General features: G+C 40.9%; 3 protein-coding genes and 1 long non-coding RNA gene across 5 annotated transcripts in view; 2 read left to right on the forward strand and 2 right to left on the reverse strand.

The window, feature by feature from the left end:
- Positions 1-3,571, forward strand: part of SNRPD1 (small nuclear ribonucleoprotein D1 polypeptide) — an 8,036-nt gene extending 4,465 nt beyond the window's left edge. Inside the window, exons 3-5 of one of the 2 annotated variants that reach the window (XM_040264714.1) lie at positions 455-646; positions 2,769-2,874; positions 3,035-3,571. In XM_040264714.1, coding sequence (XP_040120648.1) covers positions 455-646; positions 2,769-2,845 — 269 coding nt within the window. In that variant the 3' untranslated portion in view covers positions 2,846-2,874; positions 3,035-3,571. The remainder of the gene's footprint in view (positions 1-454; positions 647-2,768; positions 2,875-3,034) is intronic. The other variant, XM_040264715.1, reaches the window with a different exon arrangement.
- The window catches only part of LOC120881128, an 18,079-nt gene extending 5,174 nt beyond the window's left edge, over positions 1-12,905 (reverse strand). Inside the window, exon 1 of the long non-coding RNA XR_005725221.1 lies at positions 12,895-12,905. This is a non-coding gene — a long non-coding RNA (uncharacterized LOC120881128). The remainder of the gene's footprint in view (positions 1-12,894) is intronic.
- Positions 12,906-15,407: 2,502 nt separating this feature from the next.
- Positions 15,408-75,031, reverse strand: ABHD3 (abhydrolase domain containing 3, phospholipase). Its single transcript, XM_040264716.1, has 9 exons — positions 74,703-75,031; positions 74,056-74,219; positions 72,692-72,874; positions 53,309-53,354; positions 29,141-29,253; positions 21,396-21,569; positions 18,996-19,044; positions 18,751-18,916; positions 15,408-16,261 (listed from the first exon to the last, which is right to left on the reverse strand). The coding sequence occupies exons 1-9, from the start codon at positions 74,862-74,864 to the stop codon at positions 16,083-16,085; spliced, it is 1,236 nt and encodes a 411-aa protein (XP_040120650.1). The 5' UTR covers positions 74,865-75,031; the 3' UTR covers positions 15,408-16,082.
- A 25,838-nt stretch (positions 75,032-100,869) lies between these two features.
- Positions 100,870-128,177, forward strand: part of MIB1 (MIB E3 ubiquitin protein ligase 1) — a 94,177-nt gene continuing 66,869 nt past the window's right edge. Inside the window, exons 1-4 of the mRNA XM_040264717.1 lie at positions 100,870-101,162; positions 118,238-118,409; positions 120,373-120,502; positions 127,401-127,505. Coding sequence (XP_040120651.1) covers positions 100,934-101,162; positions 118,238-118,409; positions 120,373-120,502; positions 127,401-127,505 — 636 coding nt within the window. The 5' untranslated portion in view covers positions 100,870-100,933. The remainder of the gene's footprint in view (positions 101,163-118,237; positions 118,410-120,372; positions 120,503-127,400; positions 127,506-128,177) is intronic.

Below are 128,177 nucleotides of genomic sequence, written 5' to 3' on the forward strand. Positions count from 1 at the left end.
TCACTTTCACTTCTGAGCTTTGTGTTACATGTTGTGGAGGAGGCTGAGTGTTCTTCCTGCTTTTTACGAATTCAAAATACAGTGGTGGAAGAAGACAAAAGTAGTACAGTGCAAGATTTGCCTCACAGACAGTAGGCACTTAATAAAAAATTTAGTAAATTAGGGGAGCAAAAGTCCAGTAAAAGTCCAGTAAAAGTCTAGTAAAAGTCCAGTTCTCTCCCCTCACTGACAACCACTGTTATGTTTCTTATATCCTGGTTATATATTTTAGTCTTCACAGTAGGGATAATCATACCATCTACCATAGGGACATTGAAGATTAAACTAAAATGCCTTAGCGTACCATTCCTGGAACATAGAGCTCATAAATCTAATATAGTACCAACTGTGGCCTGATAGATAAATTGGTTGCCTTCCTTTTTATGCTAATAATTGCCCTCTTTTTTCCCTCCAGGTGTAGATGTCAGTATGAATACACATCTTAAAGCAGTGAAAATGACCCTGAAGAACAGAGAACCTGTACAGCTGGAAACACTGAGTATTCGAGGAAATAACATTCGGTATTTTATTCTGCCAGACAGCTTACCTCTGGATACACTACTCGTGGATGTGGAACCAAAGGTGAAGTCTAAGAAAAGGGAAGCTGGTAAGTTTGAAGGATTATAAACATTTTTGTGTATGGTATATTTATACCCTAATCCACTATTCAAAATATGTTTATATCTGCCAACAACACAGGTTGGTTGGTTGCTTTTAAATTGCCTATACTTGTCATGAGTACACCTACTGTTTCTTATGGTTCCTGGAATTGCTATTCAAAAGACCAGTGTTTGTTCTTACCTGCTGGTCCTTTGTGCATGGCCTGGTTCCCCATTCCCTGCACACTTGGGAACATTTGGGGATGAACCCTTTATTCCTGCTATTCTGAAATTTCTTCATGACGTAGCTTTTTGTCCATTTCATTGTTCTGGGTACTTGGTGGGCCCTTTCAGTATGGATATTCTTGTATTTTAGAGCTAAGAAATTTACTTGTGTACCTTTGATAAATTTCTTCTGTTTTGCTTATTCTGTTCTTTCTTCCTGGAATTCTTAATAATTGAGTTTTCTGACTGACTCTGAGTCTTTTCTCTTACTTTTCTCTCTGTCTTTTGTTCTAAACTTGGTGGTGTTTTCTCTGGTTTCTCTTTTTATTTAACCTCTTAATATGCTTTTTATGTTGAAGGCGTTACTGTAGTATCTTGTACTTCGGCCATCCATGGTTTAAGAAGGACCCTGAAAAGAGAACTTCTGGGAGGGGAGGCTGGACTCCTTCACTGGTGGATTCGAAGTAAATTTGCTTCTCCACCGAGGCAACCCCAGATTTTAGGATGTGGAAATCTTTTCTGGAACTGGTTTTCTCAGAAAAAGATTCTAGTCACATGGGAGACGTGTCTGGCAACCAGCATCACAGGAGCAGGACAGGAGACAGGGACTAACTTAGCACAATGGTTTTGAGACTTTTCCTCCCACCCACACTAAGAAATACACTTTTTGCATCATGACCTATTCATTCAAAGTTTCACAAAGAACTGTTTAGTCTTAATACATGCAGATGCCCTTAAGTTTCCTGTCCTATTCTCTTTCAGTTAAAAAAACCGCTCAGGCTGTACCACATAGCTCGAAAAACACTGACTTGATCCCTCTCTTCGTCCCTCTGGCTCTGTGACGTTTGCTGCCATCCACTTTGCAACTGTTTTCAAATCCAAACCCTTTCTGCTTCAAAGTCTTTAGGTTAATTTTCTCTTTCCTTTCCTGCCTACCTGTCAGGGAAATAGGCATCAGCGTTGCAGAATAGGAAGAGGGCTAGCCAGCCAGTCTGCTCCCCCACGCAAGGGTTGTCAGCCTCTCCCCCATGTTTTCAGCCTCCTGCCTCACCTTACCCTTGGCTTCTAAGGTCCTAGGTCTTTTTGAGGCTATTCTTCCTTTACTAAAAATTTGTTGTTCTCAGTCTGTTTTCTGACTTAGAAATTTGTTGAGATGTTTAAACTGCTGCATTTTTTTCTGTGCCCTCGCTCCATGGATATTTGCCATTTTTCTTTCTTTTCTATCGTGAATAGAACCTCAGAGCGAATTGGAGATAAGTGTGATTAATCTGCCTTGTTTCAAGAGAAGTGCTAGATTTACTCTATTGCTTTGAATGATAAGACTCTGAACGATGAGTAGAAATGTCAGGGTTTTAAGAACATTCATAGATACCTGAAAATAGGAAGCTCAGAGCTAGGATGACCAGGTAACAGGGATATTGTTACTGTATTAAAGTACTAAATTACGATTGGGTCAGATGACTTAAGATTCAGAAAAATTTTGAGGTTGTTATTTGATGCAATGTATCTTAAACTTTCTTAACATGAATTAACTTACTTGGATTCTCTTCAGTAGCAAAACTGGCACATAGTGTTTCTGTTCCATTAGTATGAAATCTCTTTCATCTTATGTGAAGTTCAGATCATTTGTATTTCCTTTTGTGGTGAATTTGAGGCATGATACAAAGAAAAAATATTTTAAACCTTGATGAATTTCTCAATAAATAAAGTCAAGTGAAACAAATATTAAGGTATTAGGCTAGCAGTTCTTGGTTCTGTATGATAACATATTGGAAGAGGTGACTCTGAGGTTATGTTTGAGAGAAGCTGAGTTAAAGTTTTCTTTACTGTAGGTGCTGTTGGCGGTGGCCAGGTCACATCAGCACAGAAGAGAATTTACCTTACTTTGTTTTTCTCTTCCCTCAGTTGCAGGAAGAGGCCGAGGCCGAGGAAGAGGACGAGGCAGAGGCAGAGGCAGAGGAAGAGGGGGTCCTAGGCGATAATGTCTCTCAAGAAAGTAGTAAGTATTATGGTATGTTTTTTGGTACAAGTTTCATTTATGGCAGCCGAGGAAGAGGGCGTGGCCAAGGCAGAGAAAGAGGAAGTCCCAGAGTGATGATGTCTTTCGAGATTACTGTTTCAGAGTGATAAGAATTATGGGATGTTTTTTGTCCTGGTTTTGTTTATGGCAGGTGGGGCAGGAAGACGGATACATGACAGAGGAAGACTATGAGGCCAAGGCTGGGGAATGTGAAGTCCTAAGCGATTATGTTGCCGGAGCTTACAAGTTCCGCAGGTCTTTTGTACAGACTTTGTTTGTTTGTAGCAGTTTTTAATAAACATAAATGTAACACATTTGTCTGTTGACTGTATCATATTAAGTTTTTAAAGTTCGTGTGTATATACTTGATATCAACACAGTAAGAGCTAAGCATTACTACTAGGTCGTCCTACAGTAATTCCAATCTTAGATCAGGCTTTTAATTTTTTGAACTAAAATATTTCTTTTATGAATGTATATAGAATATATACCTTTTTATTTCACATGCACTGGCGTGTTTTGTTTTACCTTGATTCCTTTCGGTGGAATCTTCCTACACGTAAAATAAGTCCTTTTTGATACTTCAGAAACTGAGGTCCTGTGGAATGAGGTCTAAAATTGATTCCCCTTTTCCTGAGTTTTGGTCCATGGAGATGTTTCTTAGTAAAAGGTGATGCTCATCTTCTAATTCAGGAGTCATTGATTTTGTCGTCATTGTTAATGGGGTTTTTTTTGGGGGGGTTGCCAGACAATTTGTGGGATCCTAGTTCCCCGACTAGGGATCAAACCCATGTCCATTGCATTTGAAGCACAGAGTCTTAACCACTGGACCACTAGGGAAGTCTCTGTTTTACATTCTCTGCATTGAAACTGTAAACAGTGTTCATTAGATTATCTGTTACAAGCAGTGTTGAGACTTGTAAATGTGTAATATACCTATCATTGGCTCCTGTACCAAATACTTTTACAAGTAGTTCTTTAAGAATGAAAAAAAGGCAACTGACTTATTTGCCAGCAAAACTGGATTCTTTCTGATCATTAATAAGGATTTATTGAATTGTTTTAATAGATTAGATTTAGAGAAAAATGTTTTAGTCACCAAGTTGTATATGCCTCCTGTGCCAGCCCTGTGGACTGTAGCCCACCAGGGGTCTGTGGGATCTCCCCGAAAGAATACTGGACTGGGTTGCCATTTCCGTCTCTAGGGAATCTTTCTGGCACAGGGATCAAACCTATGTCTTTTGCATTGGCAGGCAGGTTCTTTACCACTGAGCCATCAGGGAAACCCTAAAGAACATACGTCTCAGTACATAGTTTCTTATAAAGCTAGTTTACTGCTTCTGGGAAGTTAGGTGAAAGAGAGCAACAGCATTTGTGGGTGGCATGTGTGTGTGTATGCATCTCATGCTTTTCCATCCTCTGTTTTTGAGCCTATTAGTTGAATGCAAGCAGAAGGCAAAGGGACCCAGTGTTCATCAAGGAGGGGACGAACAGTAAAGCTCAAGTTGTGAATAAACATGCACCTCCTGACCTCACCGCACTAACAGGCTGAAAGGGAAACACACACAATTGCAAACTGTGAACACTCTGATAATACTTTGTATTATCTTGTCTGTTTTGAAAACTGTGGAAGCTCGTTTTAAGTCAGATGCCAATAACAAAAAAAATGTTTTAACTGTGCCTTTTTATTTTTTAATTTTTTTGGCTGAGCCACATGACATGCAGGGTCTTACTTTCCTGACCAGGGAGTCAAAACTGTGTCCTCTGCAGTGGAAGTATGGAGTCCTAACCACTGGACCACCTGAGAAGTCCCTTCAGTTCAGTTCAGTCGGTCAGTCGTGTCCGACTCTTTGCAGCCCCATGAACTGCAGCACACCAGGCCTCCCTGTCCATTACCAACTCCCAGAGTTCACTCAAGTTCACGTCCATCGAGTTGGTGATGCCATCCAGCCGTCTCATCCTCTGTCATCCCCTTCTCCTCCTGCCCCCAATCCCTCGCACCAGGCCTCCCTGTCCATTACCAACTCCCAGGGTTCACTCAAATTCACGTCCATCGAGTTGGTGATGCCATTCAGCCGTCTCATCCTCTGTCATCCCCTTCTCCTGCCCCCAATCCCTCGCAGGATCAGAGTCTTTTCCAATGAGTCAACTCTTCGCATGAGGTGGCCAAAGTATTGGAGTTTCAGAAGTCCCTTAACTGTGTCTTATTTTGTGAATTTTAGTGTTTCAAGGTTTGTAGTGTGAAACCAGTCTGGGGACACAGTTTAAATATAAGGCTAAACCTAGTGGGTACTGGATTGAATTCGTCAACTTTAGTAATAGCCAGTTATTGTATCAGCACAGTGACTTTGAGAATACCCAGAATTGCAATTTGGCAGCAAACTGTGGCTGAGCACAGGTAACTCCAGAGAACCAGGAAGCAGGCCTTTTTTGATAGGGCGTTGGGGAGGGAGGCAGGGAGGCCTGGGGAGGGGCAGTAATAAGCAGTCTTTTGCAGGAAGAGGCCTCTCATTGATTGGGTAACTACAGTTTCTGATTGGCTGGGCTACCCAGGGGACAACAGATGGTTTTCTTCCTATTGGACAGCCAATAGGCATCACCCTCATCTCCAGATGTTAGAAGTAACTGGGTTCGAAGTGAGGCTGGCCAGTTGGACTGTAGAACTTTCCTCCTTGTCCTGTCCCCTTTGGTTTTCAAGGGCAGGCTTTACCAGTCATGTGGTATTACAAAAAGGATTGCCTTCTGTTTTTATGTTTTGGAGTGGGTTTTTTTCCCTTTTGGCCACACTACTTGGTTTGTGAGTTCTTAATGCCCCAACCAGGGATCAAACCCAAGCCATCAACAGTGAAAGCACGGAACGCTAACCACTGGACCGCTGGGGAATTCCCAATTTGGTATCTTTTAAAGCTTAAGATTTTGTGAAATTTGGGGGTTTGTTTAAAGAAATTAATGAGTTTATATAGGAAACTGTAAGTGAGCTAATAGAGAAATTATATTTTACAGCATGTTTTGTTTTACTACAACTAGATTGGTCAAGCAAGGATGGTTTAGTATTGTGAAATGTAATAATGTGTTTAGTAGTCAAAATTCACATGGTCTTCCATAATATCAGAATCAGTTCAGTTCAGTTGCTCAGTCATGTCCAACTCTTTGCGACCCCATGAACCACAGCACTCCAGGCCTCCCTGTCCATCACCAACTCCCAGAGTCCACCCAAACTCATGTCCATTGAGTCAGTGATGTCATCCAACCATCTCATCCTCTGCCATCCCTTTCTCCTGCCCTCAATCTTTCCCAGCATCAGGGTCTTTTCCAGTGAGCCAGCTCTTTGCATCAGGTGGCCAATGTATCAGAATAACCTTTAATAACACAATAGTCATTCCTGAAAACCTAAAATGGACTTTGCTTATTATGTTGAGGAAGAATTTTCTATCTTCACCAACAGACATTTCTGAAGACATGCCAATTAAAACAACAAAAGAATATGTCTAATATTGGTCTTTATTTAATGTGAAAATTCTTGGTGGATTCATAAAACAAGAGGTGTACTTTTGAGAAGGAAGAGAAATTTTGCATTTTTTTTTATTTTCTGTGCAGGACCATGGTAGTGTTCCATTTATCTGAATCAGTCTTTCCCCTAAGTAAAAGTTTTAAAGTTCTGTGTATTTCCTATATTTTGAGTAAAGTTAGTATATAATATGAGATTTAGTTTACAAAGAGCTTCGCTGGTGGCTCAGACAGTATAGAGTCTGTCTGCAGTGCAGGAGACCCAGGTTCGATCCCTGGAGAAGGAAATAGCAACCTACTTCAGTATTCTTGACTGGGAAATTCCATGGACAGAGGAGCCTGACGGGCTACTACAGTCCATGGGGTTGCAAAAGAGTCAAGACACAACTTGGTGACTAAACAACAAAGAAGCCAAAATAAAATATACAAAGGCAAGTGACAAGAACTTCCAAGACAGTGGCCTGGGTTTTGTGTCTTGACCCATGGGCCGGTTAATGTTCCCTCGGCTGCTGCTTTTGCCCAGTAGGAGCCTCTGCATCACAGACTGATCTACAGCTTGTACAATCCGAATGTGTATTTCATTATGCAGTTTTAAGATTTGAGCCAGGGTCTCACATTTGTTTTTATTGGGTATTTTCCCCTTAACTGTACACAGATAAAGCTTATGACAATTGCTTTTTGTTTTTCCTTACCGGAAATAGCAAATGTCACCTGAGGGATTTGGCTGATACCAATCTTAATGCATTTGTAGGTGAAAGAAAACCACTCATCTTTCTTGGGAAACTGTAGTAGTGTTCCCTAAAGAAACAGAACCACTAAAAGATATTTACATATACAAAGAGATGTATTATAATGAATTGGCTCACACAATTATAAAGACAGCCAGAAATGATCAGCCTTCTGCAAGATAGAGACCCAAGAAAGTTCTCAACTGAGTCCAAAGCCTAAGAATCAACGGTGGAAGTCCAAGTCCAGAGAACTGAGGGAACTGACGGTTGGAAATTTCAGTCTGAGGGCGGAAGATCAGTGCACATCAATCAGTCCAGTTCACAGAGCAAACTCTTGTCTTTATCTACTTTTTTCTGTTCAGACCCTCGACAGATTGAACGGTGCCCACCCAAACTGGACAGGGCAATCTGCCTTACTCAGTCCACCAACTCAAATGTTAATCTCATTTGAAACATCGTCACAGACACACCCAGGAGCAATGTTAAGGCAAATACCCACACCTGTATAACCCAGTCAATTTGACACATAAAATCAACCTCATGAGAACAGGGCTTTACAACTGTCTTAATCATCTTCTCACTTTTGTATTTACTCCTTACTGCTAGTCAACCTCACCTCTAATCCAGTTTCTCCCATTCATTAAGCTGTAGTTTTCCCTTTGGGAGTTATCTTCTGTGTATATTTATACTTCTTTTGGGTAACATTGATAAAGTCCATGTGTAGATGTTCTTGTTGGCACCCAACTTAGAAAAACCAAATACTCTGCTTAGAACGTACTGTGCTTCAGTGAGAAGCAGATTTATTTAAACCAGGATCTTATACTGTGATTTACTTCAGATTTATCTTTCAGTAAGAAATAATGTACTTAAATTTCCTAATCATATTTTTATAATAGGCTGCCAACCTTTACTCAGTGTTCTCATAAAGTGATAACTCTCAGGGAGTATCCCTGAAAATGAAAACCTAAATATTCTCTCTCATATAGGGGTAGGGTATCTCTTCCTCTCTCCATATTCCTCCTTGGGTCCATAAAATATTAGCTATTGGGATTCCCTGGTGGCTCAGATAGTAAAGAATCCACTTGCAATGCAAGAGTTTGATCCCTGGGTTGGAAAGATCCACTGGAGAAGGAAATGGCAATCCACTCCAGTATTCTTGACTGGGAGATCCCATAGACAGAGGAGCCTGGTGGGCTACAGTCCATTGGGTCATAAAATGTCAGACAGGACTGAGCAACAAACACTTTCATCAGATATTGAGGGTAGAAGAGGCCTGGCTGTTTTATCTCCCCAATGTAGACTGTTGTGTTGACATTCCTTAGAGGCATCTTCTAAGGGGTCCTCCACCCTATGACTTCCTCTTCTATTTGTGATCCATGGACTGAGTAAGAGTGCTCTTTATTCCCATAAGCTTGTTCTAAGTGTGCTTCGGGGGAAGAACAGCATTAATTTTTATCTTCCAACCCAAGTTATGTTCTTTAATCTGTCTTAACCACTAATAAAGTAGGTAATTTGAACCTACCTGTCTTCTCAGTTTTATTCAAAACCCAGAGATGAGGTATGGTCATCTTTGAAATTTTAAAAATCTGAAATTTTGAAGACCTTGGGTTAAATGGGTTTGGTAGCATACATGGTTAGTCACCAACTCAATATTCATGCTCTACTCTTACAAGAGCCCAGTTTTCAGGGGAATAGAAATATGTCGAGCTCTAAAAGCTTTATTTTCCCACTCAATTTGGGCTTATCAGGATCCATTTGGCCTGGTTCTGATTAATGACATGTAAATAAAAATCTCTTACAGGGATTCTGGAAAAGCTAGTCTTTTCAGATAAAAAACAGAATCATCTGTCTTGGGTCTTTTACTCTATATCCCTTCCACTTTCTTCCCTGGAACACAGGTGGGATAACGAGCTAAGGCAGCTATTTTTTACAATGAGGAAAAGTCCAAGAGAATTAAAGACCTAGACCTTCACATTCTTAAGATGTTTAACCAGTGCCAGCAACTGTCTTCCCCTGAACTTACTGTTCTGAAAGAAAAAAATACTACTTTAGAACAAACTATAGTAAATTGCTTTTTGTATTATCTGTTGCCAAATGCCATTCCTGTGGGATACAGTTTCCAATGAAAGAGACTGCTTAGCACCTGTGCTACAATATTATTCCTGCTTTGTTCAGTTGACTTGGTAAGGATAGGATGAATTGTAAAGGTAACAATTCTACACATTATTAGAGGTTTAAAATGGAATTTGGCCAGTCTATATTTGTGACAGCCTATGCATTTATAGCTGGGCAGGTTGGTTGTCACAGTGTATCCTCCATTGCTTTAAGGAATGAGTCACCTGTAAAAACCAGGAATGTTCTACTTGATTAACAGTTTGCAATGTATTGCTGTACTGACTACTCTCAGCAGGATTTTGAAGTGGTTTGGTAGATAGTAATTGATTATATTCATCTTACAGTAAGTATTTCCTAGTGGAATTGTATTCCACTTTGATTCTGTTTGACTTTTGAAACGTACGCAGAATAGACTGGTACACTGAGCTCCCTTATAGTCACTACCCACCTTCAACATTGTCAGCTCTGGTCAAACTTGTTTCATCTGTACTGCCACCCATCTCCCCACCCTTGTCCCCTGCCATGACCCACTGGATTATTTTGAAGCAGATGTGAGATATTTCATCTATAAATGTTTCAGTGTGTATTCCTGAAAAATAAGGGCAGTTTTAAAAATATAACCCAGGATCACTGTTAGGGTTGGACTCCACACTCTGACTGCCAAGGACACAGGTTCAATCTCTGGTCAGGTTTCTAAGGTCCCACAAGCTACATGGTGTGGCAAAAAAAATAAAGTTTTATAGATGACATTTTTGCAGTTGATTTGTTTTCTTACCCTATTTTGTTTTTTTTCCATGCAATTTGTAAAGTTTCCTGACTTCTTCATTTTACTGATTGCACCCCATTTGGTCTCTTAACATGTTCCTTTGACCCCTGAACTTCCTATAAACTAGAAGTTTGAAGTTCACCTGCTTCAAGTTTAATTTTTTCTCAGTAATTTTTCATGGATGGTATTCTTTTTCATTGCTATGTTTTTCACAGCTTCTTAAACAGTATGACTCAGTGATTGAAAGGTGAAGTCTTAGGGAATTCCCAGGTGGCCCAATGATTAGGACTTGGCATTTCACTGCCTTGACCCTGGTTAAGAAACTAAAATCCCATAAGCTATGTGTCGTGGCAAAAAAAAAGAAAAGTTACTATAAATTAATTCCTTTCTTTGGCCTTCAGAAAGCACAGCTAATAAATATTAGCTGGTTGGTGGTTGCCAGCGTCTGTGGGGATGAAGAGAATGGGTTTCTATTAATATGTATCATGGGGGAATTAGGCAGGTGATAGTAAGTTTGAATAGGGAACTGTGGTAGTGGACATACAATTCTGTGCATTTGTTGAAACTCATGGACTTGTTCATCACAGAGAGTAAACTTTACATATATTTTTAAAAATCATCAGGATGTGGTAAGAAAGATGGAATACAGATCATGATAAATGAATCTAAGTGCATTACAAGTGAGTCACATAACCACACTGAGTGAAGTTAAGTAAATTTTTAGGTTAGAAATTCTGAAATGACTTTGTCTATTTTTATTTGTACTGTTCAGTAAATAAGTAAATATATTATAGACCATCAGAACCAGGTTTCTAACTTAGAGAAAGAAATTACAAATGAGAAGTGGGAATTCATTCTGTTGCTGAATTGGAGTCAGAGGTCTCAGTATGGATGGACTCCTTTACTTATAGATGATAGATAAATATAGACATGTGCATGGATTATATTTACATATAATTTTTTCCTACCTCCACTGAAAAGGGCTATAAGCGCTGGGATCCCTGTAGCAATGAGCATATCTACATCCAGATCTTGATTTTTATTTTTTATTTAAGATTTTTTTTTTTGGTATGGACCATTTTTAAAGTCTTTATTGAATTTGTTACAATATTGTTTCTGTTTTATGTTTTGGTTGTTTTGTTTTTGTTTTTTTTTTTTGGCGGTGGGACAGTTTGAGGCATGTGGGGTCTTAGCTTGCTGACCAGGGAGAGAACCCACAACCCCTGCACTGGAAGGCAAAGTCTTAACCACTGGACTGCCAGGGAAGTCCCAATATCTTGGTTTTTAAATGCCATTCTTTAATAAGAGAAATCAGGACTCCTTGAAGAACTGTACTGATTCCAGGACTGGAGTAGAGAAAATAAAAGATGAGACTAGAGCATCTGGTGGTGCCAACCCACTTTAAAAAAAAAAAAAAAAGGCATATCAAAGGGACACAGAAGCCATCCAGAATGCCCAAACTGAAACAAGTTGAACAATAAAATAAGGATAGTATTGATATTTAATTACAAGCCAAAGAAAAATACTCATGAATCTATACTGATGTCAACACCTAAACAAAGAAATGGGGCCAGTGGGGGAGAAAAGTGACAGCATTTCCTTTCATAAGGATTTCAGTTACAAACAGAAGGAATGTGAGAAATAGAAAAAGACCATCAGAACACAACAGTACCTTGCTACAGGCAAGATAAGATCCCACCAATGAGTAGAAAGAAATTTAAACAAATAGGATATTTGCATAGTCTCAAAATAGGCCCTCCTCCCTTCCCCACCCCACTCCTGAATCAATTACAAAGGAAAAATTAGTAACTTCTCTGTGGTGAATCCTGACTGACACCACCTCAGCCAAGGGATCAAGGTTAATATCACCACAGAGATCAACATGTACTTTTTCCCCTACCCTAAACCCAACGTGTTTTAGATAGAGAAAGCTGTACTAGTAATAAAGTGTTACTTGGTTTTGGTTTATAATAGTAAACACCTTTTCATAGCAACATACTACTTTATATATAGCACTGTCACAGTTCATAAGGTATTTTCACATGTTATTAATATTTCTTTAATCTTAATAACATTGATATTTCCATCTATATATATTTTTTTAACCATCTGCATTAATCAAAGTCTGGACAGGACAAATGATTTCCTTCAGGTCAAATGGTGAATTAATAGCAGAGCCAAGAATCAACCTCATGTGCTCTGAATTCAAGCCCAAACTTCTTTCCCAAGAAATGATCTTAAAAATAGTAGGAACTATGGTTAATGATTATAAAGAGCTCTAGGTAAATATAGAAAATATTAGGCATTTTTACTTCGTATGTTGATATTTATATATCTTATCTATAATATCTATTCATATATTCTAGAATATATATCATGAAAACATATATGATAGTTTATTGTTTGTCATATTTTTCAGAGTCCCTTTAATTCTAGTAAGAAAACCTAGAGGTTTCATAGGCCATACTGGATCACTTCTATATGGCATTAGAAGGAAAAAAAACCACCATCAGAGTCCAGGAATTAAGCACTATGCATGTTCCATTTTGAGGCTGGAAAGATAGGGGAAAAAATCTGACGCTATCTGCCCATAGGTAGAGTAAGTTCAGTTCAGTGCAGTCGCTCAGTCGTGTCCGACTCTTTGTGACCCCATGAATCGCAGCACGCCAGGCCTCCCTGTTCATCACCATCTCCTGGAGTTCACTGACTCATGTCCATCGAGTCCGTGATGCCATCCAGCCATCTCATAGGTAGGGTAGAGCAGATAAGATTTAAAATTTGCAGAAACCAATTAGTAAGCTGAATACTCTTTTGTGATCATTCTGCTCTGTTAATATTCTGACAGCCTGTCTATTCATATGCAGCTGGTACTGAATGCTTGATAATATAATTCACAATCAACTGAAAGTACAGATGGTGTAGATACGATCATTGTACTGCTTGCAAAATTTGGGTACCAGTATCTAACTCCGGGGGAAGACAACCCTCTATAGAGGGCACAAATAAACGGTTGTCCTGTAATAATACTGAGTCATGGTCTTAACTGACAGTGAAGTCTTTCTTACATGGTCCAAATTACTGTCTTTATTTAAAAGAGATACTCAGTGAGGTAAATTAGTCTTGTCAAATTCTCACCATTTACATTTTTCAAAGTAATTCCCACATTTAAGTGGTTGAAGGATAGAACTGGAAGAAGCTTCTCTTAATTTTAGAACAGAGATAAACAGCACGGTTGAATAATTCACAGCTTGATAATGCATGTGACAAAGTGAAAACTTTTTTATCACAAGGCCTTGAATATATAAATGTTCAAGAAATAAAATATATAAATATTGTATATTCTAAATATATAAATATTTAGAAATAAAATTTAACAGAATAAAATCAAATATACAACAATTTTTACCTCTTTAGGTATCAATATTGATATCAACAATACATCATTAGGACAAGATAATATAACATTTTAGGACAAGAAACACCAGCTTCTATTGTATATGTTGGCCTGTTTGTAGAAAAGGTTAGGACTGAAAGACTCTTTTAAGTTAGAACTGTAGTTAAAATAGCATATTTCCTAAGTATTCTTTATCACCTGACCTTGGCCTCACTGACACCAAATTAAGTTCCAAGAAGCAAGGTGCTTACCTCATTCAGAGCAACAGTGAGATTTTTTATTGCCATTTTAGCACTGAAGTGTGCAGGGGAAACAGACACTGCTTTAATAGATGTTCTGATTTGGAATGAGGTTGCAAAAACCCCTCCTCTCAGGGCAGACCTGCATTTCTTGGCTCTCTGATCAAAGACTAAAACTTTTCTTTGGAAGCAAACTGAACCACGCTTGGTCTTGATCTACTGGCTCAAAAGACACCAGGCAGAAGGTGCCTTTTTGGGGACCAGCTGGGGAGGATCTGTCACAAAATATATGTGTTAGCACTGGGTTCAAGATGTAACAAAATGTGTAGTGTAGGACAGTGTCAAAAATGAAAGAAAAAGAAAGCCAGTGTATCCTCTGTATCCCTATTTCTAAAACAATGCTCTGTGAGGCTTTGAATAAATGTTTAATGATGATAATAACCAATAGAAACTGAGGAGACGGCTAGAAAGAATTTTAGGGTATACTTCAAATTAACTTTTCAAATCAGAGATATGGCTTACACAGTAGTATTTTCATTCTTATAAAACCTCTGTTATTCAGCTATTGTTGATCTGCTCTGTTCCAGGCAATATGCTAAGTGCTTGGGATGCAGAAATAAACTACAGCCTTTCTTTCTCAGAGCATATTAAGAGTGTGGAGATTCTGGGGAGAATGTGACCCTCCACATCAGCACTTAAAAATGCTCATTTCATTATGATTAACACACAAAAACACACACTATCGCATGCATGGAGAGCTATATTTTATTTTTGTTTATATTGGACTGGCCACAAAGTTTGCATTTTTTCATAATGTGACCCTATATATATGAGTCAAATTGTTTTAGATTAAATAACCTATCAGAAATATCTTTATAAATTATTACATATAGGGCCACCTCATTATTTTTGATGGCTCTACCATGTGGATGTGTCATAATTTGCCCATTCCCTTACGAAATAGGTTATCCTGAATGTCCAAAGCTGCAGCAAGTCTATATCTTTACATACCTGAGCTGGCTTTTCTATAGGATAGATTCCTCAACATGGTCTCTCTTGTATTTTAATGTGTCTGGCCCCACTCCTTCTGCCTTTTTCTTCTCAGAATACAAATGTGATGTGTGAGCTGCCATCCTGTGTCTGCGTGCTAAGTCTCTTCAGTCGTGTCCAACTCTTTGCGACCCTATGGACTAAAGCCTGCCAGGCTCCTCTGTCCATAGGATTCTTCACGCAAGAATAGTGGAGTGGGTTGGATGCCCTCCTCCAGGAGAAGAACTTCCCCACCCAGGGATTGAACCTGTATCTCTTACGTCTCCTGCATTGGCAGGCAGGTTCTTTACCACTAGTGCCACCTGGGAAGCCCAACATTAAGGTCTGGTAGCTTGAGTGTATCACAGTCATTTGCCTACATATGAATTTTAGAGTTCATTTTATATCTTGTGTCTAGGAGATAACTAGCTATCCTGACTGCCAGGGATATGGCATCAGAAAGAGCCTGTTTTTTTGATGACACTGATGAATATCTGTATCAGCCCTGCCCTGCTTACCTGGAGACTTCTTGTCATGGAAGATAATTAAATATAATTATTCCCAAATCAGTGTCAGATGGGTTTCCTGTAGCTGAAAGTACTTTTAATTGGAAGAAATGGTGGGAGCCCAGTATTATGGAATCAGTGAAACAAAACAGTTTTAATATTTGTTACTAGCACACTTATGAAATGATCATAAATTACATTCTCGGGATTACTTTTCGGTGGATAAAAACTCACAAAGAATTTAAAATGGTAGAATTTATTTCATATAATGATACACATGTATGCACATATACTATTTAAAAAATAATTGTGAACTATAATCATTATAAAACATAAGTCAGCCTTAATTTAATATTATCAGAGTAAAAGAGCATGTAAAGTCAGTCTAACATTGTTGCATTTGCTTTTCAAAGTTAAGATACATAAAAGATTTAGCACGTTGTATTTTATGTTCAGTTTTCATGTTACTATCATTAGGTATAAATACCCTTAGGAATGTGCCAACTTATAACTTACATTCAAATAACCAAAGTCCTATTACAATTATTAAAGTAGGATAAATCACCTAAAATAAGTAATCTAAAAAAATGCCTAAATTAAAACCCTGAGGAATTAAAATCTTTTTACATACACCATAGTTTTGGTTAAGTGCAATTCCATGTTTGTACTACTTTATTTAAGGTCATAGTTGGTAAGGCATAGTAAAAATAAAATCTACCTAAATTACCATCTAAATCTATATTTTATTTCTTGCAACAAAGTTGCCTGTTTCTCCAAAAAAAGTAGTTTTTGCACATCATTCTGGACCTCGTCACCACCTGCTGGCTTATTTGCTTTATATACAGTAGTCAAGAGTTGTGCACTAAGCTGAGCTGCCTTTATATATAGTAGTTCAGACAAAGTGCACCTGAAGAACTACATGCTTGAGAGTTCATGTCCGTGTTCAATCATGGCCTGCACAAACTGCTTGAAGACTCGGTCCATGTAGGTGGACTGCCTTGGCCAGATTCCCTCCAGAAAACCAATATGGCCTCCGTAAGAAGTAAGGACCAAAGCAACATTAGGGTTTTGCTTAGCAGTTTCTATTGGAATAGCTTGATGAAAAATGGGGGATGGTCGAGCGGGAGGGTGGATAAGAGAGGGGAAGGAGAGAGAAAAATATATATTAACTGTTGTTAGGAAAAGTGTGCAACTTTATCATTTCTAATCATTTTAAACCAAAATACCATTAAATATTCATAATGAGTATGGCTAATCAAATAAATCTAATTTATATCAACCACCCATATTCTGCTAACAGTTCATGTTCACGTTCATGCACTGGATCATCATTTTTGGAAGAATCAATCAATTAGTTATAATAAAAGTACAGGCCTAGTCTTCTTTTGAGAAATTAAATAATTCAAGAAATAGTGAATACTTCCATTATGCTATAAGATTCCCACTTAGGTGTTACACCAAGGGAAAAAAAAAAAAACAAATCTTATTACCTTTGTGAGAGTTATAAATTCACTATGTATGACTTTGGTTAACTTTACATGAAGTTAGATTCCTGAGGCCAATTGGTGGCTGTGTTAAGAATCCAAAATTATAGATACAATTTATAAAAACATATATAGATAGCAAAAAAACAATGGCATAAAATACTCCCCAGAGGTAATAGTGTTTATCTTTGGGTGGTAAAACATTGGTGATTATATTTTTTCTTCTCTGAATTTTTATTTATAGTTAAGCTCTCCCTACTCCACACCATTCAATGGAACGGAAGGTAATTTTACTGTAGAACAACTGAAACCAGTTCAAGAAAGGGCTGCCGCAGGACTCCAACTGCCTGTTTAGGTGATACTCTAACCTGACCTTTCACTACATTCTTTGAAGAATAAACCTAGAGACCCTAGATCAAGGCCTAGGAAGCCAAGTCCTTGTCCTAAATGGGTCCTGAACTCAGATCCTTATCCGGCCAGCTACACCTAAAACAGAACATCTATCTTGGGATCAGATGTGAGAACTTAAGGGGAGGGGCAGATGAAATGACTTGATACTATTTTTGCTTTTCCTTTTTCATCTTACATTAAGGGCTTAGATTTAAAGTGCTTCATTTGTCTCTGATGGAATTATTAAGAGCCCCACTTTCACATTCTGGATACACTCAGGAATTTCTAACACACTGATAGTTACAGTCATGTCAGCAGAACAAAAGGCTGGGCCATGGGAGGCATGTGAAAGATGTTGGCTGCCTGTGCTCTCAGAATGCAGACAATTGTCCACTATATTCAGTGTGGCTTGGGAAAGAGTAAGAAATAATGAGTCTAAACTTCAACCAAGGTCAAAACAAGTTAAATGCTGGGAAATTTTTGTTGGTGGAAGAAGGGCCTGTGAAATATAAAAACAGATGGAGAAATACTAGACTTCCTTAATCCAATGAAAATAGGCTAAACAATCTCCATGATTTTCAACTGATATTAAAGTTCACAGTTTAGGGAATTTCCTGGTAGTCCAGTGGTTAGGACTCCACGTGCTCACTGCCAAGGGCCCAGGTGCAATTGCTGTTTGGGGACCTAAATTCCCACAAGGCTGCACAACGTGGCCAAAAAAAAAGTTCACAGTTTAATTTTCTGATTTGTGGTCAAAGGCCAAGAGTTCCAGCCATCTAAAACTACTTTGATTTAATCATAAATCACACAATGATATCCCGTAGAGAGATGGTAAAGTGACATTTTTTTAAAATTTTGGGGATTTTATGAAATTTTGGCAATACATATGTGCTGTGTTTGTACTCAGAATAGTTTATTTTGATAAAGTACTTGGGGGAAATGTTTTTAAAGTATTTACGGGAGAAATAAGAAAAAGTTTTATAAGAAGCTTTGTGAAGTTTCATTAGAAAAAAATTAGAGGTCAAATCTATTTATCCTTAAGATAGGTATGATTACTGATAGGCATCTTACATTGCTTTAATGTATGAACACAGGCACGTATATTCTTGTTACAAAATTCTGTATATCTTGAATTAAGAGAGTGAGGAAGTTAACTTGGGCATAAATTTCTTCTATACAGTATCCAGGGGTAAAACAAACTCTTTCCCTTTGGATATGACTTTATTGTCTGAATGTGCTACATTCATTGAGTTATCCAAGGACATCTTATTAATAAAGTCTCAAGCTCTCTTCTAAGTTTAAAAGGGGAGTAATATTCCCGTTTACAAAGCTTTCTGTATAAGAACCTCAGGAAGAAAAGGCCAACTATGTCAATGTACTCTTGAGGTAAAGATATTGTAACAGCCTGTCCAAAGAACACATATTTGATAAGAAAGAGAGGTTGTACGAATGAATACAAGCAAAATACTGAGAGCCATAATTTGTTCTGAGGCTCTCACAGTAGAGTAGAGAAGAGTATATAAAAATGTTTAAAGTGATCTGAAGCATTTAGATACTAAATTATGAGTATCAAGCTATTTTTTTTTCTGTTTATCACAGTGGAAAACAGTATATGAGTGACATTTTGTTTATTATTGTATTTTCCCACAAAGAACATTATTTGTAAACAGTTAATTCATGTCAAAATGTATACAAAGATGTTAATTTACCATGACTGGGTGAAAAAACATCATCCACAGAATTCAGACACAACACCGGAATCCCTACTGACTTCAGTCTCCGATTTGGACTGGCATCAGTGTAATAGTCATCAATTGTCCGGTAGCCGAACATGACAGAAGTGAATCGCTTATCAAATTCTCTTATGGATTTAGCCTGAAAAACAGAAGACAACTATATATGTTCTTGGAATCAAAAGAGGAAATAAAAGTACTACATAAAGTTTCTCTCCTACCTTCATGACGTGATCCATGTCAATTTGTTTTACAAACATATGCCGGTGCCTGGAAACAAAATTTCAAAAATAAAAAAATTAAGGTCATTCCCATCTCAAACACACCTAATAAGAAGTAATTTAGCACAGGACATAAAGTTGTTACTCAGTAAAATATTTATTGACCTTCCCTGGTGGCTCAGTGGTAAACAATCTGCCTGCCAGTGCAGGAGACATGGGTTTGATCCCTGGGTCGGGAAGATGCCCTGGAGGAGGACATGGCAACCCACTCCCGTGTTCTTGCCTGGGAAATCCCATGGACAGAGGAATCCAGGGGGTTGCAAAGAATTGGACACAGCTTAGCAACTAAATAACAATAAACAACAACAAAATACTAATATTTACTTAATCAGACATAGCAGGAATATATTGGTAATTGTTCTGAAGACTCTTTTTAAAGATTATTTCTTTTATTGAATGAATCTTTAAATTCTATAGGGCTTTACCATTTTGACAAGTTTCATACATATGATTTCATTATATATAATACTGTGTGGGCTCAGTTATGTCCCAACTCTTTGCAACCCTTTGGACTGTAGCCTGCAGGCTCTTCTGCCTATGAGATTTTTTTGAGGAAAAAGTACTGGAGTGGATTGCCATTTCCCTCTCCAGGGGATCTTCTGGACCCAGGGACTGAACCCACGTCTCCTGTGTCTCCTGCATCTTTTAAAAAATCCCCTACCCCTGTATTGCCCTTCCCTCTATCCCTCTCTCCACTGGTAACCATTAGTTTGTTCTCTATCTGTAAGTCTGCTTCTTTTTTGTTTTATTCACTATTTGTTGTATTTTTTAGATTCCACACATAAGTGATACCATACAGTATATGAAGCACCTGAAGACATTTTTTTAAAGGTACTTTTTTCTTAATTACGGAAGAAGTGACCAGTTGCGCAATAATAAACAAAAGTGTTGTTTCATAACAAACTGTACCTACACACTGATGCTATGAAGCCAGTTTGGCCAAAAAGGCTCCCACTGAAGCCAGAAGCTTTCAACTGGGTAAATTGACTGAAGATTTACTGTACTCTTTAAATTGGTGTACTGAAAATTAGGATTTATATTTTTGTGTACCTATTTTTAAATGTTGGTCATTTTTCTTATATAACCCATATTTTAATCCAAATCTTTCTCTTCACTTTTCTTGCTACTGTCCTCCATTTCAGTGACCATGAATAAAAATATGATTCTGTAGTATTTCTAGCAATATTTTATAGTCAACATCTGTGATGTAACAAAGAGGTTGTTCTTTAAATTTTTTTTTAATTTAAAAAAAGGATAGGTTAAGTATTTTTTAAATAAAGTAATTTTTAATTAAGGTATGTACATTGTTCTTTCATTAAAAAAAAAAATTGGGCTGTGCCACTAGACAGAATCCTAACCACTAGACTACCTGGGAACTCCCCAAAAAGTTGACAGTGTCTCATGTCAACTTTCAGGGTAACAGTGGTTTTCAATTAAGTTATGTGCAAATTTACTTTTTATTTAAAGTTGTCAATTCACTTTAAAATGCACAGTAACAGTCATCAAAAAATAAACAGAAACATCCCATGTTCTTTGTTGTCATACTGTTTAACTGTTAGAAGATAACTAAACAATTTCAGAAGGGGACGACAGAGGATGAGATGGTTGGATGGCATCACCGACTTGATGGACATGAGTTTGAGTGAACTCCAGGAGTTGGTGATGGACAGGGAGGCCTGGAGTGCTGTGATTGATGGGGTTCAAAGAGTTGGACACGACTGAGCAATTGAACTGAACTGAACTGAACTGAAACAATTTCAGAAAAAAACTAATTCACAGATAATATTTTGGTAATGTTAAGAATTGTGGGGGCTGAGAATATCCTTATTTTAGGGGCATGCTCCTAAGCCTCTAAAACATACTGTGTTCATAACACAAGCTTTAAAAAACATATTATTTAGCTCTGAAAATACTTAACACATTAGTTACTACCCAGGGGGGAATTAGGTACTAATAAGATTAGCGACAAGTAGAAAATCCAGGGAAATAGCCCATAGTTAGGCAACACATTCAATACTATTGTTTTTATTCTTTTAGAATAATTTGGAACAGTGATGAAATGGTGATCTTCAAAATGGGGCAGAGAGACTAGAGGTTGTACAAGGTACATCGTGGTACAGAAAGAAAACATCAGAGCTCTTATCTATATTTTTAGCTTATACATAAAACCTTTTTATTTTTGTACATATTGACAATAGAAAGATTAATTTGTTACAGTATATAACATAATAGTGCATATAACAAATATATATATACATTAGCAGTATTGTCCTTTAAAACATTTTACTGTGGCACTTACTCCAAAAAATTTGGAGACACTAGGTGTTTAAAATGACTTACTTATTCACGGAAGACTGGAGACAAGTTGTCAAATAATAATTAAAAAGCAGCCAGTTCAGTGGTTTCTCCAGTGACTCCGAGCAAGCAAAGGTATTCCAACCAACTGAAAAAGTTGCAGCTGCCTTCAAAGGAGTTTTCGGTCCAATTTTGCCCAAATAATTTAAAAGCAGCATTCTATGGGAGAAAATAATAGCAAATGAAGCAACTGACAAACAACTAATCTCAAAAATATACAAGCAACTCCTGCAGCTCAATTCCAGAAAAATAAACGACCCAATAAAAAAATGGGCCAAAGAACTAAATAGACATTTCTCCAAAGAAGACATATGGATGGCTAACAAACACATGAAAAGATGCTCAACATCACTCATTATTAGAGAAATGCAAATCAAAACCACAATGAGGTACCACTTCACACCAGTCAGAATGTCTGCGATCCAAAAATCTGCAAGCAATAAATGCTGGAGAGGGTGTGGAGAGAAGGGAACCCTCCTACACTGTTGGTGGGAATGCAAACTAGTACAGCCACTATGGAGAACAGTGTGGAGATTCCTTAAAAAATTGCAAATAGAAATGCCTTATGACCCAGCAATCCCACTGTTGGGCATACACACAGAGGAAACCAGAATTGAAAGAAACACATGTACCCCAATGTTCATCGCAGCACTGTTTATAATAGCCAGGACATGGAAACAACCTAGATGTCCATCAGTAGATGAATGGATAAGAAAGCTGTGGTACATATACACAATGGAGTATTACTCAGCCATTAAAAAGAATACATTTGAATCAGTTCTGATGAGATGGATGAAACTGGAGCCGATTATACAGAGTGAAGTGAGCCAGAAAGAAAAACACCAATACAGTATACTAACACATATATATGGAATTTAGGAAGATGGCAATGATGACCCTGTATGCAGGACAGCAAAAAAGACACAGATGTGTATAGCGGACTTTTGGACTCAGAGGGAGAGGGAGAGGGTGTGATGATTTGGGAGAATGGCATTGAAACATGTATAATAACATGTAAGAATCGAAATGCCAGTCTATGTCTGATGCAGGATATGACACGCTTGGGGCTGACGCGTGGGGATGACCCAGAGAGATGTTGTGGGGAGAGGGGTGGGAGGGGGGTTCATGTTTGGGAACGCATGTACACCTGTGGTGGATTCATGTCAATCTATGCCAAAACCAATACAGAATTGTAAAGTAAAAATTAAAAATAAATTAATAAAAAAAAAAGAAGGACAATGCAAAAAAATAAAATAAAAGCAGCATTCTAAAATGAGGAAAAACAAAACAGTGATTATATCACAAGACATCCTATTTCTAATTGTGGACTTTTTAACTATGGAGAAGAAACATATAAACCAGTGTGTCTAACCCCTTTATCTTGGAAAACCATGAAAATATCTTCTTTCTTTTCTTCTGTTCACATATTTATCTTGAGAATGGATAAATATGGATAGAGAATTTGAGAATGGGACAAAGCATACTGTTGTTAGTTCAATGTGCATCTTTCTTGGAGGTAAAACATCAGGAAAATCCATCATAAGAGTGGTTTTCTTTTTCTTTTTTGAAATTATATTCGGGTCTATTAAAAATTTGCAATTCCCTGGCTCCCCGTCCCCTAGTTGAGTATTTAACTTACTATTGGAGGGGTATTTCAGGCAAACTTTTTCTATAAAGGGCCACAAAGCAAATGGGTTCTGGTGGCCCTAAAATCTCAGTCACAACCATGTTAATACTGGACATGGCTGTGTTTCAATAAAATATATATAGACATTGAAATTTGAGTTTCATATACTTTTCACATGTTGTGAAATAATCCTTCTTTTCCAACCACTGAAAAATATAATAACCATTCTTAGCTCTTGCACAAAAACAGTCAGTCAGATTTGGCTTCTGGCTTGGCACAGGTGAAAGATCACAAGTGATTTTCAAATGTGTTTGCACACTGAAGTCACCTGAGGAGTTTTAAAAACTCTGATTGATTTCTGGGTCTCACCTCGAGATTCGGAGTAATTGGTCTGGGTGGCCATTCCGGTCGTCTATGCATCCTTCTCCCTGGGCTTCCCAGGTGGTACTAATGATAAAGAACTGCTCTGCCAATGCAGGAGAAATAAAGAGATGCAGATTTGATCCCTGGTTCAGGAAGATCCCCTGGAGGAGGGCACGGTAACCCACTCCAGTATTCTTGCCTGAAAAATCCCTGGCAGGCTCCAGTCGATGGAGTCACAAAGGGTTGGACATGACTGAAGCAACTTGGCACACATGCACACCTTGCTTTCTACAGCAGTGTCTCAGGGCTCCTTGTCTAGAGTTCAGTTCAGTTCAGTTCAGTTGCTCAGTCGTGTCCGACTCTTTGTGACCCCATGAATCGCAGCACGCCAGGCCTACCTGTCCATCACCAACTCCCAGAGTTCATTCAAACTCATGTCCATCGAGTCAGTGATGCCATCCAGCCATCTCATCCTCTGTCGTCCCCTTCTCCTCCTGCCCCCAATCCCTCCCAGCATCAGAGTCTTTTCCAGTGAGTCAGCTCTTCGCATGAGGTGGCCAAAGTACTGGAGTTTCAGCTTTAGCATCATTCCTTCCAAAGAACACCCAGGACTGATCTCCTTTAGGATGGACTGGTTGGATCTCCTTGCAGTCCAAGGGACTCTCAAGAATCTTCTCCAACACCACAGTTCAAAAGCATCAATTCTTCAGCGATCAGCTTTCTTCACAGTCCAACTCTCACATCCATACATGACCACTGGAAAAACCATAGCCTTGAGTAGATGTACCCTTGTTGGCAAAGTAATGTCTCTGCTTTTCAATATGCTATCTAGGTTGGTCATAACGTTCCTTCCGAGGAGTAAGCGTCTTTTAATTTCATGGCTGCAGTCACCATCTGCAGTGATTTTGGAGCCCCCAAAAATAAAGTCTGACACTGTTTGCACTGTTGCCCCATCTATCTGCCATGAAGTGATGGGACCAGATGCCATGAATTCGTTTTCTGAATGTTGAGCTTTAAGCCAACTTTTTCACTCTCCTCTTTCACTCTCATCAAGAGGCTTTTTAGTTCCTCTTCACTTTCTGCCATAAGGACGGTATCATCTGCATATCTGAGGTTATTGATATTTCTCCTGGCAGTCTTCATTCCAGCTTGTGCTTCTTCCAGCCCAGCGTTTCTCATGATGTACTCTGCATATAAGTCAAATAAGCAAGGTGACAATATACAGCCTTGATGTACTCCTTTTCCTATTTGGAACCAGTCTGTTGTTTCATGTCCAGTTCTAACTGTTGCTTCCTGACCTGCATATAGGTTTCTCAAGAGGCAGGTCAGGTGGTCTGGTATTCCCATCTCTTTCTGAATTTTCCACAGTTTATTGTGATCCACACAGTCAAAGGCTTTGGCATAGTCAATAAAGCAGAAATAGATGTGTTTCTGGAACTCTCTTGCTTTTTTGATGATCCAGTGGATGTTGGCAGTTTCATCTCTGGTTCCTCTGCCTTTTCTAAAACCAGCTTGAACATCTGGAAGTTCACGGTTCACGTATTGCTGAAGCCTGGCTTGGAGAATTTTGAGCATTACTTTGATAGCATGTGAGATGAGTGCAATTGTGTGGTAGTTTGAGCATTCTTTGGCATTGCCTTTCTTTGGGATTGGAATGAAAACTGACCTTTTCCAGTCCTGTGGCCACTGCTGAGTTTTCCAAATTTGCTGGCATATTGAGTGCAGCACTTTGACAGCATCATCTTTCAGGATTTGAAATAGCTTAACTGGAATTCCATCACCTCCACTAGCTTTGTTCATAGTGATGCTTTCTAAGGCCCACTTGACTTCACATTCCAGGATGTCTGGCTCTAGGTGAGTGATCACACCATCGTGATTATGTTGGTCATGAAGATCTTTTTTGTACAGTTCTGTGTATTCTTGCCACCTCTTCTTAATATCTTCTACTTCTGTTAGGTCCATACTATTCCTGTCCTTTATTGAGCCCATCTTTGCATGAAATGTTCCCTTGGTATCTCTAATTTTCTTGAGGAGATCTCTAGTCTTTCCCATTCTGTTGTTTTCCTCTATTTCTTTGCATTGATCACTGAGGAAGGCTTTCGTATCTCTCCTTGCTATTCTTTGGAACTCTGCATTCAGATGCTTATGTCTTTCCTTTCCTCCTTTGCTCTTCGCTTCTCTTCAGTTATTTGTAAGGCCTCCCCAGACAGTCATTTGCTTTTTTGCAAACCTCCATCCATAGTTCATCAGGCACTCTATCAGCTCTAGGCCCTTAAATCTATTTCTCACTTCCACTGTATAATCATAAGGGATTTGATTTAGGTCATACCTGAATGGTCTAGCAGTTTTCCCTACTTTCTTCAATTTGAGTCTGAATTTGGTAATAAGGAGTTCATGATCTGAGCCACAGTCAGCTCCTGGTCTTGTTTTTGTTGTCTGTATAGAGCTTCTCCATCTTTGGCTGCAAAGAATATAATCAGTCTGATTTTGGTGTTGACCATCTGGTGATGTCCATGTGTAGAGTCTTCTCTTGTGTTGTTGGAAGAGGGTGTTTGCTATGATCAGTGCGTTCTCTTGTAAAACTCTATTAGCCTTTGCCCTGCTTCATTCCGCATTCCAAGGCCAAATTTGCCTGTTACTCCAGGTGTTTCTTGACTTCCTTGTCTAGAGTTAGACTTCCTCAATTGTGGTAGAGCAATCAACTCAAAGTCACTAGTTTTCTTTTCCTACTCCCTCCTGCTGTTTGTCCCGGTCTCCTTTCACATATTTTCCTCTTTTCCTTTTGTTCTATCATTTTTCCAGATTCTACTCTAGTTTTACTTTGGTGAAAGGGACAAGGATGGAATTTAACACAGTACACCAGAAATCCAAGTTTGACATTGACAACTAAGAGAAAGGATAATAGTATAAGTTCTGTTTCTCCTATTTTCCATCCTTTATTTCTCCAATTTCTCAGGTTCTGAAATGAGTAAAAATTCTCTCTCATACTTTTTTTTCCAACCCAGATGGACTACAGAGTGAATGAGATAAGATGTTAGATCAAAAATGGAGATTTCAGGGTTTGCTGTTTTGGGGGGTATTTTTGCTGTTGTTGGACAAGCTTTATTGGAAATGTTAACAGCAGAAAAACACAAATGGCTCCACACTGTGTTTTGAAATTCATCCCAGCTGTAGACTGAGTGACCTGCAGGCTGGACAGATGCCAAAAACCAAGAGCTTCAGCATTTCCATCATGTCAGAATCTCCTTCAGTGATTTCCTGATCCAGGGCAGAGACCTCAGGCTGGAGATTTCCCTTTTGAGAACAACTCTTCATAATGACTGCATTCCTTTTTTTATAGTACATGGCTCCCTAAGCTAGTTAAAGGATAATGCTTCTCTCCTGCAAAGGGGTCATTCTAGTGTCTAGTTGTGGTGGCCCAACTCTTTGGCTGGCAGTCAAGAGGTTTCTGTGAGGCTGGTGTAATGGGCAAATTGAAAGAGCTAGAAACGAACCTCATAGGAGCAGGAAGCACCAAGAATAGCTGTGACCAAGTAGGTGGGGATACTTCTTGGTTATTACTCAGGAGTAAAATAACCTCAAGATATTACCCCATAAAAAGGCCGTGTCACTTTGATAAGAAAAAGACTCCCTTTTTTCACCAAGAAAAAAAAAAGGCAGATAGAAAAGATAAAGAACTCACAGATTAAGATATTTAAGAGACATAATTTGTCATTATGTGGACTTTATCTGGCTCATGCATGCCTCAAACAAACTGTAAAAACCAGCCAACAGATTGACAGTGAAATGAAATACTGACATTGAATATTTGATGACATTTAGGAATTACTGTTAGTTTTGTTCAGGTGTAATAATATACTGTGGTGGGTTGTTGTTATTGTTTCTTAAGAGACTCTACCTGTCAGAGACACATCAGTTTAGTTCAGTCGCTCAGTTGTGTCCGACTCTTTGAGACCCCATAAATCGCAGCACACCAGGCCTCCCTGTCCATCACCAACTCCTGGAGTTCACTCAGACTCACGTCCATCGAGTCAGTGATGCCATCCAGCCATCTCATCCTCTGACATCCCCTTCTCCTCCTGCCCCCAATCCCTCCCAGCATCAGAGTCTTTTCCAATGAGTCAACTGTTCATATGAGGTGGCCAAAGTACTGGAGTTTCAGCTTTAGCATCATTCCTTCCAAAGAAATCCCAGGGCTGATCTCCTTCAGAATGGACGGGTTGGATCTCCTTGCAGAGACACATAAATCTCTATAAATGATGTCTGAAAATTATTTTAATGTAATCAGAGTTAAGAAGGAATGGAGGTAGATTATCCTTGAATTGACAGTCACTGAAGCTAGGGTGATGAATATATATGAGGAATCATTATACTCTTTCTACTCATATATACTTGAAAATTTCTGTACATTTTTAAAGCTAGTCTAGGAGCCCATTGGGAGACTGGAATGTGACCAGGTCTCGAGCAGCGTTGATTCCTTGGTGAGACTTAGTTCTGGCTCAAACTGCTGCTTGGCCCCAGGCATAACAGGTGTGGGGATTACCCAGTCTGGGCATAAGGGTCTTAGATGCTTTTGTCTGCTGCATCTCCATAAGGAAAAAAATGTGTCAAGCTGTAAACCACATCTCAGAGTGGTAAACCCTCTTGGGAACATGTCACAGTGCTAGGCAACTAGAAAGGGGACTTCCTTTTCAACAATTTACAAGACATTATTATTCAACCAGCTGCAAAAGCTAATGGTCAAGTTCTGCCTTCAGGCACTGAGACTTCAAGTCGACAAGAATAGGCATTTCCCTGGAGCCTGTGAATAAAGAATCAGGGCCTGTTTACATAAAGTCTGGCTTTTTAAAAATTCAAGAATTTATATGATTAAGGGAAGAAAGTTCAGCTGCCACCCTGTCCTTTAAGGTTCTCATTATGGGGCAAAGGAAAAAGTGAAATACTTTCCTTTAAGCACGATTCACAGATTTTGTCTGGGTTTTCTGTACTGATTCAGATTTCTTCCTTTTAGTAGGTCAAGTCCGACCTTCCATGCTAATGTAAGAAACGTATTCTTTCCTTCTTAGTTTTATGTTTATCAGAATCTAAAAAACTACGGTTAGAGTCAATCTTTCAGAGCCTATCATTTGTAAAGCTGTTCATTTTCAAGTAAGCATACTCCCAAGACATTTTGAAAATTGACAGATAAATTGACTATAAAATTAAAAAAACATATTTTCTGTTTCCAAGTGTTTGCTGATTTTGGACAATGGTTTAGGTCCTCTAAGCACAGCAAAATGCCATATAATAAAAATTTTGTTTTTTATTAAAGCTCACTATTACTACAACAACAACAAAAAACCACACACACAAAAAAAAAAAAAACACAAAAAAAATTATCACAAATGAGGCTAGGCTTCCCTGGTGGCTCAGATGGTAAAGAATCTACCTGCAATGAGGGCAACCTGGGTTCAATCCCTGGGTCGGGAAGATCCCCCTAGAGAAGGAAATGGCAACCCACTCCAGTATTGTTGGCTGGAGAATCCCATGGACAGAGCAGTCTGGTGAGCTACATACAGTCCATGGGGTCGCAGAGAGTCAGACACGACTAAGCAACTAACATTTTCATCCAACCACATGCGATGAAATATGAGAAACCCAAACATTTGCTTTTAAATGCCCATGTAGCTTATGGTCATCAGAAAGAGGCAGGCATTAGGACCACTTCCCTCAAGGACATTTTAGAAAGGAAAAATCTTACCCTCCCATTGACACTCCTGCTGCCAGAAATGGAGCAGAAGGGTACAGACTGTGAACGTGGTGAATGACTGTCTCCAAGTCTTCAGTGTTAGAACAACAGTAAGTCCTTGGCGTCTGCAAGCAACGACAGGTAAAGCACAAAAATTAAAATTGGGAGGGGAATCATTTGTATAACACAGAAATGTAAAAAAGAGCAAAAAGTCATAACTAGGAGAAAATGACCTTTGTTTGCACATACTATATGAGTCAGGATAATTTTCAATTTTCTGTCTTGCAGTTCAAATTTATGCCATTTAGAGTCAGTACGACCCAAGTTGGCACTAACAAAAGACTCTGATTACACAAGGAAGCCTGGAGGGAAATGGGACAAGACCAAGATAAATACCTTAAATTAGATAGATATGCAGTACTCTATTCAAATGTGTCTCTAACTAAAGAACAGAGTCAATTTAGGAAGAAAAAGTGGAGAATGATACTTTTTTTATAGGAAACCAACAACAACTTAGGCCTGACAAAGCCAAAGCAATTGTTTTTTTAATATATAATTTTATTTATTTATTTTTATTTTTGGCTATGCTGGGTCTTCATTGCTGCGTAGGCTTTTTTCTAGTTGTGGCGAGTAGGGGCTTCTCTAGCTAGGCTCTAGGTGCGTGCAGGCTTCAGTAGTTGCAGCATACGGTGGCAGGGGTAGGGGGGTGGAGGGGGTGGGGGCGCAGTTAGCTGTTTCATGGCATGTGGGATCTTCCCGGACCACAGATCAAACCCTTATCTCCTGCACTGGCAGGCATATTCTTCACCACTGAGCCACTAGGAAACCCCAAAGTAATTCTTATTAAAAAAAAAAACACACAATCAAGCAAACAAAAAAGGTTTTCAATAATCCACAAAAAAATCTAAACTGTAACTCCTTCCTACTCAGGTATAACCTGAGTGCTGTCCACCAATGGAGGAGTGTGATTTTTTTTCTGACTGCCTTCACTCTAGATCAAGCAACATGCAGTCTGCTTTATTAATTAGATATTTTCTTTTTCAATAAGACTTCCATATAACCCCAGCTGCGCTACACTGAAAACAGACACTTAAAATGTTAAAATATGTAAAGCTGATTATGCCTCAATACATAATGCATTAAAACAAATGATTTTCATGTGAACCCCATCAATAAGGGCTCTGTTTCCAGCAGAACAGCTTCACAGATGCTTTATTTGAGATCTGGGAGCAGAGGGCAATCCTGTCTGTACAATGTATGTGAGAGTGTGTGCATGAATAAAGTATACATGAGATAAAATAACTAGAAATTTAACAACAAAGAGATAAATCTGGTAACATTGCCCTAATAAAAAATGCCAAAACCAGTTATCTGTACAACCCGGATGGTAATATACCAATAAAATATGACTGGAAGGTTATGTGTCACCCACCATTCAATCACTAATGTGTAGTCTTAGAAAACTGCAATTTTCACTGATTCCCCCAACTAAACTCAAGCTTAGAACACTCCTATTCCCTACTACCATCTTTTTGAGATCTGCAAATATAAAACTCTCCAAAAGACAAATGTTAACCTCACAGTATTTACAATGGCTAACATTTATTGATAATTAAATTTGTGTCCACAAAACCCCAAGAAAGAAAGAGTTATTAATAGAAAATTGAGTTTAGAGAGGTTAAATAATTCCTGTAAACTCATGAACAGCTAATACACAATGAAGCTGAGATACTTCCAAAAATACTTTGTGATTAAATGCACTTGAGGGGCACAAATTCAATGTAAAATCTAAACAGACCAATGTCTACTACCATGCTTATTCATAGTGACTGCAGAATTTGTCACAAGAATTCAGGTGAAAAAAATATCCTTCTTTAGCATTTTTACTGTATTTGTGTTTATTCACATTGCATAGCTTTAAATTTTCTGTATTACTTAATATCAACAGTTACCAACACATATTCTTGTTACGCAGGCTTCAAGTAAAGTGTATACACACTTACACACACAGATACATGAACATACACACAGAGTTGTTGGTGGTTTAATCTCATGCCTGACTCTTTGCGACCCCATAGTCTGTACTGTAGCCCACCAAACTCCTCTGTCCATGGACTTCTCCAGGCAAGCATACTGCCATTTCCTTCTCCAAGAGTATCTTTCTGACCTAGGGGTTGAATCCACATCTCCTACACTGCAGGCGGATTCTTTACCACTGAGCCACCAGGAAAGCACACACAGATATAGGGTATGATTAAAAATGGCCTAGGGAAAATTATTAGGATCTTAGTGCCAGGAATGCCTGTGGATAGCAGCTGTTTCCTTATTTACAAGTGGGAAAACCCAAAGCTTGGTAAAGTTGGGTAATTTGCCAAAAGTCACAAAGTAGCAAAGCTCAGGGTTTATGTCTGTAGTAAGTAAACTAGTTCTCATAAAGCACTAGGATTCCATGAGATATTTAATAAGCAAATCGATCATCTGGGACCCTCAGAGATAGGAGCTTCTTTTTCCCTTAATGTTTTCTCCCAATGGATTACACTGAGTTGGAAACCAATAACGCTGGTGTGGAAATGTTAGGTAGGTAGAATAGGAAAAAGGAGTCCAGAATGCCGGTGGCTGAAAGACAAGGAAGGGCAAAGGCTGCGAAAATAGAACAAAGGAAGGTCCGTGGACCGGAGTGAGGACCTCAGGTAGAACAAATAGCACTCCTGGCTAGCCCAATTTACATAGGGCAGGCCCGGGGGGTAGGAAGAAAGATACAAGAAGAGGAGCCAAAGGGCCAGGGGTCTCTCTCCCAAGAGCACATGCTCTCTTTCCCGTGCGCGCTCTCTCTCTTCACTTCACATCTTTTGGGTTGGCATGCCCTCACACCTCGACGATGTATTTTCCTTTATTTTCTAAATAAAACTGAGCTGCAACACTGTCTGAGAGCTGTGACGCACCGAGGGCTTTAACGTCCATCGCTTCAGATTTTTGTTGTGACGAGACAGAACCGAGGAAATGACACACTCCCCTAACATCTATGGTCCCGTGACTCGGATTTAACCTGGCTGAAACAACCTCAAGGCGGCCCCCCGCGAGGAGGAGGCCAAGCAAAGCAGGAGCCCAACTCAGCGAAAGCTCCCACGGTGGAAGCAGAACGCGAAGAAAACCCAGCGCAGGGGAAGTGACAAGAAGCCCAGCGTGCTGGAAACCGGGACAGCGAAAAACTAACTCAGCAGAAAGCTCACATGGCTGTCTCAGATTCCAGAAGACCTCCGGTTAAGGTAGGAGGTCCTCGATGCTATGGCTGGAGGGACATAAGCCTAACGAAATCTTAATTCCTTTAAAATCTCTCGTTTCTTGTTTCCTCGAACCCCGCCGCAAACAGGCGAGCGGCAGTCGGCACAAGTGAGGGACTCTGGAGAGGCTACATCTCAGTATGTCCCAAAGGCTCCACTCTCTGCTGAGCCCCAGTAGCTGTTACCCAAGCTGGTGGGGGTTCTTCTGCCCTTAATCTTCTTTGTGCCAAGGATCAAGCCAATGAAAACTGTGAGCACAGGTCAGGTATTCAGATTTTCTGGCAGGCTATGAAGGGGATTCCTTGGCACGTTTTTTCCACTCCTTTTTCCTCTTGTCCTTCAGCTCCTCTATCCTGGGACTTGAGTCTGGTCAAAACCCATGATGCCTGGATTCAGGACCTAAGGAAGCTCAGGCTCTAAAGTCTCATTGCAAACATTCAGTGAGAGACACAGCGATAGGTAAGAGGTGGATTTGTTAGGATTCAGAGAGAAGCACACTCTGCAGAGTGTGGGCCATTTGCAGAGGGCAAGTGCTTCCACCATGGAATTCGGTCTGGCTAGGTTTTGCAAGCTGGGTGAACTCATATGCTAATGAGTGGGAGGATCATCCCAACCACTGGGGAACCACTCACTCTTCTGTCTTTTGACAGTGCCTTGGAGCTGTTCTGCCACCTCTGGGTGTGTCATTTAGCTTACAGGTTGGGTTACATTTAGCGTGAAAGTGAAGTAGCTCTGTCTGACTCTTTTCGACCCCATGGACTGTAGCCTATCAGGCTCCTCCGTCCATGGGATTTTCCAGGCAAGAATGCTAGAGTGGATTGCCATTTCCTTACAAGATGAATTTGACATGTCATCTTGGACCCAACTGATTTTAATTGGTTTATGTTCTGCCCGTGTGCTATGTCATTCTTTCAGAAGTTGTGCCCAGCCCCCTCCCCTCCTGTTTCATGCTCTTTTCCAGAGCCCCATCCAGGCCCACAGTGTTGCCTCTACAATCTTCTGGAGGGACAACCAGAAAATAGCTGGCCCTTGGGAGGGAAATACTGTGTAATATATCCAATCCCTCTAGATATTCAGGCCTTATCTTTCATGTTTCCTACAACATGTGCAACATCAGCATTTCTCAGTGAACCCACTAGGGTGGGCGACAGGCACACAATGCCTGCTAGAAGTCCATCAGTTAGCATCCCTTCAAAGGCAACTGGGCTCCCAGGGATAATGTTTGCCGCTTTGGGAGTTAGCCCTGCAGGCCATTTGGGCCCAAACCCTTACCACCCTTCTCCTAAAGTTATAATCATACCTCCGGATCACATCTCCACTCCACTTTTATGGAACATCTGGTCTTTTGCCTCTTACCAATTTGTTCTTAAGCCAATTATTAACTCCTACAACCAGGACCCTGCCCCCATGTAGGCAACATCGCTCCACCCAGCCTAATTATTAAAATATTTTAATGCCCTTAACAGGGCCAGATAACCCACTCCTTTGTCATTACTTCTGTTATTACCTAAAGTGGGTCTATGACAACGAAATGTTTACCATTGGAGACACCCTAACCTGCTCTTATGGAGGACTAGGGGAGGAAATCAGTGACTTACAATCCCTTAGAGCAGTAAGAGGATAAGGCTCATGACCACTTCACCAGGTTCCCAATCTCAGGGCACAGGCTTGGATTGCTTTACGTCATGATATCTATTCCCATCTGCGGTGAACAAACTGGTAATGAGTTAAAATTACAACCCCTTAATCTTACCCAGCCCTGGTCACAGTGGAGACCTTGGGGATGCCCAACTCTGGTCTGGAGGTCCCAGGAGGTCAACCTGCCTTGACCTGCTTAGGGATCTGGACCTCGAAACGTTGTCACGCCTCAATCTGCTTGGGGATCCGCCAGTTCAGGGGTCGCAGGAGGTCTTCACGCCTCAACCTGCCCAGGAACCCAATTCTCTGGAGGCCGACCTGCCTCAGCCTGCCTAGGGGTTCAATCTCCAGGAGGCTGTCACACCTCAGTCTGCCTGGGGATCTGCACCCTGACCCGGGGATGCCTGGCTCTCAGGCTGCAACAGTACTGGGTAGGATAAGCTTCAGAAAGACTCACTCCTAAGGAAGTCCACCCATGGAAATAGAAGGAAGCCTATTACTTGTGGGACTGTGCCCAGTCTCAGCAATAACTCAGGAGCCTGATGAGAACCCCATTGCCTTTCTGGAAAGGCTAAAAGAGGCCCTCCAAAAGTTTACCAATCTGGACTTGGACTCTTACGAGGGACAGGTGATTTTAAAGGACAAATTCCTGTCCCAATGTGCATCAGATATCAGAATAAAGTTACAACAGCTACAGCAGCAGGACTCTGTTGCCTCTTTAGATGAGATGGTCCAGACAGCCACCAATATCTTTTATAACAGAGAACAGGAGAAGGAGGCTAAGGCTCAGGAGAAGGAGAAAAGGAAAGAGACAAGGCATGCCCAGATGCTGGCCACCTTCTAGGGAAGCCCAATGGCAAACCCCAAGTCCTTGAAGGACAAGGCATGAGGCAAATGCCTACTCTGTAGACAGACAGGGCACTGGGCCAAAGAGTGTCCAAACCATGACAAGTCTCCTAAAACGGCTTGCTATAAATGCTATCAACTGGGACATTGGCCGGCACTCTGCCCTTGGGACCCAAGAGCCTCAAGGTCAAGTGCCAAGCCTTCCCTCAGGATGGTTCAATAGGACTGAAGCAGCCTGCTCCAACCAGCCCGTCTGTCACAGATAACCATCATGGAGCTGGAGCAAGGGTGCAACTGGATGTGGCAGGTAGGCCTGAGAATTTCTTGGTTGACACAGGGGCTACTTACTCTGTCCTAACCTGCTACTCTGGAGCCTTCTCCTCCTAAACCTATACCATTTGGGGAGCTACAGAAAAAACAGTTACAAAAAGATTCAGCTAAGCATTTTTTTTGCTGGGATGAACAAATATTTCCCCACCAGTTTCTAGTGGTCCCTGACTGTCCTCCTCCCTTATTGAGAAGAAATCTCTCCCTGCCTTCAAAACCTTGCAGCTATTGCAGTCCTGATAGAAGATGCTTTAAAATTCTCTTTTGAGGGCAAACTAACTATTTTTACCACCACCAAGTGAAACAACTCCTAAATGGGAGAGGCCATTTGCAAGCCAGGCTTCAGCAGTACGTGAACCGTGAACTTCCAGATGTTCACGGTTCAAGCTGGTTTTAGAAAAGGCAGGGGCACCAGAGATCAAATTGCCAACATCTGCTAGATCATTGAAAAAGCAAGAGAGTTCCAGAAAAACATCTATTTCTGCTTTATTGATTCTGCCAAAGCCTTTGACTGTGTGGACCACAATAAGCTGTGGAAAATTCTGAAAGAGATGGGAATACCAAGCCACCTGACCTGCCTCTTGAGAAACCTATATACAGGTCAGGAAGCAACAGTTAGAACTGGACATGGAACAATAGACTGGTTCCAAATAGGAAAAGGAGTACATCAAGGCTGTATATTGTCACCTGCTTATTTAACTCAATATGCAGAGTACATCATGAGAAAAGCTGGGCTGGAAGAAGTACAAGCTGGAATCAAGATTGCCGGGAGAAATATCAATAACCTCAGATATGCAGATGATATCACCCTTATGGCAGAAAGTGAAGAGGAACTAAAAAGCCTCTTGGTGAAAGTGAAAGAGGAGAGTGAAAAAGTTGGCTTAAAGCTCAACATTCAGAAAACTAAGATTATGGCATCTGGTCCCATCACTTCATGGCAGATAGATGGGGAAACAGTGGAAACAGTGTCAGACTTTATTTTTGGGGGCTCCAGAATCACTGCAGATGGTGATTGCAGCAATGAAATTAAAAGACGCTTACTCCTTGGAAAGAAAGTTATGACCAACCTAGACAGCATATTGAAAAGCAGAGATATCACTTTGCCAACAACAGTCCATCTAGTCAAGGCTATGGTTTTTCCAGTGGTCATGTATGGATGTGAGAGTTGGACTGTGAAGAAAGCTGAGTGCTGAAGAATTGATGCTTTTGAACTGTGGTGTTGGAGAAGACTCTTGCAAGTCCCTTGGACTGCAAGGAGATCCAACCAGTCCATTCTAAAGGAGATCAGTCCTGGGTGTTCACTGGAAGGGCTTATGCTGAAGCTGAAACTCCAATACTTTGGGCACCTCATGTGAAGAGTTGACTCATTGGCAAAGACCTTGATGCTGGGAGGGATTGGGGGCAGGAGGAGAAGGGGATGACAGGATGAGATGGCTGGATGGCATTACCGACTCAAAGGACATGAGTTTGAGTGAACTCCAGGAGTTGGTGATGGACAGGGAGGCCTGGAGTGCTGTGATTCATGGGGTCGCAAAGAGTCAGACACGACTGAGGGACTGAACTAAACTGAACTGATCAGACTCCTCAGATATCAAGTAGTGCTGATGGAAAATCCAGGCCTCACTATATCCCCTTGTGAGGTTCTTAACCCAACCACTCTCCTGCCTACACCCGAGGGCTCTCTCCCCTTTCACTCTTGCCTAGAAACCTTGGACCAATGGACAAAACCCCAAGAGGGATTGTCAGAAGATCCTCTGACCAATCCTGAGGAAATCTGGTACACTGATGGAAGTAGCTTTGTCTTGGATGGAAAAAGAAGAGCCAGATATGCAGTAGTCTCCAATTTTGAGACTATAGAGGCTAAACTAGGTACTTTGCTACCAGGTACTTTAGCCCAATTAGCTAAGCTCATAGCCCTGACTCTAGCTTTAGAGCTGGGAGAAAGAAAGAGTAGCCATTTACACTGACTCCAAGTATCCTTTTCTGGTGCTACATGCACATGCTGCTATTTGGAAAGAAAGAGGCCACTTGACCACCCAAGGGTCCCCAATCAAATATGGTGATCAAATCCTTAGACTTGGAGGTAGTCCATCTGCCCACTTAGGTTTCAGTCTCCCACTGTAAAGGACACCAAAAAGGGGAGCATGGAAGTGGCACGGGGAAACCAAGCAGCTGATCAGGCAGCTAAGAGAGCAGCATTACAGAACAATGACCAATAGGGGTTGCCACCTTAGTTCCACAGACTAATTTGCCAGAAACTCCTTCATATACTGAAGGTGAGACTCTTAAAGCTAAGAGTAAGGGCTTTCAAGATCATATGGGGTGGTTCCAAAAGGAGGGACTCCTTTTTCTGCCTGGGAACCTCCAATGGAATTTGGTTAACTGCTTACATGCCACCACTCATTTAGGGGAAAAGACCCTCCAAAGATTACTAGAAAGATCCTTCAGAGGAACAGGTCTCCAAATGACTATAAGGCAAGTGGTCTCCTCTTAGCCCACTTGCCAATTTAACAACACCCAAGGAGCTCAAAGATCCCAGCTGGCCCATCCCGTCCAATGACGTGGGACCTACCCAGGAGAGGACTGGCAGGTGGATTTCACCCAGATGCCAGTTTCTCCAGGGTATAAATACCTATTAGTCATGATAGATACATTCACAGGATGGATTGAAGGCTTTCCCACCCAGACTGAGAGGGCTGAGAAGGTGGTAAAAAAATCTGCTCCATGAAATCATTCCGAGATTTGGTCTTCCCAGGTCATTACAAAGTGACAATAGGACATCATTTACTTCTAAAGTCACCCAAGGGGTCTCTACAGCATTGGGCATTACTTATTATCACCATTGTACCTGGAGGCCTCAGTCTTCAGGAAAAGTAGAAAGAGCCAACCAATTCTTAAAATCAGTGATAAAAAAGATAACCCAGGAGACTTCCCTGGGATGGAAGGGAGCTTCCATACCAATAGCTTTCCTCCACACCCATACTGCCCCTAAGGAATAGGTTGGTCTTGGTCCTTATGAGATGCTATATGGGAGACCTTTTGTTTATGTCAATGACCTCTTCCTAGATCCAGAGGCTCAGACTCTCCAGTCTTATAGCATGGCCATTGGTCAATTCCAACAGGACATACACTTGTGGGGTGTGAACCAGGACCCAAAAGATTCTAACGAGTCACCACTATATGCTCCAGGGACTCAAGTCCTAACTAAAGTCTGTAAAGATGGCCTCAACTCCAGCCCACATGGAAGGGCTCCTACCCTGTAATACTTTGTACCCCTATAGCAGTCAAAGTACCAGATGACTCCTGGATTCACTACTCACGAGTCAAGCCGTAGAAGAAAACAGAAGAGGACACTCAATACACCTGTGAGCCCCTGGGGGATCTCAGATTCCTATTCAGGACTACAAATGAGTGCCATTCTAATGAACACACCCAAAATCTGGTTTCTGGGGGTAAGATTTCTCAGGACTGCTCTAAAGAGCCAATGGCTTGGCAGGGGTTGTACTCCAAAACAGACAGGAGATAGATCTTCTGATCCCTGAATAAGAAGGCACTTGAGCCATCCTGGCAATGGGAATTTGGAGTTGACTAATGCCCCTACCAGTCCTTGTTATGCCATATTGATGCTGCTTATGATTGCTCCATGTATTATCAATTGTCCAACCTGTTTTGTCTCAGCCCAGGTCAACAAGCTACAACATGCAGAGCCAGTTCAACAAGGATATATAAAACTACCGCTAACCACGGAAAATATCACTAACCGTTAGCTGGACACTACTATAAGGATTCTGAGGCCAGAGACTAGAAAAGCGGGGAGGCCCAATGCCCCTCGCCATCCCAGTTCAGCAGGAAGTAGCCAGAAAGACCTCGACGCCCCTATTCCCAAAGAATTGGGCCTCCCATCTCTTGAGGGGGGAATGTTAGGTAGTTAGAATAGGAAAAAGGAGTCCAGAATGGCAGTGGCTAAAAGACAAGGAAGGGAAAAGCCTGTGAAAATAGAAGAAAAGAAGGTCCGAGGACTGGAGCGAGGACCTCAGGTAGAACAAACAGCACTCCTGGCTGGCCCAGTTACATAGGGCAGGCCCATGGGGAGGAAAAAACATATAAAAAGAGGAGCCAAAGGGCCGGGGGCTGGGGGGGGGGGGCGTCTCTCTCCCACGCGCCCGTGCTCTCTCTCTCTCCTCTTCGCGTCTTTTGGTTCCGCATGCCCTCAGGCCTCGAGGACATATTTTCCTTTATCTAAATAAAACTGTGCTGTAACACTATCTGAGATCTGTGATGCGCCAAGGGCTTTAACGTCTGTCGCTTGAAATTTTTGTTGTGATGAGACAAAACCGAGGAAATTACACTCCCCTAACAGATCAAAGCTCCCGGCATTCTGAAACTCAGCACACCCAGAGCCTTTCTGGCATCATCTGCCTGGTTCCAGCCCTTCCCTAGGCTCCCATGATGACTGTGTCCCGTCTTCCTCTGGCTGCCAGCTTTCCATTTCCTGCCAGTTCCTGTCATTCTTCCTACCACCCCAAAAGGGAGAATTCAGTTCTGGAAGTTCTGTCATAGGCCTGCATCTGCTCATTCTCTGGTCCACACCCAGTTCTTGGAGGTCTCATTTACCTTCACAGCTTCACCAGCTACCTCTTGTTTAGGCACTCAGTAGTGTCTAACTCTTTCCGACTCCATGGACTGCAGCATGCCAGGCTTCCCTGTCTTTCACTATCTCCTGGAGTTTGCTCAAACTCACGTGCATTGAGTCGGTGAAACTATCTAGCCATCTCATCCTCTGCCACCCCCTTCTCCTGTTGCCTTCGGCTGCAACTAAACCTGAATCTCCAGGCTCTTCCTTCTTCCTGAGCTCCAGATGCAAATTCTAAAGTTCTAGAAGTAAAGTACTAGAGAAGGCAATGGCACCCCACTCCAGTACTCTTGCCTGGAAAATTCTATGAACGAAGGAGCCTGGTGGGCTGCAGTCCATGGGGTCGCTAAGAGTCGGATACGACTGAGCGACTTCCCTTTCACTTTTCACTTTCATGCACTGGAGAAGGAAATGGTAACCCACTCCAGTGTTCTTGCCTGGAGAATCCCAGAGACGGGGGAGCCTGGTGGGCTGCCGTCTATGGGGTCGCACAGAGTCGGACACGACTGAAGCGACTTAGCAGCAGCAGTAGAAGTAAAGTACTATCTACTTCAAACTCAGAATGCCCCAAAGCAAACCCTTTTATCTCTTCATGAAAATTCCGAATGCTTCCCCTAACTTCCCGTTTTCCTGTGAACTACGTCTGCATTTTCTTAGTTAAAACTGTGGGTGACATTGCCTTCTTCCTTTCCCTTAACCCACAGTCAATACACTTCCAAGTCCCAGAGCTTCTTCCTCTCCAGAATCTTTGCAGAACACACAGGCAAGCCCTTCTTTCTACTCGAGTAAAGACCTGGTATGTTAGATTCTCTCAGAAGGCCCCTGGGACAAAGGTGAGTGGTTCATTTGAAGATATAGCAGCAAGTGGGACCAAGGGAGTGGTGAGTGAGTCAGGAAGAGTAGGAAGCAATCAGGAATGTTAGCCAGCAGTTTGTGGCTGTGTCTGACTGGGACTCAATCCCATTGGTGCACTTTGGGAGACTGTTGAACAAAGCTGAAAGTCATCTCAACCGAGTGGCAAAGGAGCTGGGTTATTGATCCACCAGGAAATGGCAACCCACTCCAGTATTCTTGCCTGGGAAATCTCATGGGCAGAGGAGCCTGGCGGGCTACAGTCCATGGGGTCGCAAAGAGGCAGACACGATTTAGCGACTAAGCACGCACAGTTAACTTCACCATTGGTGGAAGGCATCCTGGAGATTAACCCCCTGGCACCTGGTCTGTCCTCAGTAGCCTTCTGTGGCTAGAGGAGGCCCTCCCCAACGCCCCCGTTGGAGATGTGAGTGCCTGCAGTAGGAAGCCATCAGGTAGGCTAGATGGGAATGGTACATATCAAGAGGAAAAAGTCGTGGGAGTGGTGTGGCACCAGCCTTCTCAGCTCCCAGACCTTTGTATCTTTCACTTGGACCATGAGGTGATACCCTCTGACATGGTTAACTCCCAGCCTTTCCTAATAACCATCCATAATCACACATCCCACTCACTGCAAGATTAATCTTCTTAGAGAACATTTCCAGCTCTAATCAGGACAGAGTTTCTGATTAAAATGCTCCATTAGCTTTCCATTGCTGACTGAATTAAATACAAAGTCCCCTGTTAAGGCCCTTCATAATATGCCCAGTCACTTTTCCAGCCCTGTGTTTCACTATTCCTCCATCTGTATGGATTCTGGTCTATGGACCCTGCCCCTCTCTTGTCTGCTAAGTCTCTCAATACCCTTGCAACCTATGTAAACTTCTGCCACAAGCCCTGCAAGGTCAGCTCTGCCTGTGGAAATCATGCCTTGACCTAATTCAAAAAACGTCAGACCAAAGGTCAGACTTGGCCCCTGTTATCCCAAGGAACTCACAGCCTTTCCCAATTCTATCCCAACTTGTCCTGGCCAGCCTGCTCCGAGCCCTTGTGATGTATGTGAGGTTCTCTCTCTTACTATCTTGCTCTTCTCCGTCTCGAACAGTCATTAAACACTTGTCAGATTACACGGAAACACACAGGATGGAAAATGAGATGATCTGGTAACTTCAGACATGCAAAACTATGTAGTTATATCACACAACCTCTTGCTACTTGACGGGGCTCCAACAGGAAACATCATATGCTTTCTTCATAGGCCTTCACTCCCACTAAAGAAAGAATTCATCTAGGACACACAGCGAAGACATTTTTGGGGGGTAATACATCAAGTTGGTAGGTCTGGCAGAAATTTTATTCAGATTTGAAGATATAATTTTACAGCATCTTTTAAATTAACTGGAGGATGATTACTTTACAATATTGTGTTGGTTTCTGCCATACAGCAACATGAATATACACATGCCCCCTCCCTTTTGAACCTCCCTCCCACTTCCCACCCCATACCAACCCTTTAGGTTGCCACAGAGCATCAGATTTGAGCTCCAAGCTTCATGCAGCGAATTTCCGCAGGCTATCTATTTTACATATGATGATGCATGCATTTCAGTGCTACTCTCTCAATCTGCCTCACTCTCCTTTCTCTGCTGTGTCTGCAAGTCAGCTCTTTATGTCTCTGTCTCTTTCACTGCCCTGCAAACAGGTTCATCAGTACCATCTTTCTAGATTACACATATATGTGTTAATAAATGATATTAACATCTTTTTAGATAAAACATGTTAGTTAATTCTCTTCTTCCCAACCCAGGGATTGAACCCAGGCCTCCTGCATTACAGGCAGGCTCTTTACCGTCTGAACCACCAGGGAAGCCCCAGTTGCTGAGTGAAGTCACTCAGTCGTGTTCGACTCTTTGCGACCCCATGGACTATAGCCCACCAGGCTCCTCCATCCGTGGAATTTTCTAGGCAAGAGTACTGGAGTGGGTTGCCATTTCCTTCTCCAGGGGATCTTCCCGAGCCAGGGATCAAACCCGGGTCTCCCGCATTGTGGGCAGACGCTTTACCATCTGAGCTACCAGGGAATCCCACTAGCAACTATCATATTGCAGTCATCCTTGCCTTATTTCATGCTTCCAGAAAAGAGGTAAAGTAAGCCACATCTAATCACTAAAGGAAGAAAGAATGACCTGGCAGGATTCAATTGAGTGATGAACTCCTTTTATAGTGAAAAGAGGATGAGAAAGGTATTCTTAAAAAATGCAGAAAAATCTAAAGGAGAGATAACGTTCAAGCAGACACTGGACACAAGTATTTTTACAAGTTAGATAGAATAATTTGATGATAATTACAAACCAAGATTATACATATTGTTCAACTGCAACTACAATCAGAGAGAAACAATAGTAATTTCTTAAATGGCTATTAGAGTTAATTTTCTTTTTTTTTTTTAACACCAAAACATTTCATATTGGGATATAGCTGATTAACAATGTTGTGATAGTTTCAGGTGAACAGGGAAGGGACTCAGCCATACATAAACAGGTAACCATTCTCCTTCAAACCCCTTCCCATCCATGCCAGCACATAACACTGAGCAGATTTCCATATGCTATACAATAGGATTTTGTTAGTTATCCATTTTAAATTAAGCAGTGTGTACATGACTGTCAGAAGTTAGTTTTTAAAAAAAGCCTTGATGAGAATAATGTAGTAAAATTAATTACAAATTATTTATACATAATAGATCAGAAAAGAATAAAGCATAGATTTTATATTTATCTATGAATGATATCTAATTTACTCATAACTTCCAAAAAGTAGACACAGTGATTTCTCCTTATCCCAAAAGAGAATTTTCTTGTCCTGATGTAGAAGTCATTTGTTTTATAAAATGCAAATTTCATTTTAAAAATGTGGGGAGTATAGAAAAATTAAAATTCACCCTGTTAATCGGATAGCCTGACTCTCCCTAGCTATTCTGGGAACAGATTAATTTGTTAATCTGAAGAAAAAGCCATAACCCGGGACCTTTCAATGCCTGCCGCATTTCCTACATTGAACCAGGCCAGCTCATAAAAAGAGTTCAGTTTTCTATCCAGAAAAAAATAAAACTGGAAAAGGTACACAAATATGTTTTTTAAAATCACTTACATTTCACATTTACTCTAATGTCTTGGTAAACACCAAGAGCTTAAGATATTTCATTTTACAGTCTTCTTCTTACTAGTATTTAAAGGTCTGTGCTTAAATAAACTGTGAAATCTTGCGTGGATGTAGGCTACCCCAAAAGGGATAATCCATTTATAATAGGACTAACTATGCTTCTGTCAACTACAAATTGGCACTTACCAATGGCATTGCCAACAACTGAAAAACAAAGGCGTTTGCCAACTGCCTCTTCGGAGATTGAGCCCCATGTTGCTATAGCTGTTGACCTGCAACAACCCCTGCGGGAGTTCAGGGGAGTGAGGCACTCTGGGTTCCAGGGAATCTGGTGGACTTTAGATAGTTAGATGTTTTTAGGAACAGATTTTATGATCTCTTTCCTTGCATCTGCTCATATCTAGAGAAGCACTAAATCCCTCATGGTGACATCAGACTCTCATGACTAGCAAAAAACCTTTTGTAAAATGCGTGCTTCATGGTACTGAACTCCCCCTTCAACAAAACCTTATATATTGACTTTCCCCCACTAGCCACTTTGGAGCAGTCTCTCAGAGCTATCTGGGATGCAGCTTCCCGGGCTGCAGTCCTCATTTTGCCACAAATAAAACTTAACTCACAACTCTAAAGTTGTACATCATTTTTAGTTGACACTTCTTAACTGCTCTCCACGTTTTTGTTGTTGTGTTGTTTTCTTTTCACTCAGTCTACTCCCAGTCCAGTACTTAGTGAGCTGCCCAAATCATTCTTAGGAAAACTGACCCTATTTCTGGAAGCTGAGTTTGTTAAATAAGGAGTCAGAGAAAACAAATGCATGTCCATCTCTAAGCAAAACCAGCTCTGTAATGAATAATCATTTCACTACCACGGATAGACATACAAAATCACCAGGTAGCTAAATATGCCTGAGAATTCATTAATTATTTAAAATAACCAACCACAAAACAAAGGGCCCCAGGAAATATCCTGGCCAACTCTGAGGCCCAGATAGCCCATACGCCCTGTTCCTGCTAACATTCTGGATGGCTATCACACATGCTTATGCAGTCATGCTGCAAAGCAACTCCAATAAATGAGCACAGTTTGTTAGTGGCTTAGAGCAGGTCAGCCACACAGACAGGAGTTCTCAGATCAGGATCCTAAGAAACCTGGGACTCCCCACCACCTCACAGTGATTTTCAGCCCAGCCTACAGAAAGAGGGCGTTAGGACAAAAACAGACCGGGGGACTCCACCCCAGGTCAAACGAATCAGAATCTTTGGAGGATGGCATTCAGAGATCAGAGGTTTTTTGAAGTTCTCCAGAGGATCCTACTGTGCAGCCAGGGCTGAGAAACAACTGCTCAAAGGGAATAAAGAACCAGAGTGAGAGCTGAGCCAAGAGAGGAGGAGGCTGCAGGGACAAGAATGACAAAGCCTACCTAGAGTGACTGGGAAGAGGAACGTCTAGTTCTACAGGGATTGCCTGCAGCGCAGGGAGAAGTACTGCTAAACAGCTCACAGCAAAACCCCTGGCGGCTCAGACGGTCAAGAATTTGCCTGCAATGCAAGAGACCCGGGTTCTATCAGAAAGAACCCCTGAAGAAGGAAATGGCAACCCACTCCAGTATTCTTGCCTGGAGAATCCCATGGACAGAGGAGCCTGGCCAGCTACAGTCTGTGGGGTCACAAAGAGTTGAACATGACTGACTAACACGGCACAAAGAAACACTTCAATAAATGGTAGCTGGTTAGCACATCACTGTTACTCCTAATTATAACTGTTATTCCTTAAAGATATACCATTCCTAAAATTCTTTTTTAAACTTATTTTTAATTGGATGATAATTGCTTTACAACATTGTGCTGGTTTCTGCCGTACAACAACATGAATCAGCCGTAAGTGTACATATATCCCCTCCCTCTGGAACCTTCCTCCTACCCCACCCCCACATCCCACTCCCCTTAGTTGTTGTTCAGTAGCTAAGTTGTATCTGACTCTTTGCAGCCCCACGGACTGCAGCATGTTGGGTTCCTCTGTCCATAGGATTTCCCACCCCTCTAGGTTGTCACAGTCCCCATGGCATGCTGGAGTCCATGGGGTCACAAAGAGTAAGGCACTACTTAAAAGACTGAACAACAGGTTGTCACAGAGCAACAGGCTGAGCGCCCTGTGTTATACAGCAACTTCCCTCTAGATAGTTCACTGAAAATTGTTTAAATATAGAGAAGTGTACAATCTTTTGCACACCCACCAAGAGTTGATATTAGTGAGTGATATCACCTCATAACATTGATAATACCGAGATATTATAAGATATTACTGAACTGTACCTATCAGTGCTAGAAGAAAATTCTAAAGGATTCAACACACTCATATCCACAGGTGACTGATGACCTTCCGGGGTTGCTGTGATAGGTCGCAGAAGAGGCTATCTGGGGAAGCATTTAGGAAAGAGCAAACGTGGGTGGCACACGATGGCTGGGTATGGGAAAGGGGGTGCCTGAAGGTGAGAGTCTGAACTGTGCCCCGGCCAGCCCTGCACTGTATGCTCCTCCTCCCTAAGACTAGCAAGTCCTTTATCCCTTGTGAATTTCCCAAATCCCTCCCTACCCCATTAACTTCCAAGGTGGAAAAGCTCAGCAGGGAACAAGAGCAGATTTCTCTAGATCTGAGTCCTTAATTAACCACCCAAAGCATCGGAGATTAAGGCAAGATCCCCTCTCTTTGAAAACCTTCTTTATCTACCTCCAGCTTTTCAGCCTGACTTGACCAAAAGCCAGAGCTGAAATGTTAAGACACTGGACAGTTGGGAGTTCCTGCCCTAAGACCATTAATCAGCTTTACAACCTCAGGCCTGTCAGCCCACTTCTCCAGAGGTGTCCTCATTTATTAAATGAGGGTTTTTTTCGTGTGTGTGGTTTTTTTTTTTTTTTTTTTTGATTAGAGGGTCCCTGAAGCAGAGCTACTTAAAGTGCCAGGCCAGGGTGAGATAAGGGGCTGATGTCAGAATGTAAATCAGTGCGCTGCTTCTCTCACCCGAAGAGTGTTTCTATGAGAAAAAACAATCAGCTCACCTCGGAGCTGAAGTTGGCTCACATTCTCTCATCCTGTCAGCGATGGTGTCTGATAGTTTGAAAACTGGAAGTTGGCCCAGAGACCACCTTTTGAGTAGCATGGTTTTAAAGCATTTTCTGGGCTTCCCTGGTGGCTCAGACGGTAAAGAATCCACCTGCAACCCGGGAGACCTAGGTTGGATCCCTGGGTTGGGAAGATCTCCTGGAGGAGGGCATGGCAACCCATTCCAGTATTCTTGCCTGGAAAATCCCCATGGACAGAGGAGTCTGGCAGATTGCAGTCCATGAGATTGCAAAGAGTCAGACATGACTGAACGACTTTCACTCAAAGTATTTAAAAGTATTTTCTGGCTTCTGCTCCACTGTTGAGCCTCCCCGAAACCCACTGAACCAGCTCTAACTTGAACTGGAAAGTACTTGAAGGAGGCTTTTCTCTTTTTTAAAAATATTTATTTATTTTTATTTATTTGGCCATGTCAGGTCTTAATTGCAGCATGTAGGATCTAGTTCCCTGACCAGAGATGGAACCCAGGCTCCCTGTAATAGGAAAACGGAGTCTTAACCACTGGACTACCAGGGAAGTCCTAAGGCTTTTCTTTTTAAGAACTTTATGAGGTGTGGTTCACTTAGCATACACTTCACCCATTTAAGATGTGCTTTTTTAAAGTATATTTAGAATTGTACAACTGTCATCACAATTTTAGAACATTTTCATCACTCCCCAAAGAAACCCTCCACCATTAGCAGTCACTTCCGCTTCCTCAGCCCAAGGCAGCCACTAATCTACTTTCCATCCTACAGATCTGTGTATTTGGAAAATTTTGTATAAATGAAATCATATAGTATGTGATCTTTTATCCAGCTTCTTTCACTTAGCATAATGTTCTCAAGTCTCTTTCATATTGTGGCATGTATCAGCACTTTATTCACTTTTCAATGCTGAATAGCAATCCATGAGCTAGCTGTATCACATTTTATTTATCCACTTGTCTGTTGATGGACATCTGTTACCTTCCTTCTTTTGGTTATTATGAATGTGTGTGTGTGCTTAGTTGTGTCTGACTCTTTGAGACCCCATGGACTGTAGCCCACCAGGCGCCTCTCTCCATGGGATTCTCCAGGCAAGAATACTGAGTGGGTTGCCATTTCCTCCTCCAAGAGATCTTCCCGACCCAGGGATCAAACCCTCATCTCGTACATCTCCTGCATTGGCAGACGGATACTTTACTACTATCGCCACCTGGGAAGCCTGGTTACTATGAATAACGCTGCCATAAATATGTGTGTACAAGTTATTGTATGAATAAATATTTTCATTTCTTGTATATATACCTAGGATGGCATTGCTGGATCATACAGCAAACTCAATTTTTCAGTTTTTGAGAAACTCCCAGAATATGTTCCAAAGTGGCTGAGAGGGTTTTCTGGTTGGGTTTAGGGACATGGAAATCTGCATAACCCTATAAATAAAAGGAGAGGGAGTGTAACCTTTAACAAACTCAGGTTTCACTGAGTTCTTTGTAAATCATCATTCCTAAACTAAGCTGGAAACATGACAGTTTCCAAAGTAATCACTAATCTGAGGAAGTTTGTGTATAACTTGGCTTCCTGGATTCCTGATCTTGAAAACCAACCCTGCAGAAAATCGAGAAAAGGCACTGTCCACCTTGAGGGTGCCTGCAGGGATATCTGAGGATTAGTCTACTAAGACTGGGACTCTCTGTCTTCCACAGCTCAGAGGCCCAGAGAGGGAAAAGTGCAGGCTTCTCATTTCCCAGCCAGCAAGGCTTCTGGCTTTCTCTCAATCCTGCAAAGACTAATTAGAAATAAGGACAATATGGTGCTGGAAGATTTCTACTTTCTTATTCTGCTTTGCAGGGGCCATAACCACCCCTATAAATTCTAAGTATATCACTAACTTATTTCAGCAAATCTTTTCCTCTTGCTTTTCTTCCACCCCAAGAGAATGGCTTACCCTAAATTCCATGTCACCTTTGCTAACTCTCTTGGATTAATTTCAGTGAGTCAGTTCCTCTCCCTGTTTGATCTTTGCTGACTCATCTCTTGTTCTTTATTATGACTACCCTAAAGTCTTACTTACTCTGGTCTGGGCTATATTCAGTTCTTTCTGGAACAGGGAAGGTATAAATACTTATAGAGTTACTCTAGTCTGAAACAGTCATTGTTCATAGCTCTAAGGCAGAAAGAAGAAAGGCTCTCAAGAGCTCTCAGTATCAAAGCCAGCTCTAACAATCAATATTGGCAATTCATTTTTTTTGATCCATTTGCGTACAAATGTATATTAAATTATATTTCATTTTTTGTTGTTGTTCAGTCACTAAGTCATGTCCCACTCTTTTTGATCCCATGGACTGTAGCAGGCTTCCCGTCCTTCACTATCTCTCAGAATTTGCTCAAACTCACGTCCCCTGAGTCAGTGATGCCATCCAATCATCTCATCCTTTGTTGCCCCCTTCTCCTCTTGCCTTCAATTTGTCCCAGCATCAGGGTATTTTCCAATAAGTCGGCTTTTCTCATCAGGTGGCCAAAGTACTGGAGCTTCAGTTTCAGCATCAGCCTTTCCAATTTAGGGTTGATTTCCTTTAGGATTGACTGGTTTGATCTCCTTACTGTCCAAAGGACTCTCAAGAGTCTTCTTTAGCACCACAGTTCGAAAGCATCAATTCTTCAGTGCTTAGCCTTCTTTATGGTCCAACTCTCACATCCATATATGACTACTGGAAAAACCATAGCTTTGACTATATGAACTTCATCGGCAAAGTGATGTATCTGCTTTTTAATACACTGTCTAGGCTTGTTATAGCTTTTCTTCCAAGGAACAAGCATCTTTTAATTTCATGCCTGCAGTCACCATCCGCAGTGATTTTGGAACCCAAGAAAATAAAATCTGTCACTGCTTCCACTTTTTCCCTTTCTATTTGCCATGAAATGATGGGACCAGATGCCATGATCTTAGTCATTATGTTTAAGTCATTTGATATCCTATTCATTTTAAAGTTAGATTGAATTAGTGTTTAGGATACAGATATTTGCGGGGGGTATCAGTTCATCAGAATTAACCAAGGCACTGTAAAAGACGCCAGAGACCAAGCTTCTCTTATCCTGTTGTTGTCCTGCTTAGAACTCAGTGAGTTATTTACAAGTGAAAAAAAAAAAATTGTCTAATTACTATCCCTTTGTAAAATCTCCCGAAGTATTCTTGTGGAGACTTTTAAAAAAAATCTATGCAAGTTTATGGGGCTTTCCCAGTGGTTCAGAGGTAAAGAATCTGTCCGCAGTGCAGGAGACTCAGGTTTGGTCCCTGGGTTGGGCAGATCCCCTGGAGGAAATGGCAACCCACTCCAGTATTCTTGCCAGGAAAATCCCAGGGACAGAGGAACCTGGCAGGCAGAGTTGAACACGACTGAGCATGTAGGTGCAAATTTATGGCTCAAAGTTACTGGGTTGCTGTCTTCTTTCAAAGTAAATTTCTAATTAAATGTAAATGCTCAGGGCAGAAGTCTTCCCAGGCTCCCTCCTCTTCATCTTTTTCTCTCCTCCTTCCTGTTTGTTGTATTCGAAGAGTCTATCCTTTGCTAGACCAACGGTTCCTAAGCAATCTCACCTACTCCTGACCTCCTGGTTCCACTGTATACCCATAATCCATGATGCCTTTCTCCACCCTGTATGTCTCTTCTGACAGCCAGTCTAGTACATCTGAGTGTTTACGAGAAATTTCCACCCGGATGACATCAAAGCATCCCCAACATCTAAAACTGAACTTCTTATTTTCATAACACCAAAATGTTGTAAACTGTCCTACATTTTCTATTTCGGCAAATATTACCCCTCACCATATTAGCCTTTTACAATTCAGCAAAACTAGACATGCTGACGTTGACTCCCTTCTCTCCACTTCCAACAATACAATGAATACTATTCTTTCTGCCCCAGAAAAACCCCTCATTTCTGTTCTCTCCCCCTACCTCTACATTCACACTCTGGATTGTTGTTTGGTTGCTCAGACCAGGTAGGCTGACTGTGTGCTTATGTTCTTGACGTTTGCTGTTTGCTGTCCAACACTTTTGCAACCCTATGGACTGTAGCCCAGCAGGCTCCTCTGTCCATGAGATTTCCCAGGCCAGAATACTGGAGTGGGTTGCCATTCCCCCATGAGATTTCCCAGGCAAGAATACCGGAGTGGGTTGCCATTCCCTCCTCCAGGGGATCTTCCCGACCCAAGGATCGAACCTGCATCTCCTGCACTGGCAGGTGGATTCTTTACCACTGAGCCACCAGGGAAGCCCCTCACACTCTGAATAGATCTTTAGTAATTGCCAAGCCTCCAAGCCTCCTTCCCCTCCATCACTTTTCTGCTGTGGTTTTCTTTCTAAAACTAAGTTATTTTATATGTCAGTTATACATCCATAAAAGAAACTTCAGAAAGAGTCAATGGTTCAACACTAGGTTCCTTGGGGTTCTCCACGTAACTCTTCAAAATCTGGCCCTCCCTTTCTGGGAGAATTCCTAGCACTTCTTGAGCAATAAGAAGGAGAACAGCACAAACATCAAGAACATAAGCACACAGTCAGCCTACCTGGTCTGAATCCTGGCTCTGAATTTCTTGGTGAGGGCACATTCTTAGCCTGCTTGTGCCTCATTTTCTTCATCTAGAAAATGGGGATCATGTGGCTATGCTCACCTAAATCACAGGGTTGTTTCTATTGCTGAACATCAAAAGGAAAAGACATAACTGATATACTCTAAGGACTGAATAAACATTAAAGAAAATGATCACCATCGTTATCCCTCCACGAATAAGGACTTGCTGTCCACACTCTTTACCATCTCGTTCTTTATGCTGAGAAAGCTTCTCTCTCCCCTCTGCTGGTTCAATACCATAAACTTTAAGATCCAGCTCAAACCCACCTCCAATGTTATGTTCTCTCACCTCCCCCAGGAGTTAGTTACTCCTTCCCTCTAATCTCTGTAGCCTTAATACACCTTTTTTTGTGGTCACAGTTAGCACCGTACTATGTGTATTTGTATATATCTCTTGTAACTTATGTACCCTCTGTTGCAACTCAAGTTTCCTAAGAAAGGGCTAGGGCTGTGTGTAATTATGTGTGTACTCCTCACTATGGCCTTGTACAGGTACCTGATTTAATAGGCATACAACACAGCTTTGCTGAACAAACAGATCCTTTGTTCTCATTTTATGGGACCAAATGGCCTTTACTTTTCAGCGTGTCATTTTCTTGAGAGCCTAAGACCATGCCTTTCCCAGCTTTGTGTCCTCTAAGCATCTGGAAGGACACACAGCAGACAGGAGCTGTTCAGAAATGACTGGCTTGGTCCAGAGCCAGTGACACATTCAAATCTTTCCCTTTAGAGTACCTACAAACTTACCTACGAGATTCCTACAGGGATGGACCAAATAAGGAAAGCGCAATCTTCACCTTCACAAGGAACTGGAGTAAGACCGTAAACACTTTATAACTTTAGCGTTTGCAATCAGGTTGATCTTGATCCCCTCCAGGATTTATCAGGCAAAGTCCAAGAGCTCTTTTCTCCCCACAAATTCTCATAATGTACCAACATAGTGACATGATCATAAACTTTTATTTCCATCATGACAATTATTTATAGTCTTAATATCATTCTCTATCAATGATTTTAAAAAAATGGTTCTTTCTATTCTGATAGAATTGCCTTTGACCTGTTGAAGTGGTGAGGGGCTAACAGTGGAAAAGCTTCAAGAAAATTTCAGTGAGTGTAATATTTCTCATTCCAACTCACAGGTAAAACACCAGATAGTGATGATTTTCCAAGAGATGCAAGAAATTCTATCCTAGCAAAAGCTTAGGGGTTAGAAAAGGGGGAAAAAAACTGATTTAAAATAATCTCTCTTCTATGTAAACTTTGGCAAGCAAATAAGCACATAACATGCAGTCAATCTATTTTACAATAACAGTAAATTTCTTACGTAAATCAAGTATTACTCTATTGGTTAATCTTTTTGGCATTAGTTAATTTTTAAAGAAAATGTGTTTTTCATTAAAAATGATGTGATAAATATTTATTGATGCTAACCTACAGTAAGTATAAAAAGTTAAGTTACGAAATAAAGCCTTATTTTAAAAAATAGAAACATGTAACATTTTAAAATTTAAATATAAGATCTGGATGGACACAGGCTAAGAGGATTCCCCTGGTTGTATAATTATGGGTTTTACAAGTTTCCTTTTTCTCCCCTTACCCGTATTTTTCCACAATGAACTTGTATTATTGATATAATAAGTTATCTTAAATCAAAAAGAGTATCTTTTGTTATAAAACTGGATTTCTTTAAAAATTAAGCTGCTGTCATTTTAAATTTACTTACCAAGAGATTCTCCCCAGCCACTCCTCTGTTGTTAAAAACGACATATCTAAAAACCAAGAGAATAATTTTTGTTATTTTTATGCATGATCTTAACAATATAATATTAAAATCCTCTTCTTGGGCCTGTATTAGAGCACTAAAAGGTTCTTAGAAATCTATTCCAAAGAAACAAGGATGCTTGATAATGTCATTAAATGCACTAAAATACATTTCTAGTTCTCTAAAGTCAACATATGAATTCAAACCAGAAAACTATATATCAGAGTGGTATTAAATTTTCCTACCAAAAGCAGAATCTTTACAACTTCTTCCTATGTAGATGTGTAGGCCTCCAATAAGTATTATTAAAACAATTCTGAATACAAGTCAAACTTAAATGTTTTTGCTTCAAATTAAAAAATGTCTTCTAACTATTCTATTTGTAACATGAAAGTGTTAGTCACTCAGTCGTGTCTGACTCTTTGTGACCACATGGACTGTAGCCCGCCAGGCTCCTCTGTCCATGGGACTCTCCAGGCAAGAATACTGGAGTGGGTTGCCAATTCCTCCTCCAGGGGATCTTCCTGACCCAGGGATTGAACCCACATCTCCTGCACTGAAGGCAGATTCTTTACTGTCTGATCCACTAGGGAATGAGCATCTATTCCTATCCTGAGAAATAGCTCTTGTCCCCTCAAAGCTCAGCAAATAGAGAGACTGGAATTTTACCTGCAGTGAAAACATCATGGCAGGTAGAACTACGAGGGACATGGCGCCTGAGCTGGAAGGCTGGGGCCCCACTATGCTGCTGCTTGGTGTTCGGCTGACCTAGGGGAGGAAAGAATAGCTCTGTGTCCTACAATCCTGTTTGCCTCTCCTGGGTCAGTGGTCATAAGTGAAGGGCTTCAGAGTAGCACTGGCTGACAGTAACTATACAAAGACCATTAGCTAATTAGTAGCAATGGTAGTTGCAACACCATGCTACCTTTACACAATTATTCTGCACTGACAAAACTTTCCCTCAACCATAACCCCAGATATGTATTTTTGCCATCCTCACACAAAATCCTGACTTGTATCTGCATGGGTTCTCTTTGGCTTAGTGAATCTATATTCATGTCAACTAAAATTCATTTTCTTTTTGTCTATCTTTAACTAATCAATCAAGATTATTTAGGTTCTAATTTAACCCTACATCCCTTTTGTCTTTTTAAAGCATTTACTATCTTTGTTTTCATGATGTATTTAACACAGAAGAAACAAATACAAAAAGCCTATAATTAAGAATATATAAAACAATTGTGTATGTACTCTAATTGCCTTCTTTCAAGGTACTGTTGATCACCATATGGTGAATTGAATATTCACTAATAAATATTCATGACTTGTATGGACTGGGTAGGGGGGTTAGATTTTACTTCAGGATGTTTTTGCAAAGGAATTCTTTCTCGCATCTGAAAGGTCATGTAGAAAGCTTTATTATGCCCTACTGAAAGAACAGGCCCTACTAAAAGGCCCTACTAACAGAGTTTTGCCAAGAAAACCCACTGGTCATAGCAAATACCCTCCTCCCACAACACAAGAGAAGACTCTACACACGGACATCACCAGATGGTCAATATCGAAATCAGATTGACTATATTCTTTGCAGCCAAAGATGGAGAAGCTGTATAGAGTTAGCAAAAGCAAGACCAGAAGCTGACTGTGGCTCAGATCATGAACTCCTTATTGCCAAATTCAGACCTAAATTGAAGACAGTAGGGAAAACCACTAGACTATTCAGATATGACCTAAATCAAATCCCTTATGATTATACAGAGGAACTGACAAATAGATTCAGGGGATTCTATCTGATAGAGTACCTGAAGAACTACGGACGTAGGTTCGTGACACCGTACAGGAAGCAGTGATTAAGACCATCCCCAAGAAAAAGAAATGCAAAAAGGCAAAATGGTTGTCTGAGGAGGCCTTACAAACAGCTATGAAAAGAAGAGAAGCAAAAGGCAGAGGAGAAAAGGAAAGATATACCCATTTGAATGCAGACTTCCAAAGAATAGGAAGTAGAGATAAGAAAGCTTTCCTCAGTGATCATTGCAAAGAAATAGTGGAAAACAACAGAATGGGAAAGACTAGAGATCTCTTCAAGAAAATTAGAGATACCAAGGGAACATTTCATGCAGATGGGCTCGATAAAGGACAGAAATGGTATGGACCTACCAAACTACTTATTTATAACCAATAGCTCCCTGGCTATGATGACTGAGAAAGACGGGTTATAACAGCTTCTAGTGACCACCTCGAAGAAGGCAATAGCACCCCACTCCAGCACTGTTGACTGGAAAATCCCATGGACGGAGGAGCCTGGTGGGCCGCAGTCCATGGGGTTGCTAAGAGTTGGACACGACTAAGCGACTTCACTTTCACTTTTCACTTTCATGCATTGGAGAAGGAAATGGCAACCCACTCCAGTGTTCTTGCCTGGAGAATCCTAGGGACGGGGGAGCCTCATGGGCTGCCGTCTATGGGGTCCCACAGAGTCGGACACAACTGAAGTGACTTAGCAGCAGCAGAGATCTCTTCAAGAAAATTAGAGATACCAAGGGAACATTTCATGCAATGATGGGCACAATAAAGGACAGAAATGGTATGGACCTAACACAAGCAGAAGTTATTAAGAGGTGGCAAGAATACACAGAAGAACTACACAAAAAAGATGTTCACGACCCAGATAATCACGATGGTGTGATCACTCATCTAGAGCCAGACAACCTGCAATGCAATGTTAAGTGGACCTTAGGCAGCATCACTACAAACAAAGCTAGTGGAGGTGATGGAATTCCCGTTGAGCTATTTCAAATCCTAAAAGATGATGCTGTGACAGTGCTGCATTCAATATGCCAGCAAATTTGGAAAACTCAGCAGTGGCTAAAGGACTAGAAAAGTTCAGTTTTCATTCCAATTCGTAAGAAAGGCAATCCCGAAGAATGCTCAAACTATCACACAATTGTACTCATCTCATACACTAGCAAAGTAATGCTCAAAATTCTCCAAGCCAGGCTTCAGTTCAGTTCCCTTGAACTGTGAACTTGTAGATGTTCAAGCTGGTTTTAGCGAAGGCAAAGGAACCAGAGATCAAATTGCCAACATCCGCTGGATCATCAAAAAAGCAAGACAGTTTCAGAAAAACATCTACTTCTGCTTTATCGACTCTGCCAAAGCCTTTGACTGTGTGGATCACAACAAACTTTGGAAAATTCTGAAAGAGATGGGAATATCAGGCCACCTGACCTGCCTCTTGAGAAATCTGTATGCAGATCAGGAAGCAACACTGATTCCAAATAGGAAAAGGAGTACGTCAAGGCTGTATATTGTCACCCTGCTTATTTAACTTATATGCAGAGTACATCATGAGAAATGCCAGACTGGATGAAGCATAAGCTGGAATCAAGATTGCCAGGAGAAATATCAATAACCTCAGATTTGCCTCTTGATGAAAGTGAAAGAGGAGAGTGAAAAAGTTGGCTTAAAACTCAACATTCAGAAAACGAAGATCATGGCATCTGGTCCCATCACTTCATGGCAAGTAGATGGGGAAATAATGGAAACAGTGTCAGACTTTATTTTGGGGAGCTCCAAAATCACTGCAGATGGTGACTGCAGCCATGAAATTAAAAGAGGCTTACTCCTTGGAAGAAAAGTTATGATCAACCTAGATAGCATATTGAAAAGCAGAGACATTACTTTGCCGACTAAGGTCCATCTAGTCAAGGCTATGGTTTTTCCAGTAGTCATGTATGGATGTGAGAGTTGGACTGTGAAGAAGGCTGAGCACTGAAGAATCGATGCTTTTGAACTGTGGTGTTGGAGAAGACTCTTGAGAGTCCCTTGGACAGCAAGGAGATCCAACTAGTCCATTCTAAAGGAAATTAGTCCTGAATATTCATTGGAGGGCTGATGCTGAAGCTGAAACTCCAATTCTTTGGCCATATGATGCAAAGAACTGACTCATTTGAAAAGACTCTGATCCTGGGAAAGATCGAAGGTGGGAGGATCAGGGCACGACAGAGGATGAGAAGGTTGGATGGCATCACTGACTCAATGGACATGAGTTTGAGTCAACTCCAGGACTTGGTGTTGGAAGGGAAGGCTGGTGTGCTGCAGTCCACAGGGTCGCAAAGAGTCAGACATGACTGAGCGACTGAACTGAATTGAACTTAAAGAAGACACATTATTTAAAATCTCAGAACTCTGATTTGAGAAAAGGCTAGAAATATTAAATTTTATTGATTAATCAGAGAAAGAGTTTAAATATACTACAAAAACATGCAGGAAAGTTAAAGTGCTGCACGGTCAGTTAATCTTTGCTAAAAAAGAATGGCAAGACAGCTACTTGTATTTATTGCATAAGCACCTAAGTAACACAGGAATCGGAGCTAAATTTAAGTATGACCTTGAAGCTTTCTGTCATTCAGAAAAGAGCCACTTTCAGCATGCAAACACCACTTCAGGATAAAAAACGGCTTCCGGGGTAAGATATCCCCTGAGAGAAGGGGACAGAGCTCGTGAGGAGAAAGAAAGTGATGATCTACACACTCAGGGAAGAGCAGCCCACGCACCCGGGATTTTCTTCCAAACTGCAGACACGGATGTCTGCACTTTCTTTTAGGCAACTCTGAACAGTGGCTCACAGCTCCAATACTTCTCGCTAGAGGAGAAAGTGTACTGACCCCTCCACAGGCCTTTGTTCTTGACCCTGTTCAATCATCTGTATGTACTTCTATGGATTAAGATATGCGTTCACCACAGTATCTCCCTCTAGCCTTGGGAATGAGGCAGAGAGTTACAGGAGGATAAGACAGAGCAGCTTTGGAGGCAGGAAGCCTGAAGGCTTCCACATGATTCCCTTCTCCCATCCAATTGGTGACAATCAGTTAGCTTCTCTCATTTAACCCCTTTTCTGCCTTCATCATCATCAGGGGACACTTTAGCAAAATGAAAAGAACTGGTTGAAATATATCTACTCTTCCTAAAACATGTGATAGGCCCCTGTTAACTTTATAACTGCTCCATCCAAATTATTTTCACAATTTCTCCCAAACTATTTATTTATTTTTTAAGTTTTATTTATTTGACTTCACCAGGTCTTAGTTACAACATGCAAGATCCATTCAAACTCTTAGATGTGGCATCTGGGATCAAGTTCCCTGACCAGGGTTCAAACCCGAGCCCCCTGCATTGGGAGTACGGAGTCTTAGCCACTGGATCACCAGAGAAGTTCCCTCCAAGTAATTTTAAAGGGTATGTATATGAGGGAAATTGTTCTGTAAAACTTATTTTTCCTATGCATTTTAACTATTTAAATTTTCTTCTTAAAACAGGTAAAATACAAATAAAGAGGAGACACTAAATAAATAAAATCCGGAATTGAGAATTTTCTACGACAACAGACCACATTAACTAGGAAAGCTCTTAAAGAAGGTTAAGTAAGAGGCAGAGAGCTACCCACAAGGCAGGATTTCTCAACGTTGGTTCTAGGGGCATTTTGGATCAAGTACTTCTTTGTAGAAGGGCTATTGAGAACCACTTGGCTGAGAACCACTGTTACAAAGAAATGGGTCAGATAGCCTTGAATCTGCTCAAGCCCAGTGATCCACAAGAACAAAGGAATTTTTATCATACAACTTTATTTTTCATTTCTAAGATTCCATGAGTCTTTGAGTCTATGAAGGAAAAGAATAATCATCAAAGGCTGGAGTGAGAAGAATATTAAGGGATCACTATTTTGATTTCAGATAATAACAACAGATAATATTTATCAGTGTTTACTATGTGCTAGATCATCTTCTAGGCATTTTACATGAATATTAATATTGGACTGACTCATTCATTCAAAAATTTTTTGAACAGACTAGTTACTGAATTAAAGATTCAGTTAGTGCTTATAGGAGAAAAACAAAATAAAAATATAAGGTTCCTGGCCTCAAGAAGAAAAAGTGAAAGTATTAGCTGCTCAGTTGTGTCAAACTCTTTGTGACCCCAAGGACTGTAGCCCTCCAGGCTTCTCTGTCCATGGTATTCTCCAGGCAAGAATACGGGAGTGGGTTGCCATTCCCTTCTCTAGGGGATCTTCCCAACCTAGGGATTGGGAAGACCAAGTTTCCCGCATCACAGGCAGATTCTTAACCATCTGAGCCACTATGTAGGAATGTATAACAGTTTCTAAGGGATGAGAAAATAGATCATGTTAGTTGAATTTTAAAAAATAAGTTAGGATCAAAATAAGCTTAGGGTGCAGATTGCCAGGCTAAGGAAAAATGACAAGGAAGTTCTGCTTCCAGAAATGTCATGGTAGATCCTGCAAGGCCAGCCCTTCCATAGAATAATAACTAAATGCTTGCTAAATTATAAAGGCAATGGAGAACACCCAAAGCAGGCAGAAACTAAATGGGACTTGACACTTGGAAGAAAAAAAATGGCATTGGGTAAGTCTCGTTCACAGCTTTTTGCCTGAGGGGAGGCACCAGCTGGTATTATCCAGTAATAGATAAAGGTCAAATAAAAATGTTCAGTCTCATGGGCTTGAAAATCAGAAAACAGAATCTGCTGCAACTATAAGAGAAAATGAGGGAGGAAACCTCAGAAAAGAGAGAGATACAGAGGCAGAGGCTTAAATTCTCGATAAAAACACTGGGTGCACAGCTCTGACTGAGTTTTCTGTGACATGGGCCCCAAGCAGTCCAGGTAAGGATGAAAACCTGGACAGAAACCTCAGCTGCTGTCTGCTGCAGATGGAGCAGAGTTTGAAGTTTGAATTTACCCAAATTATCTGCCTGAAGAACAAAAATCAGTCATTAGAAAATGTATAGAAACTCTTTAGAAATACTTAACAGAATCCAGAGTCTCTACAATGGGAACAAAATCCACAATTACTATACTGTGAAGAAACAGAAAAATGTGGCCCAACTCAAGAGATAAGATAATCAATGTAACTGAAGCTGAGACAGCCCAAGGTGTTAGAATCAATAGGTGTGGATTTCAAGCCATTTTTATAACTATCCTCAAGGACATAGATGAAAATTAGCTTGTAATGAATTTTCTTTTAAAGGAAATATCAGAAGAACAATAAAACCTATCAAAAATGGAAAGCCTAGGTTAAAAAAATACAATACTGAAATAAAAAGTATTCACTGGATTTGCAAATTGCAGTTCCAATTTCAAGATGAGAGAGGGGAAAAAAAAAGATTGGAAAAAAAAATGAATAAAATTTCATTGATTTGGGGGACATTATCGAAACATCAAACATGCCTGTAATTTTGGAGCCAGAAGGAGAGGAGAGAATAGGACAGAAAATTTAAAGAAATAATGGCCAAAATTTTTACAAATTTGATTTTAAAAGACACAATTCATAGACTCAAAAAGAGAGAGAAAAGTGACAGGGGAAGGAGGGAATCAAAAATCATAACAGAGTAAAATATTAAACAGTAAAACAGTGAACTCGATATCTAGCATATCAATAAAGACATTAAATGTGATTGGACTTAAAAGCTTTAATTAAAAGGCAGATGTTGTCAGACTGGATAAAAACCTTCAAGACCCAACTATATGCTATCTACAAGCAATGCACTGAAAATAAACACAGATACTTTGAAAGTTAAAGTATAAAAAAAGATATATCACATAAATGATAAGCCTAAGTAGGACAGAGTGGATACAGTAATATCACATGGATGTTATAACCAGAGACAAAGAAAGACATATCATAATGATGTAAGAGTTCATTCACAGGAAGATTAACAATCATAAATGCACATGTGACTGATAACAGAGGTTCCAAATACATGACATAAAAATTGATAGAATTAAATGGAGAAATAGAAAATCCATAATCATAGTTGATTTTAACATGCTCACATCAGCAAGACAAAAAAAAAGTAAAGATATATAAAGTATATGAATAACATTAACAACTATCTTAGCCTAATTCACATTTGTATAACCTAATCAACTATCTTAACCCAATTTACATTTGTATAACACTACATCCAATAGCGTAATACATTCTTTTATTAAAAAATGATAATACCTGAATATTTCCAACATCACTAAGATCAGAAAGACATCAAGACAGATAAATATAATTCATATACTTTTGTCTAGAATATGAAGCATCAGAAATCAAACACATAATTAACAAGAATATATTAATGACCACATTAATGCCCAGCTCCTGATTATCACGTGGTAATGGAGAACAGTGAAAGTTAATTCATAAATCATGAGCCTCATTCTCTCATTCTCTTGTTTCAACTCTTTCCCTATAAAATCTATTCTCTGAGTAGGAAACACGACTTATTTGCCTGTCATGTCTTCAGTTTCCTGATAAAATTGAGTCCTGTGATATTACAGGTCTACATTATCTCTATAAGCAAAAATCATGGGACTTGAGGAGCTAATTGTTCCCAAGTTGGGAGCCTGAGATAGCCAAGAATGTGAAAATGTAGTAAAGGAGAGTTTTAAAAAATGACCAAGATTTCAAAGAGCCTAACAGAAGTCAGTTGGTGATGGACTGGGAAGCCTGGCAAGCTGCAGTCCATGGGGTCACAAAGAATCAGACACACTGAGTGACTGAACTGAACTGAACAGAAGTCTTGTATCTTTCTGCAGCAAGGCTGCACAGTGGAAACTTAACCCTGTCACACTGTTTAATTCTGGTGAAATTACTAATACCATAGTTCTGTTTTTGGTTGGTAAAATGGGGTTAGTAATATATATCTTGGAGTTGAGTTCATATTAAATAAAATAACTTGTGTATAGCACCTATTAAAACAGAGACATTACTTTGCCAACAAGGGTCCATCTACTCAAGGCTATGGTTTTCCAGTAGTCATGTATGGATGTGAGAGTTGGACTGTGAAGAAAGCTGAGCACCGAAGAATTGATGCTTTTGAACTGTGGTGTTGGAGAAGATTCTTGAGAGTCCCTTGGACTGCAAGGAGATCCAACCAGTCCATTCTAAAGGAGATCAGCCTTGGGTGTTCTTTGGAAGGAATGATGTTAAAGCCGAAACTCCAGTACTTTGGCCACCTCATGCGAAGAGTTGACTCATTGGAAAAGACTCTGATGCTGGAAGGGATTGGGGGTAGGAGGAGAAGGGGATGACAGAGGATGAGATGGCTGGATAGCATCACTGACTCGATGGACATGAGTTTGAGTGAACTCCGGGAGTTGGTGATGGACAGGGAGGCTTGGCATGCTGTGATTCATGGGGTCGCAAAGAGTCGGACACGACTAAGTGACTGAATGAATGAATGAGTAAGCACCTATTGTGTGGCAGGCACTCAACAAAGCTAAATTTAATTATGGTAAACAAAAATAGCAATTCTAATTATTTCTTGCTGATCACAAGCTCTAAGTGCCCTCGTGAATTTAAGAGACCAACAAGTTAACATTTAACTAAATGCAATTTATTAGGCTAAATATTTCAAAACCAGGGCCACAAGGGGAAAATGTCAGTTATCTTTGATGTGAGGAAGCTGAAAACCTTATTATACCATCAGTGTCAAGAGTTCTCTTTCAACAATCTCTGAAAATGTCTTATTGGAATCTTTTTTCCCCATTAGTGCTCCTATTTTCCCTAACATTTACTCCGTTGTTTTCTGACATTCTCATATTTTATCTTACTAATTTGAATTCTAGCTGGGTCTCTTTGCTATTTCTGTTAACTTAAGACCCAGTTGAACTAACCTACAGAAAATCCTATTTAAGAACAAAAGAGTTCTACATCAATAATAATAATATTTTAATAAAAAATAAAATAATAATAACGAACTAACAGGAATTACTCTACGTCACAGCTCACTGCTGGCAACTTTATCTCCCCAAACTGAGTCAGACATGTATGTGTTCTAGGACGTAGATTCCAATGGCTGCTCCACCTTAGCCAGGTCTCACCTTCCTTCTCCCTGTTCTGCCCACTGCCTGGCCCTGCTGTCTCTGGGCCCTCCTAGGATGGTTTCTCAGCTGATAATAGGGCCAAGGCAGGAAGTACCTCATTTCCATCTGAACAGACTAAAAGAATGATGCTCCTTGGCCAGACTAAAAGAATGTGAAGCCTGTGGGATCTTAAGTCCCTGACCAGTGATGGAACCCACCCCAGTGCCCTTTGCATTGGAAGCTCAGAGTCTTAACCACTTGATCACCAGAGAAGTCCAAGGGTCTTTTCTAAACCAGACCATGGCGTGATTCACTTCTTTAACTTTCCTAGCTTAATGCTTTAACAGATGTTCACCATGGGCCAAGGGTCTTCATACACATTACATGCAATCCTTATAACCCTATGAAGTATAGGTGTCTTTACAGATGAGAAAATTGAGGCACAGAGTAACTAATTCGTCCATGGGAACACGGGTAGTATGTGACAAGGCTGGAATCTGAATGCAGGCAGATTTGACTTGGTGATCCAATTAAACAGCTCACTATGCTGCCCCATGCTATCTAAGCTAGTAACATTAAAGTCTCTTTTTCCAAAAAGATGGGTGCTCTGAACACAGAGTACCCTTTGAGTGCATGTCAGCTCTGATAAAAAGAGCTTTGTCCCTGAAAGTTTGTTAATTAAGGTATCATTTTATAGTGGAACATCTAACAGCGAGTTCCCTAGAGAACAGGATCACTTGTTGGCATCCACCATATCCCTTCCCAGAAATGCCATTAAATAAGCTAAGTACCTCATTAAGTGCTTTCTAACATTTAGCATTATCTCACCTAGCCAGACTCATGAACAATCAAGTTAATTGACTCATTCTCAAAACTTCAAAAATGAAATTATTTTAACAACAAATCATAAACATACTTTCAGATAAAAAACATTCTGATGTTAATTTAAAATGATGTCTTATCTAAGATACTGCTTTTAGACTGTTGTTCAGTCACTAAGCTGTGTCCAGCTTTTACAGCCTCATGGACTGCAGCATGCCAGGCTTCCCTGTCCTTCACCATCTCCTTGAATTTGCTCAAAACTCAAAAGCTCAAAACCATGAGTTTGTGCAAACTCAGGTTCATTGAGCTGGTGATGCCATCCAATCATCTCATCCTCTGTCACTCTCTTCTCCTGCCTGAAATTCTTTTGGCTCTCTGCAGCAGGTGGCCAAAGTACCGGAGTTTCAGCTTCAGCATCAGTTCTTCCAATGAATAATCAGGGTTGATTCCCTTTAGGATTGACTGGTTTGATTTCCTTGCAGTCCAAGGGACTCTCAAGAGTCTTCGCTAGCACCACAGTTCGAAAGCATCAATTCTTTGGCATTCAGCCTTCTTTATGTCCAATTCTCACAGAGCTTTGACTAGTAGTCAAAGCTCATCCTTTCGTTTTTGTGCCTGATTTTCAATAGTTCATTCTCCTCTTCCTTCCTCCCTCAGGAAGAGTCTTCGGACAGCCCTCCACTGTGCTCTTAATGCTTCAGGGAAAGCTAACCATCTAGCCTCCACTGGTGCTACTTCCTCTACATAAAAAAATGCGCAAGCCCAAACTCCAAACTGGAAAGTGAAGGAACATTTACAATTAGTCAAATTTTAACCTATTGAAAATCATCTCCCACTTTAAGGGAAAGGAGAATAAAGGAGTAGCTCTTAGGCTAAAATAATCTACAGTAGCAAATAGAGAGAATTAAAAAGACAGAGAAAATACAAAAAGTGATAAAAGGAGACAACATAGATATTAGGTTGATGTATCTGTATTAGCAACTGTGTGGCGTTATCAAGAAATTTTGCATGTGATGTGTATTTATTCTTCCTGAAACATTTATAGCTCTAAGAGTTACAATAATGGTACGTTTTAAACTAGGAAACATAAATATCTCTAATTTTCTTCTTTCCAATAGGTAAAAGAGTTACTGATGGTCAAAGGTTGACCCTGGAATTGTTTGTATTTCTGCATTACTTTCATGTTGAAAAGACATTTGCTGAAGCATTTTGATACACTTGACCTTTACTTCTTTGTCAACTTCATACGTCTACTAATCATCCTAAAATTTAAAAAATAAATCATCGCCCACTTTAAATATCTCAGAAAGATAAATGATGGACACTGACATCCTTGCTCTCAATAGTGGGCTCTGCCATGAAGGACAGGAGGTATCAGTCCTGTCAAACTACAGAAGAAAATCAGTGCTTTCTGTATTGTTTTAACGTTCTTTTTTGATTTTTTAAAAAATTTCTTTCTTTTTGGCTGTGCTGGGTCTTCGTTGCTGTGGGGGCGGGCTTTTCTCAAGTTGCAGTGAGCTGATGTGTTAGGTGTTCAGTTGTGTCCAACTCTTTGCAACCCCATGGACTATGGTCCGCCCGTCTCCTCTGTCCATGGAATTCTCCAGGCAAGAATATTGGAGTGGGTAGCCATTACCTTCTCCAGGGGACCTTCCAGATCCAGGCTTTTGAACTCAGGTCACCTGCATTTCAGTCGGATTCTTTACCAGCACGGAAGCAGTGAGCTGGGGCTACTCTCTATTTGCACTATGAGGGCTCCTCCTTGCTCTGGTTTCTCTTGTTGCTGGACACAGGCTCTAGGGTACACTGGCTTTAGTAGCTCCAGTGCAAGGGCTTAGCTGTTCCACAGCACGTGGGATCTTCCTGGGTCAGGGATCGAACCTGGGTCTCCTGCATTGGCAGGAGGATTCTTCACAACTAAGATACCAGGGAAGCCCCTGCGAGTATTTTTTTAAGTGTGGCAAGAAGGAAATTTTTTGAAACATACGCTTGCAATCTTGACTAATTCCTCAATTGATCTTCTGCTGTTTCCCTCATTTCTCTGTCAAAATTTAACTGTGTGACCCAGGAATTCCCTGGCAGTGCAGGCGTTAGGACTCCACACTTCCATTGCAGGGGACCCAGGTTAAATCCCTTGGTCAGGGAACTAGGCTCCTGTAAGCCATTTGGCCAAACAAACAAATGTGTGACTCACTTTTGCTCTTGTCTCCTGAGGCCTTTTTTGCCCAGCAGCTGGGCTTCCTTCCTCCTGCCCTGCTGCTGCTGCTGCTGAGTCGCTTCAGTCGTGTCCGACTCTGTGCGACCCCATAGATGGCAGCCTACCAGGCTCCTCCGTCCCTGCTACATCTTCTCAAATTGTGCTTTATCCACCCTCATTCTCCTGGCCCTTTCAGTTGCATCCAACCATGCCAACCTATTTCTTCCCTCTATAAAATGTCTCGCTTGCTTCCTGGTAGTACAGAATCCTGGCACTTGCAACGCTCTGATCAGTCAGTGCTGGAGACTGTCAGGGATCTCTCAATATCCACCCTCCCCTTCTTCCTCAGTAACAGAGTCCCCCAGTTTCCTCTGGGTACATAGCTGCTCCAAATAAAAATTTTACTCTCAAACATCCTTTCCAGCTAAGAAAGAGCAGACCCATGTGAGGAAAGCAAAACTGACAAGCACATTTGTTGCACAGCATCCTTAAAAGAAGATGGTGCTTTCTCTAGTCTCCCTTTTTTCTTCTTCTTGGGGGTTGGAATGCAGATGTGATAGCTGGAGCTGAAGCAGCCGTAAGTTATGAAGCGACATGAGAAAATAAACTTACTTTTTTTCAAAAAGTATTTATTTATTTATTTAAAGTATTTATTTAAAGTATTTATTTATTCGACTGAGCCAGGTCTTGGTTGCAGCATGTGGGATCTAGTTCCCTGGCCAGAGATTGAACCTGGGCCCCCTCCTTGGGAGTGATGAGTCTTAGCCACTGGGCCACCAGAGAAGTCCCAAAACTTGCTCTTCTGATGCTACAGAATCTCAGTCCACCTTCTTAGATTTTCACATGAGAGAGAAATAAACGTGTATCTTGTTTAAGTCACTGTCATTTTGAGTTTTCTGTCACTTGAAGCCAATCCTGGTCCTCTCTAATGAATTTCTTCCTTATTACTGAATATTCTCTGTCAGTTCTACTAGACTGTGTTTATGCTCTTTGGGAACAGAGGTTCTGATACTGTACTTGATTGTGCCAAAATACTTAATAACTGACCTACATGTCAATGAACTTATTATTACACAATTCTAGACAGGTCACTCCTTTTAAATATTAGTTGGGGGTGGCATAAAATAGATGAATAGTCTCAACAGAAGATGATTAAGACACTCTTAGAGTTACCATTTTTCTCTCTGACCTTACTTGAAGTAGTATACAGTATAGTGTTTGTTTCAATCATGTCTGACTCTTTGAGACCCCACGGACTATAACCCACCAGGCTCCTCTGTCCGTGGGATTTTCTTGGCAAGAATACTGGAGTAGGTTGCCCTTTTCTCCTCCTGGGGCTCTTCCCAACCCAGAGATCGAACCTGAGGGTCCTATGTCTCCTGCACTGGCAGGCAGATTCTTTACCACTGAGCCACTGGGAAAGTGTTGGAACTTAATTCAGAGAATGGGAAAAAGATTTAAGAAAACAGGATATTAACCTCTTAGGCTGTGTTATTGAATAGAATTTCTTTTTAAAGAAATCTTAGAGAAATGAATGAGATTTCCAGCTACTTTATCAATTATATGGGTATAACTTATTACAGGGAATAATTTTTTCTCCAGTACTCTGGTTTCTGTGAGGGGTTCTCTCTAAATACACTCTTGGCCTCCTGGTCTTCTTACCTTATTTGCTCTCTGGGAGATGAAGGACTTTTCTAATTGATACAATTTGGAAGAATGACTGGAGTTGTCCGACTCAGCAAATTCTCTTCTCCTCCCAGAGGCAAGTTAATTCAGCAAGTACATGGTGCACTCTGCCAGTGAAGGCAGGCCAAGTATTCCCTATTCAGTTTCATTTACCTTTGCCCTCCTTTGCTCACCATTACCTTAAACAACCCTCAGCTTAGTTTCCTTTCATTATTAATTTTGAATCACTGGACTTTAACACGGAGAAGGCAATGGCACCCCACTCCAGTACTCTTGCATGGAAAATCCCATGGACGGAGGAGCCTGGTGGGCTGCAGTCCATGCATGGGTTCGCTAATAGTCGGACACGACTGAGCGACTTCACTCTCACTTTTCACTTTCATGCATCGGAGAAGGAAATGGCAACCCACTCCAGTGTTCTTGCCTGGAGAATCTCAGGGATGGGGGAGCCTGGTGGGCTGCCATCTATGGGGTCACACAGAGTCGGACACGACTGAAGTGACTTAGCAGCAGCAGCAGCAGCAGCAGGACTTTAACAGCAAAGTTCTGCCTCTTTGTTAGTTCTGGGGTACAGGAAAAGACATGTACTTAAGAGTAACAGTAAATTTTTAGGTTTCCCAGTTGTCCACATGAGAGGAGTTAGGTTGTCACTAAATCATATCTCACCAGTGAAACACCAATGATTCCCTCGTGACCTGACAGAATGCACAAACCTCCCTATAAACTTGAACTTTACCTAAGATAGTAATTGAGGCTTGAAGGCACATGCACCCTCCTGATGATACTGGGGTGCTTATGCAACTCTATTGTATAAGAAACATTATCATAATGTACAAGCATTCCTGTGAGGAAACTAGATGTTTCCCAAGAAGCAGGTTTGCTCGTACTTGCTCTTTAAACTATTTAAAAAAATACTGTTTTACTCTGCTCGGGGAATAGAAAGCTCACAAAGGAAGACAAACATATCTACAAATCTGCTTTGTTCAAGGCATGAAACCACCTGCTACAACCTAATTCGTTTCAGCTCTGTAGTAAGTGAGAAGCTATATTGGGGAAGCTAAAAATTAGTTGCCCAGAGTCCCTCAGCAAGTGGCAGTTCCAACATTTGAACCCAGACCTGGCTTTAAAGCCCATGCACTTCCCGCACATTACACACCTTTCTCCAAGCTCTGTTATCTGCTTCATCCCATGCAAGGGATCATCAGTGACTTAGATCTGTTTTACAACCTAAGAACTCAGTCTAGACTTGTACCAAAGCACAGGATCCATTTTTTTTTTAATGTCAGCGGCACTGAAACTACCTGACTATCTCCAATAGATTGCAAACATACTTAATAGGAGGTGGAGTCTAAATTCTTACCTGCTGACTTAAGGCTGACCACATGACTTGTTTTGAATACAATCTGGCAGAAACAATATTGTGAGAGTGCTTAAACCGTAGTGTTGGATGCTCAGTCATGTCTGACTCTTTGTGACCCCATGGACTATCCCCCGCCAGGCTCCTCTGTCCATAGAATTCTCCAGACAAGAATACTGCAGTGGGTTACCATTCCCTTCTGCAGAGGATCTTTCTGATTCAGTGACTGAACCTGGGCCTCCTGTACTGCAGGCAGATTCTTCACTGTCTGAGCCACCACCAGGGAATGGGCCTGGAGAAGACTTGCAGCTGTCACTTTAGATTCTTTTTACATTTTTTAAAAATTTTATTTATTTATTTATTTTGGCTGTGCTGGGTCTTCATTACTGTGCACGGGCTTTCTCTAGTTGTGGCGAGTGGGGGCTACTTTCATTGTGGTTTGCAGGCTTTTCATTGCTGTGGCTTCTCTTGTTGCAGAGCACAGGCTCTAGAGCAAGGGCTCAATAGCTATGGTGCACAAGCTTAGTTGCCCTACAGCATGTGGGATCTTCTTTAAACCCATGTCCCCTACATTGGCATGCAGATTCTTAACCACTGGACCACCAGGGAGGTCTGACTTTTGGACTCTTGGGACCCTCTGCCACCCAGTGAACACTGGTGAGCCTGATGGAGGGCGACAGATCACGTAGAGCTGACATGAACCATTGCTACAGCCGACTCCCAAGCCCAGAATTGCCCTGGCTGCTGACCACAAATGCATGAATCATGCCATCCAAGGCCAGAAGAACCACCCAACTGAGCTCAGCCCAAACTGTTGACGCACAGAATTGTGAGCAGAAATGCTGCTGTTTTTAGCTACTATGTTTGGGGATAATTTGTTATGCCACAAAAGCTAGCCCTCTCAACGTAGGGTCAGAGATTCCTTGCAGTTAAAAACAAATGAGGTTAGGCCCAAAGGCTATTGAAAAGTTTACTGGTCATTGCTTATTCATCCATTCTGCTACCTTCAATCCAGGGTGATCAGCATTAGAGTTCCTGAAACCCAAATAAGCTGGGTCTTCAAGCAGCCAACAGTGAACTAGTCTAGCCTGTCCCTCTCTAGGCTCCTTGTGATAAGGGCAATTGGCCATAACTCTTTGTTTCCCCTCACAGTGTAAAGCCTTCTTTATTGTACAGTCTCAATAAAATTTCTGAATCAGCAGAAGAGATTTTAGCCCTTAAGGAAACTAGAACCTTCCTAAAGTGTCTGTCTGCAGTGCAGGAGACCCGGGTTTGATCCCTGGGTTGGGAAGATCCCCTGGAGAAGGAAATGGCAGCCCACTCCAGTACTCTTGAAAATCCCACGGATGGAGGAGCCTGGTAGGCTACTGTCCACGGGGTGGCAAAGAGTCAGACACAACTGAGCAACTTCACTTTTTCACTTTCACAGCTTTGAAGCACAGTGTAATGATAGCCATGGTAATAAAATTTGGAAACTTTCACAAGTGATAGAAAAAGCCACACCTACAGGCAACTCTACAGCTGATGAGATTCAGTCTTTGAGTTTTTTGTGTTTTGTTTATTTATGTATATAGTTATACACACATGTATACATTCTTATTTTCTTTCCATTATGGTTTACCTTGCTGCTGCTGCTAAGTCACTTCATGAGGTGACTTAACAGTGGTGTCTGACTCTGTGCGACCCCATAGACGGCAGCCCACCAGGCTCCCCCGTCCCTGGGATTCTCCAGGCAAGAACACTGGAGTGGGTTGCCATTTCCTTCTCCGATGCATGAAAATGAAAAGTGAAAGTGAAGTTGCTCAGTCTTAGGAGACTGGATATAGTTCCCTGTGCTATACAGTAGGACCTTGATTATCCATTCTAAACGCAGTAGTTTGTATCTATTAACTCCCAACTCCCAGTCCATTCCTCTTCCTCCCCATCTCCCTACAATTACATTGTTTTCATTTTTTAAAGATTATTTTTTGATGTGGCCCATTTTTAAAATGTCTTTATTGAATTTGTTACAATATTACTTCTTTTTATGTTTTGGTTTTTTGACCAAGAGGCATGTTGGATCTTAGCATCACAATTAGGGATCAAACCCCACTCCCTGCATTGGAAGGCAAAGTTTTAACCACTAGAGTGCCAGAGAAGTCCCCCTCCCCTTTTTTTTTTCTTCAAAGATTTTTTTGATGTAAACCGTTTTTAAAAAGTCACTGTTTTTAAAAGCACTTTCTAAATCTTGGGAGACAGTTCAGGCAAAGTATAGAATTAGCAGTTTAAATATGTACAAAAGGCTTTATGATCTGTACTTTTTCAGCATGACTAAGTTTCAGCAAGATAACTGGAATCAATCAGAACTAACTAAATGGTGCTTAAACATGGGATAATAATAAAATTCCTGCTATTTCTGAGTACAAATTTAACTGGAACCATAATTCTGGAATGTCATCTTAAAGCTTCCAAGAGACTGTTATCTCATGAACAAAATCAGCTTTATATATTAAAAAAATCAGAGTCAACTTATTAAAATTGAATCAGCTATTATGGTATTTTCTTCTTTTTTTGCATTTTCTTCTTTATATGAAAATGTTTTTATTAATATAAAGTCAACATCAGTTTTTTACACAAACAAGTCTTCTAAGTTTAAGAAAAGATAACAACTCTACTTTAACTGCAACTCACAGCATTCCACAACCATAATTACCATTGGCGAAAAAAGACTAAGGCTCAAAAAAGCAGTACCTTTCACATGACTCTGCTTTAAAATTTTAGAGCTGAACCAGAAACTTAAAGTTGCTAAGTTGCTCGAAAAAATTAAATAGTATCTGGTGACTGAGTTGAATAATAATTACTTTAAAATGCTGCACCATCATTAACTAGGCCGTGGCCTTGTGCACCTGCAAACTCAGGTGGACAGAAATGGCACAGATCACCTTTGGAAAAATAAGGATGACCTGATTTTGGATGACCAGATAAGGAAGCTGATTCTGAACATTCTGTACCACTTGGTATCTGATCTGATGAGAGAAGATTAGTGGATCCAGGGTTCAAATATGAAGTCTGACATGAGGGCCCCTGTGTGGTCTCTTAAGGGTTTGTAATCACTGTTCTCCCAGAAATCCCTTCACTGTGACCTACTGCTTCTCAGGCCTAGATCCTATCATTCCTAGGTGATTCTAATTTCATTCATTTGTTTGGCCAGAATCTGTTGCTCAGTGATGAAGTGCTATTTTCTGTGAAATGATTCAGTTATACATTTTCCTGAAAAAAGAGGGAAAGGAGGAAGCAGGGAAAAATAATAATTTAGGGGATTACTTAATCCATGAAAGAAATAACAAGTATTTCAGAAATAAACGTAAACACCGTGAAGCCTCATTTAAAATGAATTAAGTGAAAAATAAAAGAAATCATTCATGGGTACCTGTATCCTAGTTCTTCACTGAGGTGGATCATATGAAGGATATAGGATTCCTTGCTTGTTCCAGTGAGGCCAGGCAACAATAAGACAGTAGGCCGGGTGCTGGCATCCATATAACGCTTACTGTTATCATTATCAAACCAGTCCAGGGAGATCTGTCCTCCATCTGCAGTTTTAATAAGTTCACTGAAAGAAATAATATAAAAGATATACTCCTTTAGTGTTTCAAGTCATGTGTTTGTTTTTTTTTTTTTTTTTTTTTTGCCACACCACATGGCATGTGGGATCTTAGTTCCCTGACCAAGGATCGATCAAACTCACAACCCCTGCATTGGAAGGGCAGAGTCTTAAATTCTGGACAACCAAGGAAGTCCCGCAAGTCATGTCTTAGTGTTAGTTCTTAATTCCATATATATACCTGACATTATTTAGTCATCTTAACTTTTTTCTGCATCCGCTAACACACACGTCACTTTCTTCCATTGCATGGATGTCACGAAATTAGTACAATAAGTATTTTCAGCAAGATCAGTAAAAGGTAGTATATAAAAATGAACTTCAAACTACTTCACATACTTATTTTAATCATTTCCTCATTACTCTGAAATACCCAGCATTTAACCCCTATTTGATTGAGGTCACCCAAATAATTCAACAGGGAAATGATGAATAAGTAAACTGCTGATCTGGTCACTGCTTTTGCTGTCTTCACTCTATAATGCAGTCTCCTCATAGTGCATGTTACAAAACTGGCTTCTTAAAGGTTTCAAGTACTTCTCACACAGTATCTACAACCTTGAAGAATTTTCCCAAATAAATAGTGCAAGTTCCAGGCAACAAAAGAAATTCCAGAAAGGAATAGATGACTCAGGATAATTAATAATAGGCATCATTTAAATCTCCTGCTTACTGATATATTCTGGACCACATCTTTCAACACCTTAAGGACATTATCGTTGAAACCCATTTGCTTATCAATATGATAAGCATTTTACTGGGGTCCATCACAGAAAGTCCAAATTAACTGGCATCCATCTCACCCCCACCACCAGCTCAATGTACATCATCAAAGAATCTAGGTTCTCAGAGCCAGATGCAGGGCAAATTGGGAAAAGATAAGTCCCAAGCACCTCTGTCATCTTAGAAATAAACCGTTTACACCAGAGCACCTCCCCCCGCACAGTGATGAAAGGTGACACGTGAGTATCTTCCTGCTGTTGCGCGTGTGTGGCACACGTACCTTCCACCTTGATCACTCCTTGCTCTTCTATATACTTTCTAAGCCAGAGGTTCTATGAACCAAACACTGAAAGTATGCAAAACACTGTGACTTTGAAGAAATGACTGAAAAATGGAAATTTACATACTTCCTGTACTGCACCAGGGGCTTGGAAGTGATGAAAGGTCTCAGCAGCGTCTGTCCTCGACTCTCCCAGCACCAGACGGTCGGGTAGTAGGTTTCTGTCACCACGGGACAGTGGTCCTGAAGGAAGCGGCTGAAACTCTCACCCCCCGTCACTAACTGGGGCTTCTGTGGGGAGAGCCAGTATCAGTGAAGGGCCCAGAACAGAGCAAAGTTTCTGCCGACCGTAAACCAGTAACAAGCGCAGACTAGTCCCCCAGCGCGCGAGACCCGTCTGATTAATATCCTTCTTGGAAGCCTGCTGCAAGTTCTTCAAACACAACGAACCTAAGAGCGGTTTATTAAACCTCTCTAGGGAAAGGCGAGAGTTGACGCCCGGGAGTCACCCGGAAAAATGTTAAGAGAGCATCTCGGGGGCAGCTCCGCCGGGTTAGCGAAAGGTGACCGGGCAGCGCCACCCGCGCCGAGGTCAGCAGGGTCCCGCGCTCTCGGAGGGCATCCATCAGATGCCGGGGAAAGGGGCCCCCCGGACGGCCCTGGCCACTTGCCCTTGGCTTGCCAGCGGCACCTCCGGCTTCGCCTGCTGTTGTCACTCCAGGCAAAGCTGCCCGCGGCCCTGCGCCGAGGCGCCCGCGCCATCCCCCGGCTCACCTTGGCAATGCTGCTCAGGTAGTAGCAGGCGTAAGCGACGCTGAAGCCCAGGATCAGCGAGAAGCCCACGCCTGAACCGAAGAAACCCACCCGGACTTGATGCTCCAGGTAGTGCGAGAGCTCCCGGGAGAGCATCCGCAAGTCCATGGCTAGGCGCTGCATGGTGAGGGGACCGTGGGGGAGCGGGTCTTGGGGCGGGAGGCCGGCTAGCCCGCGATAGCGGGCGCGGCGCTGCCTCGGACCTTCTACCCGAGCGGCTCCAGCCGGGCTAAGCGCTGCTTCCGCCGGCGGGCGCGGTCGATCAGCCCCCGTAGGCGTAGCCCGTCCCCTCGGCCGCCGCCGGCTCCGCCCCGGTTTCCCCCGGGCCGCCCCCACCGCCTGCCACTCAGGAAGCTTGCAGAGGAGCGGTGCCAAGCCGGGCCACAGTGAGGGCGGAGGAAGCGTCTCCGGACCAAGTCGCCGTCAGCCCGAGGGAACCCCCGGAGTAAGGGTGGGAGTGGGAGTGGGAGTGGGAGCGAGGGTGGGAGAGCGAAGATGGAAATGGGCCTGGAAGCGCGCTTTCAGGTTCTGGGGAACTGGCACCTGCCCCGGTGACCTTGACCGATTCTGCCAGGGTCTTGGTTAATCCTGTATGTAATGAACTAGCAGGTTTAGGGTGCCGGGGAAGGATACCTTGGACTTACAAGATTTGGGGAGTTCATGCATGTTGGGAGAATGCCCTACGTAATGAAAAATAAATCCTACATCCCCCAAGGAAGCTGTGTTGCCTCAAGAAAATTATCAAAAGAGAAAAACTAGTCTATCAACAGTCAACGGTGAGGGCACTCGTACTGACTTTAAATCTCCCTGAATCCTTTAAGTAGCTGAGTATGCCTTAAATGACAAGTGGTTCCTGAAAATAAATGAGATGAAGAGTATGAACTGGGATTCAACATTTTTAAAAGCTTATTTGTGGTTCTTTAACGTTTTCAACTTATAGACACATGGAAATTGAGAGTTACCTAATGTACAGAGGAGAAACCATTTGTGAAGTAGCCCCTGCTAGGCTTATTTATGGCAGCATGACTAAAGCCAGAAGCTGCTCACATGCATCTGAAGGGATTAGAAGATTTAACAATCCGTTGTTATGAGCTCCTTGCGTCAAAAGGTACCAAGAGTGCAAAGGGAAAAAGGCAAGGGGTGTGTAGACTATGACAGATTTCACAGAACTGTAAATTAATGGTATACATAAGTGATAGGGAAATGGGCAAGAGTGAGCAGTTTATGTTGTTTGGCTATGGTTTGGTCGTTGCAACTTGATGGTTGCCATTACTCAGAATAATTGTTATCTTCACTGAGCCTGTGTTTTTCAGTCTGTAGAACAGTAATTTTTGCCTTATAGAGTTATTAAGATGACTTAATGAAATAATGTATGTGTTGGCCTCCACCTGAATGTAAGTAATTCTCTTTCAGTCACTGACTCTTGTACTTGAACACACCCAGAAACTCAAAGGCATATGGTGGTTGCCGTGATGGTTGCCATCCTTGACAATTTACTTGCCGCATTCTTTGCAATGCCTGTCTCTGCTTTGTACCCTGCCCCACCAACAGATACATGTATATGTCATTTTGCTTAAGTTTGAAGTGAAAAATATAAAATTCTTCATTGGCATCCCAGTGTGCAGAAAAGGTGCTTCCTGCAAGTAAGCAATTCTGAACTCATCCACCAAGCTAAGATCATGTACTCTTTCAGAGCCTCCAGTGTCCTGTCTCTAAAATAAAATGGTTGAAATGGAAAAGGCCCAAGTTTCTGTCACTAAGTCCAGGTTCACTCTCCGCTCCCCACATGATAGGCCAATGAATCCGAAAGAGGAGGTCTTGAGGCAAGGAAGAGACTTTAATTGGAGTGCCAGCAGACCAACAAGATGGCAGGCTAGTGCCACAAAAGAACCATTTTATTGGGGTCTGGATGCCAGGTTCTTTTACACATTAGAGATGAGGGGAGGTGAGGAAGCAAAGTAAAAAGCCATTAATCTTGCAAATATCTCCTAGAATGGCAACCCTCAGGCAGGGGATGTGTTAATTTCTTCTTTCCTGCCATCCACTGGTGAACAGGGTTCTGAACAAAGGCACTTTGGTTTAACAGTCAGGCAGAGGGTCAGGATTCTCTGAGGCAAACCACTCTGTATCATTATAAAACAAAAGCAATGAAAAGCAAGTCAAAGAAAGTTCCAACGTGGAGTCAGAATTGGCTTCCTCCCTGCAACATTTCCTGTAAGAAGCACATTCAGAATCTTCCTTAAGAAAAGAGCCATTACTTCCAAGCAGAAATAGAGGCACAGACATAGAGACCAAATGTATGTACACCAAGAGGGGAGGGGAGGCAGTGGGATGAGTTGGGAGACTGGGATAGTCGTAGGAGCACGAAGACTTTTGAGAGTCCCTTGGACAACAAGGAGATCAAACCAGTCAATCCTAAAAGAAATCAACGCTGAATATTCATCGCAAGGACTGATGCTGAAGCTGAAACTGAAACTCCAATACTTTGGCTGTCTGATGCGAAGAGCCCACTAATTGGAAAAGACCCTGATACTGGGAAAGATTGAAGGCAAAAAGAGAAGAGGGCAACGGAGGATGAAATGGTTGGATGAAATGGCAACTAATACACACAATGAGAACCTACTGTGTAGTACAGGGAACTCTGGTGACCTAAATGGGAAGGAAACCCAAAAAAGATGGGATATATGTGTATGTATAGCTGATTCACTTTGCTGAGACTAACACAACACTGTAAAGCAACTATACTCCAATTTAAAAAAAAAAAGAACCATTACTTCCTTTTTTTTTTTTTTTCCCTCTGTGGCTCCACCACCCAGTTTGTGGTATCTTAGTTCCCTGACCATGGATTGAACCCAGACCCTCAGTGATGAAAGCGTGAGAGTCCTAACCTCTAGACTGCCAGGAAATTCCCTATTACTTCCAATTTAGATCTGGAGAAGGAAATGGCAACCCACTCCAGTATTCTTGCCTGGAAAATCCAATGGATGGAGGAACCTGGTAGGCTACAGTCCATGGGGTCACAAAGAATCAGACATGACTGAACGACTTCACTTTCTTTCTTGTCCAATTTAGATAAGGAAATGAGAGCTCAGACCCCAACACAATCCCAGTGATCTCTTCTTCCTGGTGCCCATGCCTTTGTATAGTCCTTTCTCCTTGAGCGCAGATACAACCTGTGACTGACTTCTATCTGATAGAACAGGAAAAAAGTGATGCAATGTCACCACTCCTGTGATTACATTAGATGATATGATTCTCGCTTTGCATTCCCTAAGAAAGGCAATGCCAAAGAATGCTCAAACTACCGCACAGTTGTACTCATCTCACACGCTAGCAAAGTAATGCTCAAAATTCTCCAAGCCAGGCTTCAACAATACGTGAACCGTGAACTTCCTGATGTTCAAGCTGGTTTTAGAAAAGGCAGAGGAACCAGAGATCAAATTGCCAACATCCACTGGCTCATCGAAAAAGCAAGAGAGTTTCAGAAAAACATCTACTTCTGCTTTATTGACTATGCCAAAGCCTTTGACTGTGTGGATCACAATAAACTGTGGAAAATTCAGAAAGAGATGGGAATACCAGACCACCTGACCTGCCTCTTGAGAAATCTGTATGCAGGTCAGGAAGCAACAATTAGAACTGGACATGGAACAACAGAGTGGCTCCAAATAGGAAAAGGAGTACATCAAGGCTGTATATTGTCACCCTGCTTATTTAATTTATATGCAGAGTACATCATGAGAAACACTGGGCTGGATGAAGCACAAGCTTGAATCAAGATTGCTGGGAGAAATGTCAATAACCTCAGATATGCAGATGACACTACCCTTATGGCAGAAAGTGAAGGAGAACTAAAGAGCCTCTTGATGAAAGTGAAAGAGGAGAATGAAAAAGTTGGCTTAAAGCTCAACATTCAGAAAACAAATATCATGGAATCTGGTCCCATCACTTCATGGCAAATAGATGGAGAAACAGTGGAAATAGTGGCAAACTTTAATTTGGAGGGCTCCAAAATCACTGCAGATGGTGACTGCAGCCATGAAATTAAAAGACGCTTACTCCTTGGAAGGAAAGTTATGACCAACCTAGACAGCCTGTTAAAAAGCAGAGACATTACTTTGCCAACAAAGATCTGTCTAGTCGAGGCTATGGTTTTTCCAGTAGTCATGTATGGATGTGAGAGTTGGACTATAAAGAAAGCTGAGCACTGAAGAATTGATGCTTTTGAACTGTGGTGTTGGAGAAGACTCTTGAGAGTCCCTTGGACTCTTTCAAATGAGTCCCTTTCAAATGAGTCAGCTCTTTGCATCAGGTGGCCAAAGTATTGGAGTTTCAGCTTCAACATCATCCTTCCAATGAACATTCAGGGCTGATTTCTTTAAGGATGGACTGGTTGGATCTCCTTGCAGACTAAGCACAGCACAGTATGCTAAGTTCAGTTCAGTTCAATCGCTCAGTCACGTCCAACTCTTTGCAACCCCATGGCCTGTAGCCCGTCAGGCTTCTCTGTCCATGGGGATTCTCCAGGCAAGAATACTAGGGTGGGTTGCCATGCCCTTCAGGGGATCTTCCCAACCCAGGGATTGAACCTAAGTTTCCCACATTGCAGGCGGATTCTTTCCCATCTGAGCCACCAGGGAAACCCAAGAATACTGGAGTGGGTAGCCTATCTCTTCTCCAGGGATTCTTCCTGACCCAGGAATCCACATAGGGTTTCCTGCATTGCAGGTGGATTCTTTACCAGCCGAGCTACCAGGGAAGCCTCTAGCTTAGCATACTGGAGCTAAAAGCTCTCCTGATGACCTTGAGGAAGCCAACAGCCATATAAACTGCCCATAGAGCCACATGACAGGGAACTAGTGATGGTCTCTAGGGTTTATGGGTAGCCTCTAGCTGACAACCAGCTACACCTCCGGGGAAATGAATTCCACCAACACCCTGAATGAGCTTGAAAGCAGATTCTTCCCCAGTTAAGCCTCCATATGAAAACACAGCTGGCCAACATCTTCACTGCAACCTTGGGAGAACCCCCAGCAGAGGGTTCAGCTAAGTTGTGCTTGGACCCTTGGACCAAGGAAACCGTTAGAAAATAAACATATTATTTTAAGCTGCTCATTTTGTAGTAATTTGTTATGTGGCAATAGAACACAAGTAGAGAATATAAAATGGTCTTAAAAATCATTCAAAGATTAATAAATATCAGTGGCTCATTATTTATTGTAGAAATGTTTAAAATAAAGATTTCAGCTAGTTCAATCAATAGTCAAAACTAAGCAACCCACTGAGAGATTTTTTTTTCTTTATACTTCTCTTTTTAAAATTGTCACAATTAATATTTACTTTTTAAAAAGTTTTTTTTTTTTTGGCTGTGCTGGGTCTTCATTGCTTAGGTGGCCTTTCTCTAGCTATGGCAAATGGGGCTACTCTCTAGTTGAAGTGGGCAGGCTTCTTATTGCAATGGCTTCTCTTGCTGCAGAGCACCAGCCCTGGGGCATGCAGGTTTTAGTAGCTGGAGCTCCTGGGCTATAGAGCACAGGCTCAGTAGCTGTGGCCCACCGGCTTAGTTGCCCTGGGACATGTGGTATCTTCATGGACCAGGGATTGAATTTATGTGTCCTGCATTGGCAGGCAGATTTTTTACTACTGAGCCACCAGGGAAGCCCTGAACATTTCCTTTTTAAACATTAAAAAAAGGTGATGGCACCCCACTCCAGTACTCTTGCCTGGAAAATCCTATGGACGGAGGAGCCTGGTAGGTTGCAGTCCATGGGGTCGTGAAGAGTCAGACACAACTGAGAGACTTCACTTTCACTTTTCATTTTCATGATTTGGAGAAGGAAATGGCAACCCAGTCCAGTGTTCTTGCCTAGAGAATCCCAGATTCAGGGGAGCCTGGTGGGCTGCTGTCTATGGGGTCGCACAGAGTCGGACAGGACTGAAGTGCCTTAGCAGCAGCAGCAGCATGTATGTATTATACATATATATATGTATATATACATATATACATATATACATATATATACATATATTTAAATTTGAAGCTAATTCTAAAGGAGTAAGTCACAGGAAAAGATATATAGCTAAAAGTAAGATAGGTTAAAACATTCTGAGACATAAATGAAGACAAGTTTTAAATAGGAAAGCATCTTCACAAATTTTGTATAATGTGCCTTTGTACTTTTTATTAAGGAACAGTATTTATTTATTTATTTTTTTAAGGAACAGTATTTAGAAACCAAGATCTGGCTCCTTGTTTTATAGTAATAGATAGATAGGTAGGTAGATAGATAGATACAGTTGTTTCTATATCTATCCCTCTGTATTTACATTAAGATAAAGGTGAATTCAGAATATAACTCTTCTATGTGGACTCCCTGGCAGTTTTAGGAGAACTTGTACCTCTTAGTGATGTTTCTGGTTTGGTTTTTTTTTTTCCCTTTAATTTTTGGTTAAAGCAAAAATCCTACCTATAACAAGAAACGACATAAATCCTTAACCTCCTCAGTTATATGGCATTTCAGCCACAGAAATCAGAGGACAAAATGGTTTACACTGACAGAGAATGCAAGAACTGCAAATCATAAGACACACATTTAATGAAACACAAAATTTTAGGTTACATTCAATTTTAAAAAAATATCACTCTATATGGATTGTTATTAAAAATTGCAGATGGTTGCCAAATTATTATTAATAAACCACTCTGGCCCTAAATCCCTCAGTTTTAATTTTTATTGCACTGATTGCAGCACTAACTTTAGCACTAACAATCCCCAAAACTAACAAAGTCCAACCTTAACACTAACAGTCTGACTTCCAAGTGATCGAGTTCTCTGGGAGATGTGCTGTACCCTGGAAACTGAAGCAAGAGACTTGAGGATGAGAAAAGCAGTTAAAATAAGGAAGGGCTCAAGTAACAGGCAAAAAGTTGTGTTGAAAAGGAGGAATTCCCCTGTGGGACCCCCTGTGGAGGCCTAGGCAAGAAGCAAGTTGAACTTTTTGAAAGCTTGGGGAGTGATCAAGGGGGCAGATGAGTCTCTGGTCCACAGCCCAGCCTGTACTGTTTATCATTGTGATAGTTAAAGCTTCCTCAAGGTTAATTTGTGTTTATTAGATTCAGAATATGGCAGCCAAATAGTATCCACAATAGGGAGATGAATTAGCCTGCTTCCTCCAAGGTAACTAGAGTCATTTGAGAATACCTTCCTATGGAGCAGATTAATTTGCAGGCTCTAACCCAACTGGAGGAACATAGAGTTGATGCTTCTTCTTCCTCCTTCCCCAGGGGAAGGCCAAAGACACATTCTGTGTAAGATAGAACGACTAACAGACAGAAAGAGAAAGAGAGAGAAGTTATCGTATGGACTCCAAGAGAAATGGTTGAAATCAAAATCGTCTTAATAGAATGTCAATATAATTACCCTTCATGCAGAGATGCAGCTTTCTGATCACATGTGGTTGGAAAGAGAAATATTTTTGGCCACTTTGACATCTGTGAAAACACCCTGCCCTGTTAATTCCCAAATAGCTTGTTTACAACTTAATGTGCCCATGGTAGGCAAGTGTGGAGTGGTCATGAGAAACACTGCAAGGATGTGCTAAAATCAGTCCTTAACCAAGGCAACTCATTTAAGGTAAATTTAAAAAACAGAAAAGAGAATAGTATATTCTTACCTTCTTTGTTGAAATCTCCAAACTTAACCTGTATACACATTCACATGTGTATGATTGATGGTCTTTGAGGGCTTAGGAGGGGGGAACAATGATTAGCCAAACACAAGTGAAGGTAATGATATTTTTCCTACTTCATCAAAGATCATAACCTATGATAGCCAGAATTCTAAGATGCCCTCTTCTCAAGATTCCTCCCCCTGATATTCAAGTTTACTTTGGATAGACTGTATTTGGTTCTGCTGCTGCTGCTAAGTTGCTTCAGTCATGTCTGATTCTGTGTGACCCCATGGACTGCAGCTTACCAGGCTCCTCCGTCCATGGGATTTTCCAGGCAAGAGTGCTGGAGTGAGTTGCCATTGCCTTCTCCCCATTTGGTTATAGATCACTGCAATAAAACAAATATCAAAATAAAGCAAGTCATACAAATTTTTTGATTTCCTAGTGCATATGAAAGTTATGTTTACACCATTGCTTCGTCTATTAAGAGTGTAATGATAGCATTATGTCTAAAGAAAATAACGTACATACTTTAACTGACAAATACTTCATTGCTAAAAAAACAGTTAACCATCACCTAAAAAAGCAGGGTTGCCACAAAACTTCAATGTGTAAGAACTCAGGATCTGCAAGGTCCAAAAAACAAAGTGTGATAAAATGACATATGCCTATGCACATATTTGTGTAACTCCCTTCACGTGTAAATATGATGGCCCGTAATTTCTGTGATTATGTTGCCTTCTATGGCAAAGGTGAAGTGATTTTGCAGATATAATCAAGGTTTGTAATCAGCTGACTTTGAGTTAATTGAAGCGGAGATTATCCTGGTTGGACAGACGTGAGTTTGAGCAAGCTCTGGGACGTGGTGAAGGACAGGAAAGCCTGGCATGCTGCAGTCCATGGGATCGCAAAGAGTCCTACACGACTGAGCAACTGAAAAACAACAGTAAATCAGATGAGCCTTTTAAAAGAGGGTCAGAAGAATCTCTGCTGGCCTTAAAAAAAATTATTTATTTGGCCATTTCAGGTCATAGTTGTGACATGCAAACTCTTAGTCAAGGCATGTGAGATCTAGTTCCCAGACCAGGGAAGGAACCCGACCCCTCTACTGGGAGCATGGAGTCTCAGCACTGGACCACCAGGAAAGTCTCTCTGGTGGCCTGTAAGAATCAAGTCTTCATGAGTTCTAAAGAGGCAAGAAAAGGAATTCTCTGAATAACCTTGTGAACTTGGAAGAGGACTTTAAGCCTCAGGTAAAAGTATAGCCTTGACCTTTGAGTAGAATGTTAGTAGTGAGTTTTTCAAAAGTGATATTTATCATGGTGAGAAAATTCCCTTCTACTCCTAGTTTGTTGAAGGTTTTCATCATGAAAAGGTGCTGGATATTTTCAAATGCTTTTTCAGCATTAAATGAGATGATCATGTGTTCATGTGTTTTTTTTTACCCCTTCATTCTGGTAGTGTGGTATAGTTTTCATAAGTTAAACGACTCTTGTCTTCTGGGATAAATTCCACTTGTTCATGACGTATACCTCTTAGCCTGCTGCTGGGTTAGGTTTGTTACTATTTTGTTGAAGATTTTTTTCATCCATATTCATAAGGGATATTAGTCTTCACTTGCCCTTTGTTGTGATAGTTTTAGTATCAGGGTAAAACTGGGGTCACAGAGTAATTTAGGAATGCTTCTTCCTTTTTTATTTTTTGTAGGAGTTTGAGAAGTGTTTGGTGTTAATTCTTCGAATGTTTGGTAGAGTTCACCAGTGAAGCCTTCTGGCTCTAGGCTCTTTTGGGGAGAAAGTTTTTGATTTATGTTTCAATTTTTACTTGTTATAAGTCAGTTCACATTTTTCTGTTTCTTCTTTTTTTTTGGCTGCTCCAGGCGGCTTGTGGGATCTCAATTACCCAACCAGGGAGTGAACCCTAGCCACAGCAGTGAAAGTGCCAAATTCTAGCTATTAGAACACCAGGAACTCCCCCCAATTTTTCTCTTCTTGAGTCAATTTTGGTAGTATGTATTGTCCTAGGAGTTTGTCCAGTTTGTTTAACTATCTAATTTGTTAGCATATAATTGATCATGAAAGTGAAAGTCACTGAGTCGTGTCTGACTCTTTGAGACTTCATGGACTATATAGTCCATGGAATTCTCCAGGCCAAAATACTGGAGTGGTTAGCCGTTCCCTTCTCCAGAGGATCTTCCCAAACCAAGGATCCAACCCAGGTTTTTCGAATTGCAGGTGGATTCTTTACCAGCTGAGCCACCAGGGGAGCCCATATTGGTCATAGTATATTTCAATAATACTTTTTGCCTCTGTTAGGTCCCCACTTTCCATTTGATTTTAGTTAATTTACATCTTCTTTGTTTTTCTTAATCTAGCTAAATATTTGTTCCTTTGGTTGTTCTCAAAAAATTAACTTTCGGTTTTATTGGTTCTTTTGTTTGTCTATTCTTTATTTCATTTATCTCTGCTGTAATCTTTATTATCTTCCCTCTGCTAGCTTTGGGTATAACTTGCTCCTTTCTCTTAGTTAATTGGGGTATTGTTGTGGTTATGGTTTAGTTACTAAGTCGTGTCAGGCTTTTGCGACCCCATGGACTGTAGCCCGCCAGACTCCTCTGTCCATGGGATTTTCCAGGCAAGGATACTGGAGCGGGTTGCCGTTTCCTTCTCCAGATCTTCCAGACCCAGGGATCAAACCAGGTCTCCTGTGCTGCAGGTGGTCTCCTGCATTGCAGGCGGATTCTCTGACTGAGCCACAAGGGGAGCCATTGATTTGGGATCTTTCTTTTTTGATGTGAGCATTTTTCAGCTATAAATTTCTCTCTGAGCACTGCTTGTGCTGCATTCCCATGAATTCTGACACATTTTCATTTTCATTCATTTTAGATTATTTTCTACTCTTTCTTTGGATTTCTTCTTTGACTCAAAGGTTGTTTAAGAGTGTGATCCATTTCCACACATTTGCAAAATTTCCAAGTTTTCTTCTGCTATTAGTTTCATTCCATTCATTCCATGGTCACATAGGATACTTTGTATGATATTCAATCTTTTAAATTTATCAAGATTGTTTTGTGGCCTAATGTAGACCTCTTTGGGATAATCTTTTCACATTTAGCTGAGAAGAATATGCACTCTTGTTGTTGGGTGGTGTATTCTATAGATGTCTGTTAGGTCCATTTGGCTTATACTGTTGCTGCTGTGGCTAAGTCGCTTCAGTCGTATCTGACTCTGTGTGGCCCCATGGACTGTAGCCCACCAGGCTCCCCTAGCCCTGGGATTCTCTAGGCAAGAACACTGGAGTGGGTTGCCATTTCCTTCTCCAGGGAATCTTCCCGACCCAGGGACTGAACTCAAGTTTCCTGCATTGACAGGCAGACTCTTTACCACTGAGCTACCTAGAGAGCCAAAAACAGTTTTACTGAAGTATAATTCATGTACCATACAATTCACCAACTTAGAGTGTATAATTCAATAGTTTTTAGTATATTACATCATAAATTTGAAAAAATTATAGATTCATGTAGTAAGAACATATGCTGTGTTGTTACCAATATATGTATTATACATAAGACAAACTTGTCACATTAACCATTTTTAAGTGTAAAATTCAGTGACATTAATTACATTTTCATGTAATCAAGCACATTTCGTGTACTATGAAATCATCACCATTTCCATTTCCAAAATGTTTTCATTGCCCCGAGTAGAAACTCTATAACCACTGAGCAGTAACTCTTCAATGCTTTTCCACCAATCTCCCTGGTGACTTTTAATCTACTTGCTATCTCTATTAACTTGAATATTATAGGTGCCTCATATAAATGGGATCATACAGTATTTATCCTTTTATGTCTGGCATACTTTACTCATTATAATGCCTTCAAGGTTCATCCATGTTATGGCATCAGAACATCATTTGTTTTTATAGCTAAATAATAGTCCATTGTATGTATATACCACATCTTGTTTGTCCATTCACCTGTTGATGAACACCTGGAGTGTTTCCACCTTTTGACTATTGTAAATTACATTGTCATACAAATATTTGTTTGAGTAAAGGCTTTCAATTTCTTTGGGTATATATCTGGAGATAGAATAGCTGGGCGGCTTCCCAACTAGTGCTAGTGGTAAAGAACGTGCCTGCCAGTGCAGGAGAGTTGGGAGATGTGGATTTCACACTTGGGTCAGGAAGATCCCATGGAGAAGGGCATGGCAACCCACTCTAGTATTCTTGCCTAGAGAATCCCATGGACAGAGGAGCCTGGCAGACTAGAGTCAGTTGGGTTGCAAAGAGTCGGACACAACTGAAGTGACTTAGCATGCACATGTGGAATTTCTGGATCATATTATAATTCTTGTTTCATTATCTTTTTATTGTGTCAAAATGCACATAGCATAAAATTTATCATTTTAATTATTTTTTTTTCATTCTAACCATTTTTAACTGTACACTTTAGTGGCATTAACTTCATTTGGATTGTTATTCAACCATCACCATCACCTACCTCTAGAATTTTCATCTTCCTATTAGAATATTTCCAGTGAAATAGAGTAAGTATGGCAGATCATGGAGGTAGAGAAGTAACAGATAAGACAAAGTTTGTACAGTTTAGCACTTGGAATTATAATTGAACTCACTGTCAATTGGCAACTTTTTCTGTGATGGAATGCTTGAGAGGACTCAAAGGGTTCACGGGAACACAAAACACTGCTGGAATTTATATGTTCCCAAGCCAACAGGAAGGTAGGGATTGCTCTCTCATCTTTCTGGGAAAACAAAACACATCTTAAGATTTCACAAGAGTCTTGTTACTTTACTCAGGTTCTCATGGTTGGTGAACCTAATTTAGGAGGACAAGGAAAAGCAGTAGTGTTTGTTGGCTGGGATTGGAGGGGACGTGGATGCAAGTGTGCCTCAGCTCTCCAAGATAGATTCTTTTTTTTAAAAAATGTATTTATTTTAAATTATTTTTGGCTGCTCTAGGTCTTTGCTGTTGCTCGCAGATTTAGTTGCTCCAAGGCATGTGGGATCTTCCAAGACTAGGGATCAAACCTGTGTCCCATGCATTGCAAGGCAGATTCCTAACCTCTGGACCACGTTGGAAGCCCCCAAAGACAGATTCTGACTGGCAACAGATGTGTGGGGGCTGATATTGTCCCTACTTGTGAGTGTAGGGACTCACAAGTAGAGTGCCTTCAACCCATCCTGACACACAGGTCAAAGATTTTGGCTCCCTAGATCTTCCCTGGTAGTCCAGTGGCTGAGAATCCACCTGACATACTGTGGAAAAAATAAGCCCGTGCACCACAATTGTGGTACTGAGCCCGCACACCACAACTGCTGAAGCCCGCAAATCTAGAGCCCATGCTCTGCAACAAGAGAATCCGCAGCAATGAGAAGCCCGCTCACTGCAACTGCCGAAAGCCTGCATTCAGCAATGAAGACAGCACTGCAAAAGGTAAATAAATAAAACATTTTAAAAAAGGATTATGGTCCCTAATATGTATGCGTTTCCAAGTTTGGCCACAGAAATGCTTGAGCTGACTCCTCAGACACCAGCCTTAGGTGCTTCTCAAACCTAAGCATGTTGGGATATATTTTTTAAAAAAGAATCAAAAGCACTATTATGTACAAAGATTATTAACCCTTTTGTCTTACATGTGAAGTAACTGAATCAGAGAAGTTAGGTGATTCGCTGAAGCTCACAGAGCGGGTGAGCCTCAGTGTAAGCTTGAATCAGTGCCTTGAGTTCAGTGCTCATTTCATTCTATCACATTGTTTCTCTTCAAAGGGCTGGCCCTATCTAAAAGGTCAGATGATTTCCCCTAAATCTGTTTCAGAATTCAGACAATTTCAGCTTAAGCACTGGCATGATACGTTCCAACAGAGTCATTAGTATTCATTTTCCAAAACATTTTTTCTCGAGCATTTATCCCATTTTTCTTTGGCACTGGTATCCTTGCTTCTACTGCTTTGGGTAGGGCTGACACACCGCATCTAACTTATGAGTGACATGACACCCAGATGGATCATGACCTCAGCGTTTGATTTAAGGATAAAGTCATTGTCCCACAAGGAGACTTTTGCTGAGACTGTTGGCAGGGGGTGGGGAACCTCTTTTCTGGCTGAACTTCTAGCAGCAAGGATGAATGGAGCCAGGAGTTTGAGGTCACTTTCACTACAGAGGAAGTCAAGAAAAGGAGAAAATGAGAGCTGGAGAAAACCTGAAGAAAGGAAAAGAGCTGGAGGAAAAACTGAATTCTGAAGATGTAGTTTGAGCTCCTTAGAACACATATTAATCTAGAACTTTTGTGTGTGTGTGTGTGTGTGTGTTTTTTTTTTCCCCAGTAATATGATCTAAGAGATTTCCTCTTTTGGTTAAGCCCAATTTGAGTTGAATTTTCTGTCTTTCGAGATGAAAAGATCCCAACTAATATAACATTGTTTTGATTGTTTAAAAATAATTTTAGGAAGGAAGAGAATGAAAGTCACTAGAGAGTAACATTTTAAAGTATCGTATCTAATTATGAGTCAAGAGCTTGAATTAGTTAGGGCTGCTTTCAGCTTCAAGTTACAAAAACAACTTAAACAAGAAAGATAATTATGTCTTCATAGAAAAATAAGTCTGTAGCAGAAAAGCAAGGAAGGGTTGGTTAAGTCATCACACCACATCACTGAGGTCCCAGAATCCTTTCTACGGGCATAGATTGGGAATCTCACTTAAGTACTTCTAGATTTAAACAATCAGTCTCTAGCTTTGCTAGTCACAGATACGAGTCATTACAGTGAAAAGACATGGCTTTGCATCCAGTGTGCAGATATATGCCATTTTGCAGGTTCTTGAATAAAGAGGAAGTTGGATCTTCTTGAGAAAGCCCTGGAACAGCCAAAAATTTATCTTGTAATTCTCCCCACTATTTTCTCTCCCACCCCCTCTCCCAAAACCAGCAGCCATTTCCCCAATCAAGTGGGCACTAGAAAGGGGAAAGTTCTCTTAATGAACTCCTATATACTGGCTATGAGTAAGCCCATCCTCGTGAGCACCCAAGAAGACACTGGGACCCACTGATCAGAGTGTTAGCTTGTGAAGGTCACGTGGTTAATCAACTCTTGTCTAGAGCGCATTGTACAAATATGTCAGTGAACCATTTATATAGTTCATTCCCTAGTTCCTGAATACATAGTTGGAACAGACATGCTTGGCAACTAGAAGAATATGCATATTGGCTGCCTGATCTATGGAGTGAAACATAACAGTAAGGAAGTCCAAACAGAAGTCCTATAACTGCCCTTCCTTGTCAAAACGATAAACTCAGAGCAAATCACATCCCTAAGGGAACTACAGAGATTAGTGCCACCGTCAGACTTAAAAAAGGTGGAGACGGTGATTCCTGTCACCCTTATATTGAACTTGTTCTTTAGCCTGCAAAGGAAGGTGCCTCTTGTGTATTACAAAATTAACCAGGTAGTGACTGAATTGTAGCTACTGTGTTAGATGTGGTCTCTAGTGGAGCATACCATTGTGTAACGCCAGCTATTGCTGATCTACAAAGAGCTTTTTTTCTTGGTACCAATTGACAAGCATCATTGCACACACATTGCTCGTATCCAGCAGGAGCAGCTGCACCCCTTTCACGTCTTTCTTCAAGGCTATGTAATGTCTACTGCCCTCTGTCATAATCTAGTTTATGGAGACCTTGATTGTCTCACCATCTTACAGAGAATATCGTGCTGGTCCACTCCAATAATGTCATTACACTGACTTGATTTGGAGAGCCAGAAGTGATAAGAACCCTAGATGCCTTAGTAAGGCACATGCTTACCAATGGCTAGCAGATAATCCCTAGGAAAATTTACATCTTATCACTTTAATGAAGTTGCCAGGAGTCTAGTAGTCTGGGGCACATCAGAATATCCTGTCTGAAATATAAGGCAAATTGTACCTTTAGCTGCTAAAAAAAGACGGAGAAACACTGGAGCCTTTTTGTCTTTTAGACAAGGTAAAGCACTTTTATATTGCTTTGTATAAGCCAGTCTTGAGTAGCTCCTAAAACAAGAGAAAACTCTGCAGGGCAAGCTTCTCTGTCATGTGGGCCATATGACCCAGCAAAGCCTGTATTGTCACGTGTCTGTCACAGACGGTCATACAACATGGATCCTCTGTCAAATGTTAATGGTAGAATCCCGTGGGAAACTGAGGGTTTGGTTCAAAATTAAGTCCTCTTCTGTTGATAAATATTTTTCCTTTTGAGAAATAGCTTCTGCTTTCTCCTGAGTTATGGTTGAATTGAAATGCTTAACCACAGAATACAAACTGAGGTATATGCTTTGAACATGTGACCAGCATATGGTGCTCCCATACTGAATAGGTTCAGGAACCAAGGTGTCAACATGGCTTTACTCATTGTTATACTATTACATAACCATCCTGGAAAAACTGTTTTGATTCCCATTTCTACACCTGTGTGTTTTATTGGTTGAAAGAACTTATTTTTCAAGTGAGGAATGTTTCCACCAGAGAATACCAAAATATCTCCACTGAATTGGAGGTTGAGACAGACACTTGAACACTTGGGGTTTTTCAAGACTGAAGACAAAAAGAAGGGGATGACAGAGGATGAGATGGTTGGATGGCATCACCAACTCAACAGACATGAGTCTGAGCAAACTCCTAGAGATAGCAAAGGACAGGGAAACCTGGTATGCTGCAGTTCATGGGGTCACAAGTAGTCGGACACAACTTAGCCACTGAACAACAACAACAAATTGACAAGCACAGAAGAGGGTTACTGTGTTGACTGAGTCATGGGTTCTGATTACCAAGTGGCAATGGGATTCTTGCTACAGAAAAGGTTAAGAAAGAACTGCATTTGGAATCAAGAGATTCTTTGACGCATATTTCAAAACAGTACACATAAATTCTAGTAAAATTTAATGGTAGACTACATACATTAGGGCTCTCCAGAGAAACAGAGCCAATAGGATGTATATATATGTAAACACACACACACACACATACATAGCACAGTTCTCAGGGCTGTGGTGGGTCAAAGAATCTGCCTGTCAATGCAGGAGATGCGAGTTTGATCCCTGGATTGGGAAAATCCCCTGGAGAATGAAATGGCAACCCACTCCAGTATTCCTGCCTGGAAAATCCCATGGACAGCGGAGCCTGGCGGGCTACAGTCCATGGGATTGCAAAGTTTGACACGACTGAGAGACTGAACACACACACACGCACACACACACACACACATTTGTCTTCATATAGATAACATATACAAAAATGTAAAATATATTATTAATATATGACAATGTGTAATAAAAATACACATCCTTATAATAAAGAGACCGATTATGAGGAATTGGCTCATGGATTATGGAGGCTGAGGAGCCCAGAGATCTTCAGTCAGCAAGCTGGAGATTCAGGACAGTTAATGCATTCAGTCTGAGTCCAAAGGCTTGAGAACTAGGAAAGTTGATGATATGTGTCAGGTCTAGTTTAAAAGTCCACAGACTCAAAACCCAAGAGAAGTTGATGTTTTGAGCTAAGTCCAAGGACCAGGAAAAAAAAAAAAAGCAATGTCGCAGCTGAAAGTAGTAAAGCAAAAGGAGTTCCCTCTTATTTAGACTTCTTGTTCCATTTTGGTCTTCAATTGTTTAAAAGAGAACCACTCACATTAGGGAGGGAAGTCTGCTTAACTCAGTCTACTGATTCAAATGTTAGTCTTATCTGGACACACCTCACAGAGACAGTCACAATAATGTTTGATCAGATGTCTTGGTCTCCTGTCAACAGTCAAGTTGACACATGAAATTAATTATCACAGTAAAATGACTCACTAAGGACTGAGAGTAAAGTCCTTCAAAAATGAATACTTGAACCACCTGCCAGGTATGGGACTACAGTCAGCTGACGTGTTGGCAGAGGGAAAAGGAAATATGAGCTGTGTAATGGAAAGAGGGGAGTTATAAACATCAACTATGGTCTTGTGACCAGTAACAGAAATGAGGACAGTAACAGCTATGCTTATTTTCATCCTTGCTTGTTGCATTCATTTCCAAGAGATGCCATAAGAAAGTATCACACATTTGGTAGAATAAAACAACAGGAATTTATTCTTTCACAGTTCTGGAGGCTAGAAGTCCAAAATCAAGTTGTTGGCAGGGCTCTGCTCTCTCTTTGAAGGCAGTAGGGAAGTATCTTTGCTGGCTTCTTCCTGGTGGCTGGCAGCCTTTGACCTTCTTGTCTTACAGGGACATCACTGCATTCACCCTCTGCATCTCTTGACACAAGGTCTTCTCCCCCAAACATCTGTGTGTCCACATCTTCTTTTCTTTCCTTTTGTAAGGACACCAGTCATTGGATTCAGGGCCGACTCTATTCCAGTATGACCTAATCTTAACTTGATTACATCTATGAACACTCTTTTTTTCAAATAAGATTGTTTCACAGGTATCAGGGGTTACATTTTTGGAGGACATATTTCAGTCTGCAACACTTACATATGAAACCAATTAGTTTCCTCTTTGTCATTTCCCAGGCTAATTTTTTTATTGAAGTCTAATTGCCATGTAACATTATATTAGTTTCAGATGGACAACCTAGCGATTTGATATTTGTAGATAGCGTAATGTGTGCTAAGTTGCTTCAGTCATGTCTGACTCTGTGACCCTATGGACTGTAGTCCTCCAGCCTCCTCTGTCCATGGGATTCTCCAGGCAAGAATACTGGAGTGGGTTGCCATGCCCTCCTCCAGAGGATCTTCTCGACCCAGGGATGGAACCTAGGTCTCTTGATTCTCCTGTATTGGCAGGCGGGTTCTTTACTACTAGCGCTGCCTGGAAAGCCCATATGGTGCAAAATGATCATCAAAGTAAGTTAACATCCGTCACCACCCAGTTACAGTTTTCTTGTGATGAGCACTTTTGAGATCTATTCTCCTAGCAATTTCAAATAAGCAACACGATATTTAAAAAGTTTTAAAAATGTATTTTGTTATTTTTGGCTGCGCTGGTTCTTTGTTGCTGCGTGTGGGCTTTCTCCTGTTGTGGTCTGAGGGCTTTTCACTGAGGTGGCTTCTCTTGCTGAGGAGCACGGGATCTAGGGTGCATGAGGGCTTCAGCAGTTGTGGCTCAAGGGCCCAGCTGCCCTGAGACATGTGGAATTCTCCCAGGCCAGCGATCAAACCCATGTCCTCTGCACTGGCAGGTGCACTCCTAACCACTGGACCACCAATGAAGCCTGCAATATGGTATTAAACCATAGTTGTTACACTCTACATTACATCCCCATGACATTTATTTTATAACCGGAAGTATGTACCTTTGACCTCCTTTACCCAATATACCCACCCTCCAATCACTGTTTCTGGCAACCTCCAATTTCTGTAACTGTAAGAACTTGTTTTTCTTTTTTTTTAATTCCATATATAAGTGAGATCACATATTATTTGTCTTTCTGTTTATTTAATTTAGCATAATGTTCTCAAGGTCCATTTTTGTTGCAAATGGCAAGATTTTGTTCTTTTTATGGTTGAATACTATACCATTGTGCGTGTGTATACACACATCACATTTTCTTTATCCATTCCTCCATTAATTGACCTTGTGCTATGTTTTATTGTAAAACTGCACAGACACGACTCAGTGACTAAGCACAGCACATGTTGTATTGTTGGGTCTATGTGCTATGTTCTATGTCCAACTCTTTGTGACCCTATCAGGCTCTCTGTTTATGGAATTCTCCAGGTAAGAATACTGGAGTAGGTTGCCATTTCCTCCCCCAGGGGATCTTCCTGACCCAGGGATCAAACCCAAGTGTCTTATGTCTCCTGTCTTGGCAGGTGGATTCTTTATCACTAGCGCCACCTGGGAAGTGTTGGTGGTTGTCTGAGTCTTCTCTCTTTTCTCTTGGTCTGTCTAGGAAAATGTGAATTTCATTGGTGGTTGTTTACATTAAAATGTAGGTTACAGGCTATCTAGGAGGAACTGGCTGAATTGGAATTAAAATCTCTCAGATACAAATATGCCAATAGACGGGAATTTGTGTCTTCCCTTCTTGGGGGAGAGAGAGAGATGGTGCAGGTATCTTCGTGTTCAATAGAATAGTTGCATGCTGTTAGGCAGATGCTTGATGTTACTTCTTTGTTACCTGTAAGTATTTAAGTACAGTAGTGTGAGAATGGTGCTGAGTACCCCAGAGGGTAGACTATTCCTATTATTCGAGGAGATCACTGATAAGAGAAGTCATTTTGGTTTCCGTCTTCTGAGATGGAGCTTACAGCAGCTCTGGGTTCCTCCTCAAGCAGGGCGGTTTCAGGGGTTGCAACAGCAGAGTGTGCCTTGCACTCATGGAGCTCTGACTTTGGCAGTGGCAGTGACAACGGGAGGCGACTTTGGGCTCCTGGTCTCCTGCAGCTTCAGTGAGTATGGGCCCCTGACTTCCTGCAAAATAGCGTTGTTTCAACACCATTAGCTTCAACGGCACAGTGGTCAGGGGTCCTTGGTAACATTATTTTCTCTTCTAGTCCTGAGGGATAGTGTTTTCCAGTATTTTATAATCTCATCTTGCTTCTGTATCCCTTTGAAAACTTTTGCAAACAATTGACTACATTCATTAAATTCCTTGTTTGAGTATTTAGCATGTTCTGTGTTTTCCTAAGCGGACACTAGCTGATACACTTTTCTTCTTGGGCACCCAACTAAGCTACATTTTCCTCCCTTCAAGTTACATGTGGCTGACTTTTAGGAGATGGTATATAACTGAGTGATATATGCTGTTTGTGTCCAAGACTTTTGAAAAGTGAGTATGCAACCTTCTCTACTTTTCCTCCACTTTCTTAAGTGCGACATAGATAACTTTAGGGGATGGTGGAATAACAGAATAAGTCTCTGGATGGCCATGTGGAGGAAAGCATTAGGCTATTATATGAATGGGAAACAAAAATTGTATTTGAACCTTTATGTGCTTTGGTGTCCATGAGAGCAGATGGTGTTACTCTAGCTGATAAAGTTATTCTCCAAATATTATACATTTTTGCTGACTATAAAGCAGCCACAAATGCATTCATAGTAAAAGAGAAGTAGGTGAACAGCAAAATTACTACATTTCTGGAACAAACTTATGGTTGGAATAAAAATTCTACTATTTTTGAATACCCCTAAATGTTTCTGAACAAATGGGAAGATAAGCCTACATATGTGCAAAATGACTGGCATATTTGGAGATGTGCATATGTTCTAAACATGACAGACACATGTATGACACAATGTTTTCCCAAGTGCGGTGTGACTACTAACTTAAACATCTAGGGATGCACAAGACGGTCCCCTGGTGTGAAAGAAAGTATGGAAACTTTCCTATTTATTTGGTGTCTTATCCTCTTAATAATTTCTATTTTTGAGTATGTAACATATAACATGTAACATGCTACTACATATGTAAGTTATACAGTAATAATTACACATATTGGAAGTACACGTTCAAAAATTTTGCACTGAAAAGGATGCATGAACAAAAATATTTAGAGACCATTGGCAAACTTAATTTATTTAAGGGCCTTGAAGTAGTCCTAGTGACATAATAATGGTATAAATTCACAGTGTCTTTAATAAGGTAATGGGTGTATAGGAGAGTGTTTAATATATAGAAATTCATCTAGTATTACATGGGTTATAGCTTTTGCTTTTTTCTTAACTTTCTCTGAAATCCTGGATGAGTTACTTATTTAGTGCTGGTCTCATTTCTTCTTATCAAATATGGGGATTAGGTTAATTTGATTAATTGTGTCAGTAGTACTCCGAAAGTTTTGATGAGTTTCTCTAGAGCTCCTGCAAAGGCAGGAGGCAGTGAAGCCTACAGGAAGACTATAGACAAGACTTTCAGCCTTGCTCTATTACTTCATCTCGGGTACTTAGCTCCTGTTATAGGTCATATGTACACGGTAAGAACAGACGATTTGTCAAACGGCAGGGAATGGATGGAGGAAGAAAGGAAAACCCCTGGGCTGGATCACTTATTAACATCTGTTTCCATTTTAAGGGCAAATAAAATTCAAAACTATTATAACTAACCTCTGGTATTGAGAATAAATGCCTATTTAAATATTACATGATGTCCTCTTAAGTATCTTCCCTGGTGGCTCAGACAGTAAAGCGTCTGCCTACAATGCGGGAGACCCAGGTTCGATTCCTGGGTTGGGAAGATCCTCTGGAGAAGGAAATGGCAACCCACTCCAGTACTCTTGCCTGGAAAATCCATGGACGGAGGAGCGTGGTAGGCTACAGTCCATGGGGTCGCAGACTCGGACATGACTGAGCGACTTCACTTTCATAAGTATAAAACTCCTGGGTGAGATAAATACAATCAAATGTATGGAAAGTCATTATCAATATACTGGGCTTGATGTAAAATGCAAGGTTGCGCTATTAAGAGTCTTAGCATCCCAGTTGGCTTTTTCTTGAGTTAGCTTACTTTACAAAGTCAACCACAGTGTAACTTGTGCTGTGGCTATAATTTTCCCTAAAATCTTTTTATCAACTTATTAATGCATGTCATGTGATCAATTTAACTGGTTAACAAGAAAAGAAGGAAACCAGTAAAGATCCCAAGAGGGGAGAGTTGGCAGAGAGAGAAAAGCACATTTAACACTTCCAGGATGAAAACGCTTTAAAATAGACTAGATATTAGGCTGGTCTATTTTGAACAAATACTTTAACTGTTAATTTTCTAAAATAAGCTCTGTTTGGTCTTTGGGATTCCCTATTGGTATTTTCCTGTTCTGAATATGAAAAGGTAAGAATATTTCGCTACATTACTATTCATTGGTTATACTTTACATCTCGTTATTTGATTTGGCCAGAACACTCCTTGCTCCCTTGGCTCTCAGGAAAAGCGACAGCAGGCTGATTCGCATCCTTGCTGGGCTGTGAACCACTTATTTTAAATCCCATACACCATAGTGTCATTTAAGTAAAAGCAGCCAGAGACCACTCTTACAGCCCTCTTATTTTGCTGTTTTGTGACTGGGGGCCGAATTATGTAATGGATAGGGGTTATTACAATGGGCAAGGTGCTTGTAAACTCTTTCCAGAAACTTGTGCTGTTTGGGGTCTACTTACCCCTCTGACTCCATATAAAGGTAAGACACATGTCATTCGGAACCATTTTGGTCAGTTTAGAAACACACCACTAATTACCCATGGTGGTCTGAAATGCTTTCAGTTTACATAAGGTTGCCTTTAATTTGTGTCATAATCTGTCCTATTTCTCACCCTGTAAAAAGGAAGACTAAAATGTTCAGTTCACTCGCTCATTATGTCCAACTCTTTGTGACCCCCATAAATCGCAGCATGCCAGGCCTCCCTGTCCATCACCAACTCCCAGAGTTCACCCAAACTCATATCCATCGAGTCGGTGGTGCCATCCAGCCATCTCATCCTCTGTCATCCCCTTCTCCTCCTGCCCCCAATCCCTCCCAGCATCAGGGTCGTTTCCAATGAGTCAACTCTTCACATGAGGTGGCCAAAGTATTGGAGTTTCAGCTTTAGCATCAGTCCTTCCAATGAACACCCAGGACTGTTCTCCTTTAGGATGGACTGGTTGGATCTCCTTGCAGTCCAAGGGACTCTCAAGAGTCTTCTCCAACACCACAGTTCAAAAGCATCAATTCTTCGGTGCTCAGCTTTCTTTATAGTCCAACTCTCACATCCATACATGACCACAGGAAAAACCATAGCCTTGACTAGACAGACCTTTGTTGACAAAGTAATGTCTCTGCTTTTTAATATGCTATCTACGTTGGTCATCACTTTCCTTCCAAGGAGTAAGCGTCTTTTAATTTCATGGCTGCAATCACTGTTTGTAGTGATTTTGGAGCCCCCCAAAATAAAGTCTGACACTGTTTCCCTATCTATTTCCCATGAAATGATGGGACCAGATGCCATGATCTTAGTTTTCTGAATGTTGAGCTTTAAGCCAACTTTTTCACTCTCCACTTTCACTTTCATCAAGAGGCTTTTTAGTTCCTCTTCACTTTGAGAAGGAAATGGCAACCCACTCCAGTATTCTTGCCTGGAGAATCCCATGGACGGAGGAGCTTGGTGGGCTACAGTCCACAGGTCGCAAAGAGTCAGACACGACTGAGCAACTTCACTCACTTTCACTTTCTGCCATAAGGGTGGTGTCATCTGCATATCTGAGGTTATTGATATTTCTCCTGGCAATCTTCATTCCAGCTTGTGCTTCTTCCAGTTCTCATGATGTACTCTGCATTTTAAGTTAAATAAGCAGGGTGACAATATACAGCCTCGACACACTCCTTTTCCTATTTGAAACCAGTCTGTTGTTCCACGTCCAGTTCTAACTGTTGCTTCTTGACCTGCATATAGATTTCTCAGGAGGCAGGTCAGGTGGTCTGGTATTCCCATCTCTTTCTGAATTTTCCACAGTTTATTGTGATCCACACAGTCAAAGGCTTTGGCATAGTCAATAAAGCAGAAATAGATGTGTTTCTGGAACTCTCTTGCTTTTTCAATGATCCAGCGGATGTTGGCAATTTGATCTCTGGTTCCTCTACCTTTTCTAAAACCAGCTTGAACATCTGGAAGTTCACGGTTCACATATTGCTGAAGCCTTGGTTGGAGAATTTTGAGCATTACTTTACTAGCGTGTGAGATGAGTGCAATTGTGTGGTAGTTTGAGCATTCTTTGGCATTGCCTTTCTTTGGGATTGGAATGAAAACTGACCTTTTCCAGTCCTGTGGCCACTGCTGAGTTTTCCAAATTTGCTGGCATATTGAGTGCAGCACTTTGACAGCATCATCTTTCAGGATTTGAAATAGCTTAACTGGAATTCCATCACCTCCACTAGCTTTGTTCGTAGTGATGCTTTCTAAGGCCCACTTGACTTCACATTCCAGGATGTCTGGCTCTAAGTGAGTGATCACACCATCGTGATTATCTGGGTTGTGAAGATCATTTTTGTACAGTTCTTCTGTGTATTCTTGCCACTTCTTCTTAACATCTTCTGTTTCTGTTAGGTCCATACCATTTCTGTCCTTTATTGAGCCCATCTTTGCATGAAATGTTCCCTTGGTATCTCTAATTTTCTTGAGGAGATCTCTAGTCTTTCCCATTCTGTTGTTTTCCTCTATTTCTTTGCATTGATCGCTGAGGAAGGCTTTCTTATGTCTCTTTGCTATTCTTTGGAACTCTGCATTCAGATGCTTTTGTCTTTCCTTTTCTCCTTTGCTTTTCGCTTCTCTTCTTTTCACAGCTATTTGTAAGGCCTCCTCAGACAGCCATTTTGCTTTTTTGCATTTCTTTTCCATGGGGATGGTCTTGATCTCTGTCTCCTGTACAATGTCACGAACCTCCGTCCATAGTTCATCAGGCACTCCGTCTATCAGATCTAGTGTTATGTAATCCCAAATTCACACGTAGTACAATCAGGCCACGGTAGAACTTTAAAGAAAGACTGACCCAGAAGGACTCCGTTTCAGCAGCCCGGGCGGCATCCAGAGCCTCACTTCCTCCAGCCCCACCTCCAAGCTGTCCAGATGGAGTCCCCTACCCCGCCCCTCCCCTCACAGCCAATGGGACACGCCGGACCGCCGGGGTCCGCGGGGACCACAGGGAGCCGCCTCTCCTTTGCCCCAGACTGGGGCGGGGCGTCTACCTCTCCCAGCTACAGGCTGCGCGCACGCGCAGTCTCACAGGGCCTGGGCGAGACGCTTAGGGTTGGATTTTCCTCTCCTTCCTTCCCCCACCTAGTCGCGCTACTTCCCGAAAGCCGCACACCGCAGTGTTACTGAGGGTCCCTTTCCTAATCCCTCAGAGGACGTGCTGCTCCGGCCTTGGGTGCGCCAGTACCCGGATGTGGAGCCGCTCTCGCTCGGCAGGGTCTCTGTGGCGGGGCGGAGCGCGGCGGCGTGCGCGGGGGCAGAGAGAAGGGGGCCCCTGGGCCCGGGCGCTCGCCGGACGCCGGGAGGTACCATCACCGCCCACGGGGGAGGAGGCGGCGCCGGCGCTCGGGCGTCCACCCCGGGGCGAGGGCCCGGGGGAGAAGATAGGCCGGCAGTTAAGCTTGCTCCCCGCCGCCCGCGCCGTCTCCTCCGGGCGAACCTCCCCCGGCCCCCTCCGCTCCCCGCGCTCCTGGTCGGGGGAGAGCGTGGTTTCCTGGCGGCCGTCGCTGTAGCCCGGCCGGGGAGCCCGGAGGAAGCGGGGGAGTCCCCGCCCACGGCCCCCTCCCCTCTGCCCGCCAGCCGCCGCCTCAGCCTCCGAGCCGCTGCAGTCCGGCCTCCAGTCCGAGAGGGGGGCGCGGCGGCGGCGACGACGGCTGGGGAGCGGCTGCGGGCTCGGCGGGGACCGCGCCGCCGCCCCCGTGAATTATTCCCACGTCCCCCGGGGCTCGCTGCCGCCCCCGCCGGCGCCGAGAGTCCGGCCCGGGCCCAACTCCCTTACGGGCCCCCCGGCGGCGGCGGCGGCGGCGGCGGCGGAGCCCGCGGCTCGGGCCCCGATGAGTAACTCTAGGAATAACCGGGTGATGGTGGAAGGGGTCGGGGCCCGCGTAGTGCGCGGCCCGGACTGGAAGTGGGGGAAGCAGGACGGCGGCGAGGGCCATGTGGGCACCGTCCGGAGCTTCGAGAGCCCCGAGGAGGTGGTAGTGGTGTGGGACAACGGCACGGCCGCCAACTACCGCTGCTCCGGGGCCTACGACCTGCGCATCCTGGACAGCGCGCCCACGGGTAAGGGCGGCCCCCGGGGCTCGGGGCCTGCGCGTGGAGCAGGGGCGAACGCGGGGTGGGCCGGGGGGCGTCGGGCGGCCTGGGCGAAGCCCCGCGGTCCAACGCCTCCCTCGCCGCGCCCGGCAGGAGGGAGCGGGTAGGGAAAGAGCCAGAGGGAATTTTAGATTCCTTACCCGGTAAACACAAACTTACAGAAAAAAAGACTCCCTTGCTTCCCTTCCCTCCGCCCAGTTCCCAAGGGAAATGATGGCTGCACCAGTACAAGGATGCTTTCAAGCCTGGAAGACACAAAGCACCGGGAAGACCACAGACCCCTCCCCTCTTCCAGGGAAGGGATCTGGAGAGGCCTGTCCGATAAGCCATTGAAATAATCAGCCGCCGAGTGATAAGTGTCTGACGGGAGGCTTGCCTTGCCATATGGTGTTTCGTTGGCCGGTAACAATTGCCGAGGGGCCGTTCGTACCTCGGTTTTGTTGCGATTCCCTTTCTTCCTCCTCTGACATGCAGAAAGACGGGAGTTCAGTAGCTGAATGCCACTTGATACCCTGTGGACTGATTTTTCATCTTAATTGTTTCATTGTGTATCTTTATTAGCAATCGAAGGAAAAACAGTCTCAATATTGAACCCTTTCTTTGTGTTAAATACTCTCTCAAGTGGAAGATAGGCATAGGGGTCACCTGGTATCTTTTAACATCTCAGTTCATCTATAAGGTTAAGGCAGAGACTTATCCATTAACAAGGCTCTGAGTCATTGTCCTTCTCGATTCACCAAATTTCAGGGAACTGTTGGTTACTGATTCTAGAATTTTTCTATAATGTGATCACCTGAAAGTTTGTTCTCAGAATAATTTAATCGAATTCATTTTCACGTAGATTTATCCTTGGGACCCTGTTCAGTAGGAAATAGTTTCAGATTTCATATTTGATAGTTTTCAGCATGCTTTGGCTATTTCTAAAGCTTTATGATTGAGTTTGGCAAAACCTAACAGATCCTGAAATGGGTACATAGTTATTGTTAGCAGCCAATAGAAAGGAAATTAACACAAAGGCAATTCAGTTATTGAATAGATAATGCCTAGAATTGTGTTTCTTAGCTGGTTGTTTAAATGTTGCAGAAGATTTATGTTCAGGGCCAAAAGAAAAGATTTCCCAGTACAGGAAGGGACCACCAGTGTGTTCTTACAGAATACTCATTGCAAGCATGTATAAATATCAATGTATTGTAAATCTGCAACCCTTTAAAAACAGTGTTAAGAAACTAGTGTATTATTCTCTTCTGTACTTCTGCTTCTTAACTTAATAGTACCTATTATTGATTGTTATACTATGCTATGCTAAGTCGATTTAGTCGTGTCGCACTCTTTGCAACCCCATGGACTTTATAACCTGCCATGCTCCTGTGTCCTTGGGATTCTCCAGGCAAGAATACTGGAGCGGGTTGTCATGCCCGTCTCCAGGGGACCTTCTCCATCCAGGGATCGAACTTGCATTCCTTATGTCTTCTGCGTTGGCAGGCAGGTTCTTTACCACTCGTGGCACTGTGCCACCTGGGAAGCCCTTTGGTGATTGTTCCATGTTAGCAGATATATAGATCTACCTTATTATTTCATAGCCGCATAATATTCCAGTGATTGTATGCAGTACTTTATTTAACCAGTGCTGTGTCGATGGACATTTGTATTGTTCCAGGTCTTATTTACAATGATGTTCTGAATAAGTCCTTGAACATGTATATGCATGTGTATTGAGTGGAATTGCCGCATTAAAGGGTACATATATGTAACATTTTGGTAGATGTTGACTACATGCCCTGCAGAGACATTTTTACCAATTTGCCCTCCTAACAACACTGTATGGGGCATATTCTTGTTTCTGGACACTCTTAATTAAAATTTTATCCTGCTGGCGCAAGCTAAACTTTGACTACAACTCAACAGTTTGAAGGCATCTTGGGAGCCATAATGGTAGGTTTATGGGGAATTTTAAATATCTTTCCAGGGTAAAGGTAAAGTGTAACAAATCCTCTACTGCAGCAGGTTTGGAAGGGATATTCCTGTTCCCTGTATGTTTTATAGTATGGAATATATCTGTCCTATAAATAGTTTCATTATCTTATGTAAAAACAGGTATTTTTCAGAGGTTTAAAAATCTTAGTTTACAAGATAATTTACACATTATTTAGTTTATTGGTATGTATCAATTCATCGTGTTCATCAGATGCTGTTAGCAAACGTTTTTAAAACCCCTATAGAAAATTAGTGTTAACCAAATAAAGCAAGAAGGTAAAGTTTCTTAAAGGAGAAAACGTCTGCTATGTTAAAATGTAGAACAGTCCTGTTTACTGTTTGGAACAGGGTTTCTCAGTTTTGGCACTGTTGCTGTTTGGAACTGATTAGATAATTCTTTCCTGGAGGGGCTGCCCTGTGCACGCGCCTCTGCCCACTGGTTGTAGCCATGATAACCAAGAATGTTTCAGATAGTGCCATGTGCCCCTAGGGAGCAGGGTTGCCCCCAGGTGATATTCATTAGTTTAAGGATTTGTGCTTATGTGGTAAAAGTATACAAAAAAATAATAACAAATGCCAAACTCAAGGGAGTGGATATCTTTACATTGAAGGAAGTGTAGTGTGGTAATTTTTTTGGTAAATGTTATGTCGTTAACTGGGTTGTGGGTGTGTAGGTGTGTGTTATATTTTTATGCCTTTTGTGTTCTTAAACTTCATTGTTTTTAAAACTCTTATAATATTTACCAGGACAACTGAGATTGATTATTCAATTTTTTGTTTCTTATGTGTACTCACATATGAACAGAAAATTTATTGACGTCTGTTTGGGAATTAAGAAATGGGTGTGTTTTAAAATAAAATTCTGTGAAACTTTCTAAGAATTAAAGATTCTGGAGTGGTTGAGTCATTTTGAATCTTTCTTTTATCCCTTTATTGTGTTTTGGAGATTTTGTCTGAGGGTTGTATGTGGGGTCTGTCGCGTTTTGGCACGTAAGCTTGCTTTCTTTCGGGTGTCATATGATAAGTTTGAATTTATGGCTAGGATAGTCAAGCTTTGAAAAGAGGAGCATTTAGTGTATGTTTGAATGATATAACTTCTGTCTTGTATCAGGATATATTTGGCTAATTTGTAGTGAGTAAGAAGATTGTGTAAATACATATGTTATTGAATTCGTTGGGAGTTAATTTTGGGAAGTGTGTAATCAAGTAGGTATAGTTGATATTTTCTCATTTAGGTACTGAGTTTATAGGATTGGGGAGAAATGTATTTTTACTCAGTGCTCGTTTTTTGGTCCCTTGACCTCAGTGTTGTATTGTTACCAGACAAAGAGTGGAGAAGATAATTTGCGTTGCCTATTAAGGTTCTTTCTACCCTCCTGAGTATGCATATTGAAAGTTAGAAGTATAGGTGGTTAGGTTTACTTAAAATCAGCTTCTGGTATTGTTGGTCCAGGCTGTCTTGGGGTGGTTCTTTGTCCTTTTCTTCCACCCCTAGCCAAGAGTGCTCCTTTGGTCACACGTGGACCAACTCCTTAGACGTCATTATTCAGTTGAAGGCCTAGAAGTGCTCACCCTGGATAAAAAGTGAAGTTGATTAATAACCCTTAGCATTTCCTTTCCGAGCCCCTCTATTTCTCTTCTGATCTACAGGAGAAAAGAGTGTTATCCGGGGAGAAAGCCTTGGGAAAAAACAGGACTTGTGTGAACAGTGTTTGGAGAGTAGGATGCCAGACCTGGAAAGGATGAGATATTGTGAGATGGTTTCTGCTAAAGGCATCTGTAAGGAAAGCTTGATTTTCCTAAAGAGCCTATCTATTTTAAGACTTAGGTAACATACCTTTTCCTTTTTTATCTTCATCTACTAAAATGATGTTTTAAATTATGAAAGTCCATCTAGTTTTAATACTCCCTGAAGATTGCAACTTGGTTGAATGAGGACCTCAAGAAATCAACTTGAAGTTCTCAAGAAATAGTTACCCCTCTATCAGTACTTGTCAGAGAGTAAGCATGCAGGTCACCTGGGAACCTTTAAAAATGCAGATTCTGATTCACTAAGTGTGGAATTCAGCAAGAGTAGTTTAAAGGCTCCCAGGTGATCGAGATGATGCTGGCCCTTGGACACACCTGGTCTTGGTTGTGACATGTGCTTAGTTGCTCAGTCGTATCTGACTCTGCAACCCTGTGAACTGTACCCGACCAGGCTCCTTTGTCCATGGGATTCTCCAAGCAAGAATACTGGAGTGGGTTGCCATGCCCTCCTCCAGGGGATCTTCCTAACCCAGGGATCAAACCCAGGCCTCCTGCATGGCCGGCGGATTCTTTCCTGTCTGAGCCACCAGGGAAGCCCTGGTTGCAGCAGGCAGACTCTTGTATTGCGGCCTGTGGGGTCTGGTTCCTGATGAGTCATTGAACCCAGGCTCCCTGCATTGGGAGCACAGAGTCTTAGCCACTGGGCCACCAGGGAAGTCCCCTGTAATGCTGTCTTAATATATGGTGGTGGTTTAGTTCCTGAGTTGTATCCAACTCTTGCAACCCCATGGACTGTGTAGCTTGCCAGGCTCCTGTGTCCATGAGATTTCCCTAGGCAAGAATACTGGAGTGGGTTGCCGTTTCCTTCTCCAGGATCAAACCCAGGTCTCGTGCATTATAGGCGGATTCTTTACCAACAGAGCCACCAAACTACAGGCTTATCTTTGTGGTTAGATTAGATATTTCTTTTTGGATGTGTGTCCAGGTAGCCTCCCACAGGTTCTCTCCTCCACCTTTAATTGCTAGACAGTGTGATTGCAGAGTACCCTGTGCTCCTTTCTGCTGCTACAGGGATGCTGGTTGTAATTGTCTTTTGCATGAGATTATTAGTTGGAGGGGAAGGAGTGTGTGTGTGTTTGTTCCTTGTATCTCCATTTTCTAGCAAAACCATAGCTCTGGATGAGTATTTTCTGAATAAATCACTCTTCTCAAAGAGCTTTGAACTCACTAGATGTGCAGTTGGATTCCTAACACAGATAAAAAGAAACTCAGGCTTGGAGAGATGAAGAAACTTGTTCAGTCCCAAAGCTGGTGAATGGCAGATTATAGGGATGAAAACTCAGTTAATTCATTGCTTTTCCTCATCATCTTCTCTTCTGTTTATAGTAGTTCAAAAATGATCACCATTTGTACTAGTTTTCCTGAGGGAAAGTTGACTAGCAAATTGAGGTAAATTGTTCTAGTCTGGATGGTTGGTTGATTAATTTAATATAACACTGTTGTTGGACATTAATGGTTTTTCTGTATGTGTATCCCACGTGTAACATGTAATCCAGCAGTATGGCACCCCTCCTTTAAGCCTCTTACATTTAAATAATCCTGTTTTTTCATTGTTTTCCCATTTTTAGAAGTGGGGAATTGGTGTGGTTTCCTGTCTGCTGACTGGACCCTGATTAATGCAGTGTGTTTACCTAACTCAGTCTTATGTTTCTATTTCATTTACCAGTCAAGTAAACATTTTTATTGAAATTTAGCTGATAGTTTTCCATCTTTTCTGGTCCTGATCATTTCTTACAAATGAATTGGAAGGTGTTTCACTTTTATATTTTGAATAAATGAATTCAGAATCCACTGAATTTAAGATGAAATAAAAATGATTTTCTTTTATGGATGCAGATATTGGAGTTTATTGGTGACACACAGTGTTTCAGCATTAAAGACCACATAAGAGGGAAGTATCTTCAGATGTCACTTTTCACCTTGCTTACTCTAGTTCCCTTTGGACTGCATTTATTTTCTTATTTCTTGTCAGACATCACCTTTACCTGGAGGGACAGATTAAATGGTATAATTAAAAAATATATGTATCTTCTAGGGAGCATACTGTTAGCAACCACTTTTCATTCTAGAAAAGGTATGCAATTTGGGAATACTTACTCTTATTTTGTAGGAAAAAAAAGAAACTTATTTTTGATTTTGACTCTTAAGCACTTTATCTCAAGATAATTAACATGTGGTTTTATATCATTAAGATGTATTCTGCAAGTCTGCCTATGTCTTAGTGTGCCAGAAGTGAGCAACATTGTTAGACCCTCAGCTGTCAAACTCCCACCCATCCTCACTACACCTTGTGTGTGTTGTATGATTTTTTTTTAGTGACCCACTGAGGGTTCTAGTATCAGCTGAGTAATGTATAGTTAAACTAACCTAATTTCATTCTTAGGTTTTCAGAAAAAATAGTAAATGTGAAAGTTTTAATGGAAGTCCATACCCTTTATTCAGAATGCTTGGGACTGAGTTTATAAACTTTTGGATTTCAGAGCTGTGTTATGGTATTCCACAGAGTACGTATCTCCCACTTCCAGGTCTAGAGCAGCACCTGTCATATCAGATACACCAGTATTTCTGCAGAAAGCATATGAATAATTATACTAAGGGAAAAACATCTGCTTCACTGAATACGCTGAAGCCTTTGACTGTGTGGATCATGACAAACTGTGGAAAATTCTTAAGAGATGCAAATATCAGACCACCTTACCTGCCTCCTGAGAAACCTGTATGTGGTTCAAGAAACAACAGTTAGAAAAAAAAAAAAAAAAAGAAAGAAACAACAGTTAGAACCGTACATGGAACAATGGATTGGTTCAAAACTGGGGAAAGGAGTACGTCAAGTCTGTATATTGTCATCCTGCTTATTTAACTTACATGCAAAGTACGTCATGCAGAATGCTGGGCTGGATGAATCACAAGCTGGAAATCAAGATTGCTGGGAGAAATTTCAACAACCTCAGATATGCAGATGATATGACTCAAATGGCAGAAAGTGAAGAGGAACCTCAGAGCCTTTTGATGAGGTTGGAAGAGGAGAGTGAAAAAGCTGGCTTAAAACAGCGTTCAGGAAACTAAGATCATGGCATCTGGTCCCATCATTACATGGCAAATAGAAGGGGGAAAAGTGAAAACAGTGGCAGATTTTCTTTTCTTGGGCTCCAAAATCACTGTGAATGGTGACTGCAGCCATGAAATTAAAAGATGTTCCTAGGAAGGAAAGCTATGACAAACCTAGACAGCATATTGAAAAGCAAAGACATCACTTTTCTGACAAAGGTCTATATAGTCAAAGCTACTGGTTTTTCCTGCATATTCATTGGAAGGACTGATGCTGAAGCTGAAGCTCCAATACCTTGGTCACTTGATGTGAAGAGCAGACTCATTAGAAAAGACCATGATGTTGAGAAAGATTGAAGGCAGGAGGAGAAAGGGGACGACAGATGATGAGATGGTTGGATGGCATCACTGATTCAATGGACGTGAATTTGAGCAAGCTCCGGAAGATGGTGAAGGACAGGGAAGCCTTGCATGCTGGAGTCCATGGGGTTGTAAAGAGTTGGACACAACTGAGTGAGTGACTGACAAAACAACAACTTAGTCTTTTGTTCATTCAGATCAGAGTTTACCACTCAGTTTGCTGCTCATTTACAAAAAACTTTAGAGTTTTGGGATTTTGGAATAGATAAGAGATTGTGAGCGTATCTCTTCAATTTCAAAGCTCATTCTTCTGTGTTTCCTGGGTCATGTACCTCACTTTGGAAACTGTTGTACTGAGTCACCAGACAAGAGTTTATGCATGTTAAGTATCTGTGGGAAAATGGCTCTTTTAGAACATTCCCCATTTCTTTGCTCATATACCTTCAGATGTCCCCATGGCCAGTTTAGCTTGCCCCCACCCCCTTTTAAACTGGGATGTTTGCATTACAATATACCACCTCCTCAGACTGAACTAGGAACACAGAAATAATTTGATCTTTTCCCCATAGATTAGCTCTGTGTACATAGGTTCTTATGAAATAGTCTGGTATCTAAGTTATCTTTACAAGTTCATTTCTGAGGGAAAATGATCCTGAATTCTAAACAACTGGCTTTTAACTGAACTTGTAGAACACAACTAAGATAAGGTGGTGTTTAAACTAATGGAGGAGATAATGGAACGTAGCAGGTAGTCCAGACACTCACTTCTGGCTTGGAGTGACTTTGGGAGCATATTTACTTCAGTAGATGCTTGCTGTGGTTAGGGTTAGTTTATATTCTCTTTGCATACTTATAATAAGAGTATATGGCTTTCTCCCAGGGGTGGGTTTATCGTCTTGATAATTTTGTTCCTAAAAAAGCAAGAAATGGGGTGGAAACTTCTGATATTAAAAAAATCATTATTTGCACTTAGGGAGTTTTGTAGGGCTAGTAGTGATAATAAATCATGAAAGCTTGGGATTGTGATGTTTTACATTATGGTGCCTTGCTTGCTTCCCTTTCCCAGCCTCTCTTCGTGGAGTAGTGGACAATGCACTGGGTTAGTAGGGAAGTTAAGGTGTTTGTTCATTCTCTGTTTCCTCATGTGGACTTGTTACTAGAGGAAGCGACATTTACCGGACTCGTATCATGTGTCAGAAACTATGCCAAGCTTTTTACATACTTTATCTCATTTAGTCCTCATAAAAGTGTTATTTGATTGCCTTCATTTTACTGATGAGAAAACAAGCTATGGGAAATGAACAAGTGTGCCCAAGATTTCATAAGTAATTGGTTGATGGTTGAGGTTCACATCCAGGCTTGTCAGTTCCCCCCACCCCCCATACTTTATAACATTAATCTCTTTAAACTTTAATTTTTCACCTGTCAAATGAAGTTGGAGTAGGTCAAGATACATAGATGTTTTGCTTCTAAAATGAAATAATGAAGTTTTATCTGTTAGGGAAAAAAGTGGATAAAGTTCTCATTTTTGTTTGATTTCATTTTCTCTCTTGTGTAACAAGTGCTAAAAATAGCAAATATATTACTGAAATTGCTAGTTATGTGCCTAGTTTGACACCTTGTTTCTTTGGTTTGAATTGTGTGAGGCATGATTGTTATGCAAGCTTTTAATAAAGTAGAGTAGAAAAAATAGATGAGAGAATAACTTGGCCAACAGAAAAGATAAGAGAATCATAGATTTTGAGTGAGACGCTTTCAAAGACATCTCCTTAACTCAAAATAAGAGTTGGTTGGAAGTCGATCGTGTTTCACTTTACTACACTATTGAACTAAGCAATAGATAATTTTTTCATTTTTCCAGGGAGCGCTAGTGATAAAGAACCTGCCTGCCAATGCAGGAGACCTCAGTGACAAGAGTTTAGTTCCTGGATGGGGAAGATCCTCTGGAGAAGGGCTTGGCAACCCACTCCAGTGTTCTCGCCTGGAGAATCCCAGGGACGGGGGAGCCTGGTGGGAGGAGTCCATGGGGTTGCAGAGTCAGGCACTGCAGACAGTCTTTTCAGTTTTTAAAATGTATCTCTCTGAGATTTATTTGGTTATTAGAATGGGATTCAATAACTTTTATTTTGAGTGTAGTATGTTAAATGGGAAACATGATGCCCTAGATATGTAATTATTCTTCACACAAAATCAGAGCTAAGTAAAGAAAAAACCCAGGTAGAGTCAAGAGCATAAGAGGCTAAGCTTTGTAATCAGACTCACATGGTTTGAATTTGAGCCCACATATCCTCGATTTCTTCATCTATAAGTGAGAATAATAATGCCTACCTTTTAATATTGTTAGGAAGGTTATGTGATATATGTGAAGCACTTAGCTTGGTGTACTGATTTAAGTAGTAGTTAGTATTAATAATAATCTTATTTTCACTAATTTACTGTTTCTCAAGAGTAAGGAATGTGGAGTATACCAAGCAGCTGGCAGGTCACAAAGGCCTCACCCTCATTAGGAATTTTAATTACACTTCAGTCAGTTTCTAAACAATAAGTACTTTGATGGTTCAGGGAGGATAAGATGCATATTCTAGTTGGTTAACCCTCTTTAATCTCTGTAAACTTTTTGTCACATTGATTTGGGGTTAAAATTGAGTGAATCCATAAATCAGAAATAGAAATTTCTGGTTAGTTGAATGACCTCAGTAAATAGTTAACGCCACAATAAGTAATTGCATTTAAACACTGGTTGATGACTTGTAAATTACTTTTTACTGTTAGGTGAAATCTTTTAATTAGGGCAAAAAGGAAGAGGGTTAACTAGGCACTGTACTAGTCTACTAGGAATGCTTATCTTTTATTTTAAAAGTTTATTACATATATTTAAGATATCCATGTACATGAGTGATTAATAAATACCTGTGCACCTATCTACAAATAAAGCATGTCTGATGTTTGAAACACTGTACTTCTTCCCAATTTCATTCCCTTCCTCTCCTAAAGTAACCACTATGTAGAAATTCTGCTAGGACTGTAGAAATTAGAAGTTCCTGTGGCTTTCTTTACATTTATGCTATATTGTATCTATCTGTAAACAATCAACAGTTTTGTATTCTTGTATAATTTTAAAATGGAGCATTATGGTTGAAGAGTTCATCCATGGCGAATTGTGTGGCTCTTAAAAATTCATTTTAGATACTCCATTATTTGTCTAATATATGTCTGCACTCTCTTGTTAAGGAACATTTATATTATTTACTTTTGCTTCACATAATGAACTGCTTATAGTGGGAAACTTCTCTCTTTTGATCATCTTTTCTCTCTAGAAATTTAGCAGTTTACTTAGATAAATCAGTGCTTTGTGGATTTGAATTGTTTTCCTTGCCTCTTTTAAGAACTTGTGGTTATTGATTTCAATTAGCATGTTTTACGGTTCTCATAAAATTAGCCAACAGAAAGACTTAAGCTATGTAAATTCTCTAAGTTACTGAATTTAGGCGAGATGTCATTAAATGTAGAGCAGATGGTCATTTAAGTATTAGAATGAGTCAAAAGCTATCATCAGGTGGTTCATTTAACAGTGGCAGATGTCTTCATAAAGCTTAGCAAAGGGAAAGAGCGTTACTCTCTAGGGTGATATGGTATTCTATAAGGAGAAAAAGCACTAATGGGTTTAGTTAAGGAATTAAATTTCAAGAAAGGGAAATTTTAAGGAATAACTCTTGCCAGGTTTTGAATGGAAGAGAACAATTTTAGGTGAGAATGAATTGGGTGGATGAAGTAAGGGCAAACAAAAAAACTACCAAAGTAAGAGGTTAATAAAATGTTGGCCTTGTTCATTTAAGGCTCTTTCTCCTTTTTAATGTTTTCTTTAAATATCAACTTTAAAAAAATAAATAAATAAATATCAACTTTTGTTTTAAAGTCAATTCATTGCATTGTCATTAAAAATTCTCTCCTGCTCATTTTGGTGTTGGAGCAGCTGCTTTGTTGACTTTCTCCAGCTCTCAGCATTGGTCTGTTTCACAGCTGTTCATTAACATTGTTGGCATTTGAACTGTGGGAACCAAGAAAGGATTTGGATGTGCTTTTGTGTTCATTAATGGTTTTCTTGACGTATTCTTAAAACCATGAATTGTAGGAGGGTTTTTTGGTTTTAACCAGTTATCATTGTGTGTTTAAATGGTTCCATTTAAAGAAAGCATGTACTCAGATTATGAGCTGATGAATGTTATCATTGTACTGTGCGGAAAATGCACGTAGAGATGAAAAATATGTAAATAGGAAGCTGAAACCTGGACTTGTCTTTTTTTGGTCAGGTGGGGATACATTCTCTCTTTGGCTCTCATCAATCCACACTCCTTTGAAGAGCTGGACCAGTAGTTTAGGATGTGCCTCTCAGTGTGTATTGGGCCAGTCTGTTTAGTATGCTCGGCTTTTTGTGATGGCATAGGAGACCTATCTTAGACCTTGTTCAGAAATGTTACTATTGTGTGGACATTTACTGTTACTGCTCTTTGATATTATGAAATTTGGGGTCCTGGTGTTTTCCTGTGTTAAGACAGATTAAGGCGTGTACTTGTTAGGTATGCATTTTATTTTCATAAGTGTGGAATAACTAGGTTAGGCTATGGGTTAAAAGAAAAAAACTTTGAGTTGTAGTTATGTACCACATTGCTAACGTAACAATTTGAAAATTAGTTACTGTAAATCATTGGAGTTCCTTGTATTTTTATTTTCAGCTTTTATTTTAATTGTGAGGGACATATACCAGCATTTAATATGCTTATGCATATTAAAAGCAGCTTCTTACCCAGCTGCTTCCTAGAATTAACATACACTGAGTGTAGAAAACTTGAAAAACCACAAAGGGGAATGAATCCCATCAAGCACATTTTGGGGGTTATCTTTCTAATTTTTCTGTGCACATGTGTGATACATATAAGGTAATTTATTTACCAAAGTGCTGTATTGTAATTCTTAGCAAACTACTTTATAAAATAATAATATTTTTTTACCATCTCAGTAATGTTTCTTCCGCAATGTAGTTTAATAACCGCAGAGAATTTTCCTTAATGGATTACCTTAGTTTATACATAAATAGTCTCATATTTTCAACATCAGTTATGTTAAATTTTTATTTACTACAAAAAATTTAGTATCATTGGGTGTACCTTTTTAAAATTTTGAAGGTGGGGTCAAAATCTTTTAAAGCATTTAAAACATTTTGCAGGTACCTTCTATGTAGAGATTGTATCAATTTATGTTTCCCTCTCAACAGTATCCATCTGACTGGCTTTCTTGACACCATCTTCACATACACGGATGTGTTATTTGTAATATGTGCTGATTCAGGAAGATAAAGTTGGTATCTCTTGTACTTCCTTTTTAAAGTTACGAAATTATAATAAACAGACACTTCTCCAAAAAAGACATACAGATGGTTAATAAACACATGAAAAGATGCTCAACATAGCTCATTATTAGAGAAATTCAAATCAAAACCACAATGAGGTATCATCTTACACTGGTCAGAATGGCCACCATCAAAAAGTCTACAAACAGTAAATGCTGGAGAGGGTGTGGAGAAAAGGAACCCTTTTACACTGTTGGTGGGAATGCAAACTGGTTTAGCCACTATGGAGAACAGTGTGGAGATTCCTTAAAAAACTGGAAATAGAACTGCCATATGACCCAGCAATCCCAATGCTGGGCATAGATACCGAGGAAACCAGAATTGAGAGACACCTGTACCCAATGTACATTGCTGCACTGTTTACAGTAGCTAGGACATGGAAGCAACCTAGATGTCCGTTGGCAGATGAATGGATAAGGAAGTTGTGGCACATACACGCTATGGACTGTTACTCAGCTGTAAAAAGGAATGCATGGCGCTGAGTCAGTTCGAATGAGTGGATGAAACGAGCCTATATTATACAAAGTGAAGTAAGTCAAAGAAACACCAATACAATATATTCATGCATGTATATGGAATTTATAAAGATGGTAATGATGACCCTATATGCAAGGCAGCAAAAGAGACACTGATGTAAAGAACAGACTTCTGGACTATGTGGGAGAAGGCACAATCATCATATGTGGGGTGATTTGAGAGAATAGCAAGTTCGATGCATGGAGCAGGGCACTCAAAGCCGGTCTGCTGAGACAACCCAGAGGGATTGGGTTGGGGAGGGAGGTGGGAGGGGGGTTCAGGATGGGGGACACATGTACACCCGTGGCTTATTCATATTGGTGTATGGCAAAAATCACCACAATATTGTAATTACCAATTAAATGATTTAAAAAACCAAAAAACTAAATAATTCAAAAGTGTACAAACAGCAAGCAAATGTGGAAGTGCCCTCCCCTTCCTCATCTGTGCTGCCTCTGCCCACTGTGTGCAGTTGGGAGGAGTGGCTTGGCTTTCTCCGTCTGCACACTTTCTGTTTGGGTGTGCTCACATGGGTATGCGTGTGACTTCTACATTTTGTGTCATGCTTAGACTTAAGATTATAAAAGATGCTGTTCAACTATTTTTTCTAGCACTTTTATGATTTCCTTTTTTCATATTTAGCTCATTATCCTTATTTTTGCTACACTGTACCGCAGAGAACTATAACAAAGATTGTATCTTATTTTTAACTTGCTTTGTTTTAGTTGCAATGGTTGCATAACAAATACCCCAAAACTTTGTGTTGTCGAAAATACTCGTATGCTCGAGGCTTAGCGGGGAATGGCTTGCCTCTGTTCCGCCAGTGTCTGGGGCTTTAGTGAAAAGAGTCAACAGTGGAGGGGCTGGCCCAGCCAGGCTTCCTTGGGCATGTCTTACCACCTCTCTGTGGCTTCTCTGAATGGTCTCTCCTCTGTGGCAGCTTCAGGTAGCTAGACTTACTATGAAAGAGCTCCCAAGGCATGGCGGGCTGGGGGTGGTGGGTGGCATGAATCTTGAAAGCGGGAGAGAAGCACATGGACAGACAAATGGCACAGAAATCCTACAGTGTCCCTTTCGCCACCTTCTGTTAACCAAGGCAAATGTCCCCTCTGGTTCAGGGGGGAGGGGAACAGACCTGCCTGTTGATGGTCACTTGTCATTCATTGTCCTGTTGTCAGAGGAGCACTTGTGGTGGATATAGTCGGTGAGATTTTCTGTAGAAAATAATCTGCCACACCCTTCCTCCATTTTAAGTATACACTCAGTTTTCCAGGAATGTAACTGATGTAAAATCTTAAAGCAGGTGTATATCTGTATTTCAGTATTAAAATCGATGAATTAAAAAACTGCTCATATTGTGATTTTTGCCATTTCTTATTAAAAAGTGCAATTTTTATGAAAATTCACTTTAGTAGCCTTGCGTCAGATATGACAGTTGTTCAAAGTCTTTGTCTGTTGATAAGTTTTAGAATTTACCTTAAAATCTTAATGTGAGCCAGGATAATTTCTTTCGTAACTCTGTAGACTTTTGCTATTTGTGTTGGGAGATAATAATTACAAGAATATTCACAAAATTATGTTTTCAAAATGAACACTTTAAGGAAAGGTTATATATTGGTTTAAATAAAAATATAGCAGATTCTTTGTAACCCTTGTGATTAGCCAGATTATGGATTCCTTGCTACTTAGGAAAAACAAAAACAAAAAAAACCTCCTCATATGATTGAAAAACACCAAACAAATCCTTTTCTCTGTACTCATTTATATACCCCAAAAGGAAGAATAGATGCAAATTGCATTTGGCTTTCTGATTTATATTCTAAAAACACTAAAGCATGCAGTACCAGTGAATGCTGGTAGCTCTGAGTTGTGCAGCCATAAATTTGGTTTTTAATTTTAGTTTACAGTCTGTTAAGCTGGAGTCTAATCTCCTTTGGGCCTGTGGCAGATGATCACTTCCATGATTGAAGCAGTCAGAATTAATTAGCTTTAGGCTAGAATGGGAGGGGCCGGATGAGCTACCCTTGAGTAGGCCTGTCTCGAATGGCAGGTGTGCCCTCTGTTGCTATCGTGGAGTGAACACAATGAAAGGAACCCAGGGGATAGGTACAGCTCAGGGAAGCTGTAAGCTTTGGGGAAAAACCAGAGATAAAATAGTAATTAGTGAATGGAGAGGGTGGGTAATTTGCTAGAGTGAAGGTCATCCACACATGAATTAATTGATTTTTCTCCATATGTAGTCTCTGGGAAATTGAGAAATTTGTTCTTTAATTTTTGTATAAAGTATTGCTATATTTGCCAAGGGTATATGACAGCTTTGATCACTAAGTTAGAATTGGTTGACTAGTACATTTAATATATCTCTATTAAGGTTAAGTGCAGTCTAATTCCTTATATTTGCCTTTTTGCTCTAATGCCTTTCTAAGTATGTTTACCTCTGTTGCATCACTTCAGCTTCACAATCTCTCTTTCCATATTGTCCTGGTCTGCTTGGGCTGCCACAACAATCTACCACAGACTGGGGGATTTGTAAACAACAGGAATTGATTTCTCAGAGACTAGGTAGTCCGAGTTCAGAGTGGTGATGGCTAGTTCGGTTCCCTAGTGAGGGCTCATTCCTTCCAGTGTTCATTTCTCCCCACCCCATCACTCCCTCCTTTTTACATCTTAACCATCTCAGCTTAGGCACTTAATTTAGAATCTGGTTACCATCCTTATAGAGATTTTAAACTTGGATATAGATGTGAGTTAAATAGGGTTTTTCTCTTTTCTGGAAATAGCAGTAGTGTATTAGTTCTTGTTTAGTTACAGCAGTACTACTTTTATATTATAGTTCTTGCATTTTCTGCACATTCTCATTTTATTCTTAGAACATACCTTTCCTTTAAAGATCATATCACTTCCTCCAAAGGGAATGAGGTTCTGAGAACTAATAGGACTCGTTTTTTATTTAATTATTGGAAAAATTTCTAAATTTATACAGAACAGAAAGTATAATGAACCCCTGTGTTAACTGTTACCCAGCTTCAAATGAGCAGTCTTGTTTCATCTCAACTCACCTCCCTCTCCACTGTGTATTTTGAAATAAATACTGTAGTTTTACATGTAAATATTTTAGTTAAAATGACTTTTGTGGACACAGAAAGCTATTGACAGAGCCAGAATTTGATGTAGGAGGGTGTCAGCGTCGGGCGTGACCCTACAGCATGTCGTGAAGTAGTGACAGGATGTTCCCAGGCCACACATTGAACAAGCGACCTTAACGTAACAGAACAGTAAAGGAGCATTAGTCCCTCCTCTTATTACCACACAGTGTCAGTTTCTTCATTAATTTGTAGTGGTATTTTTGGTGGAGATTGTTTGTTTTCTTTTTCTAGCATTTATTACTTCTTTTTCCTTAAGAAAAAAGCAACAACAAACTCAGCTATGTTATTTCCTATTAAACGGGGAAGCAAAAAGTTGTCAATACCTAGGGATAAAAGCTTAAGATAATTGACAGTTTGTTTCTGATATTATGAGAATAAAACTGTCTTCTTTGGAATTTTTACCTGGAGAATAGGTTCGTGTTCCTCAGAAAGTGTTTTGTGTGTTTGAAGTCTGAACCATCTCCTTGATGATAAAGGATTCTTCCTTCTCTCTCTGGATTGAACCTAAGTTTCAGGTTTGGATGAGAGCAAGGAAAGTGCTACTGAGAAGTGTTCTTCCTAATGAAAAAAGAAGGAATAGAAAAGGTTTAGTCTGTAATTTGTACTCCTTAGAATATTTGCTGTCTGTTATCTTGAAACTGTATATGGTTCATTTGAAATATTATTTCTAGCTTTATTGAGCTATTTTGTAAAATGCTGTGTTCCTATTTTTTCCCTCAGGGAATACTGTTCAAATAAACAGTATTTGAAATTAATGTCAGCATGCATCTCTGTTTTAACAGGCATCAAGCACGATGGAACCATGTGTGATACCTGCCGCCAGCAGCCGATCATTGGCATTCGGTGGAAGTGTGCGGAGTGTACAAATTATGACTTGTGCACCGTTTGTTATCATGGAGATAAACATCATTTAAGGCATCGCTTTTATAGAATTACCACACCAGGGAGTGAGCGGTATGGGAATCCATTTTTTTTTTTCCAATTGCGATTCTTTGTATCTGTTACATTTTTTGTACCATTCAACCTTAAAAATAGGATTAGGAAATAGCTTCTGACAGCTGGTTTAGTAGGAAATAGCAGATGCCAGGCTAAATGAGGACCAGGGCTACCACATCACAAGAAGAGAACTAGCGCAGACAGAGCTATGTGTGTTTCTCCAGGATAGTCGGGGCTGTTTGTTCTCTTGTGTAGAGACGTGTCCCTGCTCAGTGTTCGGATGTGCAAGGGTGGCCCAAGGAAGCCTGATGGTTTTCTCCATATGCATTCTGTCCTGTGAACACTAGGGCACAGTTATGGAATCAAGAGACATTTATTCAGACTATAGAGCTTTAAGACTGTACTTGGGTAAATCTGAAGATAAGTAGGGCATGATATTCTTAAAGCAGTTTACAGGTTAAGGGATTGTTTGATCAGCAGTGATTATCATGTGGTGTTTCAGACTGTATATAGAGATACATAAAAAGTGTTTTAGGCGCAAAGAGTGGAGTGTTGAGTGTGAGTGGGTGCAGAGTTTTCGCTGATGGAGTATTCTCAGGGAGCTATGACTAATGCAGAGAAACAAGAGTCAAGTCGGTGAAGGGAAGCAACAGAAGTAATAGAAAGATGGATTTTTGTGTCATACTGTCCTGGTTCAAATCCTGGCCCTACCATTTGTTGAGTCATTTTCTACAAATTATTTAGTTTTGTCTTTTGCTTACAGTTTTTCAAGTTGGAGTATAGTAAAGACATTCTGAAAATGAATAGAATATAGTGAGATGAAAATAGAATTTAAAAATCCCAGTTCTTTTTTATTTTTTAGGAATGAGAAGGCTGTAGGAAAATAAGGGATGGAAGGCTTTGGAGAGCGATGCTCGTCTAGGTAGCTGCATGTGGAATCTTTTTCAAGGTCCGTAGGCTTTTGTAGGTATACACTGCTTTAGAGACAGTTTGGTGTAGGTCAGATCCAGGCCACAGGTGTATTTTGCTTGACTTGCTCTCAATTTTTAAACAATTGCTTACCTTGTAAAACCTGTGAAAGGTGAATTTCTGTGAAAGATGATTTCACAGAAAAATCAAGTTTATGAATTCTAACTCCCCCTCCCCCCCAGGCTGTCACCACAGGGCCTGCATTTGTTCCTGGCAGCGGTTGGCTGAAGCCCAGGAGCATCTGCCCCCTTTAGACAAAGCGTCCTCTGGCGCTCACCAAAGTCCCTACCACTCCTTATTGTCTTCCTCTGCCCAAGGTCAAGTGCCATTTGTCATTGCTGTGGTGCTCTCTCTTGGGCCTTCATTTGCAGTGTGTGCTTGGCAGCTGTAGGGCTTTGTATATGCCATCTCTAAGGTAGTGAAGGGTTGCAGTGATACTCTGCAGTGGGTAGACTGGGTTACGTGTTGGTTCCATTCCAGGTTAACTTTTGTGACCTTGAGCTGTGGTGCTGTCTCTCTTGGGCCTTCGTTTGCAGTGTGTGCTTGGCAGTTGTAGGGCTTTGTATATGTCATCTCTAAAGTAGTGAAGGGTTGCAGTGATACTCTGCAGTGGGTAGACTGGGTTCATGTGTTGGTTCCATTCCAGGTTAACTTTTGTGACCTTGGGCAAGTTATTGATGCTTACCTCTTTGGGACTTTTTGTAGAATGAGTAATGTAATAAATAGTACCTTTATCTTAAGGTGGGTAACAGAGTTTATATCTAAGTGTTTTTATGTATAGGAAAAGCTAAGTGAATATAACCTGTTGTTATTATTCCAACTACTAATGTCTTCATCAGCATAACTTAGGGAATGTGGAAAGTATTCCTGTTACTTGCTGTTATGGTGTTAACCAGAGCAAAGAAAAATATTTTCAAAATAACCTTTTATATGGTCTTTATTTTAAAAAATAAATTGCCATCCATTACCAATTTTATTTTTATATAAAATTGAAAATAGAATCTTCTTTTAGGGTTCTGTTAGAGTCTCGTAGAAAATCGAAGAAGATCACGGCCCGAGGGATCTTTGCAGGTGCCAGAGTGGTACGAGGAGTGGACTGGCAGTGGGAAGATCAGGACGGAGGGAATGGACGCAGGGGAAAGGTAAAGGTTGTTTCTGATCCGTCCTGTTATTCTCAAATACTGTATATTCAGTAGATGTTAAAACTATTATAATTGAATTTTGTGGCCCATTTTCTTTAAGGCCAATAACAGTTTCTTAAACTTTCATTTTTTCTTCCCCTGGGAAGAAAAACAATTGTTCCCTCTCTGCTGTACACGTTGGTGTTCAGTGAGAAGATTGGTGGGTAGTTTTTTCTTTTCCACCTTCAGGCTTCACGTTGCTGTTTTGCTGTCCAGAATGCCTTTCTGAACGTCCTCTTTGGGCCAGTCCTCCTTAAGCAGTATCTCATGCTCTTGGCTTTCTTGTTATTAACATTTCATGTGAATTTACTTGCTTTATGTTCCATTCCCTCACAGATGCGTTTCTGAGGGATCATAGGCAGAGTGGTCTGGGGGTCAATTACAGCATTTACTCTGAAGGGAATTTTGTAGTCTCTTTAATGGGTTGGGATAACCAGAGATATCAGGGTAAAGTGGGTTGTTGGTTTTGCTTATTTTGGATCTCATGTTGCTTTTTCTGATGACACAGTCGTTGATTCCGTCAATAAATCCTGAACGTATGTTCTGGCTGTTTTGCTCAGTGTACTGAATGTGTTTTCAAATCCTGAATGTGTGTTCTGGGTGTTTTGCTCGGTGTACTGAATATATATTCAAGTCCTAAATGTCTGTTCTGGGTGTTTTGCTTGGTGTACTGAATGTATATTCAAATCTTGAATGTGTGTTCTTGGTGTTTTGCTTGGCGTGCTGAAATTAATAGCATTTCCCTTTGAGACTTCAGCATCAGTCCCTGTTCCACTGTTACCTTCTGTAAAATATTGTTCTTAGCATTAAGGAATGATGACTTTAAAATCTGTGTCATCTGAGGAATTCTTCCTAGGGACTTGAAGGCCTCTTGTACTACTTGGTGCTATATAGATTCTTTTGAATTTAAGATTTTTAAATATTTGTCAAATAAGATGTTTTCCAAATTCAGAGTATTGCTGTATTGATTTCATTTTTAAGTGATAAGGTCTAATGTTTAATGTTTGGAAGTCAGACAAATATTTCAGTCTTTTATCTTTTAAGTACTTTGATTTTTATTAAGGAAGCAATGCTTTTTAAGAAAAACTTTAGTAAATATTTACTGACCACGTAGGTGCAGGACTGCAAGGAGATCCAACCAGTCCATTCTAAAAGAGATCAGTCCTGGGTGTTCTTTGGAAGGACTGATGCTAAAGCTGAAACTCCAATACTTTGGCCACCTCATGCGAGGAGTTGACTCATTGGAAAGACTCTGATGCTGGGAGGGATTGGGGGCAGGAGGAGAAAGGGACGACAGAGGATGAGATGGCTGGATGGCATCACCGACTCTACGGACATGAGTTTGAGTGAACTCCGGGAGTTGGTGATGGACAGGGAGGCCTGGTGTGCTGCAATTCATGCAGTCGCAAAGAGTCGGACATGACTGAGCGACTGAACTGAACTGAACTAGGTGCAGGATTCTGTTCCAGGCTTGAAGATTGTAGGAATAAACAGAAAAGACAAGGCTCCTACTCTTCGAGACCTGTGTTCTCATTAGAGGAGATGGAGAACCAGAAATTCAAATCTAAGTTCTGTGACCAGGAGCATTAGGGTCACCTGACAGCTTGTTAGAGGCATGCTAGGTAATAGGTCACCTTCCTCCTGGACTTTCTAAATTAGAATCTTCATGTTAATAAGATACCTAAGTCACTCAGGTGCACATTAAAGTTTGAGAAGCACATTTCTTTCTTTTTTTTTTGTATTGGGGTATTGCCAGTTAACAATGTTGTGAAAGTTTCAGGTGGACAGCAAAGGGACTCAGCCATATATATACATGTATCCATTCTCCCCCAAATTCCTTTCCCATCCAGGCTACCACATGACATTGAGCAGAGTCCCCTGTGCTATGCTATACAGCAGGACCTTGTTGGTTATCTGTTTGAAATACAGCAGAGTGTACATGTCCATGCCAAACTCCCTAACTATCCCTCATCTACCCTCCCCACCCCCACCCTGGGCAACCATAAGGAGAAGCAAAACTAGAGCACAGACCAGTGTGAGTTTGGGGAAGACACCATCTCTGGCTGAATGAAGTGCTATGGGGGCATGCTTGGCAAGCCAGTGGCAGAGCAGAGGTATCCCTTGGGGGGTGGGCACAGGGACAGCCTTGTCCCAGTGCAGAGGGTCTTGCTGAGTGGTACTCAGGCTGGATATAACCCTCTGCTTTCCTCTTTGGCAAGGCCCTTTGTTCAGTAAACAGCTTCTGCAATCATTTACAGCAATCCTGTGTCACATGGGGTGTATAAAACATATGTTGAAGCTTGAAGAATAGTAGTGAAATTTTAAAAAGTAAATTTTATTCCTATTCTATGGATTAAAAAAGAGTGTTATGAATACCTTTAAAAGCCCTCTGTTTACTCTTTCCCAGCTGCAAGCCCAGCAAGGTAACTAATTTTGCCTGTCATTATTCCCTTGTTTGTCTTTATTATTGTATGACTTAATGCTCTGTATTACAACATTTAGGATTTAAGTTTCTGAGAAACCAAGTAGCAAGCAGAAATCTAGCCTTTGTAAAGACAGAGCAGAATTGTGCTTTTAGATGAAAACTTTTAGGGAGAAGATAAACTGAATTCAGTCTCTGGATAACGGCATCCCTGGGAGCTCGTAAGAGTCTTTCTCGGGTAGTCAGTAGACACGGTCATTACTAGGTCCTGGAAAACACGGGGCTCAGCATGGTCAGGACACCAGGAAGGGCAGAAGTGTGGACCATGTGCTGTACACTGGACAGGAATGTAGTCAGAGGGCATGTGTTGTTTGCTTCCAAGCGCACCATGATACACCTCAGAGTTTTAAGAATAAGGCAAAACAGAATATTCTGTGGAGTGGGATGAGAAACCTTGGCTGGTTTAGGTGGCAGGGAATGGGGGGATGCAGGCGAGAGTGGGAACCTCATCATTACATAGTCCAATAAGCCAAGTTCAGTTGAGAATTTGGGTCCGGCTCACTCAGTGTATCCTTAGATTGATAAAGCGATATAATGGCAGTGGACATCTTGGTAATGAAAGCCTTCAGCATGTCTGGCCTGTGAGTCACGTGGCTGCAGTCCGATTGCCCTTGACACCTGGTACCCAGCAGGCATCTTGGCAGCCTCCTCTGATGGATGCCTTTGTCTCTTTCCTGGCTGGATCTTGTGTTTTCTGTATCCCATTACATCATCTTCCTTAGTTACTTTTCCTTTTGATGGAGTACACGTCCTAGTAATGTTTTTTGAAAGAGTACCCGAGAAGTAAATTTTTAAATACTTTCATTCTAAGAAGTGTTTTAGCTTTATATTCTTCCTCACACTTAATTAGGTGGTCAGAGGGTTAAAAAAACTTTTTCATCACCTTTTCAAAAGCAGTTGCCGCTAAAGCCTGAAGCCATGTAAATGGCACTTCTTGGGATTTGTGTTATATGGACACTTCTTAGGTGGAATGCAGAGTAGCAATTTTGAAGCTTTGAGTAATCAGTATTACATTTTTGGTTTGTTGATTTAATACCTGTTACACTTTAGGAACAAAAAGAAAAATAAATGAAACCATCTTGCACATAAGACTCTGAGTGAAGGAACTTAATGTAATAAGAAGTCTTCAGGGTAACATTATTTAAGCACATGTTTGAAATGCAATATAATTTTTGTCTGACTCTTTCTGACCGTGTGTTATGAATGAATAAAGTTTTTAATTCCCCCTTTTCCTTCATGGCTGGCTTCTCTCTCCCTGTCCTCTGGTGTAACCCACACGAACCTAGTGTAACCCACATGAAGGTGGTAGTGTATTCTTATCTTTTTTTCCTTGAGGTTCAAGATTCCCCATTCTCATTACTATGTGTTCTCAACTGTATGGTTAGTTTGAGCCATATTAAGGGATAGATACCAAATTGGGCTGATCTTGTGTTAATACTGACCCCATCTATGGCCTATCACATGCCTGCATGTACCATGGTTTTTTGCATGGTGACAACAGTGTTAACACAAAAATAAGCAGGTCAAGTGCAGGCTTTGACAGACATGATGTAAGGATAGCATTGAAATGTGTCAGTTCAGTTCAGTTCAGTTCAGTCGCTCAGTCGTGTCCGACTCTTTGCGACCGAATGGTCTTAACTATCTGTGTTAGTATTTCAAGACTGTTTTCATTTTACAAATGCTTTAAATATATGTTAATTGCCTCATACACATACACTAGATATATTTCCTTCCTTTTAAAAAACTTTATTATGGAGAATTTCAAACCTACACCAGAATGGAAAGCATAATATAACAAATCCCTGTGCACCCAACATCCAACTTAAGAATTTATCAGTGTTTTAAAAACTGCCATTTATTTGTTGAAGAAACCAAGTTCTTTGTATTTTTCTGATTGATTTGTACGTGCTTTTCTAACTGTTGTATTTCTTATAAACTTGTTGTTAGATGTAGAGAAATGGGTAGATTCAGGTTCAAGTTTATTTTGGCAAGAGTACCTCATTACTGGTGTGTGTACTTAGATCACACATAAAGAAGGCATGTAAAGTCTTGATTATCCTATTAGTGGTGTTAAGATTAATCAGTGCAGATACTGTCAGTTTGATCTTTACAGAATTTCTCAGCGACCTTCTACCTAATGGTTTTAGTAGCCATTCCACACATATTTATTAATCAGAATTGAAAGTAAGAAATTAATGTAGTTATTTTCTTATGCTTTCCACTTTATTTCCTCCTCGATAAACTGAATCACATTAACAAGTGAAGTGATTTCATTTAGTGATTCACAGTTTGAGTAATGAACTTGCTTATGTTCCAAGTAATTTGAAATTTAGGATGAATTCGATTTAAACAAAATTTGTTTTTTAAAAGTTGATCAAATGCTTTTTTGTCCCTCTCATAAAAGCACAGGCTTATTTAATCTAGCACTGCATTTTTAAAAATAAATGAAATAGAATCTGACTGTATTATAATCAAAAGCTATTTTTCTTTCCTACAAATTGCATGTTTTACTTTAGAATGTTAGAAACTCTTGCTTTTGAAGATTATGCAGTGGTTAGTTGTGAAAATCATAAAACACAGCATGGCAGCGATGGACTCCGCAGATAGGATGGTAGTTACCTCTATTAAGAGGCAGGAGGGTGGGGTTGATGAGAGGCATGCAGGGGACTTTAAAAGTACCGGTAATTTTCTTTTTCTTAGTCTAATGTTCATTTCATTTTTTAATTATTTTTTAAAGTTTGTGTTAGATTTTTATAACATAATTTATTTTAAAATTAGAAAGAATAGACTTACTAATGCTTTGAAATATTATTCAAGTATTTAATTAAGTCCTAAGCATAAAAACTTTTTATCTCACAGAAGCACTGTAAAATATGTGGCTTGAAAAATTGTTTCTTTAGCACAAGGTGAAAATAAAGTGGTCATTATGTATCTTATTTGAAATAGTAGTCTGTTTTTAAGGGCATACCTTAAAAATTACGTTTAGTATCAGCCTGGCATTCTGAGAAACTATGAAGGCTGGTTGGTAAGTGTCAAGATGGAGAAGAGTCATTAGTTGCGCATGTACAGCCTCCCAGTCTAGGGGGTAGACTGGTTCACTTGAAAATCCCCAAGTTCAGTGCTCACTGTGTGTCATTTTTGTGTAGTTGATTCTTGGCCCTAAATCAATAGCAACTCCAGTTTTGTTTTTTTTTTAATTTAATATTGACTGCGTTAACAAATCCGTCTGGTCTGGTGGCATGTGGGGCTTGGAGGTAGTGTCTGGATTTCCATTGTAGTCGGGGGGTTTTAGCTTGGATGGCCTGCTTTTCAGGGCAGCTGAGGGGCACTGCTGGCGGAACCAGATTTCTCAGGCCTTCTTTAAACATGGCCTTTGAGCCTGTGCTTATACACGTTCAGCTGATCAGAGAGCTGGGTTATCTTGAATTGTTCTGGGTATTTGGTCAAAGATTTTACATTTTGTATCAAAAAACAGGTTTAAAAGAATACACTGCTGTTAGAAGGAACCCTTTAAGAGTAAAGATTTTAAATTTTGAATTGAATTATGTATTTGCTGATAATCCATCACTGTAATCACTAAGTGTCTCAATATAAAATTTCTGCAGTAGTTCACCCCACTCCAGTACTCTTGCCTGGAAAATCCCATGGACGGAGGAGCCTGAAAGGCTGCAGTCCATGGGGTCGCTGAGTGTGGGACACAACTGAGCGACTTGACTTTCACTTTTCACTTTCATTCCATTGGAGAAGGAAATGGCAACCCACTCCAGTGTTCTTGCCTGGAGAATCCCAGGGACAGAGGAGCCTAGTGGGCTGCTGTCTATGGGGTTGCACAGAGTCGGACACGACTGAAGTGACTTAGCAGCAGCAGCAGCAGTAGTTTTAGGACTTCCCTGCTGGTCTAGTAGTTAGGACTCCATGCTGTTTCTCACCACTCTGGCCCAAGGTTCAATTCCTGGTCCAGTAAACTGAGATACTGCAAGCCATGCAGCATGGCCCAAAATAAATAAATAAATAAACAAAATTTCTACAGTGCTTTTAGAAATAACCTTATAATATTCTGGGTATTGCCTTTGAAGATTATGCAGTGGTTAGTTGTGAAAATCATAAAACAGCATGGCAGTGATGGACTCCACAGTCAGGATGGTAGTTACCTCTATTAAGAGGCAGGAGGGTGGGGTTGATGAGAGGCATAATAAAATGTAAAAAAATATTTCTAATTCAGTTATATGTTAGAAGTGACATATATTTGGCAAGTGTTTTTCATGATCCTGTTAGACAGGATTGTAACTGAAGTAATTTTAAAGATTTAAATATAATTAAAAGAATCAGCCTCTCCTCTCTTCTTAAAGATTTTTTTCCCTCAAAAATTTCCCTTAGGTAACAGAGATCCAAGACTGGAGTGCATCAAGCCCGCATAGCGCAGCCTACGTTCTCTGGGATAATGGTGCTAAGAACCTGTACAGAGTTGGCTTTGAGGGCATGGTAAGTGTAAGAACCATAAAAGATGAAAATATTGGATGGGTGAAAGAAAGGAAATTAAAAATAGCCCTTATTGTAATCTTTCTTTTTTTGTTGTGTCATTTCCTTTTATCATAATACAGCCATCTGAATCATGAGTATGCAGTAGGAAGGAACATCTGTAAAGTGAGAATTTAGTATAATAGGTGTTAACATTATTTTTAAGGCATTTTTTTCCCTGTGTTGTTAAAGTGTACTGTTGATAATTGAAAATGACTGACCTAGAAACATTAATCAAGTGCTTAAGGAGTAGTATTTATATATTGGTTGATTCTCTTTCTTTTTTGATGGTGGAGTAGCACTCCTTGTATGGTTATGCCATTGTTTATGAAATTTCTGTTAATGGGTGTCTGGGTTGGTTTTTTGTTTTTGTTTTTCATTGTTGCAAGCACTGTTTCAGTGACATACATCCTTGTGCATATGTCTTTGTACATTTATGGGTATATTTTCTTAAGATAGATTCCTAGAAGTGGAATTGCTAAGTTAAAGTATCACATTAAAACAGTTTGACCCATGACTCTTTGGTTAGGATTGAACTAAATGTGAACTCCAGTGGCAGAGGAGGCTGTAACTAACAGAGAGTTGGAGAGTGTGTGTGTGTGTGTGTGTGTGTGTGTGTGTGTGTGTGTGTGTGTG

Source organism: Oryx dammah, unplaced genomic scaffold (assembly GCF_014754425.2).
Source record: "Oryx dammah isolate SB20612 unplaced genomic scaffold, SCBI_Odam_1.1 HiC_scaffold_22, whole genome shotgun sequence".
Taxonomy (NCBI): Eukaryota; Metazoa; Chordata; class Mammalia; order Artiodactyla; family Bovidae; genus Oryx; species Oryx dammah.

Excerpts from the sequence above, each read along its gene's own strand:
- ABHD3 (XM_040264716.1), bottom strand. The coding sequence starts at position 74,864 with ATGCAGCGCCTAGCCATGGACTTGCGGATGCTCTCCCGGGAGCTCTCG. Across the intron at positions 29,254-53,308 it reads TGGCTGGGGAGAATCTCTTG|ACGCCAAGGACTTACTGTTG; the intron begins GTAAGTAAATTT and ends CGTTGCTTGCAG. Across the intron at positions 18,917-18,995 it reads ACATGGATCACGTCATGAAG|GCTAAATCCATAAGAGAATT; the intron begins GTAGGAGAGAAA and ends TCTGTTTTTCAG.